This window comes from Natator depressus, chromosome 4 (genome assembly GCF_965152275.1).
Source record: "Natator depressus isolate rNatDep1 chromosome 4, rNatDep2.hap1, whole genome shotgun sequence".
Taxonomy (NCBI): Eukaryota; Metazoa; Chordata; order Testudines; family Cheloniidae; genus Natator; species Natator depressus.
The window spans coordinates 95157277-95301455 of record NC_134237.1 but is presented as its reverse complement, the minus strand read 5'-3'; the positions used below and the strand labels follow the sequence as shown (position 1 = coordinate 95301455).

The 144179-nt window shown below is 40.7% G+C and overlaps 3 protein-coding genes and 1 pseudogene across 7 annotated transcripts in view; 3 read left to right on the top strand and 1 right to left on the bottom strand.

The window, feature by feature from the left end:
• Positions 1-10887, top strand: part of TMEM33 (transmembrane protein 33) — a 19530-nt gene extending 8643 nt beyond the window's left edge. The window contains exons 7-8 of the mRNA XM_074951497.1: positions 7882-7965; positions 8949-10887. Coding sequence (XP_074807598.1) covers positions 7882-7965; positions 8949-9078 — 214 coding nt within the window. The 3' untranslated portion in view covers positions 9079-10887. The remainder of the gene's footprint in view (positions 1-7881; positions 7966-8948) is intronic.
• A 12288-nt stretch (positions 10888-23175) lies between these two features.
• Positions 23176-82241, top strand: SLC30A9 (solute carrier family 30 member 9). 4 transcript variants are annotated; one of them, XR_012639347.1, is made up of 20 exons: positions 23176-23435; positions 26036-26194; positions 31573-31635; positions 34793-34892; positions 41176-41268; positions 41691-41773; positions 43726-43784; positions 44739-44806; positions 53897-53999; positions 59325-59380; positions 60927-61062; positions 61550-61589; positions 62444-62515; positions 62973-63080; positions 65908-66073; positions 72681-72810; positions 76628-76741; positions 77304-77394; positions 78070-78133; positions 79033-82241. XR_012639347.1 is itself a non-coding variant. In XM_074951496.1 (19 exons), the coding sequence occupies exons 1-18, from the start codon at positions 23339-23341 to the stop codon at positions 78088-78090; spliced, it is 1668 nt and encodes a 555-aa protein (XP_074807597.1). In that variant the 5' UTR covers positions 23177-23338; the 3' UTR covers positions 78091-78133; positions 79033-82240. The 4 variants fall into 4 exon arrangements, 2 of the variants coding, with proteins under 2 accessions (XP_074807597.1, XP_074807596.1); XR_012639348.1 differs by having other exon boundaries at positions 23182-23435; positions 77304-77390; XM_074951496.1 differs by lacking the exon at positions 77304-77394 and having other exon boundaries at positions 23177-23435; positions 79033-82240.
• LOC141986699 (phosphatidylinositol-3,5-bisphosphate 3-phosphatase MTMR6 pseudogene) lies at positions 37869-38606 on the top strand (annotated as a pseudogene).
• A 17175-nt stretch (positions 82242-99416) lies between the features above and the next one.
• BEND4 (BEN domain containing 4) lies at positions 99417-134929 on the bottom strand. Of its 2 annotated transcripts, none has more exons than XM_074950102.1 (5): positions 134351-134929; positions 125957-126529; positions 111379-111470; positions 106938-107178; positions 99417-103173 (listed from the first exon to the last, which is right to left on the bottom strand). In XM_074950102.1, the coding sequence occupies exons 1-5, from the start codon at positions 134763-134765 to the stop codon at positions 102956-102958; spliced, it is 1539 nt and encodes a 512-aa protein (XP_074806203.1). In that variant the 5' UTR covers positions 134766-134929; the 3' UTR covers positions 99417-102955. The 2 variants fall into 2 exon arrangements, with proteins under 2 accessions (XP_074806203.1, XP_074806204.1); XM_074950103.1 differs by having other exon boundaries at positions 103032-103173; positions 107009-107178.
• Between the last annotated feature and the right edge of the window lie 9250 nt (positions 134930-144179).

The window sequence follows — 144179 nt, the reverse complement described above, 5'->3', positions numbered from 1 at the left end:
ACTAACCAGTTTATTTGAGCATGAGCTTTCGTGAGCTACAGCTCACTTCATCGGATGCATCCACGATATGCTATGCATCCGATGAAGTGAGCTGTAGCTCACGAAAGCTCATGCTCAAATAAACTGGTTAGTCTCTAAGGTGCCACAAGTACTCCTTTTCTTTTTTCATATTTCTAGTTTCAGATACAAGAATGATACATTCATACAAACAGGATGACCATACTCAGTAGATTTATAAGCTTTGTAATGATACCTTACAAGAGACCTTTTGCATAAGCATATTCCAGTTACATTATATTCACACTCATATATCACACTCGCTCCTAAGCAACCAGAGGCGCTAGCGAACAGGAGTGGCTAACGGGAGTTTTGCAAGGGAGTTTACAGGGGGAGTGTGAGCTGGGGCTAGAACTCAACAGTCTTTAAACTTAAAAGCCAAAAACACCCCCTTGATATAAACAAAACAACAACAAAGGAACCAGCTGCAGGAGTAAAAGGAGAATGCAAGCAGAAGTCCAGCAACAGAGTGGGTGCTACCCAGTTTATTGCACCCAATGCAGCATGTATGATTACCTGCCCTATGGGCAGGTGGCATATGTTTGCATTCTGTGCAAGGAGCTCCTGGCGCTCAGAGACCATGTACAGTCTTTGGAGACCAGAGTGGCTGAACTGGAGGAGCTGAGGGAGACAGAGAGGTACATAAATAAGACTTTCCGGGACACAGTAGAATGGTCCCACCCCTGGTCTGACAGCCTCTGTACTGTTGAGGAGGATGAAAGTCCCAGAGAAGGAGAGCATCTAACTGGAGCAGAGGGAAACAATCCCGTAGTTGGGACCCTCCTTCCAGATGATGATGTGGTTTTCTCTCACACTGAGGATACCTCCCTGGGGGAGGGAACTCCAGCTATTAGGAAGAGACAGGTATGAGTAATGGGAGATTCAATCATTAGAAACGTAGCTAGCTGGGTTTGTGATGACCGGGAGAACTGCATGGTGACTTGCCTGCCTGGTGCAAAGGTTGCGGATCTCTCGAGAGATCTAGACAGACTTTTATATGTAGTGCTGGGGAAGAGCTGGTGGTCATGGTACATATAGGTACCAATGACATAGGAAGGACAGGAGAGAGGTCCTGGAGGCCAAATTTAGGCTGCTAGGTAAGAGATTGAAGTCCAGGTCCTCCATGGTAGCATTCTCTGAGATGCTCGCAGTTCCACGCGCAGGGCCAGTTAGACAGGCAGAACTGCAGAGTCTCACTGCGTGGATGAGACAATGGTCTAGGGAGGAGGGGTTTAGATTTATTAAGAACTGGGGAAACTTTTGGGAAAGGGAGCCTATACAGGAAGGATGGGCTCCATCTAAACCCAATGCTGGCACTTAACATTGAAAAGGTCGTAGAGCAGTTTTTAAACTAAGGCCAGGGAGAAAGCCAACAGGTGGGGAGGATCTATTAATAGAGAATGTCTTTGAACTAGTGAGGACCAGAGGAAGGAAAATGATAAAATACAGGCAGGGTCTGATCAGAAACAGTCAAATAAGAGTCCCATTCAATTACGTTGCGTAATGGCAGACAGCTAAAAGGAGACAAGTGCTTATATACCAACGCTAGAAGTCTAAATAATGTGTGAACTGTAGTGCCTCATATTAAAGGATATTGGAGGATATTGATATAACAGGCATCACAGAAACTTGGTGGAATGAGGATAATCAATGGGATACAGTAATACCAAGGTACAAAATATATCGGAAGGACAGAACAAAAAAAGCGTAGAATCAAACTACCATAGAATCTCTATGGATAGAAATTCCATGCTCTAATAAGAATATAGCGGTAGGGATATATTACCGGCCACCTGACCAGGATGGTGATAGTGACTGTGAAATGCTCAGGGAGATTAGAGAGGCTATTAAAATAAAAAACTCAATAATAATAATAATTAATAATGCGGGATTTCAGTTATCCCCATGTTTACTGGCTACATGTCACCTCAGGATGGGATGCAGAGATAAAGTTTCTTGACACCTTAAATGGCTGCTTCTTGGAGTAGCCGGTCCTGGAACCCACCAGAGGAGAGGGAATTCTTGATTTAGTCCTAAGTGGAGCACAGGATCTGGTCCAAGAGGCGAATATAGCTGGACTGCTTGGTAATAGTGACCATAATATAATTAAATTTAATATCTCAGTGGCAGGAAAACCACAGTGCCCCAACACTGTAGCATTTAATTTCAGAAAGGGGAACTATACAAAAATGAGGAGGATAGTTACCCAGAAATTAAAGGGTACAGTGCCAAAAGTGAAATCTCTACAAGCTGCATGGAAACATTTTAAAGACACCATAATCGAGACTCAACTTAAATGTATACCCCAAATTAAAAAATATAGTAAGAGAACCAAAGAAGAGCCACTGTGGCTAAACAACAAAGTAAAAGAAGTAGTGAGAGGCAAAAAGGCATCCTTTAAATGTTAAATTAAGTTAAATGCTGGTGAGGAAAATAGAAAGGAGCATAAACACTGGCAAATGAAGTGTAAAAATACAATTAGGAAGGCCAAAAAAGAATCTGAGGAACAGTTAGCCAAAGACTCAAAAAGTAACAGCAATTTTTTTAAAGTACATTAGAAGCAGGAACCCTGCTAAACAACCAGTGGGGCCACTGGATGATCGAGGTGCTAAAGGAGCACTCAAGGATGATACAGCCATTGCGGAGAAACTAAATGAAGTCTTCACGGCTGAGGATGTGAGGGAGGTTCCCAAACCTGAGCCATTTTTTTTTTAGGTGACAGATCTGAGGAACTGTCCCAGATTGAGGTGTCATTAGAGGAGGTTTTGGAACAAATTGATAAATTAAACAGCAATAAGTCACCAGGACCTGATGGTATTCACCCAAGAGTTCTGGAGGAACTCAAATGTGAAATTGCAGAACTACTAACTGTAGTCTGTAACCTATCATTTAAATCAGCGTCTGTACCAGATGACTGGAGGATAGCTCATGTGATGCCAATTTTTAAAAAGGGTTCCAGAGGTGATCCCGGCAATGACAGGCCTGTAAGCCTGACTTCAATGCCGGGCAAACTGGTTGAAACTATAATAAAAATAAATATTGTCAGACATATAGATGAGCATAATTTGTTGAGGAGGAGTCAACATGGTTTTAGTAAAGGGAAATCATGACTCACCAATCTACTAGAATTCTTTGAGGGGGTCAGCAAGCATGTGGACCAAAGGGATCCAGTGGATATAGTGTACGTAGATTTTCAGAAAGCCTTTGACAAGGTCCCTCACCGAAGTGTCTTATGCAAAGTAAGCTGCCATGGGATAAGAGGGAAGGTGCTCTCATGGTTTGGTAACTGGTTAAAAGATAGGAAACAAAGGGTAGGTATAAATGGTCACTTCTCAGAATGGAGAGAGGTAAATAGTGGTGTCCCCCAAGGGTCTGTTCTGGGACTAGCCCTATTCAACATATTCATAAATGATCTGTAAAAAGGGGTAAACAGTGAGGTGGCAAAATTTGAAGAGGATACAAAATTACTAAAGATAGCTAAGACCCAGGCAGACTGCAAAGAGCTACAAAAGGATCTCTCAAAACTGGGTGACTGGGCAACAAAATGGCAAATGAAATTTAATGTTGATAAATGCAAAGTAATGCACATTGGAAAGCATAATCCCAACTATATGTATAAAATGATGGGGTCTAAATTAGCTGTTACCACTCAAGAAAGATCTTGGAGCCATTGTAGATAGTTCTCTGAAAACATCCACTCAATGTGCAGTGGCAGTTAAAAAGAATAGATAAGACAGAAAATATCATGTTGCCTTTCTATAAATCCATGGTACACCCACATCTTGAATACTTTGTGCAGATGTGGTCGTCCCATCTCAAAAGAGATATATTGGAAAAGGTTCAGGTTCAGAAAAGGGCAACAAAAATGATTAGGGGTATGGAACAACTTCCGTATGAGGAGAGATTAATAAGACTGGGTCTTTTCAGCTTGGAAAAGAGATAGCTAAGGGAAGAGATGATTGAGGTCTACAAAAACATGACTGGTGTAGAGAAAGTAGATAAGGAAGTGTTGTTTACTACTTCTCATAACAAGAACTAGGGGTCACCAAATGAAATTAGTAGGCAGCAGGTTTAAAACAAAAGGAAGTATTTCTTCACACAACACACAGTCAACCTGTGGAACTCCTTGCTAGAGGATGTTGTGAAGGTCAAGACCATAACAGGGTTAAAAAAAGAACTAGATAAATTCATGGAGGATAGGTCCATCAATGGCTATTAGCCAGGATGGACAGGAATGGTGTCCCAAGCCTCTGTTTGCCAGAAGCTGGGAATGAGCGACGGGGCATGGATCACTTGATGATTACCTGTTCTGTTCATTCCCTCTGGGGCACCTGGCACTGGCCACTGTCTCAAGACAGCATACTGGGCTAGAGGGACCTTTGGTCTGACCCAGTAGGGATGTTCTTATGTTCTTATTAGCATATTTTTATAAACTCATAACGAAGTGCAACATCACAACCTTAATCAGTGCATAGCATGTGGGTGCACAATGTTGGGCAATGAATTCTAACAAGTGACTAAATCAAGAGTCCAATAAATTCTTCAGTCAGCAAATTTACTATCTAAAGTTGTCACAAGATACAAGGCAGATGCACCAAGACCAAGTAAATCTTTGTTTGTATTTTTTAAACAAAACCCAAAATCAATCTCTGCATAGTTTCATGATCTTTAAAGGCTTGATTAGGATGTGAAATATTTATAGGATTGTGTAGCTAAGCAGGTAGAAGTTAAAAGCTAGCACTTCAGCATCCATTCTATGCCTCTCCTATTTTACTATTGGAGGGCAACATAGTCTCTGAGCAACTGTATACTTTTTTTTTTTTTGGCAGCATGCTTAGCTTTGGTGAAATGTGACTAAATTTCTCATAGATATCAAATCAATGACTCTGCCTCAGTCTGTACACAGAAAATGCATTTTCCGTTCATCACCAGGTTCTAGCAGAAAGAGTGGGGATCTTCATGGACATATACATTTCTTAGTACACAGGCGGAAAATCTGGAAGGATTTCTTCCAACCCATTTTTCATGTACATATAACTTAGATTTTCGTTGTTCCTCTGGCTACATCAGCCAGCCAGTTTGAGGAATTACCTCTTAAAAATGAGATTTAAATCTTTAGGAAGGGCATATTGGACTTTCTGAGATGTCCTCTGAAGAATTGTATCTAGCAAGTCTCATTCCTCAGTGTGACAGGCTGAGCACACTTATGAAGTCAAATGAGAACTCATGCCTACCTTTAGTGTTGCAAATGGTCTGAGTAGATCCTTTTACATTGTGTGTTCCTTGATGCTTTGTGAGCCAAAGAATGACCTATTAAAGAGCTCTGTTCTATAAAATGTACAGGAAAATAAGCTATGCTACCGTTTTGGTGGTGGTGGTTTTTTTAAAGATATCTACCTCTGAAGATTACTATTACTCAAAATATTATGCTGTAGTTGTAGAAAGTTAGACTTAAATTCAAGAGGGGAATGTGGCTTGTGCTGGAGAAAACATACCTTAGGTGAGCTGATCCTGGTGTAGAACATAATGAGCCTATCTAGCTGTTACGCAAAAAGGAAGGGAATGTGCTTAATGTAGCTTTTCTTGGACATGGTGCAGAGATATGCAGTTGCTGTCTTTAGTCACAGTCATACAACATAGTGTTTGTCTAACTGATTAGGAAACCCTATTTTCAGATGCTGAAATTATTTTAAAAATCATTTGAGATCTGGTCTAAAAGTAACATTTTAAAACATCTCATCTCCTTTTGGACCTCTTAAAACCAGTATAAAGCACACGGACGCGCCTTGGTTTTTTTAAATGCATGTTTTTTCCCCCACTGCAGCTCAATTTATTTTACACTTCAAATTTCCATATTCCATGGGATAAAGATGCCTTTCAAATATTTAAAGAAATCCAGTTGACTGTAAAATAGTCTTGCATATAGTTCATTATTTTCAGAGCTCTTAATGCAGGGGTGGGCAAACTTTTTGGCTCTAGGGCCACATCGGGTACAGAAATTGTATGGAGGGCTGGGTAGGGAAGGCTGGGGGAGGCTATGCCTCCCTAAACAGCAAGGTGTGGCCTGGCCCCCACCCCCATCCAACCCCCCCCACTCCCCACCTCTGACTGCCCCCCGGGACTCTCGCATCCTATCCAAATACCCCTGCTCTGCCCCCCGACCATCCCCCCGGGACACCCGTCCCCTATCCAATCCCCCGTATTCACCATCCTCGGGACCCCCCGCCCCATCCAATCTCCCATGCTCACCACCTCCTGACTGCTCCTTGGGCCCCCCCATCCAACCCTCCCTGCTCTCCTTGCCCCAAGTTATTTGTGGGATGGGGAAAAAAGTGGGCTCAGTCCTTTCCCTGTGCATTTCCCCTGCTCATTTGGCTGCCCTGTCTGGGCTTGGCTGCTGGGGACTGAGCCAAGCATGCTGAGGGTGGAGGGGGGCCCTGGCTTGCTCTGCCCCAGTCTCTGGCAGCAGGGCCCAGGCCCCTTGACCACCCCCCTGCTCCCCGCCCCCTGACTATGCCATCCTGGAGTACCAGGTTTGGCAGCGCTATAGCTGTGCCATCTGGCCGGAGCTGCAGTCACACTGCCCAGGCGCTGGGGGAACTGTGACTGCGAGGGAGGCAGGGAGGGAGGGGAGCAGAAGAGGAGGGGCCAAGGGCTAGCCTCTACCCTGCTCACCGCACTGCCGGGGAGTTGGGCTGGCTCCTCTGCAAGACTGTGCTGAGCCCATTCCCTGTCAGGAGCTCGGGGGCCGGAGGGAAGGGTCCTGCGGGCTGGATGTGGCCCGCAGGCTGTAGTTTGCCCCCCTCTGTCTTAATGTAACAATATATGAGCAAGCTTTTCACAAATCAGATTGCGTTGATATTAAGCTACACATGTGGTAGGTTGTATTTTCCATCCACTGAAATTAAATCAGGATGCCGCATTTCTTACCACTAAATAAAACCCTGGGGGTATGTCTACACAGCAGTAAAACACCCATGGCTGGCCTGGGCCTGTAAACTTGCTCTGTAAACGTCTGGGCTTTGACACCTACACAGCAATTTTGCAGCCTGAGCCGCACGAGCCCAAGTCCACTGATGTGGGCCAGCTGTTAGCGTTTTATTGCAGTGTAAAAATGTGTGAAATACTGTAGCAAAGAATTTAATGATGAACAAGTTGATGCAAAGTTTGTAAAATGTAGTAAACTTGTGTTGTCCCAGAATAACCACTGCCAAACCCCATTAAGTATATGTAGTATCTTGTATATAGAATTGACTTTTAAGCCTTAACATGCATTTTGACAGCATGCAGGGGTGTTGTGAAGAATAGCTTCTGTGGAAAGGACTCAAAATGCCATGCTTAGTGTCTCAAGCAATTTCCATAATCGGACATGCAAATCAAGTATTTATGCATGTACCTGGCCAGTTGAATACCAGTTTGCAAGCACATACATGGAATTTCCTGTTCAAACTAGATAGGCATTTGCATTCACTTCTGTGTTTGTCACATTTTGAAAACTGGGCACATAAAGCACTTATTTATAAATGCTAATTTTAATGTGAGAACAGTAACGCTGCGTTTCCTTTATTGTGTTTTTAAAATTTCAATTATGGTGTAGCATGCAGTTGTTGCTTTTTATTTTATAACTTTCAGCCTTAGTGGATATGAATATGCTGGTATTTCTAGATATCTTATTACTTTTTGTTGTCAAATCTGGATTCTCAAACGAATGTGATCTGACTATCCTCAAAATATAAAATATATGGAGTTTCCTTATTTCTAATTATAAAACGTATTGAGTTTGATGACAAAACTCAGAACAATTTTTTTTTCCTTTTCTTTCAGTGGCCAGGGGAGTTTGCTTCAGCCTTTCATTTACTATAGATTTCTTACATTGCGTTATTCCTCCCGTAGAAATCCATACTGCCGGTAAGCATTACGTTGATTTGAGAATTAATTAATGTATTAAAACTTCTGCACAGTAGTATGCTAAAATGTTACATGCTAGAAATGTAATTCATATGTAAATGGGCTAAAAAAACCAACCCCTAATTCAAAATTACATTTTCCAAACAGCACCATAAATGGGAGGTTGCTCTTCTCCACTAAATTGTAGTTGTACAAGTAATATATTGTGAAAAGTTTTCCCATGGCCGTTTTTAGATAAGCTTTTTGTGAAGGGAAGCTCCTCAGTTCCAGGATGGGTTTTGTGACCACAGACTAGTTTGAAAACCAAAACCTCAAAACAGTATACGACAAGAAATCAATCATTCCATTTTGCAATTGATGTCTTTCATCAGAAATCCAGGAAAGCATTTCAATCCTTGACATCTTAAAAAATCCTTTAAAACAGTGCAGCATTATATTTGATTCATTTGCTTAAGTGTACGTGCCCTGAAGAAATGAATTGGGATTTCCCTGGTACTTATAGGATCTTCTGAGTTGTTTCTGTTGTGAGAGTGTTGCCATGCAGCTTTTCTTCCTGGAGGAGGGGGAAGAGGTTCTAGAACGTGGGCTTGTCTCTTTCTTTCTTGGTATCTCTTTGCTCTGTTGCTTGCACCTTCTACACCTACACCACCACCACCACCACCTCTCTCCCCTTGCAAAAAACTATCGCCTTTCTTTCATGGTGCTCCCCCTTTTTGTCTGAGGTTGCCTTTTAAGTTTGAAGTAGCTTGCAAAAGCTATTTTAAAAACCTGAAGAATTTCAGGGGCAAGAATTCTCAGGTCCACACTGAACATTTCTCTTTCACATAAAATTATTACACTAAGTTGTCCTCAGATGCTTTCTAGCTACTTTTGGGATCTAATATGAGATTTTTGAATAATTGAAGACTACTTTGAGATTTAATAACTGCTGATCAACACAGCTGTGATGTAAATATATTTCTGAATTGTTTTATTATTTTCAGGACTCTTTTCACAGAGCTGAGGATCGTTGTTGAACACCTAATAATGAAGCCTTCATGCCCACTTTTTGTAAGAAGACTGTGCCTCAGTAGCATTTCCTTTATAAGCAGACTGGCACCAACAGTTGCATAATTAACTTTCAGAAACGTGTGTGTGTGTGTGTGTATGTGTATGTATATATTGTGAACATTATGAGCAGCTGGCATTTCTGCTAATGGTTATAAATTCCAGTTTTTACACTGATCTCACTCTAGTTTATATAAAATTGTCTATACACTTCCCTCTGAGATATTCAGTGCACTGTCTCGCAAGTAAGTCCTAAGTTTCCAAGAAAATATTACTATGCTGTATTGCTAATTGGTGGAAGTATGTGTTTGCATCTTAGCCGAAATTATTTTAAGGAAAAAATACCCAGTTATACAGAATGTTAAACAAACAGAACATCAAATGGTTAACAGAGAATTGTTTTCTCCTGTTTTCCCCATAAAATAGATCTACTGAAAGCAGAGATATATTTAAGAATTTTAGTCAACCCTAGCTGTATGCATAGCTACTATGTTACCACAGCATAACTTGTAGTCTGTTATGGATAGCAATTGGCATACGGACATACGCAGTACATTTTGAACAGTATTCTTTTCCATACTCCAAATATACCCAGTACACTTAATTTGTTTAAATTCACGTAGTCCGCTCATGAATGCAAACATGGCCCATTTAGGAGGTAATCAAACGGATTAAAAATCTCTTGAACTGTGGTGATTGATGTGACAGTTTTCTGGGGGAGAGTCTTTTTTAATGTCATTTAAAAGTGAACATGTCAATAGATCATGCCCTCATACTTCCACATCCTGCATTTGGGAGAATTCTTAAAGATCTGACCATATAAAACTCTCTGAACAGTGAGCTTGTGTTTCTGTGTGATGAATGTCTTTGTCACTATAGTGCATTCACTGACCAGTGGGCTTCTGTATAAAATGAAGATGCAATGTTTAAACTCCTACCCACCTCAGGTCATTGTGTAATGTAATAGTGCAAAAAATTATCATTGCAAATGCAAGTGCTCTTGTTTCTAAATAAGGTGAGACTGTAGCAATTCAGGCATCACTGCTTTGTAGAAAATATAGGTTAATCTGTAGCTAGTCCTATATGAATTCTTTTCCCAGTTTCTAAGAACCTCACTGAGATGGAGAATTTATGTAAAGGATTGCACCTGGACAGACATCTATTGAAACAAATTACTGTAGAGAAAATTTGGCATAAATCAATCTGTTCCTACAATAACACTACTAAATATGTTGACTTCAGAAATGCATGTGAAATGGAGTGCTGATTACACATTCACCTAGCATACCTCCTTATTGTAAAGGTATTCTTTTACCAGGAATTACATTTGTCTGAATTTAGCCTGTTTCCTTAAAATTTAGGTCAGATGTTTGGGGGAGTAGGCACAGTATACAATTGATACTTTAGTTGCATAGAAGTTAAATTTTATTCATTGAGCTTCTCCTTTATAATTCAGTATCCTTTACTATTGCATGATCAGATCAGACCTTCTACTAAATATTTGGAAAACTCTTGCTCCTTAAGTCAAAATATTTCCTTGTAATTATCTAGTTTCCTTAGGTATGTTGCAGATGTAGTTTAGACTTGTCAGTCATTCGTTTCTGTCAGGAGCCATGCATTGTACATTTTTGCTCAACCTCCAGGTACTGACAAAAATGATGTGAATAATTTTACTTGATTGCTCTGACCTTGGCTTTTTGAGCATAATTAGCTATTTATGGAACTATTACACACTGTGCAGAAGCAACTGCATGCTATACTCTGGTACAGCTGCTGAGACTTGCAACCAGCCTCAATATCTATGTATCCTGTGATCTGAGTGTTTTTATAAAAAAACTAAAATTTCTACAGCAATAAAATGAATGTTAAAAAATAGTTTGCTAGTAGATGGCTTTCTAGTTTATTTCCTCTGTGTAAAGTAACCGCAATATTCTGAGACGAGTCCTGAAGTTGAGCAGAGTGTGCAATTTTTTGTGTGCATGCTTTTCTCTATCTATTCCCATTGCCGCACTTGACTCTAATCTAAATGGTACACAAATCAGAGTCCTGACACATCCTTACATCCACCTTTATTTTGGAACCACCTTTTTACTTATCCTAAGAAAGCGAGATTTTAAAGGTTAGCACTGGTGTTCACAACCCTGGAGGGCAGCTTTCAAGAAAAATGTTAGTTTTTCTTTTAAATTTAAATTGTGGTGCTTATCATATCTTTTGGACCCAAGAACTTCTAGCCAGAAGAACAGAAACTTAAATCTGCTCTTGAGCCTAGCTATTTTTTTTACAGCAGTATGCTGTGTCTAGGACATTGTTGAATGTCATTGTTGGAAAGTTAACATATCATTCTTAAATGCCGTGCACATACTTGGGGCATGATTCGCCTTTCATTTACACCACTGTAATGCCACTGACTTCAGAGGAGTTACTCCTGATGTACACTTGAGTAAGTGAAAGGTGAATAAAGTCCTTTGCAGTGGTGGTGTAGCTGTGTTGGTCCCAGAATACAAGAGATGCAAGGTAGGTGAGGTAATATCTTTTATGGGACCATCTTCTATTGGTGGACAGTGTAAGATTTCTAGTGACACAGCTCTTTTTCAGGTCCTTTGGTATTTAATTTGCATAAATTCATTGAAACCTTCATTTCACACTCTTTTCTGTAGTCCGATTCTGAAACCAGCTAGGGGACTATATGCTAGTGACGTGCCTGATTCACCACTTACTTCATTTTTACATGGGTGTAACTCACTTGATTTCAGTGGAGTTATGCTGGTATAAAATGGAGTAAAACAGTGGTGAATTAGGCCTATTTATTAAAACACCTGTACCATATGGGAGAGCAGCTGGGTGAATAAGTGAGTAAGTCTGCAATGAATAGAGAACTTGAAGCAGATGAAATGGCTAGAAAGAGCAGAGCTAGCAGGCCTGAGGAAGGTATGATTCTTTCTTTCAAAGATTTAACTGGGTTGGTTTGGCTCTTCTTAAAAAAAAAAAAAAAAAAAAAAAAAAAAGAGTAAACTATTAGAAATTGGTTATTCTTTCCATGCCTGTGATTTAGTTTGATTAATGCCCTATGCTTTGTAGAAGGTTTTCTTATTACTCTGTCACAGTATTACCCAGATTTAGCATATAGCACAGAAATATGGCTGGACAAAACTGCAGGCATAGTTCTGCCCTTAGCTTGAACAACCTAGCTAGTCAATGTTTCACAATACTCACAGGACAGCCAAGTAGTGGCAATTGTTTTGACCCCTCATTTTGTTTGCAAACTACAAGCCAACACTTTCCAGCAAGTGTTCTTGATCCTTTGTCAATGCACATAATGGTGGGAAAACACTGAGTTTGTCAGATAATAGGTATTAAGAAAATAAGGTTGGAAATGCTTGTTGAAAGTTTAAAAAAAAAAAAACTGCTTCTTTATCCCTTCAGTACTTGTTTCCCACCATTACCTGTGTGTGTGAACTCTTTTCCACATTATAACTAAATTAAGCATATCATGTGCCAGGGATATCATAGTTTGCCTGCGGAACCCATGGGTATAGGTTTCACATCACTGAGTAGGTGAACCTATCACACATGACTGTCTGACACATCAGAATGAAGTTTTGCAACTAATGTGTGAAACTCAGGTTCCAATCGTGACTACCCATAACAAATTTCACCTCTAATTGCAATAAAAGGTTTTTAGGCTGACCAAGTAGGTTGTGCTAACATAAGTAACTCTTCTGAAAACTGAAACCAGATGGAGTTTTGTATGGTTTAGCTTTTCACAATAAAACATTCTTATGGCTGTATACAGAGGAGAGAACTGGTTGAGGAACATCAGATTACCTTTCTTTCAGTCCTCTTTAGATAAACAAACTAAAGCTACATGACCAATTTGGAGAAGTCTCTAACATACAGTTGGGAAATGAGCAATGTCAGATTTTTTTAAACAAAATAATAGGTGTTGTATACACACCTGTCGTCTTCCTCTTCTCTATCCAGATTTCTTCTACTTGTATTCCACTTTGTACTTTCAGCTGTGTATGTATTGTCATCTCATTAGAAATGAAAAAATACTCTGCAGTGTATAAAGGGGAGCACTATAAATTAAGATATTTTAAATTCTCTTTAAGAATATTCTATTTTCAGTCACCATGTATTTTTCAATTTCTGTCCTAAACTAGTACTTCATATTGTCTTTGAGATGCTAAAGGTATTTTGCGATAATGTGCATATATAATTGCTTATTAGGTACTTATAGGGTCCTCATTACTGTAGTATCTGAGTGTCTCACAATCTTTAATGCACAACACCCTAGGAGGTAGGGAAATATTATTATTCCCCTCTTACAGATGGGCAACTGAGGAAGTGAGAGAGTAAATGACTTACTCAAAGTCCTACAGGCAGTCTGTAATAGAACAGGAAACTGAAGCCAGGTTTCCTGAGTCCCAGGCTTGTGGCCCAATAACTGGATCATCCTTCTGTTCAGTAACAGAAATGATAGTTCTGTTCCTGTTCCAAAAAAGACATTAAGGCCTAGATCCACAAAGTGACTTAGTCATTGCATCACAATGCCTAACTTTTAGATGTGTAGAAAATTACAGGAACAATACTCTGATCCACAAAGCCTGAGTTTAGGTACCTAGGCTCTCTATTGCAAAGAATGAGGAGAGCTAGTCACCTTAGAATGCACTCCACAAAAGCCAGTAGGCTAGGTGAAGAACCACCTAAGCTAGCCAATGGGGTATAATGACAATTGGGGAACGATGAGCCTTGTCCCCTCATGCAAATAGGTCCCTAAGTACTGGCTGCTGAGGTGCCTGTCTCTGTTTAGTGATCTGTGAATGGGAACCTGTCTCCTGTGGTCAGGTGGCTTAGGCACCTAAATAGGTTATTGTGGGAATGAATTAGATGCCTGCCTTGCTCCACACAAAATGGCTGGAGGAGGTGGTTCTGGTCACCTTATAACTTTTTAACGCAGGGGGCAGAGGACTCATATGAGAGGTCATGGGTGGCGGGTGAACCCACCCTTGTGGGAGGGTAGCCCCAGGCCTCTACCCCGATCCTCCCCTTTTACCCTTCCTCCCTCACGGGAGACTGGCGCACACACACATCCCACGGCCACTGCCCCGCTCCCCCAGCCCAAGTGGGCTGGGCAGGTGGCACAGCCGGAACACTCCCAGCCCCGGAGTGCTGGGCAGGTAGCATGGTCCCAGCGCCAGGCAGACAGACGGGCAGCATGGTGTGGCCCCTGCCCCAACCGGCCTGCTCCCTCAGCTTATTGGCCACAGCAGGAAGGGAGGGAACTGGAAGCAGGGGAACTGGGGGTGGAGCGTGAGCTGTTTGGGGAGGCACAGCCTTCCCCTGTCTATGGTACCTGCCGCCCATGTTAGAGGTGCTGGACCTCTGTTAAAATCCTGCTCCCTCTCAGGTAGAGAGGGGAATTGAACCTGGGTGTCCCACATCCCAAGTGAGTGTGCTAGGCACTAAATTAGATGATAGGCACCCCCACACCATCCATATTTTGAATGGGACTCAATCTGGTAGGCAGCCTTTGAGCATGCCTACTGACTGGATTGTGCTCTGCGTGTGAATTAGACATTCATTTGCTGCCTATTTTCCCTTGGTTTGTGGATTGCTCTGGGGCATAGGCGGGAGATAGGCATCTAAATGCCCAGAGTGAGGGAACAGCATGTGTTCTCAGAAGCAGAAACATAGGTGCCTGGGAATTTTTACCCTAAAAATGTATGCGTCGAGTGAATAGTGCACCTAGTGTTTGGCAGGAGTTTTGTGGATCACAGTGGAGCCTAAAACTAGGATTCAGGTGCCTAAATCTGAGATTTAGGGCTTGTCTGTGTAGTCCTCCAGTTTGGATTATGGGTGTGCTTGGCAGCACTCACTGGCATGCTGTGCTGAAACCACCCTTCCACCCCATGCGGACGCTGCTGGCGTGAACTAAAAGGCACCTAGTTCACGTTATCTTAGTCCTGTTGGAAAGTAGCACAAAGGAAGCAGAAACTGCAATTCCTCAGCAGTCAGTGAGCAAGTGTAGCAAGCTCTTATTACTGCTACGCCCACAGAGCTGATGTAGAAAGTAAGGGAGAAGTGACCATATCATAGAGTGACTTTGCGACCATCTGCAAGCTGGTGGAATTTAGAGCAGCTTGTTCTAAATTCCCCTGGGGTTATGGCTGGCACAGAGCTGGCTAGAAAAATAAGGGAATCATAACTGCCTCCCTGACATCTCTCCCTCTTTGCTATTTCCAGCAGAATCAAAGTGCATCAGAGAATCTGATTCCATGAATATTGGTATGTGAGAGTATGAGACATCATCAGACCATGATGTTTTACTGTAATCACCTATACTGGCTCATTTTGAACAAAGTGGTGTACAATATTTGTGGAGAGGGTACAATCATTGTGGAAATATTATATTGCAACAGTATCCTAACTGCTAGACGCTTCACAAAAACAATGAAGAGACATCCCCTGCCCCAAAAAGCATACAATTTAAAGTTTTCTTTTTAAGCATGGGACCTTGAACAATCATTTGTTATTTCATAAGTACATCATCAATGTAATGAAATAAAGCTTCAAAAGCTTCTTTTATAGAGCATGCCAGCATTCCTTAGTAACTTTTCTGCAAAAGCCGGATCCAATTACTAATATTGTACAGGTAAGAGAGTTTCACTGCTCCCATCCATGCTATCCACTCTATGTAAATTCTAAAATAAATTGAAAAATTAATTGTTTTCCTCTGTTCAAGGACTGAGGCACACAAATGCTAATGTAGGGCTCAAAAGGGAAATAAAGTTCTCCTGCATATTTGAGAAAATCTGAAGCCCTTTCAAGAAAATCTAATAAACATAATAATCACAGCCTGCTGACACTAAGGAAAAAGGACCTCATTCGCTCTTTCTTTTATGCAGTGATTTACTGGTCCCTACTGATTTCCAAATTGGATCACTGTAGTAAATTATCCATGCCAGTACCTGTGAAAGTAAGCACTGGGATCCATATTTGTTTTGTGTTCTGCTTAAATCAGCAAGAATGATAAATTTGATGGTATGAAATTGGAAATATCAAGGGCTTTCTTCAATGAATGAGCAAAATGTCTCCACTTGTAATTTATTGTGACCCTTTTTCAGTGTATGAGCTTTGTATGTCTAGTCTTTATTTCAACACAAATTAAATTGCTCTCTCCTTCTATATTGTCACATCTGTGGTATTATTTGATGTCAAAATCAAATCGTGTAATAATTTTTTTCCTAGATTCAAAGCAATTTTACAATGTTTTGTTGCAAAGGAACTCTTGCTGCTAGAACTCACTTTTCTTCTGAGGATAGTTGAGTTACTAGTTGGAAACTTTACATATAAAATGTCCTCTTGTTTACAAAACAGTGCAAGATACTGGGAACTGATGTAATTTATTGTTTTATTTAATGGTGGAAACGAAGAACTAAGTTCAAAATCTCAAATGTCAATAAAGACTTAAGGCAGGATCATCAGCTTGGAGCTATGCTGATTTATCTCAGCTAAAGATTTAGGCCCCAATCCTGCACACACTTATGCACATGCTTAACCTTAATACTGTTAGTAGCCCTACTGATTTCAAGTTAAGCATGTGAATAAGTGTTTGCAGGATCAAGGTCCTGTTCTGTAAGTCTGTAAAGAGGTTGCTTGTTGGTGATCATTGCACAGTAATGAAATAAGGCTAAATACTGATAACTGTTTCCATAGGTTTAAATCTGGGGTAACACTGCTGAAATTGGTAAAGTTGCTTTGAATTTACACCAGTGTAACTGAGATCAAAATCTGCCCGTAACAAATATATCAACCAAATCCGATGTTAAATAATGTGACTATGAACCAGATCCTGCTTATTTTATTCATGTGACTAGACCTAGGCCCTGCGTGGGGACAAGAGCCAGCCTTAGCAGATTTACAGTGGGCTGTCAAACAATTTTTGGCTGCCACTCAATCTCTGCCCCCAGTCAAGTTGATTCTTTTCTATCATAACTGATATATGATCACATTGCTAGTGTGCAGTACCGATCAAAGGATCTGGGGAAGAGAGAGCAAGATATTTCTTTGGGATAAAACCCAAACACAACTCACTTCATGTTTACATACAACCTGAGAGTGAGAGAGGTAATTAGTTATCTTATTAGGTTCTCAGGCATTTGGGGCCCAGTTGCCAACATTATTAAAGAAAACTTCTGCAAAGGAATATTTTGAAGTAAACAGGGGTTAACTAGCGCCCCGCCACTGGAGAATGTTGTGTTCATTCTGGTGAATTTCAGCACATTGCTTCTGTACACAACACATTCTACATAAAAGTGTATAGGCAAAGCTTTCACCAGCAGATTGTCAGATCACTCCACTGAGTAATTAAGTTAAAAATCATAAATGATAATAAAGACATAGGACCAGATCATTTACTGGTATAAACTGGCACAGCTGCATTGACTTCAGTTGCTCCAATTGCACTGCAATTAAAGCAATCTGTAGCAGTCTGCAAAAAAGAGGGAGAGAAAGATGAAAGAAGGAATAGGACACAAAGGAAGGAATGAAGGAGGGGAAAGAGCAAGAAGGAAAAGGCAGAAGGAGAAGCAGCAACTTAAAAAAAAAGTCTATATAATGTTAATAATAAGAGCTAAGGAGCTCCTTGGGCTCTCTGGTGATTACACAACCCAGGCAAGCCCCACTCCTGTTTATGACATTACTTGAATCCTCTGGATAGCCTTAAAGTCTTCTAGCTGAAAATTACTTATTTATTCTATATTAAAGTGCCCTTGGAATAATATTTTTAGTTTGTACAAAACAGAGAGACTGATTGTAATCTGTTTAAAATGAGAACAGACTGCTGCTGTGGGGGTTGGCCCAGCCTACCATGGGGGAGGATGCTGCAGTGTGTGAGTACACAGTTCTAGCTCACCCCGCATTGCTGCTGCTTGACTGGGCCACTTGACTAGCTTCTGAAGTTTTTACCTTCCCCGTTTCTATCTGTTGCTTTTGTATATCAGCAATTTAGGAAAAATACCATATTGGGATGTGTTCATGGGCCTATCTCTACATCTGTCTGCATGTGTGTTTTACACTGGTATTAATTTTTATACTATCTATAACCCAGCAGTTCAACAGCCTGTCTTGGGTTTGTATTTAATTTTTTTTCTGTCTTGAAAATCTTTTTACTTTATTCTGTTATTATCTTAATAAAGGGTACACTCCTCATTCTTGTAATTCTCATAATGCTGCCAAAGCAGAGAGAGAAGAAATAAGAGAGGGGGCTCCCCGATGAAATCTATTGTGGCATCTAAGACTTTGATAGGTAGCATAAAGAAAACATCCATCGTACTACAATCCCTGCCATGATTCCTTCTTGCTGTTATGGTCAAAGAGGCAGTTCAATTAAGGCCTAATTTGACATACATTGAAATCAAGGAAAGTCTTTCCACTGACACTGATGTATTTGGATCAGGCCCTTAGTGGATAAGATTTCTCTAACTACAGATCTTTGGCCCAGAGCTACAAACCTGTTTAAACCCCAGACATCCCAGGTGAATGCTCTGACCCCACTGGACTAAAAGTTAGAAGATGGGCACCATCAAGTTCTTTTGTGGCCATTTAATGCGGAGTGAGGGAGGCACCTAACTTATTCTTGCAAGAAACTACCTAGGTGCGTAAGCCACCTGACTCCAGGAGATGGGTTCTGCATTAATGGATCACTATGCAGAGAAAGGTGCCTCCCGACAGTCCAGACTTTGGCACCTGTTTCCATAAGGGGATGGGGATTAGCGCACACACCACTGTTGTCAACATCTCCCATTGGCTAGTCCCACCAAGCATGTTGGCTTTTGTTGATTGCATTTTAAGGCACCTATCTCTCCAAATCCATTGTATAGGGATCTTAGATTTCTAATTCAGGTTTTGTGAATGGTAATGTTGTTCCTGTGATTTTCTAGGCATCTAAAAGTTAGGCCCTGTGACACTCTGCATTGCAATACCTAAATTCCTTTGTGGATCTGGTCCTTGGTTTTCAGTTTTAACATGGAGCCAAGCCCTGCTATCCTTGGCAGTCCTTTCTCAAGCAAAATTCACAATGTAATAGAAACTTCTGTGTTCCTTAATATGCAACCCAGATTTTTAACATTTTACACAAAAGGTAGTTTGAAGTAATGACCTAGAACATTGTAATGCTGTAGTAGCATCAAAGAACTGAAGACTTCTGATGGTTGTGTAATGGGTCCAACTTTCACTTTCTCATCTCCTAATGGAGAAGACATTTGCAATGATCTTTTACAATAATCAGTTTGCTCTCTGCTCAAGGTATGACTTGAACACAAATTTTTGGGTATCTAAAATTGTTTTCATATCCCGAGATACAAGCTTAAAATAACTATTCAAGAAATGTTATTTATGTTGAGCATCATGGGTGAAATCCTGGCCCTATTAAGTTAAATGAGAATTTTGCCACTGTCTTCGGTGGGATCAGGATTTCACGCTAGGACTATAGCTATATCTGTGCAGAGCTCACACTGGAGTTGCGGCGGCAGAGCATCAATATGAGAATTCCTCTCAGCATGGAGAAGTGTGCAGCCATCACCATGTGGAAGCTCATAAGTGGCTAACCAGTTTGGTGTTGGTAAATAAAAGCTGTTGTCATGGAGAGATGAATTGCTATTGAGAGGGTACTGTTGTCTCGGGTCATAAAGCTTGGCAATGCGCAGGAGGTTACTGACAGCTCTGAACACCTGGCGTTTCCACATTGTATAGGGGCCACTGATGAGACCCATTATCTACCCCACTACCATGTCTCAGAGTTCATCAGCAAAAAGGAATATTTCTCCATGATCATGAAAAACCTGGTTGAACTTCATTCTTGCAATAGCCAGCAACTTGTCTGTGCTGCTCCATCTTTTTTTTGCTTCCTTCCTGCACAAAAATTATGAGTTCAAATACAGAAGTTAAATACATTTTTATTACTAGATCCCTGCCAACATAGTAATAAGTCAGCTGAACACGCATGCAACCAGTTTACACTCTAAATTATAGTGTAAAAAACCTATTCCACCTTTACTGCTTTGCAGTTTACTCACAGCTAATTTAGTGTTTAACACCATTGCAATACATCTAGTACTTAATGATACAGCATCTGTTGCAGTACTAGGGATACCCTGGTATAGCAGTAATTGGGCTATTGGGAAGATGGGTATTAATATCATTTTTTCATCTGAGTATGTTAGTTCAGTCTGCCTTCACCATGCTTACAGGAATACTTACATTGGCAACACCACTGGCAGACAATGAAAGAAGTTATGTGCCAGTGAACATATCCTTATTCAAAATCAAAGTGGATATGCATAGCAATTCTCTTAAATGTTCAACCGTGTTGTGGATTATCGAATACATCAATTATCCAACTCCACTGCCAAGTTTATCTTCTGATTAGATCCATGAACATGTTCCCCACAGCGATGCAGACCAAGTAAACCAAAGAGTATTTGGCACAGTTATATAAATGAAAATCTAAGAAATTTTGGAACTTCCTGAAAGTTGTCAAAAGGCTTGCATGAAAACATACAATCTGACTTCAGTGGGAGTCCTTAAAAGTTTAAATTAAGTACATGTGTTTGCAGGAATGGGGCCTATTTTAAGATAAGATCAACAAAACCAGGTGTCGTCAACACAGAGAGGGAAAGGGGTATGAACAATATGATTATGCAATCAGTGGGGAGGTTAGTGCATGCATCCTGAAAAAGAATTTTGTTTATATTTCTTTTGTGATGCTGTTCTCCATGTGCTTTATGGAAATATGCTTATGAATATGACATAACTGGAATTTGCTTTATGCTAAATACCCCTTGTATGGTGTCATTAGAAAGCTTGTAATCTACTAAGTGTGTTCATCCTATTTGTTTGCATGTATTATTTCTATATCTGGAGTTAGGAGAATAAGATATAAACTTTTATCACTGATGTAAACATATTAAGTGGAGGCCATTAAGATTGCTCCAGAAACAATCAGTTGTAAATGGCCTTAGTTACTTGAAAGCCTTCCTGTGTACATGTGGGCCAGCCCATGGGGAATGGAGACTAGGGGTCCTACAGTGACATGTGACCAGGTCACCTGATAATGAAATCCATCTTAAATCTGGTACTTTTCCATTTAGAAGGAAGGGTGGGGACCCAGAGAGACAAAAGATTCCCACCTTGTGCCAAAGCTATAAAAGGGGGCGGAGCAGGACAAAAGGGGCTGCCAGTCATGAGAAAACCCAGGTTTACCACCTGAGATATCTGCTGGAACTAACAAGGACTGTACCAGGGGAAAGGATTGGGCCTAGACTAGGAAGGCATCTAGTCTGTGAAAGAAACTTATTGGAACATCTCTGAGGATGAGATATTAACTTGTAATCAGTTTCTTAATGTATTAGGCTTAGACTTGTGTGTTTTTGCTTTATTTTGTTTGGTGACTTACTTTGTTCTGTCTGTTATTACTTGAAACCACTTAAATCCTACTTTTTAAACTTAATAAAATCACTTCTTTATTAATAAACTCAGAATAAGTGATTAATACCTGGGAAGCAAACAGCTGTGCATCTCTCTCTCTATCAGTGTTATAGAGAGCGGACCATTTATGAGTTTACCCTGTATAACCCTTATACAGAGTAACACAGATTTATTTGGGGTTCAGAAAGACTGAAGGCTGGGTGCTTGGAAAGTCCCTGTTAACTGAGAAGCCCCTTGGCTGAGTGAATCTGTTTCAGTGAACTGCAGAGAGGCATGGCCCAACGTCTGGGTCTGTGCTGGAGCTGACTGGAGCGTCCAACTCAGCAAGACAAGAGTGGACGGGCGCCTGTTCTGGCAGGAGGCTTGTTCTCAATGGTATCCCAGCTCACTGAGTGACAGTCTCGAGGGGAGTCTCTGTCACTGAACCCATCACATATTTGTTCATTTTATTCAAGCTATAGCTAAGCTGTAACCTTAAGACAGTAAGTAAGTAAGTTCTGAGAGAGATTTCAAGCAGGAGAAGGTGGAGCTGTGGCAGAAAAGATCAATAACACTTCTATGTACTTATTTTCAGTATTAATTGTTGCTGTTTGTTGTTATTATTATTTGCAGTAACATAATCTGGCAGACAAAGATTTGGTCTGAGAAACAGGAACTCCTGACTTTGAATTCAGTGTCTGGCACTGATTTGCTCTGTGGCCGTAGGCATTTGACATAAACTTGCTGCTTCAGGTTCCTGGACTGTAAAATGGTAATATTTATACTTACCTGCCATTCAGAAGATTAATTATTTAAGGCTGTGTATATCTCTGAATACTATGTGTTACTGTTTGAATATTAAAATATGAAAAACCTACATTACATTAAAATTGACAAAAACAAATGTCAGCCCTATTGTAACTACTGACTGTAGTAATACACCAGGATATAGCACAGGGCAGTACAACAAAAAAGCAATGCTATACCAGTGAAACAAATGTTAGGGTATAAGGCTGGGTAACTTTAATCAAGTGTCCTCACCTTAGTGTCTTAATACTGTTATAGGACTGAATTTATAATGAAAATGAGGGCAGCAGCCACTCCAGCTGTTTATTTGCCATTACTAACAGGGGCTCTGAGCCTGACCACACCCACATCTGTTTTAAGTTTATGCACCTGATTAGATTCATTGACCTCAGTGGGGCAGACCCCTTGTCAAATGTTATGTGCCAGGCAGATCCACGTTCCCGTTATGGATGACAGACACACGAAAGGAGCAGACAGGGTGTGAATTGTTACTGGGCCTTTCCAAACCCTAATGAATTAAGCTTTTTTCGGTGTAAAGGGGTATTATGGGCCGCACGGTACAGCGCAGGGTAAATTTCGACACTGTGAACAAAATCCTCACGGTCGCCAATTCATTATACGGGCTGGGCGTAGTCGGTGATCCCAGCGCCTTCCCCACCACCTGGCAGCGAGCGAACGGGCAGACAGGACTAGAACCTGCCACTTACCTCCTGTCCCAGGCGGCTGGGCTAACCACTGCGCCTCCCAGCCACCCGCACAAAGAGCCTCCTCCTGGCACTGGAGGCATGCGCGCGCCCCTCCTCGCGCTTGCGCGTTCACGAGGGCGGAGGCGCGTGTCTGTCCGGGGTCCGGCGCGGCCTGAGTGCGCACCGTTTTACATCCGGGTCCCGCGACTCCTACCGCTCCCGCCGCTCTGGTCTCCTGGGGGGCCGCCCCCCTGCCCCGCCGGCTGGCCGGCGCCGGGCGCTCCAATGAGAGCGGCTGCCTCTCCCTCCCTCGCGGAGCCCGGCGACGCCGGCCCTGCGTGCGCGAGTCCGGCCAGCAGGCGAGGATGATGCCGGCTCTGGCCGCCCAGAGGCGGGGATGGCGCTGCCTCTACCGGTTGTACCTGCGGTGCCAGGCGGCGCAGCTCAGCCGGGTCTGCCACGGTGAGTGGGGGCCGGCGGGGCAAGCCGGGCTCTCCAGCCCCTTTCTCCCGGGCGGCGCTGTTTCCACAGCTCTCCTAGGGCGTCTCCGCCCCACGTTACCCCTCCTGCACGGTCACGCTGCCAGACCCTCCTCGCAGCCTCCCCCTGTGAGCTGGGCTCCCCGCACTTCCCCCCCCCCCATGCAGTGCCGCCCCAAAGGCCCCCTAAGCTTATCCCACCGAGACCGCCCCATCGTCTTATATTTCCAAAACCCTCTTAAAACCTTCTGTCTCTCCCACTCCACGATCCGTCATGTTCTCACAATTTGCCACAACCTGGTGGTCTTTAATTACACTCCCCTATTCCCGTTTGTTCCTTATCCTCTCATCTTCAGTGCTCCCTCTCACCAACTCAGCGCCTTCCCGAGGTCCCATCATAATTCATATTCCGTAGCCCTTAGCCTCACTCTTCGTCTGTCCACTGTGCTAAAGGGAGCAGCACCCCCAATGTTTTCTCAACTTGACCTCTGTCATTTAAAAATTGCCTGTCTGCTGTGCTGTGTTGCTAACAGCCTCTCTCACCTACTCCCTGTTGAAATTGATTGAAATAATCAGTGTGCGATGAGGCAAAAAGTGCTGCATAAAAGTACTGGATAATAAACTGGAGGAAACAGTACTGCACTGAATGTTAAGGGGGATAAACTAATGTGACTTAAGAGGTCTTTTTTGTATCTGAACTTCTATGAAAAGGAAGTAGTTGAGTAAATTACATGATGACTTCCTGTAGATCAGGTACTTAATCTTTGTGATGTCTAGGGCCACATTGGCAGCTTGTGAAACCCAATATTTTTAATAAAAATATTTTATATATTTTCTTGTATGATGGGAAGAAGGTTCAGAAATTGCTTGTCCTTTGAGTTCACTAGCAATAAAAACCTGCAGCTAGTCAGTTTTATGATCATGTGGTTGTTAGCGGGAGAAGAGCTTGTTTGGGTATGTCTACATAGCATTTTAGAGTGATCCTCCCAACCCTGGTCAATAGCTCTAGCTCTAAATATAGTGCTTTGAACAAGCTAGTTTCTTGCCTTTGTAGAATCCATATCATTCTTTTCATATAGTTATTTTCTCCAAAACTAGTGCTGTACTGCTGTTTTATATAAAAAGCTGCCTAGTACTCTTAAGTAAACTTTCCAGTGTATATCACAGACAGTTTCTGAAAATAGACAATAATTTGAAGCAAGAATGTAATGGCTGAATTATTTTAGTCCGTTATCAAGAGGTTTCCTCTTTGACTGAATGTGAAATGCCCCCAAAATGTAGATAAATTCAAAATACAGTTGGGTTTAAAAGTATGCATTTGTCAAGTACCATAAAGTGTTGTTTCTGTAATTTCTTATTTATTAGACACGTGTTTAGCAGAGCATATTGAACTTTGGCATGGTATTTAAAGGCCTTTTATTGTCTGAATCACTTTGACATTAATATAACTTATGTATATTTTGTGTACAGTACATTTATATTCAGATGTACCTGTTCTAGCTGTAGTGGGACATAATGTATGTAAAAGACTGTAAGGAATTTTTATGGAGTGCATGTTTTTACCAAACATACCTCTATGGTTGTGTTGTGAGATGACTTGTGTAATAATCATGTAGTCCTCTGTTTAATGTCCAGTTATATGCAATGCAAGTAAGATTAGCAGTACTTGATTTTCTAAGTATTTCTCAAAGACACCACACCAGGTTTTTTGTTTTGTTTTGTTTTTTTAGTAGGTGATTGCATTTCAGTGGTGGATGAAGTTATATTTGCAGAGGAGACATATGCATTTTATGTGTGAGAAGGTCTGTTAATTTTGTTGATGCTTTGATTGCTGGCTTATGTTGCTTAACAGAAGTTTGGCTGCTAATGCTGATGGACCAGAACTGTGTTCAGTAAATTTGGTATACTTTGGGCCGGTCTTTTAACACTAGCAATTGCCTAGTAAGTGTTGTTGTCTCTCTGCAAACACAGAGAAAATGTTTGTATGTAATATTTATGTATCACACTGTAAATCACACTTTAATTGTGGCTTTTATGTTGTGGGTTAAGATATTACACCTGAATTGCAGACATCTATTACATATTTAGTCAATTAGAGTATTTTTTGGGGGGTATGGGAAGTGGGATTAAAGGACAAAACTGTTAGGATTATCTTGCTAATAGTTTTGCAATGTATGCCATTGTCATTCTACTGTAATATCCTCTCTGACTGCCAAGTATTTTGCCCGTTATAAAGACGGTTTTGTGCAGAGGGTGATTAAAATAGGGTTTAATCGAGCAGTTAGACAATCTTAAAGTATCTTTTCTGTTAGATAACTTTAAGAGAATCTCATGTGCAGTGTTTCAAAGGACTAGGCTATGTGAGAAACTTAGCAAAAAATATGACAGTATATTTGTGTGTTAAAATGCTTGAGAAGGACTAGTTTTAGCTGTGTAGAGTTTACGAAATTTGAGCACACAGGTAAACTGAGCAAAAATATTTATTAAAAGCTAATTTCCACAACTAATCTCAGCAACTCCTATTGACACACACTTTCTCTTTTCTTCTCAAACTGGTATGTGTAAACCTTTTTTTCCCCTCAGGATGGCAAGGCTCGATGAAATGTGGAAGTCTCTCTCGCATACTGCCATGCAGTCGTCTACCAGTCCAATCACTGAGTCAAGTGAGAGTTTACACTTCTGATGGTCAGAAAAAAGGCCCTGTACCAGGCCCTGAAGGAGCTGTGCACAAAGCTGGAACAGGTTGGTGTGCTTTACATTTGTTTCCATCTTAGTAGTCCTGTAGTGTGTGAATGTATCGGACATGGTTCTCGCCTGTTTTATATTTAAAAGGAGCAGATATATTAGAGCATTTATTCAGCTAATGATTCTGTTAGTTTGCCTTGTGCAATTAAAAACAGATCACAATGTAGAACTGTATGTATTATTATGCTAAAACTGCAGAATTTGGAAATGGTCAAACCTCCCTCCTGTATATCAAGTGAACGAGCATGGGTAAAAACTTAGATACATTTCCTTTTTGTAAATGCATTTTTAAATAAATAAGTGTTGGAGAGGGATTGGATGGCTCAAGGGATAGATAATGGGATGCCTGTACAGTTTAGCAATCTGCTCCTTCCAACCTGTTTAGTTACTTGTATAAAATGAGTTGTTGTTAAAGACTGAATTGGCATAAAAATTGAACATGCTGATTAGTAGTAATTCCTTCCCCTCATGCTTGAGGCAAAATGGTGAGAGCGTAATCTGCTGTTTAAGCTGTTGGTGTTCTGAGTATAGAGGATTTCATCCTGTAGAACTGTTAATCTGGCAATGGCCACAAGTAGTAAATTATGTAACATTTAATGTGGTGGAGAAGCCCATGGGCAACTTTTACTGTTGTGAAACTGTATGGCCCTGGAATTCCTACTCGAATACTCTCCCTACAGCTGCCTTAAGGTCTTATTTTTCTTCAGTCTTAAGCCAGATGCCTCAGATTCCTGGTAGGACAGAAGCACTACCAATTCCAAGTACTTCCATTCAAGCTGGTGACGGCACTGAGGCTCTTCACGAAAGTCTTCTCTGTGAGGACGGCCCAGATGAGGTGCAATGGCCGCACCATCTTCCTGTATATAGATGACTGCCTACTAATGAGTAGATAAAGTCTGGAGGGTCTGTTGGTAATCCTTGTCTTACTGCACCTTCTGACATCACTGGGGGTCTGTGTAAACAGAGAAAATTCCACTTTGACTTCCACAAGGACTATAGATTTTTATCGGAGTGACCTAGAGTCATCCTCAGGAAAAGCCTACCTTCTTAAAGACCTATTTCAGGCTATTCATAGCCTGATAAATCAAGTCATGCTGAAATCTTGCACCACAATCAGGGTCTGTCTTTTCCTACATACATAACACTGTTTGCCAGACTCTGCATTTGCTGCCTGTAGGCCTGGCTGCAGTTTGTTTATTCAGTGGACAAGGACAACATGAATACCAGTGTAACAATCCCACCAGAAGTCAGTGCCTCTCTCGTATGGTGAACGAAACCAGACCAGGTGCAAGTGCGAGTCCCCTTTTTTCCACCCATCCCTGACACAACCCTAATCACTGATGCATTATTCATAATATGGGGAGCACATATGGACAATCACACTACACGTGGTGCGTGGTCCCCATGGTAGGCCAGATTGCAGATAAATCTGCTGGAGATGAGGGCAGTTTTTCTAGCCTGCAACACATTTTTCTCCCTCATAAGGTCTCCCCACCTAATATCGGACAACGTGATGGGGCTTTTTATGTAAACGGAGGAGCAAAATCTCTTCCTCTGAGTATAGAGGCAGTGACTTACCTACCAGATGTGCAGAATACTCTGGTGGACAATCTCAGCAGGCACTTCTCCATAGACCGTGAGTGGGAAATACACAATTCTGTCTTGAATTCTTCACCAAGTGGGTAACACCATCTTGGGACCTATTCTCGTCACAATCAAGCAAGAAATTCAACCTCTACTGTTCCAGAGCATCATTAGGCCGAGACTCCAGGGATGATGCCCTTGTGTTATTCTGGATGGACCATCTGAGGTATTTCTTTCCTACTATCCCCCTGCTACCTCAGGTACTCGGCAAAATTCGCCATGACAGTGCCAGGGTTGTCCTCATCACACCCAATCAGCCCAGGCAGTTTTGGTTTCTGGAATTTCTACAAATGTCATCCTACCCTCCTAGCTGTATTCAACCCTTTTTGGATCTTTTAACTCAGGACAAGGGCAGGATCAGACATCCCAACCCAGACCTTCTTAATCTCATGGCCTGGAAGTTGGATGGTCATCAGTTTTGGAATGTTCATGGTCTGAGGCCATCCAAACTATCCTTAATAACAGCAGAAGAATCTCCACTAGAAAATGCTGTTTAGCTAAATGGAGGTGTTTCTGTACCTGGCCGCAACAGAATCAGTTATCACCAGAATCAGCAGGTGTCCTTGTCATTTTAGACTATCTTCTATCCTTCAAAATGTTAGAGCTTTCTTTTAGTTTGCTGCCAGGTGGACTTTCAGCTATCAATGCCTTTCATCCTCTAGTGGAAGGCTACTCTGTCGTACTCAATCACAATTTGATTCTTGAAAGGTCTCATTAGGACCTTCCTGCTGGTGTCGAAACCTATACCACCAAAGGACTTCAGCTTGGTCCTGTCAGCTCTTACCAGATCACCATTGGAATCAATGGCCACATGGTCCATGTCACACCTCTCCGGGAAGGTTGCCATCACATTGGCCATGTCGGTGAGCAAACTGGGAGCACTCGCGTTAAACCTACAGAATGCCATATTTCACAGAGAAAAGATCTCCCTTCATCTCCTCCTGAAATTCATCCCCAAGGTTATTTCAGAGTTTCACATGAGCCAGCCTCTTTGTTTACTGATATTCTTCCCAAAGCCGCCTCTTTCCGGCAAGGAAAAGAGGCTGCACTTCCTCCCTGTCAAACGGATCTTGTCCTCTTCTCTGCATAGAACAGAAGCAATTAGGAAAATACAAAGACCATTAGTCACAATAGCAGAGCGATGGTGATGGCATATTATCGGCACAGAAACTCTCTATGTGGGTCTCTGGATACATATTTCCATGTTATCAGTTGGCACATATTCTTCCCCTGGATGGGATGAGGGCCCACTCTGAGCGTATAAAACCTCAATGGCATCTCTTTGAGAAGTACCAAGTACTGGATATTTGTAAGACAGCTACCTGCAGGTGCGTCCACGTCTTTATGAAGCATTGTGCTCTGGTCTAGGCTTCCTTAGCATCTGCAGTTGTGGGGGCATTCATACCAACTGCATCCTCGAGCCCTCCACTTATTTTAATACTGCTTACCAATCACCCATGTGTGGAAGAAACATAGGGATCAGCACTTGAAGAAATGGAGGTTACTTACCTGTAATTGGAGGTTCTTTGAGATGTGTAGTCTTTATTTGTATTCCACTGCCTGCCCTCCTTCCCTTCTGCTTCATATCCTATCTGATTCATGGTAAGAAGAAACTGGAGAGGCATTGGTCTACTTTGCCCTTTATGCCTTTGATTGCGAGAACAGGGAGAGCAACTGCTTATGTGCGGATCAACGGACACTACTTGCTACAAATCTCCTGTCTCAGGCATGTGGAGCACATGTGTAGCCACATGCGGAATACAGATAGGAACCATACATCTCCAAGCACCTCTAGTTACAAGTAAGTAACCTCAATTTTTAGTGATTATGTCCTTAGGTAAGTCTGTCAACCTTCCTGCGCCTCCATTTCCCTATAAGTAAAAAATGGGATATTTTTCTACCTGACTGGGCATTCTGAAGATTAATTTATTAATGTTTAAAGGGCATCTCAATCTCTGCCCACCCAAAGATCAGCAGTTCTGAATTATAATACTTCATTCTTTTCTTGTTGGTTCATTGTGTTTGTTGTCAAGTCTCGAGAGCAGGGTAATATATTTTAAAAGGGTACTTAATGCTGTCTGAACAGTCAAATATAAATCTTGATATCTGATGTGTAATTATTTTTTTCCTATGAAAGTTTATGGCATAACCTTTCATTAAATAATGTCACTGAGGTACGTTTTTGAACAAGAAAAAAGTTTATCTGTACAACAGAGGGTGACTTCTGGCAAACTCTGGAAGCAAATATGCCAGACAATCTTGTCTGTGCATATGAAGAATAATAGTTTGTCAATGCCCATTGTTTTTGAGTATGATGAGAAATGAACAGCAAAGAGTATCTTATTTATTTTGAACCATTTTTTAACATTGCTGTTCTTCAGGCTATCCAGAGAGCAGGTAACACTTTTCAAAAGGAAGAAAGGGGCTGAGTTATTTTAAGGCTTTTCCAAACTCACTTGCGGCAAGATCAGTGCAAATACATTAGAAACTGTTCTTTGTGTTTTTCTTACTGTTACTTCTGTCTTTCGCACAAAAATATACTCAGACCATGTTAGACCTTCTTGGTAGTTCCTGTTATATCTAATGGTTACTTGCTTGACTTAAAAGAGTAGTTGTGTAGCCAAAGCTATAAGAATATTTGACTTTTGAATCATTCAAATCAGATGTTAAGTCAGGAGCTTTTCATTAAGCAACATAGACCTATTTGAAGAATCCTTAAGATCTTCTGAGTACTCCAAATTGCTTCAGTTTCAATAAAATTAGTTTTAATTTTGCTATCGATAGCAGATGTGTGGCAAACATCCAGTGCTAGTGTACTAAACACAGTGCTAGATCTGTTTGTTGGAATCATAAGGATTTTATTCTGATGTTACAGTGAGTTAAGATGGTGATTTTCAGAATAAATATTCAGACATGCATTTGAACTATCTGATAACATTTCTTATTTGTGATTAGAACACACTCAAATTACTGTACGTTGATAGTTTGCAATGAGCCTAGTATCTGGAAATACATATTTTTCCCTTTTGCTATACGGTGTCCCATTCTCTTTTTAGTAAAACAACTTTTGATTGTCTGTGATTTGATGAGGAGTAACTATATCTTCAAATTCCAAATACAAGCTAATATACTTCTGTTGTCCAGTTTCAACAGAAATTCATGACACAAGAAAATCTGTGGATTTTGATTTTTCATAAGCTACTGTGTTCTTCAGAATCTTAACTTTTTTGTTTAAAATGTTTCCAGGTCCTCACATGGTTTTTAATCTGTAAACCAAAGCATTTGTGATATTTTCTGCAGACAGAAAATACAGTTTTAGACTTCATTATCTTAATGGGGAAGTAAATGCAAACCTCAATTCTTACTACTTACATGGTAAAATTTTGCATCGAGTTTTTCCAGAACTATAAAGATGCAGCTGAAAACATTTTGATCCGTTACTATTTTCAAATAGCCTACAATACAGTGAAACCCCTAACAACTTTGTTGAATATCAAATTTCAACTTTCAGTGGTAAATTAATGTGTATTATCTATACATTCTGTAATTCACATTATCTGAGAGTATTCACAAATACAGTACAATGAGCTAAAGGTTGTCAATTTTTTAATTCACATGATAGTAAATAACTTTGTGCAATTCTCTGTTGGCCTTGCTAACAATAGTCTTTTATTTTATTTAATTATAATTGTTTACATGAATCAGCAGTGAGCGTTTTTTATTTTTTACAGCACGGGATACCAGCAGTGCAGGCCAAAAACCACTTTTATTGCAAGAGCCAATCCAAATAAAAGGTAAACATGTATGTTATGTTGCAATGTTACAGTTGTTAGGGTGTGGTGTTTCCTTTTAAGGTATCTTTCGGACTTTAGAAGTTATAAGACTTGAAGGAAATCATCTTTGAACATTAGGAGGCCCATGAGTAAGTAGGAAGTGTGTAAGGTAGATCATGTCTTGGGCTTACTTACATACATGTTTGTGGAAAAACATTCACATATCAACTTTCCATTTGGTGTCTGTTTATTTTAGAGAATGTCTTCTGAAAATAGAGCTACTCAGAGATGGAGTGAATAATTAGAAATAGTGTTGCTGCCATAAGTGTGGCTTTAACTACCACTTTAAGCTGATAAATCACAGATAAAGCGGATGTATAGATTTATCTCCCTTCATCCAGTCTAGTATCTCAGCTTGTCTTTCATGTCTTCAGGGATATCCAGTCAACATCTAAAACTCAGCATGGCCAAAACAGAGATTTTTGATCTCTTCCCCTGCTCCCAGCCTCAAGCCCTCCTTTCTCCTCTTAACATGGTGAAAAACAGCATCAAGTCTATTAAGAATGCTGCAGCTAAAACACCTTCTTGGTTTGTCATTCTGACCATGTCAACCCCCTCCTTCCTGGGCTTCCCTCTTCACACCTGCAACACATACAAGCTTCCTTGTCTTTATCTTTAAGACTTCCCATAACTTAACCCTAGCCTACCTAGCTGATCTAACCTATTGTCATGTTGACTACTGCCTTATCTCCACCAGTACTCCTAGCCTTTGCTACTTACCAGTTACCTTCTTCTTTAACCACCTCTGTGCTTTTAACCACTCTGCACCTTATGCATGGGAAAAACTCCCTGATAAAATCTGAATGGTTGCTACTTTATCTTCCTTTAAATCCTTTTTTAAGACTTGCCTCTGCTCCAATACCTACAAAACTCAGGCTGCTGATCCTGGCTAGACAGGTGATACTCTGCCTATTCCTCCTCTCTCCTCTTCTACTTCCTTACTTTAAGCCCAGTTAACCCTCATTTCTCCCCTCTTCCCCCAACTATAGTACATGTAATTAACACATCTGTGTCAAAAAGAAAAGGAGTACTTGTGGCACGTTAGAGACTAACCAAGTAGTAGGTGCCACAAGTACTCCTTTTCTTTTTGCGAATACAGACTAACACGGCTGTTACTCTGAAATCTGACATCTGTGTCAATACTTCACCCTACTCGTTTCCTTGTATGTTCTGTTCACATCCTCTAACCTTCAATGTGGGCCTATTTTTGCTAAGGAAAGGTGTCTTTTGTATAAAGAGATAGCTAACTCACTGTAAAGCAAACAAACCCACAACTTTTTCCTAGTGAAGACGCATCCTTTGTGTCTTTAAATTGTAAGCCCTTCAGGGCAAGGATTCCCTCTTGTGTATTTGTATGATGCTCAGCTCAGTGGGACTATATAGGCCTTTAGGCACAACTGTATCCTAAATATTTACTGTTACAAATAGTAACAAAATAACAAAACACTGAAAACTCTTAAAGGGGACACTCTTCACCTTAAAATTTGTGTGATGTTTAGTGGGTTGTTTTTTTAAAATAATTTTTTAAACTTTTTTTTATTACATTACTGTGGAAACTTAAAACTCAAATTATTTTTCAAGTTTGTCTTCTATTTTGAAATATTGAGTGGATACTTTGTCAACTGTTGCTAATGCATATCCCAAGATATGAAAGTTGTTAAACAAACCCTTGAACAAGTTTAAAGAACAAAAATTAAAGCATGCAAGAGCCATTTTCTCTATTTGACAATTGTTCTCTTCCATTCCAGTGCCCAAGAAACTCTGTGTTAGTGTCCATTAGATCCAAAGACCAATCTGGGGTAGATCATGATGCAGCACATACTATTAGATGCTGAACATTTACTTTAAAACAGTGTTGTAGATTAAAAAACCCACTGGATACAATAAATACACCAGAATTTTTGTAAATAAATGCTGAAATCTGTAATGCCTGTGGGTTGCTCAGTGTCAACTGAAACCTTTTGCTTCAAATCTTCCAGAATTCAGACCAGAAGGAAGGCACAAGCGTTAACATTGAGGATAGTTAACCATTGGAACAAGTTACCAAGAAATGTGGTGGATTTTCAATCAGTTGAAGACTTTAAATCAGGACTAGATATCTTTCTAAAAGATATGCTATAGCTCCAGCAAAAGTTGCATGGGCTTGATGCAGAAATTACTGGGTGAAGACTTAAGGCCTCTGTTCTGGAGGTGGTCAGACTAGAATCCTAGAGGTCTCTTCTGGCCTTAATCTATGAATTGTAAATTTTCAAAGATCTCTGTTCTCCTTTAATACACCTAATATACTTCATCAACTGTAACTGTTCTTTAATGGCGACCTACCTAAAATATTAACAGAAGTAAACTTAATAGTGATTTTAAAATTATAAATCACTGTAAGGACATTATACTTGGGTGACAAGCAGCCAAGAATGGCATAACTGGAAGTGAGATAAATTTGTATTTAAAATTGTATGTATTCTCATGGTCTCCTGCTTGTGCATCGGATTCTGAAAAGTTTATAGTAGAATCTCCTAGCTAGATATTACATATAAATAAGGAATGTGTACTTTTAACTGTTCTATAATCCACAAAGCACAGTATGGCAATTTGAAGAGAGAGAACTCTGGAAAGTACTAGGTGGAGTATTTAAAAAAATAAAGAAGTGAAGGGTACAGTCTGTTTCAGTTCTGGTTTAGGTCTGAAAAGATCTGAAGCAATAGCAAAATAATTAACTACTGAGATTAGAAAATAATTTGCAAAGTCTTTGGCCACCAGTGACTGATTAGAACTTTGTTTATATCTGCTTTTTTTTGTTGCCAGAATAGCTATTTTTATTATATTAAATGTCAAAATTAAGTTAAATTACTCTGTTCTTAATAATGTTTATTTCCATTCTGTCCAGAAAATTAATAATTTTCCTATCAGAGTACCTTCCTCTTTTATTTCTCTCATTAAATGTCTTTATCCCAGAATCCCTGGCAGGAAGGAAGAATTTATATGTTTCCATTTAAATGGGGTAAACTCATGATTTCCCATGATTTCACGTAGGGCTAAATTGTCTTTCAGGGCATGCTCCATATGACTTTTAATTACACTTGATAATGCGTTTTTTGTTTTTGTTTTTGTTTTTTTTTAGTTAAAGCAGTTCTTAAAAAGAGAGAGTATGGACCAAAATACACGCAAAATAATTTCATCACTGGTGTCAGAGCAATAAATGAGTTCTGTCTTAAATCCAGGTACAGTAGTTTAAGTGAGTTAAAGTATAATTGTCAATATATTTTTGACTTGTTCGTATGTGTTTCAGAGGTGAAGAATGGCTTAGCAGCGTGGGTCACTAATCCTGACTGAAATGTCTAGGCGCCGCTCCAATATACATAATAAATTGTAGACTGACTGAGCTGATGCTTCGTTTGAAAATGACTAAGCTTCAAGCTAATTGCAATCATGGTGGCTGATGGATTCAAACTCTTTCCTATTCTTTTAAAGGGGCATTGTAATAGTTCAATATATATACTTTTAAAACAAAATGAACTTCATTTAAGTTCTCTTTCCAACAACTCTATCCTTCCTGTTCTCTAGAGTGCTGACTCTGCATGCCAAGAAATGCAAATCCCATTAGTCACTGAAGAGAAAATGCTATCTCTGGGACAGCCAGCTTTTCACAGGGTGCACAGGCAGCCTTGTAGCAGCAGTTAGTAACCATGCAAATCTCTAAAATATGAAACCCCACTTAAAAGCCATAAGAAGCTTCATTTTAAACTTAAGGTACTTAAGCATTTGTAAACAGATATAATATTAATTATATGTTGCCAAATTAAGACTTAACTCTCACTATTATCCTGACTTAATCACATGTATCTTTCTGGACTATGGTTATTGTTACTTAAATGTATATTTAACTCTCTTTAGTGTCTCCATTGCTGGCATCCATTCAAATAACACAATTCAAAGGTGTGATCTCATTTATAAAATCCTGTTTGACCTTTATTAAATAAGTTGTTTGCAGTGGTGGTGCTGGTGTTGCCATGTTTGTCCCAGGATACAAAAGACAAAGGTAGGTGAGGTAATATCTTTTATTGGACCAACTTTTGCTGGTGGAAAGGACAAGGTTTTGAGCATTACAGTGCTCTTCCTCAGGTCTGGAGAAGGGACCCTGAGTGTCTTGAGACAAATACAAAGTGGGACATATTGTTAAGCAGAAGGGTTTCACGCATAGAGATGACCCTTCTGCTTAACAATATGTCCCACCTTGTCTTTAGCTCTGACACTCAGGGTACCTTCTCCAGACCTGAGGAAGAGTACTGTAATGCTCAAAACCTTGTCCTTTCCACCAGCAAAAGTTGGTCCAATAAAAGATATTACCTCACCTACCTTGACTCACTCTCCATTAAATATGAAAGTTTTGGTGACTTTTATAGCAGTTACAATCTTTAAATTCTATTTCTGCTCTGGGTTTGTCTTATCACCCTAGTATCTTAGACCAGCCAAAGGTCTTAATTAAGTGAAATCAGTTTATCATAATTTATTTTCCCTATAGGCAGATTAATTTGAAAATATGTGTTGGCTTTTACATAGGAAGTTCTGGACAGAAATAATAGGACCATAGGTTAGTTACTGTGATAAAATCAAATTAATTCCTATTTTATATATAAACATCTTCTATAATCTGAGTGTCTTGATTCAGATGCTGGAGGAAGTAACTGGGGGGACAGCCATTTTAAACTTGATTCTGACTAACCAGAAGGAATTGTGAATCTGAAGGTGGAAGGCAATTTGGGTGAAAGTGATCATGAAATAGAGTTCATGACTCTAAGGAAAGGAAGTGAGAGCAGCAGAATAAGGACAATGGACTTTTAAAAAGCAGATTTTAACAAACTTGAGAACTAATAAGTAAGGTTCCACAGTGAGAAAATGTAAGGGGAATAAGCAGTTCAGAAAAGCTGGCAGTTTCTAGAAGAGACAATATTAAAGTCACAAAAGAAAACTATCCCAAAGTGAAGGAAAGATAGGAAGAATAGTAAGAGGCCAATTTGATGGCATGAGGAGCTCTTTAATGACCTGAAAATCAAAAAGGAATATATAGAAAGTGGAATCATGGACCAATTCCTAACTGAGAGTACAAAAGTATAGCACAAGCATATAGATATCCGAGCAAAATCAGAAAGGCTAAGAAACAAAATGAGTTATACTTAGCAAGGGGCACAGAAGGCAGGAGAAGAGGTTCTATAAATACTTTAGGAGCACGAAAAAGACAAAGGAAAGCATAGGTCTACTACTTAGTGAAGAAAGAGAGCTGCTAATTGACTACACCAAGAAGGCTGTGGTGTTGAATGCCTATTTTGCTTCAGTCTTCTCTAAAAAAGTTAATTGTGACCAGAATCTTAACGTAGTTCATATTAACAAAAAGGGGAAGGAACACAAGCCAGAATAGGGAAAGAACAGGGTAGTTAATATTTAGATAAGTTAGATATATTCAAGTTGTCATGAATATGTAATGTACCTCAGGGTACTTCAGGAACTACCTGAAGCAATCTCAGCACTGTTAGCAATTATCTTTGAGAACTCATGGAGGATGTGTGAGGTCCCAAGGACTGGAGAAGGGAAAATGTAGTACCTACCTTTAAAAAGGGGAACAAAGAGGACCTGGGGAATTATAGACCAGTCAGCCTAACTTTGTTCCAGTAACTTTCCAGGTATCAAATGATTAAATCAGTTTTTATAAGCACCTAGAGGAGAATAGGTTGATAAGTAGCTCCAAATTTAGAAGCAAAGGAAGATTCCCAGTGTTATATTATCACAGAAATAAAGAGGCTGCCATTTGCAGATGCAATCAGCCTCTTTCAAGTTTCAGTGCCACATGTCTGGAGGATGAAAATATGCTGAATGCAATCAGTATAGCCAACCCTGCTCATCACTACATGTATGTCATGGACACTCAGCCTAAGCTTAATGCAATGGCAAACAGCGCAGCAGGTAAAGGGTATGAAATGAAGGCAACTATGCTAACATTAGATTCCAGTTTGTTGGAATTGAAAACATTCATGTAATGAGATTCAGCCTGCAGAAACTTTTAGAAGTCAGCTGTACAAAAGCTTTGTCAACAGTTTCTTGTCTGGTTTGGAGAACTCTGGCTGGCTGTCATATCAAAGCTGTGTTGGATGCTGTTACCTTCTTAGCCAAAGCAATAGCAGTTGAAAATGCAACTGTGCTAGTTCATTGCTCTGATGGCTGGGACAGGACTTCCCAAGTTTGTTCCCTTGGCTCTCTCTCGTTGGATTTATAGTATAGAACAATATAGGGCTTCATGGTTTTAATAGAGAAGGACTGGCTCTCTTTTGGACACAAATTTTCTGACAGATGTGATCAATTGATGGTGACCCAAAGGAAATCTCTCCAGTGTTCACTCAGTTTTTAGAAGGTGTGTGGCATCTCACAGAGCAGTTTCCACAAGACTTTGAATACAATGAAGCTTTTCTCCTTTAGATCCATGAACACGTCCATTCATGCCAGTTTGGAAACTTTTTTGGAAACTGCCAAAAAGAGCAAGAAGAACTAAAATGGAAAGAGAAAACATATTCCTTATGGATGAACAAAAGAAGTATCTAAATCCTCTCTACAATCCAGATTTTTCCCAGAAACTTGCCCTCTTGGAACCTAACAGTGTCCTTCAATTTTAAGTTGTGGAGAAATATATACCATCAGTTTGACCGAACTATGCACCTCAGGCAATCTGTATTTAATTTCATCATGACCATGAGTGAACAAAATAAACAACTCGAGAGAGACTTTAGCTTCCAGTCCTTTAAAATGAAATAGAATCAGGCAATCAGAAGAATTCCTCACTAAGGTACCATTGTAGTCTGTCCATCCTGCTTCCCCAGCACTCAAATATTCTCCATGCTTTAGAAGGAGCAACCTGTTGGTATCTATGAATGACTCCATTTGAACTATAGAGGGCAGCAATACAGCAGACAATTGCTACAGTGAATAGAAAGTAGTAGCCAATATGGATATGTCAAGAACAAATCATGCCAGAGCAACCTAATTTCCTTCTTTGATAGGGGTACTGGCCTAGTGGATAGCAGTAGCTGTGATATATCTTGATTTTTAGTAATGCTTTTGACATTGTCCCACATGACATTCTCATAAGCAAACTGAATTACTATAAAGTGCATAACTGGTTGAAAAGTCATACTCAAAGAGCAGTTATCAATAGTTTGCTGTCAATCTGTGAGGATGTATCTATTGCGGGTCCTGCAGGGCTCTCTTGGGTCTGGTACTATTCAGTATTTTTGTTCATGACTTGGATAATGGAGTGGACAGTATGCTTATAATATTTATGGAAGACACCAAGCAAGTTGCAAGCACATTGGTGGACAGGAGATTAGAATTCAAAAGGACCTTGACAAATTGGAGAATTGGTCTGAAATTAAAAAGACAAAATTAAAGATAAATGCAAAATACTACACTTTGGAAGGAAAAATCAAATGCAAAATGGGGAATAATTGGCTATGTTACCCGGGGTTCTTTCAACCCAAAGCTCTTGGTAACTTTTACTCTGTGTGAGGTGGTGTCAGGAAATAGATCAGGGGAGACACGGCCATCCTACTGATAGATGGCTGGCACAAACAGGACAGCACAAGAGTGCTTTCACTTTAAGCTAAACTTTACTTAGTCTCAAGCACTTACATCCACAACAGGTTAGTAAAGCACCCCAACCCTTGATAATTACCAAAGCTGAGTGTGGCTCTTGAGTAACACAGCAGCAGGCTTCCGGTGGCCAAATCTTCCGTCTGCTGTTGGGGACTGCAAGATGTATCCAGAGGGAGAGTCCAACTACCTCAAACTTTCCCCCTTACTTATACATCAAGGGACATGTCATTCTATTACTAAAAAAAACTGGTTAAGTAAGCAGTTTCAATAGTCAAGCAAGAGGTTCCTTCTGATTATCGATTAACCAGGTGTGGGTTTTTTCCAGAGTTTGCAGCGTTGAGGCCCCAACAGACGTTCCTGGGGCACATCCTGCTCTTCGAAAATGCATGTATCAGCCACTTCAACACAATTCTTATCAGGAAGGATGCAGGGTCAAGCTGCCCTTTCTGTTGCACCCAGAGACTCCCCTCCCCTCCTGCCTTGGTCAAACCTAAGCCTGCTGACTTGGCTAATTTACAGCTTGCTGACTTTGTTGCTTTTAGCAATAAGCCATAGTGGTTTCAGGCACTTTACTGGTTTGCCAAAGTCTCCCCATACAGCTAGGCAGTAGTATTGCAGAAAAAGAATTGGGAGGTTATAGTGGATCACAAATAGTATATGATCCAGTAGTGTGATGCAATTACAAAAAAGGCAAATATCATTCTGGGATGTATTAACAGGAATATCATATGTAAGGCACAGGAGGTAATTTGTTCTGATCTTCTTTGCATTAGTGAGGTCTCAGCTGGAGTATTGTCCAGTTTTGGGTGTCACATTTTAAGAAAGATGTGGACAAATTGGCGAGAGCCCAGAGGAGAACAACAAAAATGATAAAATGTTTAGAAAATCTGACCATGTTTCGTTTTGACAAAGGAAAATGGAGGGGGCACCTGATAAGTGTTCAGATATGTGAAGGAATGTTATAATGAGGATGGTGATCAGTTGTTCTCCATGTCCACTGAAAGTAGGACAAGTAGTAATGGGTTTAATCTGTAGCAAGGGAGATTTAGGTTAGCCATTAGGAAAAATTTTCTAACTAGAAGGGTAGTTAAGTACTGGACTAGATTAGCAAGGGAGGTTGTGGAATCTGTCATTGGAGGCTTTTAATAACAGGTTATCTGTCAGGGATGGTGTAGAGACTTGGTTTTGCCTCAGTATGGAGGAATGGACTTATATGATCTCTTGAGGTTCTTTCCAGCTCTACATTTCTATGATTCTATAAAGTGTATTACAGTTTAAAAAAAAAAAAAAAAAAAAAAAAAAACAACCAACCCCCCCCCCAAAAAAAAACTATTAGCCAAACATAGCAAATACCTGCTCAGCAACAGTTTTTACATAGCTTTAGACCTGTGTTACTGAAAGAGGCGGAAATGACCTGGGTATTGGGCGTAATCCTTTAGGCTCTCTTAAAGTGCCACATGATCTCTAATTTTCATGTAGGTAGCTGCCAGAGAGGGAATTAGAGGGAGTATGGGTTAATTTATCCAAAGAATTTCTTCCTTTCAGTTGCTAAGGTGTAACATTCCCATGTTGTTAATATGGGCCCACAGTTTGGATTTTGAGCCCATGCAAATCACATTATGATCTTCAAGAGCAATTTAAAGAACACTTTATACTGATTGTATTGCCACTGGATTGTGTTTAAGTAGAAACCCTCAGCTTCCTGTCAGTTTCTTTAAACTTGCCAAGTTAGGGAAAAAATTAGGGTAGATTTTTAAACATAATCCTTTTAAGGATCAGTACGTTTGATCTTTATATTGACTCTTTTATGTATAGTATGAACATGTTTTTTGTTGCAATAAACTGTTTGTTTCCATCCTCCAACAGTGATCTAGAACAGCTGAGGAAAATCAGACGACGAAGTCCCCATGATGACACTGAGGCTTTCACTGTATTTTTGAGATCAGATGTAGAGGCAAAGTAAGCTAACTTTTTAAAAAGGAAATTATTTGGTAATTTAACTTTGGTTATATGAGAGAATGGTATAAGATATAATTTTTAAAGGTTAGCCTTATAATGAAAAGGGCAGTAATATTTTTCCTTCTCTAAATGCATTTAAATGTTCCCATTGTCGTCGTAACTCGGGACAGGATGCAAAATTGAAGGGTCACATTGTATATATCCAAATTGAAATCTAACTCTCCCCCTACACTGTCTTATCATGTGAGATTAATCTGGATGGATGTCTTCCAGAAGAAATATTGATAAGCCATTATGCTACTCTGGTATTAATGAAGGCTTGGGTTATGTAGTCAAAAACTTGAAATTCAAAGCATTTTGTTTTATAACATATAGTGTGTGGAAATCAAAAGGATTTCCAAATTATTTGTACTTTTGTGCAGATCTCTAGAAGTTTGGGGAAGCCCGGAGGCTCTTGCTAAAGAGAGAAAACGGCGTAAAGAAGCAGAGATAGAATACAGAGAAAGTAAGTGTTGGATTTTCAAATGTCTACAAAATGCTTTATCAATCACTGTTAACTTCAACTTCATACTTCCCTGTGGGAGAATAACACATCATTCACTTCACCCTTGTATGAGTGTCTAACATACATATGTTTTTGTGGTATAGTGTGACCATGAGAAATGTGTGTATTGTTAATGTACACAGAGGAGGTGTAAGTGATGTGTTTAAATGAGTTAATCTTAACTGAACATATCCTTGCTTTTGTGGATTAATTTGTAGCTATTGTTAAACAACCTGAATGGTTTTTGAGCAAAGTTTTTTTTTTTTTCCTTTGTGAGAATTTACAAAAATACCAAAACCAATTCAAGCCTTGCCTTTTATTTGTTTTATGCTATTTGAACTACTGATTCATGGTACCTTATCTTTTGTAACTTTAGTCTAATACTTTTAAAAGTATGTATTCTGATGATCCACTCTTTCCTTTAAAACAGAATTGTAGATTTTATTCATAATGTTACAACAAAACTCAATCAATTCAATATCTACAATAGATTCCATTTTTCTCTTGTTGGAAGCACTGGCCTATTAAAATAGCAGAAGCAATATTCGTTGAGGTGGTTGTTTCAAGTACGCAATTTTAAAATTAGAGGTCTGTTGTAGTTCATAGAAATAAGTTTACCATTGGAAAAAGCTGGCCTGATCCTGCAAACACATAGCACCCTTGTAACTTAATACATGTGTAGTCCCAATGGAAGGGAGGGGTACATGTCTGCAACTGTTTGTAAAGATTGTAAGAATTGAAACTGTTTTTAAGGATTTGAGCCAAATATTGCAAAGTTGGAGCCTGAAAGCTTAACAACTCGCAAAACTTTCCAGATCTTAATGTGAAAGCAAGTCTGTAAAAACTGAATAAAATCTCAGTGGTACCATGCTGTTATACGAGTGTACATTTACTGTATTAGAGCATTGTCCTTTTGAAGTAGGAATTGCCTATCAGGCTGACCAGTATTGTCTCATTATTTCCTTGTATTCCCGTCTGCACCAGTCTCTTCTCTCTTTTCTTATACGTGGATCGTAAACTCTTTGGGATAGGGACCCTCTTTTTGCTCCTTTTGTGTGCTTAGTGAAATGGGGTTCTGATCCATGACTAGGGCTCCTAGGTGCCATGGTAATACAAATAATATTTGTGACAGAGCAGCAGTGTAGGAAAAAGGGTTCTGAAGTTGAGGGTGCTGAAGAAATAATCTGGGGTGAGATCCTCACATATGTTCTGGTCCCTTTACTTCAGGTAAAAGGGACAGAGCTGCATAGAGGGTCTCTAGAAGCCCAGATCTGGCTAGGGGACAAATCCTTCAGCACAGCAACTGTGGAAGACAGCTGTAAGGCTACCTTCCAAGGACCCTCTTGCAAGCTCTGGCATATGAGATGTGTCAGTAGTCAGGAGAGGTATGTCGGGGCAGAGTCATAGCACAAAGAGCTGTGGAGATTGTGGGGCAGCACTGGGGCAGACTGTTATTTATACAGATCCTCCCCAGGGCTCTCTGTGTTATGCCAGGGGCTGTGGAATATCCCAGAACTGGGAGGCTGCAAAGCTGGTTTAGAGCCACCATAGTTCCCGTCTCCCTGGCCTGTAGATCGTGTGGCACCTCTTAGAGATGACATACAGACTCTCACCGCTAAACTTAAATTATTTTTCAAGATGTGATGAGTCAACTAAGACTGTCAGCTTTTTGGTAAAGATGATAATTTTCAGTTTCAATTCCAATGCTAAGTATTTACCATGTTATGCCTGGGTACTGTTAAGAAACAGATCCTTTAAGAAATCTAAATTTGACCAGATCTGCCTGTTTAATATAAATGCATTTGTATGCAGTAGCAAACTTACCTGAGTTGTGTAAAGAAGAAAAATCTTGAAATCCTGAAGTTGTTTTCAACTTCTAAGTGCTGCGTGTAACTAGAGTTGTCTTATTGCAGATCTATTTAGAAACCAAAAGCTATTAAAGGAGTACAAAGATTTTCTTGGGGATACTAAGGTAAGAGATCATTTAAATTCCTTTGGTAAAATCACCATTAAGGTGTATGTGTGGTTGCTTAGAGCATATTTCTGAGAAAAAGAATGTGAGGAAAAAAAGTATAGGTGGCCCTACAAGATTTTGGTGAAAGTTGTAAATGGCCTGTAATGTATCTGTTTTATATCATTCTGATTGTAATAGAATCTTAAACTTTTAAAATGCTACTTAAATGGATTCTGATATAATCATAGTATGGCCCATTTGTAAGAGCTGGTTTGTGGATCTCCTCCTCTGCCAGATATCTAATCACAGTCCCATTGTGATTCCACCCCAGACCTGTGACAATTTGCTGAATGTGTACAATGCACAAAGTTAATTATATAAAATCATATTAGATGATTTTTTCCATTTCATTTTCCCTCCATCTGTTTGAACAAATCTCCTCAGCCTGTTTTGGCTTTCTTGCTTCCCTCTCCCTAAGCAACCTAGTTCAGAGAGCTTCTAACTCCAGTCCTGCTGAGTGATACCTGACACTTCTTTCTGATGGACTCTGGTTCCTCTCCTCACTCTATTTATAGTTGCAGTGGCCCCTCATGGAGGCTGCTATGCTTGCTTAACCTCCGTTACAGCTATTCCAACACTGTCTATTGAGCAGAAAAGGGAGTTGTCAGTATCATGTGAATAACCAAGAGCTCCACAGACCACAGTTTGAGAGCTTCTGCACTAAAACTAGTTATCTTAGTTATGCATGAGACCAAACTGTAAATCTAGTGAGCTGTCCATGATAAATTACTGGATTATGCAGAGCTATACCTCAGCTGTTACAGGAATTCTAGTACTACATGATATTGTAGGTGTATGTGGTGTACACTAGACTACTGTTAGTCCCTTCATAAAACCAGGATTTAGCTATATTATTACTTCATTGTTTCAGTTTAGCAATTTATTTTAGCATTCTCTCATTTCTGTACATAGCCACGCTCCAGCACAGGCGCTATGTTGCTCAAAGGACCAGGAAAGGTGGTGATGGTTGCTATTTGCATGTAAGTTTGAAAAAGTAAATGTTTTGTAAATGCAAGAGTAAAAAATTGTATATCCTAGAAATGGAAATAGTCTGTATATTTGAGTTACAGGTCCTAGTGTTCTCTGCAATTCTGCAGCTATAAAATTTTCTGAAGAGCCCCGATTGCTGCAGCAATGTGACCCAGAAAACATGGGCAGATTTATTTAACAGAAATCATGGGCAGATTTTTTTTTAAATGGGGGCCTAAAATTAGGCTCCACGTCCATATTTAGGCATTTCGTTAAATAAATGGCATGACTTTCCAAAGTGCTGAGACTCCAGCAGCTCTCATTGAAGCCACTGATAACGTAATAATAAAGCAAACCTGAAAAGCAGCTAAAACATTAGTTTCACTCCTCTTTCTCTGTAAAATAATAAAACAAACTACAGCAATTAGGTTTCATTAAGATTTAATTACCTTTAGGAGATGCTACATTACAGCTTTAATATTCTGTGGAGTATTATAAATGTAAAAAAAAAAAAAACCTCTATCAAAGTAAGTGCAGTATTTGTTTTTAAAAACATTACTTTCCAATGTACATAATCTGTAATGGATCATCCTGTTGATAGTAAGAATTTAGCAAAATTCTTCTCTCTCCAGAGAGAGAGAGAGTTTAGTCTGTAGACTCGAATCTTAGTTGAAATTAATAGATTTATTTGTATGTCTTGACAAACAGAGGTTAGGCTCCTTTTAGGAGTACATTCATCTATATTTAGAGATTAGAGAGACTTGTTCCATCTTTGATCAAAGAAAGGCTAGACTTTCGAACCTGGTCAGCTAGACAATTAATGATTAAAACAGCAACCAAAATTCTTGAAGGTGAATGGCATAGGTAAACACTTTTTATAGCTCATGCTCGTTCCTGCTCTTGTATGATGTATAAAGAGAGCTTCATGTATTTTGAAACAAGTTTATTTTTGTTTTGTTTGTGAACTTGAAAAATGTCAAAGGGTTAACTTTTCTGCTTTTGCTGGAGAGTTTCCTTACGGACCCCATCAGTAGAAGGGGAGGAGTGTTAAATTTTTCACAAAGATGATTTCTTCTTCGAGTATTTGTCAGGAGTTTGAGTTAAGTGAAACAAACAGAAACCCTACCTTTAAATAAACCTGACTGAAAACTATCACTAGTTTTCCACAGAGTTTACCCACAAGACAAGGAAGTGAAGACTGAATATTTCTAACCAAAAAAAAAAAAAAAGAAAAGACAACCACGCTGAAGAATAAAACTTTTTAGATGAGCACAGTGGATCTTTTAAACAGATTCACTTCATTTTTCTAAAAAGTGTGACTCTTTCCTCAGATCCAGTGGAAGGTAATACATGAGCAAAATAGCAGGAACTATTAAGAAAATAGTAATTTATAACCCCAAGAGAAAAAGCTGCAATTTGATAGGAAGTATCCCTGAATTTGTTTACAGCTCCTTCTGCTTTTTGTTCAGGAAAAAAAAGGATCAGGAAAGTAACTTCACTGAAAATAGCCCTTCTCTATCATTCAAGAGATTCTATTATTAATTAATCTGAGCCTCGAGTTTGCTCTGTTAAATAAATGTACAATAACCACCACTGTGTGTGTACGGGGGAAAAGAGTGGCCTGTATTATGCGCCCTTCCTTTTTCTTTCCTGCATCAGGAAATCATGTACAAATCTTGCCCTTCCTCCTTGGAATTGGGCACAGCCACGATCATGGCACTCATGACCTCAAGGGAACCCCTCTGCAGATTAGGGGTCTGCAGTGGGGTGGAAGGGATGGATACCTGCCAGGCGGGGGCAGTTGTTAGGACGACATGCATCCTCCCTTCTCCAGCCCTGCAGAGAATCCCTGAGAAGATAATTGAGTAACAGGCTCTTATCTCTTATGTGGCGCTCTTTCCGGGCATTATGAGAGCTGCAGTGTCTAGTGGGAGAGCCTGGTAGTTTGTCAGGGACTTGGGTGATGGGGTGCCAGGAACCAGAATCAATGCAGAGGCACAGGGCTTCCATGTAATGGGCCCTGTCCTCCTACATGTCCTCAGCATGGATCTCTGAGACTCAGCAATACAGTAATTCCCCACTTAACTTCCTCTTGCTTAACGTTGTTTTGATCTTACGTCCCTGCTCAATTACTGAACATGCTCCATTTAAAGTTGTGCAATGCTTCGCTATAACGTTGTTTGGCTGCCTGCTTTGTCCACAGCTGGCAGCCCCCATATCAGCTCCCCTACGCCCCCCCCGCCCCACAGTGCCCCCTGCCCTCCAGTAGACCCCGCAGATCAGCGCTCTCCCGCGGCAATCAGCTGTCTTGCGGCATTCAGGAGGGAGGAGGGAGGACACGGCGCGCAGGCTCCCCTCCTCTCCCCTGCCTCTTGAATGCCGCAAAGCAGCTGATTGCCACGGGAGGGAGGGGGGAGGCTGCACGCTGCATCCTCACTTCTTCCTCGTGCCCCCTGAACATCGCAAGCTAGCTGATTGCCTTGGGCAGGAGGGCGGACGCAGCGTGCAGCTTCCCCTGCCTCCTGCCCGTGGTAATCAGCTGGCTTGCGGCGTTCAGGAGGCAGGGGAGGGAGGGGGAGCCTGCGTGCCATGTCCTCGATCCTTCCCCCTCCCTCCTGAATGCCACAAGCCAGCTGATTGCTGCGGGCAGGGAGGGATGGGGGAGGAGCGAGGACTCGGCATGCGGAGTAAAGTGGGGGGGAAGAAGCAGGTTAAGTGTAGGGGTTTGGGGGAAGGGGTGGAGTAGGCGGGCTGAGGGTTGAGCCCCCCCCCACCTTGCCCTGTGCTTGCAGAGTAGGGGAAGCTGCTGCTGTGCAACATGCTTCTCCTAGCCTACAGCACCTTCAGCCTCTTTGCGTGCCTCATTGTCTCCAGTGCCAGTGGGCTGTGCCTGCGTGGGGTAAGGTGGGGGCACCTCCCAGCTATAGTACTGTACTGTCTAGCAAAAAAAAATTTCCCTGGAACCTAACCCTGTTATACCAATAAAATAAAAACCAGCAGGATCTTATTAAAGAGGAAAAGGCAAAATACCACATTTATTGTGAACACAGAAAGAATCATAGTAAGCAGTTAGTTATAGCTATAACATTCCATTCAATCTCATATTTATTCACACATTCATTCATACAAACACACACATGCACACACACAGAGGTTCTGCAAGGTTGTTATTATAGTTACCAGCCTTAGAGTTGCTCATGCCAAGCCACTGGCCAGGTGGCCTGGACATGAGGAGGGAGCAGGACCTTGTCAGATGCTCATCTGATGCTCCTGGAAGTTGGTTTGCAGAATCAGACCCCAAAGTTCTCACTTTCTAGAGTCCATTTTTATAGGAGTTTCTTCCTATGCCAGTCTATGGGAATTGCTTCATCATGCTGTTGCTGAATCAATCAGCAGATGGCACATTCCTGACAGCTCCGTGCTGCCAGATGTTATCTTGTTCTTTGGTTCTCCCATTCTTGAGGCTGTTGGGTGGATTCCAGTCTGCCCTCCGGGGGTCCTCTGGTTATTTCCACTTGACGCCTTCTTCAGCCGATGGACACTGGATTCTTAGGCTGGAACCTCCCTGATCATTCAGTTATTATCCACACCAAGCATCCATCCACATCCATCCTCTAGCTCTATTTTAATCACAATTGTTAATACAACAAAAGGGCGGGGAGTCTCTGGGTGCTGTTTCTGTTGTTACAGAGTATTGCTTTGAGTCTCTCTCTGTGTGAATTGCTTTGAGAACAGACTGTCTAGAATGTACTAACGCAATTAGCAGCTTGCAAGTTTCACGCATAGAGGGAGAGAAACAGTACCAAAAACCAAGAGATCTCTTAATTAGTAATACCCTGGAATTTAAACTATGGGGAATCAAACTCATTTCTGATTTTAATACAGAACTTCTTTAATATGGTCCAACAACCCCCCGCCGCCATTTACATTCATTCTTGTGGGGAAATTGGATTCACTTAACATCGTTTCACTTAAAATCGCATTTTTTCAGGAACATAACTACAAAGTTAAGTGAGGAGTTACTGTATTTGGGGGCAAGCCCTGTGTCTTACTTGACAAGAGCAAACTCTGCCCCTCACCCCCAAACGGACTGATGTGTTGCATTCCTTACAGAGATTGCTCTGCCCCAATGTAATATTTTACTTTGTGGGAGAACCAGCTGAGAGAACGCAGTGCAACTACATTCCTAGACCTCTAACAGCAGATTATATCTGTGCAAAACCACAGCAAACAAAAGCTGTATTTCAAGCTCTGTTTGAGAAACATGGGGAAAAAAATCAATATTTGCCTAATAGAAAAGAACAATATTAGGGAAATACATTTTTCATTATCTGGCTTTGTAGAGGGTATTATACTGTCAGGCTAATACTGTTATGGTTGAGATGGCACTTTCTAAAATAATGTTTACAGTGGTTTATACTAAACTTTTCCAAAATCTTACCAATTGGGATGAAATTTATCATGTGTGTTCTCATTCTAGAAGTTTATATTGGAAAGATTGAAGGAATTGTGTTGTACCATTTTCATATTATCACTGCACTGAAAAACACAATTTTTCATTTAAAAATGTTCAGATGCATTATTTAAAATTGCAGTTTGTGTTTAAGATTGTTTGCCATGTACTTGGTATCGTACTTTATGGAGGTGTAAAAGACTGAGAAACAAATCATGAACAAGTGAAAGCCAGTGGTGTTGTACCTTGTTTTTCTTATAGTTTGTGTGGCTTTCTAGCTAAGTGCATATGGATCTGGATAGCCATACAAACACCAGACAGTTCTTGATGTTTGTGACGTTTTGGGGTTCAACCCAGATCGGTAAAGGGTTGTGTCACTGCCTATACTTCAGCTCTGGGTGCCCTAAATGCTATCCTGCTGTGGCTCTCAGCCCAGACACCAACAGCCAACATACAAAGCATGCAGGTTACACCCTGGCTTCCATCACCCAATTACTGTTTGCAGAGTGACCCCAACACACCCACAGTCTGAATTTCCCCCAAACAGTCTCCCTGCAGTGTCCAGCCCTCTCCTGGAACAAACTCAGAAGCTGAGTTTGCTGCTCCTTTAAAGAGACAGAAACAGTAGTTTAACCGTGCCTTAGTGGGTCACAACTGAAGATGCCAAATTCAGGACGAACTGCTGAGAAATAGGGCAAACACAACCCGAAACTGGTGGTGTAGTTTGACTTCTATTTTGGGCTGGGGGAGCAGGGGCCAGCGGGGCTCGAGCCACCTCCACACAGTGGAGTCCAGGGAGGGAGTGCCACCTTTACCCCCGACTCACTTCAGCAGGCCACCCAATCTGTCTGGGTGGGGGTGGGGGTGGGGGTGGGGGAGTGCAACCAAAAATTATAACTCACAGGAGGGGGACTTAGCTCAAAAAGTTAGAAAACAGCTTAGCGTGTAGGGACGGGGTAGCTGGGACTGTGTGCAGATGGGGTAGCTCAGGGTGCAGGGAGGGGATGACTAGGGGCTGTGTGCAGATGGGGTAGCTCAAGGTGCAGGGACGGGGTAGCTTGGGCTTTGTACACATGGGGTGGCTATAGGAGCAGGGAAGGGGGTGGCTAGGGGCTGTATGCAGGCAGGGTGTAGTTCAGGTTGCAGGGAGAAGGGTAGCTGGGGCTGTGTGCAGGCAGGGGGGTAGCTCAGTGTGCAGGGAGGGGGTAGCTGGGGCTATGTGCTAGGAGGGCTCCACTGCGGTCCCTGTTTCCAGAGGGGTCTGCCAGCCACGGAGCTGGGTCTCCCCACCCCAGGGGGCTCTTACCAGCTGCCTCTGAGGGAGCAAAGGGGCTGGGAGCTGAGGAGCAACTTCAATCTGGGGCACCAGCAGGAGATGAGGGAACGCCTCATCTGCCTGTTCCATCATCAGAGCAGCAGCTGCCGCCCTGCACTGTCCAGCTCCCACTTCCCGCCCCCGACCTAGGAGAGGAGATGGGGAGGAGGTGTGGAGCTGCCCCCAGCACTGCCTTGTTCTTGTGCTGCAGTTTTGGTGGGGGGCAATGCCCTCCATGTCCCCAATGCTGCCCATGGGCTCAGCTTGGGGTTCTGGGCTTCAGTCCTGTGCCTCCCGGCTTCAGCCCCATGGAGGGCGCTGGGGATAAGGGCTTCAACACATCCATGTAATCCTTTTGTGGGTTGATCATTAATATTCTTGTGTGATATATGTATGATAAATGAGTTTAGTTTTCCAGTGACACATTATATAACATCTAGGGATGTAAATACCATTTAAAAAGTTAACCGTTTATTTAAAAATATTTCATTTAAACGGTTTACCGTTTAAGCGGCTGGGGCTGCTCCTGCTGGCCGGTGCAGCTGTTAATGGTTAAGGTGGGTTAACCAGTAAGACTCATGCTTACTGGTTAACATTTTACATCTCTAATGGCATCTTTGAGATACAGATTATAACAGTGGTGAGTTGGGGTACACTGAATTGGTCAGGTCAGCTGAAACTCACAGTTAGATACCAGGGAGCTCCTTTCCTTCTGGCATAATGATGCTTTTAGGGTTAAATGGCTCCTTAGTCTACTTGTGCTTTGTCATGCAGATCTTTAATGAGTAGCTCTCTGAATCTCCCTGCTCTGTGTTTACTGTCTGTAACCCAGACAGCACAAAAATAATACCTAGATCTTATGTAGCTCTTTTCACAAGTAGATCTCAAAGCATTTTACATTTGAGGAAAAGGTTTAGCCATTATGCTGGGCTCTGACATCTCAAATTTGGATGCAGATTTTTGCATAGTCCTCAAATGTATTGTGTCCTCACAGACGTTCCAAACCTGGAATTTGGAGTAGTGCAGTAAAATGTCATCAATCCTGGTGGGACTCCTGTGTAATCTTAGAAGGCAGGAATCCTGCAGCTTTACTACATCTTCAGATAAACAGATTAGCTCCTTTTTTCTTTAAATGCAAAAAATTACATTGCTACAAGAAGTCAGGAAAATGTGGTCATGATTCCTACAGCAATTTGTTTGCATTGCTCATTAGTGCTAAAACTGTGTTGCACTATGGATAGGAAGAACAGCCTTGTAATTAAACATAAGACTGGAAGCCAGGAGAACTTAATTCTTTTCACTGTTGCTACAGGTTTCCTCTGTGACTCTGGGTTATTTATTAATCTGTTTGTTTTCCCATCTGTAAAATGTGGAATAATACTTCCTTAATCTGTGGGCTGCTGAGACTAAATTAATGTTTGGAAAGCATATTGAAATCTTTGAATAAAAAGCACTATAGAAGAAAATTTATTTAGCGCTTAAATAACAAGATGATAGGCACCTTAGGAATTCCTTAGATAAGGCCTTAAAATTAGCATCATATTCAGTAGTATGCGCAATCCTGTATACGTCCAAGAGGCAGATTTATGATTTCAGAAGGAAATATAATAATCAATGTCTTGGTTTTTGTTTGTTAAAAAATCACAACTATAGCATTCCATTAACTTTTTTGTTTATAAAGGATTAAAAAGCCCATATGGCAGTGTCGTTTTGAGAATTCCAGTTTTGAACGTTTTTCATTACCAGTAATTTAAGAAGTGGTAACACTAGAAGGGACCGTTATGACCCTTTAGTCTGACTGTATAACACAGAGTATAGAATTTTACCCAGTGTCTCCAACAGCTAGTGGTTGAACTAAATAATATGTTTTAGAAAGAAGCTTATATTTTAGAAATACACTTGCCAACGATTATACTACTGTTATTATTAACTGCTGCACTCTGGTCCATAGAAGACACAAATATCAACATGGTGCTTGCCCGAGAGAGCTTGTAATCTAGAAAGCATCTTTAGAAAGACAAAACACCCTGGGACACTCAGAGGGGAGGTGTTCATTTAATTTTTTCTTCCTAATGTAATATTCTTTCTCCCCCAACCACCCCTTTGTATCTTGGACGGAACTTAAGTGAAATGAGACTGTGAGGTTACAGCTGGCACACTGAGATTGAAGGAGGGCTTTATACAAGAAGGCGCACAAATATAAGTGGGAGGGAGAAAGAAAGAAAGAAAGAAAGAGATTGCTGAGGCATGTGCCACTGTGCTAAGGGTGGCAAGGATGGACTAAAACAGTGGTTTTCAAACTGCTGGGTCGCGGAATGTAAGGCACTGCGTTGCAGCAGCTCTGGTCAGCACCACCGACCAGGCCGTTAAAAGTCCGGTCGGTGGTGCTGCCCGGCTAAGGCAGGCTAGTCCCTACCTGTTCTGACACCACGCTGCGCCCCGGAAGCAGTCAGCAGCAGGTCTGGCTCCTAGGCAGGGGGGCCGTGGGGCTCTGCGTTGCCCCCACCCCAAGCACTGGCTCCCAGCCAATGGGAGCAGGGGTGGGGGGACGGTGCCTGTGGGTGAGAGCCATGTGGAGCTGCTTGCATGTCTCCGCTTAGGAGAAGGACCTGCTGCTGGCTGCTTCTGGGGCGCTCCGCGGTGCAAGGAGAGTCAGGAAGCCTGCCTTAGCACCCCCATGGTACCACTGACTGGGAGCCGCCCGAGGTAAGTCCATGCCCCAAACCCCTGCCCCAGCCCTGAGTCTGCCCCCCAAACTCAGAGCCCCTCCTGCACCCCAAACCCCTCATCCCTGGCCCAACCTTGCAGCCCTCACTCCCGCACCCCAACCCTCTGCCCCAGCCCTGAGCCCCTCCCAAACCCCTCTGCCCCAGCTCCGTTGGGTCATCGGCATAAACAGTTTTCTTCAACTGTGTCGCCAGAAAAAAAAGTTTGAAAACCACTGGACTAAAAGATCTGACATTTATAAATTGGGAAGTAGTTGTGCAGTGTCTTGAAGGTGAGGGCAAAAGATTGCAACTTGCAAAAGTATAGCTTATGATATGCAACTACTTTAGAAGTCGTGTTTTCCAAAAATCCTAACTGTATATCCCTATATACTCCACTTAATTGAAAATGTTTTTAATCTAGTAAATATTGCAGAAGATGTGTACACATTCACTATATGTACTAATCACTGATAAATTGACTTTTGGTGAAATTTAGTTTCCTTATTTGCTGATGGTAACATATGGTTGTACAAAATGTGTTTGATTTCACTGTGTGATTTAAAATACTGAATGTTAATTTTCATATAATATTGCTAATTCAGCTTTCTTCTCTCTCCAATCTTAGAAATGGGTTGAATTTTTTCTTTAAACTACTCGCATGGGTTTACACGGGTTCTGCAAGCATGTTTTCAGAAGCTATACATTCTTTAGCAGACACTTGCAACCAGGTGAGTAGTGCTTCCATTGCCCTTGTTTAAGTTAGTGATTTGTAGTTAACTTCCATGGAGGAATGCAGACCCTGGAAACAGTTGTGTTGGTAGCAGATAGGAACATTGCTCTCAATTCAGAAATCAAGTGTCTGTTTCTTGGTGATGGTTGATTAGGATGAAAAACTACAGGGCACATGACAAGTACAGGGGAAGTAGCACATTGCGTTTAGTTTTGTGAGGTGAGTTGGGGTGTCAGAATACTGCTCTGAGCTTTGTTGGAGCATGTTGTGTAAAATAACACAAAGTTGGAGAGAGAGGCTGGAGACCAAAAATTGAGCCTTCAAGTTCTCTCTGGCTTTTAGTTTACATTGATGTTGTTAATTTGTCGTTTCCATTTTTAGAATTTGCCACAGACTGGCTCTAAACTGTTGCATATTGCAGTGGTTTTGTCTCTTTTAACACTTGTAGTGGACATTTTTATATTAATTTCTGTGGTTTTGCATGTTTTTCATTTGAAAGTAAAATAGTAGGTAACACTTCAGTAAGAATAGCTTTGAATTTCAACAATTTCAGCAGCCATTTTAACAGTGTCAAGGCTGATCAGTCTAAGAATTTACTTACCTAGACTGTTGTCACATCTGGGAGAGCATGCCTTCAAATGTCAGTTAACTTATTGCTAAATCCTGCCTTGCAAAGCAAGGCATTCATATTAGAGACCATAACAATGCTGTTATGACTAATCTATGATAAGGGTACATTTGTTTATAGTATGGGCATGCAATTTTTTGTAATATGTGAATATATTTTTTGGCTGCAATATCAAAGTGAATTCATTTAAAGAAGAAAGGATAACTAAATAGTTTCTGTCAAATTGCATGGTGATTTAGGCATAACCTTGTCAGAGAATGATGGGGGCACATAGCAAGCAGCCCTGGGTTGGTGATCCTTCCAGGAACAATGTGAGTTCTGAGTACAACATTAACACTACTTTACTTGGCACTTTTACTCAGAACCTAATGGTCTCTCCTTGTATTACTGTAGCCCGCTTGTCTCTTAATATTATTCTGTGTTTTGATGTACATAATTTGATACACAATTTGTAAATTAATAGCAGAATTGTTAATTAATGAATTCATACTGACACTTTAACCTAAAACCTTGGAAATGGAGAGAAACTGGAGATTCTGTAGCTATCTTGTTTCTGATTAGTGAAGTTTGGACTAATACTTCTGTTGGTGTTTCAGTTTTTGTCTATATTTCAGATATGTAGAAGTATTGTTCTTCCTTTCTAAATTAATAATTTCCCATATCATCGACCATGTATCAGGTGAGGTGGTATGGTTCAGTGGAGAAGATACAGGATAGGACTCAGGAGACCTGGGTTCTATTCCTGGCTCTGCCACTGACCTGCTGGGTGGCCACGGGCAAGTTGCTTCACCTCTGTGCCTCTGTCCACTCAGGTGAGGCTCATCAGCTGTGCCAGACAGTCCACCTAGGACAGTAGTTCTCAACTCCTGGGGGTACGTGGAGGTTTTCCGGGGGTACATCAACTCATTTAGATATTTGCCTAGTTTTACAACAGGCTTCATAAAAAGCATGAGCAAAGTCCGTACAAACTAAAATTTCATACAGACAGTGACTTGTTTATACGCTCTATATACACTGAAATATAAGTACAGTATTTATATTCCAGTTGATTTATTTCATAATATGGTAAAAGTGAGAAAGAAAGCAATTTTTAAAGTAATAGTGTGCTGTGACACTTTTTTTCTATTTTTATGTCTGATTTTGTAAGCAAGTAGTTTTTAACTTAGGTGTACATTGGGGGCATGCAAGACAAATCAGACTCCTGAAAGAGGTACAGTAGACTGGAAAGGAGGAGAGCTACTGATCTAGGAGAAGGAGAACTCCGATTTCAAACCGAAGTAATCAGGCTTGGCCAGCCAGTTTTAAAAGTGTTTTGCTAATCATACATACTTAGGGCCCTACCAAATTCATGGTCCAATTTGGTCAATTTCAAGGCCGGGGTTTTAAAGTTAGTCAGTTTCATGTTTTCAGATGTTTACATCTGAAATTTCATGTTGTAACCATGGGGGTCCTGACCTGAAAGGCGGTAAGGGTTAGGGGATTGCAAAGCTATTGTAGGGGAGTTTGGGATTGCCACCCTTAATTCTGCCCTGCTTCTGGCAGGGGTGCTGTCTTCAGAGCTGGGCAGCCAGAAAGGAAGGCTACTGGCCGGATCCTAGCTCTAAAGTTCGTGCCATGTCAGCAGCAGCGCAGAAGTGAGGGTTGCAAGGTATTGAGGGGGTGGGTTATACCATATGTCCGTTTTTCCTGGCAGTCTCTTGCCCCAGTGTGGGGCTGACAGCTGGAGCCGCAGCCGCTGCGTGTGCGGGTGGGGTGATAGCTGGAGCCGTGGAGCTTCCTGCAGCCAGGGAAAGTTCCCAAAGGTGCGTCTGACCCACCCAGGGAGCAGCCCCTGCAGGGGGAGAAGAAGTCTTATCCGTTCCCATCCCCAGTCTGGACTAGCAGCTGAAGCCTTGCACAGGGTAGAAGTCCCTGGCTGGGTACCAGATTTCACAGGGGATATCAGATTTCTCAGTCTGTGGCATGTTTTTTGCAGCCATGAATTTGGTAGGACCCTACACATGCTCTATAGGTCAGCATTGCTGACCCTGACTAATGGGGAAAGGGAAAGAAGAAGACAGTAGATCATGTTTTCTCCTCATATCTTAGCCTGTTTTTTTCCTTTGGTCTAAGTCCCATCACATTTCACTTCTCAACTCCTTTTCCCATTTACATGGGGTTAGAGGTGCCCACAGTTCTTTGCCACTCCTTCTGGCACAGGTTTGTAGGTCTTGGTGTTCGAGTTCTTTTCTCTTCACACTTCTCTTGACAGAGAAGTATAGTCAGTCTTCCATGTCCTTTGTTGCTGTCGTTGTCTTCCCATGCTTTCTTTTCTGGTCATCCTTCTCCCATTTTTATCACATGCCCAGCCTACTTCAGACTTGTTCTGTTTAGCCTATCTATTGCTGAAAGTCTCACGTTCATCTTCCTCCTAGTTTTCTAAGTAATAAAGTAAAATTGCATTTAAAAAAAAGTTAAAAGAATGTTAAAGATACAACGTTAAGCACTCAAAAGAAATTGTATTGTGTGGAACAATACTGAGCACCTTCATGGGTCATCAGCAGGATTTATGAATTCAAGACGCTTAGATCCGCTGGGCCACAAGTACTCCTGTTCTTTTTGAATATAGACCTCTACCTCTCTAGTTAAAAGAGTAACTGATAGCAGTAGAAGGCTGTTATCGGCAATGTGGCTCGGTCACCAGAAGGGGGTGTGACAAATTTTCCTTTCTTACCCAGCTAGTTGCTAGATAGCAGAGGAGTGTTGGGAATCTGGTGTCTTAGATTCTGTTACTGGATCTGGATGGGATAGTGGCTACATACAGCACAGCTAAGCACATAGATTGGTGCATTTGTTCTGAAAGGCAGTGTGGCAAAGTGAATGAGAGCTGGATCTGCCATATTAGAGAACTGGTCCTTTTATGCTATTCCACTGATGTGTAGGGGCCAGAAAAGGGGCAGAGTAGATCCAGGGAGAATTCTTCTAGTGTAGAAGCAGTATAGAGCTGGTGTGTATGCTTCCTCTACGTTGTCCCCCTTGCAGCCCCATTTGTAGGATATTTCAGAGATAAGCATGTATTATGGGGGGAGTGACTGGAACCCTTTGACAATTCTGGTCTATACTGCAGAGAGGTCCGTGGATAACCCATGATCTGAGGTTGCCATAAATTATTAGAGCAGCCTCGAGGGTCTTCTCTAACTGACTCTGAAGGCCACACTGGCTCTGAGACCAGCCAAAAATTAGTGATGCAAAAAGTGTCTTAAAATAATCTTTGCCACCCTACCAGCTCAGGTTGTGCCTTGTGTGTGGCATTACTGTGGAGAGGTGCAGGATAGAATCTTCCCCCTAGGCTGTGTTTCCAGTTCTGCCAGAAGTGACCTTGTGCAGCCTTTCATGTACTCCATTTGTAAAATGGGAATGATACTACCTGCTCTGCTGTTTAATATTTAAAGACATGTATGGAAATAGCTTTACAGACAAGACCTTACAGATGACTTTATCAAAGTAGGTCAATTTTAAGGCCAAACAACTTTGACAGTTTGCCTTTTAATGGTATTCTTTACCAATATATATGCAGGAAAACATTTCTCATTTTAATTGGGAAATTATCAAGAAAAGTTAAATATTTATGCCATTGGAGATGTCTCTTTTGTTCAGGTATTTACATGTGAGTTGCATATATGGATAAAGCACACTGAGATTTTAATCCTGCAAAGATATAGCATGTGCTTAAACACCCATTAATATGCTTAAGTGCATGTCTACACTTACTGGGGATCGATGCTGCAGCGATCGACGCACCGGGGGTCAATTTAGTGGGGCTAGTGAAGACCTGCTAAATCGACTGCAGATCGCTCTCCTGTCGACTCCAATACTCCACCGGAACGAGAAGCGAAAGGTAAATCGACGGGAGAGTGTCTTGCGTCAACCCAGCATAGCATAGACACCGCAGTAAATTGACCTAAATTATTCACGTAGCTGAAGTTGCATAAGGTCGACTTACCCTCGTAGTGTAGACAAGGCCTAAGACTACTCATGTGATTAAGGTTAAGCACAAGCCTAAATCTTTGCAGTATCAGGGCCTGGATTTACAAAAGACTGCACCATCAGATTGAATCCATTCTAAACGATCTATCAGAAACGTATCAACTCAGATAATCTGTTTTTTCCAGGTTAGGCACAGACAGTATATTTTTATTTTTTCCAGTGTGGTGACTTGTTACAACTAAATGTATACCTAGGAAGTTGAAATGTAAATGTAGGCTATTTTAATTTCAGTTTGCCTTAAACGTAATGGAGATGAGTATACTTATTGCTATAGTTTATTCATAAACTTCTGTTCGGACAGTTTTTTTTTTTTTTAGATTAAACAGCCTTTGTTTCCTGATTACACCCAAGTGGAGAATGCTACAAAAATATTTATACTATTATATTAAACATGTTCTTAACGTCTGTTTAAATTGTTGCTTTAAACTTCTTGCAGCTAGAACTAATCAGATTTATGTGAGTTAGTTTTGGATGACATTGTCCTGTCTGGGAGTGGATGTTTCTTGTGAAATTACTGTAATTTGCGCTAATGTGTTTTTGTTTCTAATGCTACATATGAAAAATCAGCAAGTTGGATCTAATTTTATTTAATCATATTCTTTAAAGTTAGAACTAGTCTCAAAGTTTTTAAGACTTCCTACAGATGTGTTTTTCCTTTGCATTATGCAGGCTTTGCTAGCATTGGGCATCAGTCAGTCTGCAAGGACACCAGACCCTAGTCATCCGTAAGGCCATTGTCTTTACTGAATTTATCTTGTGGAATAAATAATTACGTTTCAATAATTATATATGGGCTTAAAATCTTTTATTTCTTGTGTGCAACCCTCTTTTTATTTAAAGGATCTGTTGTAGTTTCTGAATAGGAGATGAACCATAGTTTTTTTTCCTTTTTGTTCCACCATATTAATCCAGACAACTTGAATTATTTTAAGTAAAATAGTGGTACTCGTATGTATATCCAATGTTTTCATTTTTTCTAAACTGAAATTAATAACTTCCAGTTTTACAGTAGAAGTAATAAGAAAAATGTGGATTCCTACCAAATTTCAAGAGTTCTAAATGGTCATGACTTGGCATGTTGTTTTGACATTGTAAGCTTTGAAACTTGTATTTCATTTTCATTGCTATTAGGAAGATGCATTTTTATGGGCCCTATCACCTTTTCCAGTAGGTAGCTATACAGTATGCTGTTCACAGTTCTGATTTTTTTCCTGCCTGGATGGCAGGATTTGGGCAATACAGTAGTAATGAGACTGCATTTTCCCCCTTCCCAAAAGACACTGTTTTTAGGAAGGAAACCCTTTGTTGAGATGGTAACAAGAAGTTCTTGGCATAAACACGCTAGTTTTAATTTGTATACTAATAAGGGATTTAAGGTTATGTTCTTACTACTTTATAAATTTTAAAGTAGTCTTACAGATATACTGTGGTTCCAACCTAAATTTTAGGTATTTTCACCTCCGAGGGCCATCTAGTTACCCTCCTGGATAGTCGTTAAAATGTTCTGCCTTGTTTGGGTTCACAAAGTCAGGCAAGATTTTCTTCAACTAAGAATCTGAAGTAGCTTCAGCTAAGGCTTCTGATTTATGTTTGTTTACCAGATTCAGCCATCTCAGAATAAGATCCTTTTTTAAATCAGGATCCCCTTCCCTTCTCAGTCTTCCCCTTTCCCTCAAATTATGCCCCTCACCAGCACCGTCATCTCTTTTGCAATGCTGCTAAGCAGGAGTGGCATTTAACACAATGATGTATTATTATGATGTCATTTTAATTTTACCAAAAATATTTAAACTTGCAAACATTGGGGATTTGCAGTCAGCTGACCTATTAAGTTTTACGGTATTAATTTAAAGAAAATGAAATTTGTAGACTGACTGCACATGAAGATTTCAATTAGAAGCAGCATTGCAAGGCAGTGTAAATGTTAGTCCATTCATTAAATACCTGAATGAATTAAAAAAAAAATTAAATTAATTTCATTAATATAGCCATGGTACATAATATTAAAGTAATACAACTAAATCTAAGTAGCCTGTGTGGAGAAAGGATTAGAAAAATATCGAAATTAAATAACATTTACATTGTTTTATATATATTTTAAAGAAACTGGATGTCCTTTTCCATCAGTATTTTCTTGGATTAGATTTGATTTTAGCAACTATATTTTACTTAACTATCAGGAGCTCTAGTTTATCCTTTATCATCAAGCATCTGAATATATTTTTAAAGTGGCAGGCATCTTTTCCTAAACCACTTTTTGTTTTCACCCAGGTATGGCTTCACAAATATGCGCTATATTGCCTCCCTAATTAGTGGGGTTGGCATTTTCATGATGGGTGCCGGACTTTCCTGGTATCATGGAATCATAGGCTTACTTCATCCTCAGCCCATGGAATCTCTTCTTTGGGTAAGTCAATTTTTTTCTATTGGATTTTAAAACTATGGGTGGTAGGGATAGTTTAATGTAATGAAACCTCAGTATCTGAAATACCTCGACACCCTGAAACAAAAAGTTTGAATCCTAGCAGGGTTAACCAAGCCATCTGAGGTAGTATGTTCAGTGGAACTCAGTGTATATGCGTGAGGTTATTTAAACCAATTTCCTCTCTGCTTTGCATTGACACTGATACTTTAGTCCATTTTTTAAGAATATGGGGTTGTCCTGGTGTCCTTAGCCAAAAATTTCGCTCTCTGTCCTTATACTGGGTAGTGCATTATAATCTGGTTGGTTGTTCAGTCTTCTGTTTGCCACCTAGAGATGCAGCATTGCAGTTGTGGGTAAAGTGATTCTTGTATGTAAAGTTCTTTTGGAGATTTTGGGATGAAAGCTTCTATATAAATGTGAAACTATATACATTCAAAATAATAAAATACTAGTTTTTTTATACTTACAGGCTTATTGTATCTTAGCAGGATCACTGGTGTCTGAAGGAGGTATGCAGTGTCATGAAATATTTGTGTTGCTTTATTCATAAGCTGATAATGCAGGCTCAGCAGTCTGTGGTGATGATTTATTAAGTTTTTGCTTACAGAACTGCAAAGTTTTGAGCTCTGTTGTTCACAATTGCATTGATGTTTGACATCCTGGAAAACTTTTTCATTGCTTTTAATTTACTTGTGTTCTATTTAATCTTCTGCTTCAGGCAAAGGAAGGAAACTAATATAATGTGGTGTGTGTCTGTGTGTGTGCGTATGTATATTCTAGGTCTATAGTCATCTTATAGGACGTGAAAAATACATACAAGAATGTCTGGTGCACAATCTGAAAAAGCAAGCCGTTTGCCGTTATGTGACAGTAGTATTCATCAGTGGGTTGGCTTGTGTGTAGAGAAGAGTGTATGGGTAGGGCTTCTCTTTATGAATTGCCACTGCTCACAATACTGATGGCCAGAAAACTTTCCTGGTGACAATCACTTGTAATATTATATTGATTTGCTTAATAGAACTATTGTTTTGGGATATTATGTGCTGTGTAGATACAAGATTAGAATTCTTGAATTCTCACATTTGAAACATGAAAAAATAATTTTTAAATTCAGAATATTACAATTTTCATTGTATTTCAAGGAAGAAATTATTGTACTGTACTCCTGTATGTGTAAAACTTGTTTATCCCTGTACTTCATGGGTCTGATTTACCAAAGAAATTTTGTTGCTGGTATGGTTGGTAGGAGCACCATAATTAGTTTGCTATGATATGAGCAAGAGTTTCTCCCCCACTTCCTATAGTAGAAAGTTGGTCACTTTGCCTCTAACCATTTTCAGCAACAGTATTACTTTTGTTTCAGCTACACTTCTTGTTGCTATAAATGAAATTCGAAGGAGTGCCCAGGCCAAGGGTCTGTCATTTTATCAATATGGTATGTCTCTTCATATCGGTATGGCATGTGTCGTTATTTAAAATAGGATTTATTACCTGAATTTGCATACAAATAAGAACAGTATAATTACCTGTTTCTCTTGTTTTACATGAGTCATATGATTATGAATGCTAGTAACAGGTTTTCACCCAGTTTGTAAAATATACTTATTGCCTTATTTAATACTACTTACACACTTGAGTACTAATGTTGTTGCATTTTGCAAAATACATTTCCCATTAGTTTTACACATCTTCTGGACAAGCTTCCTTAATTGGTGTACACTGTATTATATGTATTTGTGAACACTTATGGAAGAGTTTAGCTGTAAAGTATAGGTTTTTACATACGTGTAAATATATTTTTATATTAGAATTAGAACTGTTTACAAAACACTGTGAATGATGTAACAAAGCTAAGATTTCAGCATTCGTGTAATTTTTTATTAAATATTCAGTCAGACAGAGTCGTGATCCCAGTACAAATGTGGTGGTGTTGGAGGATGCTGCAGCAGTTTTGGGTGTGACGTTAGCTGCTACTTGCATGGGTCTGACTTCTTTAACAGGTAAACTCCATCTTAAATTGAGGCTGACTCGATTTGAGACCATATCCTCCTGTTTTTTATGCTTGGTATGACCATACCTTTTGACTCCCTTTGTTAATTGCTTTAAATGTATGCACCTTTTTCATTCGGATTATGGGACTCTCCCCGTCTTCCAACTCTACAAAGTCAGTTGATAAGAAAAGAAAATTTCACTTTCGACATCATCCATTTTAAATTTTTTTATCCACTGATTAGTCATTTATAAACTACACTATTGTATGATATATGATTGGTATATGATAACTAAGGCTACGATTTGGTCGTGGATATTTTTAGTAAAAGTCAGGGACAGATCACAGGCAAGAAACAAAAAAATCACACAAGTTGTGACCTGTCCCTGACTTTTACTAAAAACATTCCTGACAAAATGGGGAGGGAGGAGGGTCCAGCAACCTGGCCCTCCCCTGCCAGCAGCAGCTGGGAGCTGCAGGGTCCCCATTGCTCTGCAGAGTTGGGGCCAGAGTTGTGGGGGATCCTTTCCAGCAGCCACTGAGCAGCTCCAGGGTTCCTCTGTTGCTGGCGGCAGTGGCTGGGCAGCTCAGGGGTCCTTGCTGACAGTGGTGGCTGGTCAACTGTGGGGGGGGGGGTCCCTCTGCCACTGCCAGTGGTGGCTGTGGAGCTGTGGGGGGCCCCTTCTAGTGGCCGCTGAGCAGCTCTGGGATCCTTCTGCCTGCAGCGGGGGTGGAGACCGGCTGCTTGTGACGGCAAAGCAGCTGCAAGAGGGACCCTACCAGCGGTGGCAGCTGGGTTACTCAAAGGTCCCTGCTGGCGGCCGGTCAGTTATGGGGGTCGCCTGGGCTGCTACAGGAATCCCCCACTACTGGCTTCAGCAGATGTTACTGAGCATGCTCAGTACACCCTAAGTAGCACATTCAGTCAGCAGTTTTTCACACTACACGGCGGCTGGCCAGCTGTGGGGGCCCCCAGTGTCACAGAAGTCGGGGATTCCATGACTTCTGCCATCTCTGTGACATAATTGTAGCCTTAATGATAGCACTACATAAGCTTCAGTTTATGCAGAGTGGTGCCCCCAAGATTATACATACATCTGCTTTTCAACCCATTCCTGCAATAATGCTGTTTGTCTCTTTGATGGCATTCAATTACATTTCATATTGCTTTAAAAAAGCTTGCATTAAAATCTGTCAGAACTGATGAATCTGAGTGATTTTCTAGCAGTATATTTTAATGAAAATCTCTGCCCCTTTGCAGATCTTTTGGAGGAAGCTTTTACTGTGGTGAGCTTCCACAGTTGTATATTACTCTCTAATCTGATTTCAAGTATATTGATTTGAAGGTATTTGAAATTAGGAGATATTTGAATGCCTTTTTTCAAACCCCTGTTATTGGTGAGATTATAGCTTGAAACAACTCTAATAATGCTACTGAAGGATCATATGGATTGGCCTTCCTGTTCTGAAAACTTGAGGGCTTAAGTCATTCACACTCTTACTCACTCCAGTAGTTGCATTGAAGCCAGTGGGATCACTTGCAGACTTTAAAGTTTGTATGATGGGTCATTTTCTTTTAACTGGATTCGAGTTAACCCAGGTTGTAGTTAGATTCTCTTTTCATAAAAAGATTCATCGTAGTCAAATATGTAAATCACTTTCTCTCTAGTCTGGTTACATAAACTCATATTCTGGGAAGCTGTGCACAGCCTTCTTACTGAGCTGTGCACTGTTTTACTCTGCATGAAGGGAAGATTTAGGGAGGAAATCCTATTCCCTTCCCCCAGGATGTAGCTTTGAAGTTATGACTTTAGCCCCAAAGATACATGGTAGCCTTAATACTCCTCATCTGCCAAAATAGGTGAGGAAGATAGAATGGTCTGTATAACAACAGATTTTGTGGCCCTGTACAAGGGCTGCAGAACGAAACTGTGTTAAGGAGTGTGTGCATTCTCTGCATTGTAGCTCTCGCTTCCCCACCATGCAAGAGTCAGAGAGACCCAATAGCCTGTGAGATTAGGGTTATTTGCCCATTAAAGGGTGTTGGTTTTTTGGAATTGACCTAGTAAGAATTGGATAAACATGGTACCTTTCTTTATAGGTCTTCACTAATTAGTTGCCTCACAGCTTTATTTGCTTTACTTCATCTTTGACTCCTTTTTGTTTTGTGATACTTTATATTTCGGATACTATGTAAAAATATGCAATGTTGCAGACAGAAAAATGAATATAAATAAATGTATAACGTGCCCATTATGTAAGTACTGTAATGTATTCCAAGATGGATTTCTGCTGCTGTCCTGTTTTATATTATTGCTTGCATGTTTTAAGGCAAATAAGAAAGATACCTGTTTTTATAAAAAGATTGAGTAATGTTTTTCTCCCTCTTCTCCATCAAACTGATGGACCTTACTGCTAACTTGATATTTATTCTTTCTGAAGGCTTTACTCGTTACATAGAACAGAAAGTGGGTCAAGATTTTGGTTATGCTGATGGTATTTTCACTTGCATGATGCCCATGCCCGGGAATCTGAGCACCTAACAAAATAGTCTACAAATTCATAAGTCATAAGGGGGGTTGGGGGAAGGGCATGAGCGCAGGGGGCTTCCAGGACCTGGGACATGAGAGATTTTACTTTAAATCTTATATTTTCTTTATTCAATTTTATTTTCTTAACCAGAAATAAAGACAGGGTTCCCAGTACATACTCTAAAGAAACAGTAATTCCTGTGTAGAGACAACGTACTGTCTGCTTTTCAGTATTACAAAGGCTTTGTTTTTACACTTTTCGAAGTATTCTGTGAAATTAATTTCAACTGGTTTTTTTGTGTGTAGGCAACCCTTACTATGACAGCCTGGGATCTCTAGGTGTGGGAACTTTGTTGGGAGCTGTATCAGCTTTTCTCATCTACACCAACACGGAAGCATTGCTGGGACGATCCATTAATCCTGAGCAATTACAGCGACTTACTGAGTTACTGGAGAGTGACCCTGTCGTTAGGTAAGATGAGGATCTTGATAATATAAAAAGTCTCTTATCAAGCAGATCAAAAACTGCATTTGTCTGAGGAAACTAGCATTTGTCTGAGGAAAAATAGTTCAAGGGCATTTTAAGACAAATTAAGTAATTGAAAACAAAGGAGCAGAGATACCTCTCTTGCACTGATTTTTCAGTCTGAATATGGCAGGATCAGGGTTTTGACAGAAACCTGGTTTGGTTTCCTGTGCTAAAAATTTTACTGACTGAATTGACAAACAGGAGAATTAAAGCTTTAGCTAAAATAAAGCCTTCAAATATGTTTTGTGGTGCACTATACTATTAACTACAGCAGTCGGCCCAAGAATTTTGAGAGAAAGAGACACAAATAAAATTAGTCATGTACTGTAAAGTCATATTTCCTTGCTCTTTCAGTATCTATCTTAAAATTCTGGTACTTTTATCCCTTTAATTTTTAATAAAATAGGGGCTGACCCTTGCTTTCAATATCCTTTACCCATAGCTATTTTTTCTCTGTGTATCAGTAGCTGGAATATTTATGGTGTTCATCTTTATGTATTACTGTCAGTTTTGGTCAACAAAAATAGATGAGTCAGTTTCAATATCAAGTACTCCTGCAGTAGTACAGTGCTGTATCATTTGGGTTGCAAACAAAAAATTTGAATAATATGCTCCTCGAAGGTTGTTGTAGTCATAGAGCAGTGGTTTTCAACCTTTTTTCATTTGTGGACCCCTAAAAAATTTCCCTAAAAAGACCCCTTTGGAAATCTTAGTCATAGTCTGTGGACCCCCAGGAGTCTGCAGACCACTGGTTGAAAACCATGGTCAGAGAGATCTGGGAACCCTGCTTACAACACATCTCCCCCTCTCTAAGGTCCTGTCTGAAAATTCAAACGTCAGGTACTAACTCTATAAAACATTTGTTAGCCACACGTTAATATGGGTGGTGGTGGATGTTTTAACAGTACAGTTAAAAATCAGTTGTGTGGCAGTTACAGAACTAGCAGCACCTTTGACCCCTTTCTGGTCTCGGAGTGTACCCTCCCCACGTTAAATGTTAGACCTCTTGGCTTTACCTGTCCTTAGATGGAATCCTGCAATTTCCCCCAGTCTTAGACTGGGTCTTTGTGAGCCAACTGTGATTTCTCAGCAGGTCTCACAGGGCTCTAAGGCTTACCTTTGGGAGCTGTAGCTAGTGGTTAATATGATGAAAAGAGAGGGTTCTTAAAACAAAGTATTGCTTAATCTTATCAGTAAGAACACTGCAAAGCATAGGAGAAAAAGGATTTTAACACAATAAACAATCCACACCTATATCTTTCTTCCCCAAGACTTACTATCCCCTTGAAGCTTAGGAGGGCTCAACTGCTTCAGACACCCTTCACAGGGCCAAGCTGTGTCTCTGTTAGCTTATTCTTCTGCGAACAGCTCACTGGCAACTGCCCCACCTTCTCTTTCTCGCTCTCTTCCTCCTCCTCTTCCTCCCTAGTAATTACTCAGAGTTCTACGCCAGAAGGAACCTTTCGATCATCTAGTCTGACTACCTACGTATCACAGGCCACTAACTTTCACCAAGTGGCTCCTGCAGTGAGAAAAATAATTTGTTTGACTAACATATCTTTCAGAAAGGCATTCCGTCTCAATTGGAAGACGTCAAGAGATGGAGAATCTACCTCTTCTCTTGGTAGTTTATTCCAATAGTTAATTACCCTCACTGTTGGGGTTTTGTTCTGTTTTGTTTTTTTTAAAGGTGCCTAATTTCTTATATGAATTTGTCTGGTTTCAGCTTCCAGCCATTGGGTTTTTTGCTTTAATTTAAAGAGCCCTTTAGTACTCAGTATTTTCCTCCCCGTAAAGGTGCTTATACACTGTAATCAAGCTACCAACTCTCCATCTTCGTCTTGATTGAGCTCTTTAAGTCTCTCACTGTAAGGTATTTTCTCCAGCCCTCAAATTGTTTTTGTGCATCCTGTACCTACTTGAGGCCCTCATCATCCTTCTAAAAATGTTGACACCACAAGTGTCTGCAGTATTCCAGTATCGGTCTCACCAATGTCATAGGCAGAAGTAAAATCACCTCCCTACTAGTACTCGCTATTCCCTGTTTATACATCCAAGAATTGCATTAGCCCTTTTTGCCGCAGCATCACACTGAGAGCTCATGTTGAGTTGCTTGTCCACTATGACTCCTAAGTCGTGTTCAGAGGCACTGTTCCCCATGGTACAGACCCCCATTCTGTAGGTATGGTCTGTGTTACTTGTTCCTAGATTTATAGCTTTGCAGTGGGCTGTACTAAAATGTGTTTTGTTCGAATGGGCTCAAGTTACCAAGCAATCTAGATCACTCTGTATGAATGCCCTGTCCTCAACATTATTTACCACATATTTCTTTATTCAGAATGTCATGTGGTACTAAGTCAAAAACTTTATAAAAGTCTAGCATTGTACATCTGTGCAGTTACCTTTATCACCCAAACTGTTAATCTCCTCAGAGAATGAAATCAGGTATTTTTTGACGAGTTTCATTTTTCATAAAACCACGGTGACTGGTGTTAATTATATTCTTAGCCTTTAATTCTTTATCAGTCGAATCCTGTATCAGCTTTTTTATTATATTGCCTGGGATTGATGTCAGACAAATCAGCATATAGTTGTTACCCCGTTTCCCTTTTTGAATATTAACACAACATTAGTACTTCTCTAGTCTTCTGGAATTTCCTCGGTATTCCAAGTCTTATTATAAATTAACATCAGCAGGCCAGAGATCTCTTCAGCCAACTCTTTTGAAAAATTTGGATGCAAATAGGGTGACCAGATGTCCCAATTTTATAGGGACAGTCCTGATATCTGGGGCTCTGTCTTATATAGGCTCCTATTACCCCCCCACCCCCCGTCCCGATTTTTCACACTTGCTGGTTGTCACCCTAGATGCAAGTCATTTGGGCCTGCCGACTTATAAATGTTTATACTAGTGGATTTTGTCTAACATAATTCTCTATTACTAATTGCCTGGAAAGCACTTTCACATCCTCATGATGTGAGTATAATAACTTGCTTTCTTCTAAATATAAAAAAATATGTATTTATTGAATTCTGCCTTTTCTGGATCATCAACAGTTTTATCATCTCCATCCAGTAATGGGTCGCATCCAATAATGGGTCAATACCACTGCTGGGATTTCTTTCGTTCCTAATACTTTAAAATCTCATTGTCCCTAGCCCTGCCGACCATGGGTTTGTCCCTGATGATGTTTTCAGCTTCCCTTATCAATTTTGTGCACTTCATAACTTCTGATTTATATTGATTGCTGTCTTTTTCCCCCCTTTGCCATTTGTTATATAGAGAGTTTTTTATTTCTAATTACGTCCTTCACTTTGCCACTGAGTCAGATGGACTTGAGAGCGAAAGGTGGCCTCTTTCCTGATTGTGGAATCATGGCTTTTTGGCCATATAATAAGTGTTGAAGGAGTAACTCATCCTGTTCTCTACTTTGATTCTGTGACAAAGGCTTTGTTAGTTAGCACATTGATCCATATGCATTCAAGATTCTGCACTTTTGGGTTATCGGTAACTATAACACAGGTGATGGTATCGCTAATGTAGAGCACCCACCCCAAAACACCTCTTTTATCTACTCTATCTTGTCTGAACAAGTTATAACCAGTGATTTTAACATTCCTGTTATGAATTGCCCCACCAGGTTTCAGTAAAGCTAGTTCTATCAAATTCCTTCTCATCAGTGAAACTTTCCGATTCTTTTTGTTACCTAGACTCCCAGCATTGGTATATAAGCAGCTGAAAAATAATTTCTCTTTGTATTATTCATCACATCAATTCAATTTGTTCATGAAATTTTCAGTTTGAGTTTGTATCCCATTTATTCCCTGGTATTCAGCATCCTCTTGTCTGCTCCAGCTGGTGTCCTTTTGATCTATTAGTTTTCAGCTTTAGCAAAACAACTGCAACTTTGGTCAGATCTTGGAATTAGCAGTTTCATAGTTAATAGTGCAGATATTTTTTTGTAAATCCTGATCTATTTACCAGGATGTTTTTTTTATCTGGAATCATTGTGTTGCTTTCCTGTTAAGCTTGCTATTAAACTATCCCCCTCTTCCCCCCTCCCCCCCCCACAGAAGCACACACTAAACAATCTAATATAGCTGTACAGTAAACTATGCCCAGTCACATTCAGTATTAATAAATTAATACTGATCAGCCCCCACATCCTTCACCGTTTTCTCATAGATGTGCTACTTCTAAAATTAGCTTTCCTATTAAATAAAGTTATTTCTAGTGGTGCAGCATTCAGGTGTGAGGGGAGACTTGTTTTTATAACTGCTTATAAAGTGTTTGACAACTTTTTGCCCATGGGACTTTGGTAGTTTCAAGGCCAATATTAACTTGACGACTTCATATGAGAGAGATCTAAATAATTAGTGTAAAATATTTAGAACTGGTTGGGAACTAACTTTAATTGTATGAAAACTATTTTTTTCCTGGGAAAACTTTTGAATTTGCCAAAATTTTCGATTTTCAGTCAGGAAATCTAAATTAAATATTTCCTTTGGCGTGATTTGATCTTATTTGAAATATTTTTGTTTTTTTAACTGATCCAAAACATTTTAAATCCTTTTAAAAACAAAAAACATAACAAACCAAACAAAAATCAACCTATGTGAATTGCAGTTCTGGCTCTCATTCTCTCCTTTGAGCTGGGGCTCCTAGGAAGGCTACATATGTCATTAGGCAAGCACTGATTTCTGCCTGAGTTGCAAGATCTGTCGCAGGAGTTACATGACTCTAGGTACATTATGATCATTGTTAATATGTCAGTACAAGTGCACGTGTTCCAAGCCTTATGTTCATCCACGTGGGCTGTGCCATTCTAAAATTCCATCACTGTATAAGCAAAGACAGACATTGTTTTGGACACTTTTTTCCATGGAATTATAAGCTTGTGACAAGTTGTAACATGCACCCTATACTTGGGTCAATGCTCCTATCAAGAAACCAGACAGAGGTTGGTGTCATGATCCTAACAAAGGCTCAGATGGGAACTTCCTAAAATTAGTTTTGAGCATGCCTTGAGTAGAACCTACAGAGCTCAGCTACCAACTTCTTTCACTGGAGTCATGCATACCACGTAATAAAATCTTTAAATATTTGGATCCTTGTGTCCCTGGAGCTTTAGATTCTTGGCTCCAGTTCTGAAGCAAAGGTCATGCGGTATGGTTTCACTTCTCTAGCTGGGACCTCTCAACTGCCATAAAGTCAGTAGCACCTTCTTAACAAATTTCCCTCCTACCCTTGCTATGGAGCCTGTCTGCTTGGTGCAAAAGACAGAATAGAGCTCACCTAGTGGCAACTTTCATCTGATGTATGGCCTTACAGGGGTCGTAGTCCCCTGTGGGTAAATTAGAGTAGTCATGCTGGGGAAGGCAGGGAGAGCTTGAATATCTACAAGTAAGCAGGTCCATGATGGATGGGGGACACTTATTCCTGCATCAAATATAACTTGGCACAGGGGAGAATCTGTCCTTTATTCTCCAAAAGTGAAGATGTTTCAAATGATAGCAGTCAAGGAGAGGAAGTGACTTATCTGCGGTTGCTGTTCATTGAAGACATAAGTTGTCATAGATCACTACTTCCTCCCCAAACCACTTTGTCATAATTTTAAAATACGTGTATGTACGAGTTTCTAACTTGCTCAAAAGGAACTGGTGATCGAGCCACTAGGATCATTTAAGGCAGGAGCAAACACTACTCCTGAAGGAATACTGCATCAAAAAATTAAAAATTCTGCACATAATATTTTAAAATTCTGCATATTTTATTTGTCAAAATAACACAATATAATCACACCATTTTCAGTTATTTACTGACAAGTATTTTGAAATAAATTACCAAAATAATTTAAAACTGTGTGACTATAATGTTGTGTTACGGTGTTATTTTGACAAATAAAATATGTAGAAATTTGCAGAATTTTTAATTTTTTGGCACAGAATTTTTAATTTTAGGTGCAGAATTTCCTCAAGAGTACCAGGGTTCTGTGTGGTGCAATCTGGATGTGGGCAGCTCAGTTGGGGCGGGGGGGAATCTGAATGCATAGGGGCTCGTTGAGGGGGTGGGGTTCTGGATGCAGGGAAGTCCAAATGAAGATGATTAGGGCTCAGCGGGGGGGGGGGCAGGGTGTTGGGAAATTGGGGCTTGGTGGGGTGGGGGGTAGGAAAATTTCTGGTCTCTACAGTTATCTGTTAACCACAAAGGGAAAAAATAAACTAGCCACCAGGTCAGATCCTAATGCTCCTGTAATCAGTTCTCAGCCATTTTATCTCTCTCACAAATGACTTGATGCACTGTTGCAGGCTCAGCAGTCATATTTGTAAAACTTGGTACATTTAAACCAGTATTAAACATAGGAATATGTAGTAATGAGAGTTTGATCTGAAAATATTCAGAGGCTCTAATGCAGGACAGAAGGGAACAGTGCCCCTATATAATTACAAAATCTTTGAACTGTGACAATTTGTAGTGAACACCAGAATTCAGATCAGCTAATTGTTTTGCTTTACATTGTTCCACATTTTTTAAAATTATCTATTTCAGAGCAATTCATGATGTTAAAGCCACAGACATGGGATTGAGCAAAGTGAGATTCAAGGCAGAAGTAGACTTTGATGGACGGGTTGTGACTCGTTCTTACCTGGAAAAGCAAGACATTGAACAGCTGCTACAAGTATGTTTAATAAAGCAATATTGTTACATCCAGCATTTTTTTCTTACCCATTATCAAGCATATTAAAAGAAAAATTTGCAAGTAGATGGGATATATTGTTTTGCATTTATATAGCTCCTCATCCTGAAGAATCCCAGATGGCCTTACATATTTAACACCCTGATACAAAGTATACACAGAGATCATACCATTAGCCTCCACCTCTGGGCTTAAATGCAGCAGTAGTGTATAGCAACACTACGAAACCTTCTTAGTACAAGAAGTGTAAAAAAAAAAAAACCAAAAAAACCAACAAAACAAAAAAACACGTATCCAGGTCAAATTACAAGGCTAATTTTAAATAATCAGGATATTGCCCAACATTCACAAGTTGTTGTTCTGTCTAGATTTGCCTGTATAATTCCCAGCTCCTTACTCTGAAAAGCTTTTTCTAAAAACCACCCTGATTCAGAGGAAGACCAGGAAGATGGAGCTAGGCAAGCTCACCCTGTGACAATGCCAATACCACTTCTGCAACACTTTGGGATTTTCTCTGGAAATCTGTTCTCCAAAAACTGATCATTCTAGGTCTCGCAAACTAAGCAGGCTCAGATCAGAACCAGAGGTGGCATTGTTTCAGGTCTGGTTTATGATCGTACAGCACATTATTTCTCTCCTTGCACTTGATTTTTAAAAACTAACGTACGTTTTTAGAGATGTTACAGGAAACGTTAAGAAGACTATTTAAGTCAAGTTAGCTTTGTATCCAAGGAGTACTGTTGATCTTATAGTGTGCTATGTCTATATTTGTGTCTTAAATATACTTCAGCCTTATCGCCTATGACTGTGATATTACAAGTTAAGAAGCATCTAGCCAGCTCTGTCCTTGGATATGAGACAGCCAAGAAAAACTCATGTTAGTATTGGGATACCATCTATAGGTTTTTATACATCTGTTAGCTTGGGTTTTATTATTTGGTGAAAAATTCCTTTCTTTATAGAAGAGGTCTGCCTAGTAATTCTGTAGAGAGTGTTACATCCTGTTTTCCTTAACCTCTTTTCTTCTGTTTGGTGCACTGTTGGCATCTCCTAGCCTCAGTTCACAGCTGGTTTACTTGGCTCTTTCTGGGGGCCAAGGATGAGTATTTCCTGCAGGCTGCATAGTGAATCTTTAGGTATTACTACATTTACTTTGCCACCTGTGATGCGATACATCATACAGCTACCACTAAAGTTACGCATTTTTAAATCAGCAGGTCTGGATAACTTGCATCCAAGAGTTTTAAAAGTGCTGGCCGAGGAGCTTGCTGGGACCATTAATATGAATTTTCAATAAGTCTTGGAACACCGTGGAAGTTCCTGAAGACTAGAAGAAATGTGCCAATATTTAAAAGGGGTAAATGGGACAACCAGGCTAATTATAGTCCTGTCAGTCTGACATTGATCCCAAGCAAAATTATGGAACAGCTGATATGGGACTTAATTAATCAAGAATGAAAGGAGGTTAATATAATTAATGTCAATCAACATGGGTTTATGGAAAACAGATCCACTCAAACTAACTTGTTACTTCTTTGAGTAAGATTACAAGTTTGGTTGATAAAGGTAGGTGTTGATATAATTTATTTAGACTTCTGTTAGCAGTTGACTTGGCATTTTGATTAAAAAAACTTGAACAATAAAAAATTAACATGGCACGTATTAAAAGTTTAAAAAAACTGTCTGATAGGTCTCAGTGTAATTGTAAATGGGGAACTATCTTCAAGTGGGTATGTTTCTAGTGGACTACTTCAGGAATTGGTTCTTTGCCCTGTGCTGTTTAACATTTTTATCAATGACATGGAAGAAAATAAAATCATCACTGCCAAAGTTTGCAGATGACCCTAGGTTGGGGGATTGGTAAATAACAGAGGATGGGTCACTAATACGGAATGATCTGGATTGCTTGATAAGCTGTGTGCAAGCAAATAAATATACCTTTTAATACACCCAAATGTGAACTTCGGAACAAAGAATGTAGGTCATACTTACAGGATGGGAGACACTATTCTGGGAAGCAGTGACTGAAAAAGACTTGGAGTCATGGTGGATAATCAGCTGAATGTGAGCTCCCAGTGCAATGCTGTGGCCAAAAGGGCTAATGCAGGGGTGGGCAAACTACAGCCCGTGGGCCTCATCCAGTGTGCCAGCAGATTTAATCCTGCCCTTGAGCTCCCGCTGGGCAGTGCTTACTACAGGCAGCTCCCGGAAACGGCGGCATGTCCCCTCTCTGGCTCCTACATTTAGGGGCAGCTAGGAGGCTCAGCGTGCCACCCTTGCCCCAAGTGCCGCCCCCGCAGCTCCCATTGGCCGGGAACTACAGCTAATGGGAGCTGCAGGGGCGGCACCTGCGCATGGGACAGTGCGGTGAGCTGCCTGGCCGTGCGTCCGTGTGGGGGGGGACATGCTGCTGCTTCCGGGAGCTGCCTGTGGTAAGCGCTGCCCAGAGCCTGCACTCCTGAGCGCCTTCTGCCCTCCAAACCCCAGCCCTGATCCCCCTCCCCCTTCCAAACCCCTTGGTCCCAGCCTGGAGCACCCTTCTGCATCCCAAACCCCTCATCCCCAGCTCCAAGCCAGAGCCTGCACCCCCCAGCCAGAGCCCTCACTGCCCCAGCCTGGAGCCCCCTCCTGCACGCTGAACGCCTCATTTTTTGGCTCCACCCCAGAGCCCAAACCCCCAGCCAGAGCCTGAATCCCCTCCCACATCCCAACCACAATTTTGCGAGCCTGCCGTACAATTTCCATACCCAGATGTGACCCACGGGCCAAAAAGTTTTCCCACCCCTGGGCTAATGTAATCCTTGGATGTATAAAAAGGGAAATATACAATAAGAGTAAGGAGGTTATATTACTGCTATATTTGGCACTGGTGTGACCACTACTGGAATGTGTGGCAAGTTTTGGTGGGCATAATTCAAGAAGGGAGGTTGATAAATTGAAGAGGGTTCAGAGAAGTCACAAGAATGATTAAAGGATTAGAAAACCTGGTTTCTGTGTTTGAACTCCTAGAGCAGTCTGTCTATTTTAGCTTAACAGAGAAATGGCTAAGGGGTGTCTTGATCACAGTTTAGAAATACCTATATGGAGAATGAGCTCTTCAGTCTAGCAGACAAGAGTATGGCAAGTTCCAATGGCTGGAACTTGAAGCTAGGCAAATTCAGACTGGAAATAAAGTATAAATTTTTAACAGTGAGGGTAAATAACCATTAGAACAACTTACCAAGAATTGTGGTGGATTCTCCATCAGTGTCCATTTTAAAATCAAGAACGGTTGTTTTTCTAAGACATGCTGTAATTCAAATAGGGAAGATGTTGGGTAAGTTCTGTAACCTGTGTTATGCAAAAGATCAAACTATATGGTTATGGTGGTCCATTCTGGCCTTATGTTTCTGAGAGAGAATGAGAGGAGAGAACAAGAAGAGAGAAGCTGCTCTGCCCTGTTAGGAGAAAACGGAGAGGTTTACCAGCTTTTTGAAGAGATGACTTTTTTTGGAAAGACAAAGTGCAGTTCTCTAAACCTAGTTTGTGAATAAAGGAAAAAGTGAAAATGTGTATGTACATAATGCAGGTTTATTGCCAGCCCATCTTCCTCCCCATCTGTTTTACATCCTTCATGTCCTTCGTCCTCACTGCCCTGAAAAGTCAGGAATGATAAAGAAGCCCAGTCTTTTCCAGTTCTTTGGCAAATGGTTGCCCATTAGGAAACACGAAAATGTTGAAAAATTGATGGTTGCTTGTTTTATGTTTTGTTTTGGTTTTTACCTTCCCCTCCAAACTCTCAAATTTCATTTCTTACTAGGAAATTCAGCAGGTGAAAACTCTTGAGGAATTAGAAGCCTTCATGCTTAAACATGGAGAGAATATCATTGACACACTGGGAGCTGAAGTAGACCGGCTTGAAAAGGAGCTAAAGGTAATATTCAGTTGGTAAAAATTATTAGTCAGTCTGAATGCTCCTATTTTGCTGATGTTTAGGGCTTTGTTGTACCTTTAAGAAAAGCAGGGACAAACTTCAGTTAAGTTTCATTGAACAAATCTGACCTTGAAAACAAGTATTTATCATGCCCTGGGTCTGCTTGACATGTGTGGATTGCATGGTGGTTTGTTTTGTCTCTGTCCAAGGCACTTGCCATTCTAAGATCATTACTACTTATTGATTACAATTCCCATGGAATATTACCTGTTTGCGTTTTCTGAAAAATGGCACTGTTGTCTCAAAATGTCAAGTCATTTATAGGCCCTTGAACTCCCCATCGGCTGTAATGAGAAGCAACTTTTAAATGGTTTTTAACCATACACTTAATGTTGTATCAAAAGTGATGTCATTGCATATGAAGGGGGCGCCAATTACTTTACGTCTTATTTTTTGTTTTGCTCTTGGCAAAACAGAATATCTGTCACTGCGACTACTGCTCTACCATGTGACACAACTTCAATAGACACACAAACAAGCATCCATCCTTTTTTCAGTTTAGGATTTAAAGATATCTTTCAATTGGAACAGCAAAGGTGTATCATCACTGTTACATTGTGGCTACTAAAACCTTACCTGAGAAGTTATGGTGGGTAGGTGTGGCATGCTTTTATTTTCATTTAGCTTGTGGTCTGTCCATTATACCAAACCATAACTTTATAAATGGATAGATTCATCACAAGGCCTCTTTAACACTTTTTGCCTTTGTGATTTCAAATTCTAGAGTGGTGTTATTGGGCTGGACAGAGATCTAGTCAGACAGTTGTGTTGTGACTCTGGTTTTGTATCAATAGTTTATGTGCTGATGTGTGATCACCTAGTTTTAAGCAGATGCTGGGAATTCCTGAAAGTATATGTGGATTGGAGAGGTCTGGGAAGTAGTAGATGTTCAACATTCAGTTCTGTTTTTGGAGTCTGGTTTTCTTGCCTTACATTCTGTTACATCTCACAATCTGGGAAAATGCTAGGGCTTGGAAGAGCAGAGTTGTCTGTTCCTCCTAAGATGAAAAGGTGGACAGGGTATCTGTCTCATGTTCTTTCTGGCTGAGCAGCAGAAGGAATAATATGTACAAATAAATCATATTAGTCTGCATGAAATAAATGGGAAAACTGTTTATATTACAAATTTATGAAAAGCCCCAAAGGAAACTTTTTAATACAGAACATATCCATTCCATACATTTCCTTGGTGGGTACTATAAGGCTATGATTTTTTAAAAATGTTTTTCCTTTCTGCTAAAGAATTTATTTTTCTGCTTTTGGAGTAGTTAAGCATTTCCTTTGTCTGAAGATGTGAGGCGTTTGGGCAGACAAATATTTCCACAGGCATAGGTAAATTCCATGGTATTTTCCAAGGGGAGCACACGGAGCCATGATCATAACCATAGTGTGCCAGATAAATGTTGTGCCTTTGTGATTGCCTTTTCCCTTCATCAGAAGGTGCTTTTCAAGAGCGTGTTCTAGCATGTGTAGGATTTTTGAGAAACATTAAGTAATTTTAATTTTATCTCCCCAGAGTGATGCTATTGAAAATCAAGATCAATGTTTTGACTATAGTTGGATTTGCTTGCCAGCCCTTAGTGATTTTTGAACAGCAAGCTCAAGAATAGTAATTTTCAAAACATGAATCCTATTTTCAGTGTATATAGGGATTTCAATAATTGTGTTGCTATTGAAAAAGCTTTACCTAATTTAAAGTCACCTGTAGAAATGTTGGTGAAACATGTCACTTGAAGCAAACATCACCTGTTGTGCAAACCACATATTTAATAGTATAGACCAGTTCTTTTCATGCACTTTTGGCATTCAGGAAAGTGCCTCTTCTGTGTAGAATGTAATTTTTTTTTCATTTGGACATTTTTACCTTTAAAACCAATTACTTTTTAAAAATTACATTAATTTTAATTACATTTTAAATTAAGTTGAAACCAATTACCTTTTTTAAATCATGAGCTGCTTCATACTTTTGAAAGCATTAGAACTTATTTAGCTATGAAGTTGTCACCATTCTAGTACACGCTGATAAATGTTCCTTGGTGGACAAATTCTTTAGAGCTGCCTAAAGCATGGATTAAATGTATTAGTTAGTCTTCATTTTAAAACAATTGCTATGTTACCATGAGTAGGGATTTGTTGTTTGTTGCCAACATCGTGGCAGGTCTTGTCATCAGCATTGTCGTGGTACATTTGATTGTCTATGCTTATTAATAAAATTTGTTTTTTTGTTTCAGCAACGCAATCCTGATGTTCGACATGTAGATTTGGAAATATTGTAGACTTGACAGAAGAAATCCTTGGAGTACTCTCTTTTGGAAACAAGTTTGTACAGAGATGGAACAGCTATTGAAACTGCAGTCGCCTCAATACCATACCTCATTTACTTCATGCTGTAGGCTTCCTGAACTGTTGTTACTGACTCGGTTTCCAGAACAGCTTTAGATTCAAAGTCAACAACTTTGTTTGGAAGATCAGTTCAACAAAAGCTTCTTAGCATAATTTCTACATGAGACTGTTAGAGGTGAATTTATTTGGGACTTGGAACTTAGATCTTTTAGTTTCTATAAGGCAAATGTTAATGCCTGAAAATACACAGAAGATAGTTTCCCTATTTCAGTTTTTTGTCAACTTACACGTCAATTTGCACTCATTTAACTACTTCCTTCTAGAAGCCATTGGAGTATTTGCAAGATACAGATGTTTAATGCTAGAACAGGCTTGGTTTCATTTGCCACTTTGAACCAGTTGTTATATTCTAGCTATATGGTCTTTTTTTTTTCCCCACCCTCTAAGATCAATCCCTCCAAGAAGAACTGCCCTTTTCTCGAGTTTCATGATTTGGAAACATGCTTCTGCCAGTGCTGCAATTATTGACATAACCTCAGAGGATCATATCAGTCTCTTGAATGCAGTTGGCTTTGAGCTTGGCCTAGAGTATGTTGAGTTACTGTGCAGGATGTAGAAACCTCAACACGCTTTTTTTTTGTAGGTGATCTTGGCCATGGCTTGTGTGTAGGTTTTCTCTTGTCAGACTTTTTCCCACCCATATGCCTTTTTGTTGCTTTAACTTGCTAACATTGGAGGATATAAATTTATTTGGTAGTTTTCTGATATTTTTCATTTGGCTTTTTATCCTTTTAAGAGGCAATATTCTGCAAATGATCTTTGCTAGCAAAAACAAGAGGTGGTGTAGCAGTTTTAACATATTCAAGAAATATTTATACTTAAACAGATGTGAAGATGATATTAATTTATTTACACAGGCACTACTTGTATGAATCTGAATTGTAGATTGCTTTTTCTCCCCCCCCCTTTCAGAAAAACCCCTTTGTGTGGGAGAAGTAAAACAATTATGCTGAAATGTGTGTCATGGCTGTCAGTAATCCCAAAACTGAGTGCATAGAATTGATGTGTTTGAAATGCAGGATTCTAGTGTTTTATAAAATGGGTTTCTAGAATAAGGCTTTCTGCAATAGGTATCCAAGTCATAGCAGACTCTGTGAGAAATAATCTTTTAATAAAGGCTTAGTGAGTACAAATCATGCAAATCTAGTAATTGAAATATTAATGGAATAATTAGCGATAAATCTTTCTCCAAGAAAAATCCTTTATGCACTTTAAAACGTTTCAGTAACATGAAAATTGCTCATGGGAGAGAGGTGGCAATAAGAGCATCCTGATGAATCTGTTGGTGGGTAATCTAGTGACTGACATACTGAGGGCAGAAATGTTGATAGGGAACACAAGTCATCAAAATCAATTTAAGATTAAATCATATGCATTGCAGCAAATGATAATGGTGGAAACCAAAATGTCAGGATTTGATTAAATGCTTTGTAATAGTATTTTTTTTTAAATGTCATTTGCCAGTGAATTATGAGAATTTAAAATAGCATGCCTTTTGACAATTGCAAAACACTGCATGCTGTGCATTTTAAATAAAATGACATTCCAAAGTTTAGTTTTTGGAGATGAGGCTTTATGTACTGTAATGTGGGTAATGGATGACTTCGTTACATAGTTGGGAATGAAGGGTCTGTTAGTACCCTTGCCTATAAATCCTGTTCCTTCTCTTCTCATTGGTCATTTGTTTATAGCCTGTTAGTGCTTAACCTAAGGGAAGACTTGATTTTTGTCTCCCACTGCAGTGCTAATTAGATTTGTAGTATATACTTAAGACTGAACATTAGAAATGTGTTTAATAAAAAGTGATATTTTTAAAGTTAATTTCACATATTTGTAAAATGTTACAAATGTGTGGGTAGTTTCCCAAATAACTAATGAGGGACACTTTAGCACATTCTGAATGGTTTACTTGAGTCTTTTTCTCAAGTCTGCTTCTTCATATCCCAGCATGCACTCTGCTGATGACATAATCATCCAGGAAGAGCACTGGAACTTGCCTTTGATTAAGGCAAATCCTATTTATCTCCTCTTCTTTCTCTCTCCCCCCCTCCCTCCCATAAAGCACTATAAAGTACTGTTACTGAAGAAAAACAAAAATTTTAATATCCTGGAAGGGAGGGCAAGAATCTGAACATTGCCTCTGGCCATTACTCTTCAGTGGTGTATGTGACATTACAAGTGCCATGTATGCCGGACCATCATGAATGGGAGTCAGTAATCTATAAGGGGAGTTTGTATATTGTGTTTCTGAAACATCCCCAAAGGTTAATAAATATTAGAAATGTACTGAAATGCTCCCTTATCTAGTTTATAGAGAAACTTAAGCACATAATCTTAAAGTGCATACTACTCTGAAAAGTGTTTGTGTAAAAAAGGGTACTTGCTCAATAATAGCTGCTCCCTGCATGTATTCTGATTCATATCTGCCTACTTCACTGACAAAAATAAGATTGTACTGCTTTTTATTGTCTTTGCAGTGCTATGAGAAAGTGAGCTGGACTCTGTTGCTTCTGTCATCAACAAGATTTACTAAATTCCAATTGGGTACATCTTTGCAACCCCATTGGAGGCTGTAGGTTTGCACAGGCATCATTAAGAACTTAATTTTATTTGCAAAGCCACTTTCATTGGTGGCGATGCATGAGGAAAGACCCCAGTTTGATTCTGAGAGCCCAGCATGGGTTTTCATGGCTTGCATTTGATTAAAACGTCTTCTACACTGAGCACGACTTATAACAGAAATTGGCATAATAAACCTGGTACCCCAGTTTTAGTCACTTTGAGAAGGGAATTGCACTTTAAAGTGGTAGCAATTTAAAATATATTAAATTATAATACATTTAATTAAATTATAATATAAAAAACTTAACAGATTGCTGTTAAATGTTTTTAGTGAAAACTGTTACCCAGATTTAAGCTACAGTACTTTCATGGTCTAAAGAACGGGTTGAACTGAGTCCAGGATTTGGTTTAGCCTTGTTAAGGTATTCTGATCGGAAGCTTTTTGGGATAGTCCTTTTTGGTAGTAGGATATTTTGGATTAAAGTAAACTTGCAAAGTACTAAGGAATTGGGTGTTTTCTTCATGAACCATAGATGTGACACCTTAACTTGTCACTTATTATCTCTGATTTGAAAGACTGATAAAATCAGTGGAGTAAGGAATCAGATAAAATTTAAAATATTTATTCTAGGATTTTTTCAGTACATTTTCCTCTGTCTCTTAAAGCCATGGAATATATTTATTTTTATAGATTCTGTTGGCCGTACAGCCTTTATTTTGCTAAACAGGATTCAGACAACTCTATCCATTTATTTTGTGGGAAATACATTCTCATTAGTTGCATGATATTTCATAATTCAATCTGGATAACATTAAAGAAATGCTGATTGACACAAAAGATATATTTTGAGGAAAGAGTCTAACCACTGCAACTACTGAGGGCTCACAGGTTTAAGGTCTCATTAGATTCCTTGTTTTTTTTTTTCTTGGACTTCTATGCAAATTTCCTGAATACTTTGTCTTCTGACGCTGGACATGAGATCGTATGCTTTCCCCTTCAGATGGGACCTTCACTATGGTTATCTGTAGTTGTAATCTCAAGGCTAGGGACTAGTCCAAAGCAGCTCTACTTGGGGCTAATCTTGAAGGCCATCCAGAAACTTCAGCTGGTGCAGTCTGTGTGGAGTGCTTGACAGTTAAGCAGGGCAGACTGGCAGGAGTGTATTGTACTTGTGCACTGAACTTCAGATTGATTCCCAGTTCACAATGGAATTTAATTCAAGATGCTGGTTGCTATCTATAAAGCCCTGAAGAGTATAAGCCTCAGTTGTCTGGTACTGTTCCACCTGGGGCCCTCAGAGGCTCAGCATAAGCTCTTCAGCTTTTTCTGTTGCAAGGGTACAGGTCACAGGACCCCGACGTTCTCAGTGGTGTGTCCTCTTTAATACTCACACATGCTAGAAAAGTATGTGGACTACATCCACATTTGGAATGTGACTTAGATTAGTTTTCTGCTGACTGAAGGTCTGGAATCTCCTGACATTTTATCCTACTAGCAAGTTTGAGAGAATATGATAAATCTAACCTTTTTGAAGTGTGTTTGAAGAAGAGGAATGAAGACTTACCAAGATAAGCGGTAACGTGAAAAAATATGGAAACAAAGAAAAAATGGGAAGTGGAAAAAATTATCAAATTGATCATATAGACAATGAGATAAGAAATCAGGTAAATATTAGTTTGAATGGAAAAATAGACCATAAGAAATTATCTAACAAGGATACAGAATGCAGTGTAGTTAATATCTGGATGCTAAGCAAAAGAGAGACTGTTCTGAAACATTTCTTTAAAATAATGATTGGGAGAAACAGATACTTTTTTCAGACTCACTGGAAAGATTTATATGGTGAAAACTGTCTTAGGTGACCAATCTAAGGGACTGACCATTTGTTTCTTGACTGAGGTGACCAGATGAAGGTGGCACAGATTATTATTTCAAAAGTTTGAGGTAGAGTAGTATAAGACAAGAAATTGTCTAAGGTGGTCTATCATACAGATTTAATTATTTAGCAGCCAGGGATGGAAAATTCTGGGCCCTACTGCTAAGTATGATGGAGTAATCTCAGTGTGTAAATATCCCTCTCTCAAAGCTGTTGGCAAGCTGTTTAAGAGGTAGCGGACAGCGAGTTGTAGGAAGGGATATTAGTATTGGCACTGCACTGAGGAAACTTGATTTATTTTTCAACAAGATTGATTCAGAGCACACTCAACTATGGGCGCAAACACTGAATGAAAACACTGGTATTATGTGATTTGGCCACCTAAATCATGTAACTCAGTCCAATAAAAGGAATTTGGAATGAACTGAAGGAAGTTTTTAAAAAAGGACACCTTACAGCAACAAAACAACTGAAGCACCATCTTGTGGACACATTAAAAGCAGTTATCTCCCATTAGCAAGAAAAAAATAGCATTCCAAAGATCACTGCATTATATTGTGAACACACCAATATTTAAATGAACGACTGGAAGAAATTCCAATCCTTAACTTTTCAGGTTGTCTAAACTTCTGTGGACAAAGTGAAGTGCCCAGTTACATTTTGCAAATCCCTTTAAACCATTAATTGTACTAAGTGTCATGTTCAAGGATTTGACATTTATTTAAACAACATGGAGAGGAAAAACCTAGGTGAGGGGGAAAATCTTGTTCGTAGCAAGTACAGCAGCAGTTTTCCAGGCTATACTCTGTGCACTTTTGAGGGCAGATTCTCTCTCTAACACTGCTCAAAACCACCAAAAACCATTCAGGGAGAGGCTCTTATTCCCTGTTTAAAGTTTTGTACTGATAAAGCATATGGACAAAATTCTGTATTTCTAGTATTTAACAAAATTGTTATGAGGAAGTAGGGCTAGGGAAAGAGAGTCTACTGATTAAATTAGTGAGACAGTTCCATGCTCTCATCTGACCTAAGACAAAGTTGATTTTCTAACCCAAATTTAAAGTGGATTTATTAAAGAAAGATTTATTTTAGGATAATTTCAAATCTTAGAGCAGAAGAAAACACGCTTTCCTAGTGTGGGAGAAAATAAATGTGGCAACTATAGTTTGAAAGGAGATTATGCAAAAATTTGGTTTATTGAAGTAGAAATGTGCTATACTGAACATAAATTCATTTCTGTTTAATCATGACCAACACTGCAACAACTCTGAAAGCCATCACTTTAGACCTCTTCACTTATGTGTCTGGAAGAGATCTTTCTATTGAGAACCCCAAAATCAGTGTCTTATGTTTCTCCATGTAACCACATCAATCTTTCAAACAAATGCATGTTCCCACTATTCTGAAGCTTTCTTGTGATGCTTTTTATTTTGCCGTATTTCAGTTACTTTAAGTCTGAGAATCATGCTGACTGACAGGCATAGGCATCATATTAATAAATATTTATCTCTGCATATGTATTTTATTTTGCACACTTAACATTGGCACATATTGTATCTTGTAAAAATCAATGGAATCTGTAATTATTCTTCAGTAAAAATGTTAAATAAATCACAAAGAAAAGTAGTACTTGTGGCACCTTAGAGACTAACAAATTTATTTGAGCATAAGCTTTCATGAGCTACAGCTCACTTCATCAGCTCACGAAAGCTTATGCTCAAATAAATTTGTTAGTCTCTAAGGTGCCACAAGTCCTCCTCTTCTTTTTGCGAATACAGCCTAACACAGCTGCTACTCTGAAATAAATCACAGATGACAAAGATATGTTCTGCTTTAATTTGAGCAGAGCAATTTACATTTACTTTTCTAAGATAAAACAGACGAGAACATTAGCTTTAGGCAGGTTTGGACAGTTTTGCTGGCCATTCTGAGTACAGAGTAGCATTTTGCATATTACAGTAATTTGAGGATTCAGAATGAATGAATGAATGGTTGGACACAACCTCTTCTAGAAATAACTGGAATCTCTAGGAACAGCCACACTATCTATATATTTTATATGTTGTCATTTGAAAAATAGTTTTAAAAAGTGGTCCGTGACCTCAGTCTCACAATAATTTGGCAGCTTTTTGCTCACAGAAAGTAAATTCTTCAATTCTGACCATAGAATCATAGAATATCAGGGTTGGAAGGGACCTCAGGAGGTCATCTAGTCCAACCCCCTGCTCAAAGCAGGACCAATCCCCAACTAAATCATCCCAGCCAGGGCTTTGTCAAGCCTGACCTTAAAAATACCACTCTCTCAATCCTGGCCCTCTCCCTCCCCTAATGCAATGAGGTGCCTCCCACAAAGCAGAGCATTCAGACTCCCTGCATGGGCCAAATCCATGCTGGTTCCTCCTTGACATGAACTCCCAGTGTGAATCATCTCTATATCCTGGTTCCGGATCTGAGGGTTAGGTCAAAAACAGCTAGTAGGGGAGACAGGTTGCATTTGGGTATACAAACAAGTGAATGTGGGTTCCTAGAGGCTGAGCTCAATTGTCTTCATACAATAATCCTTATCTGACATGTGGCTGGAAACTAATTCCCCAGCACAGCTGTCCCAAGCCCCAGGAAAAAGCTAGGTATCATCCACCTGGAAATCACATAGCTGAGTAAAGATTAATAAACCCTGTTCATCAGACAAATATCTTTTTTCAATCTGTTACATTGGCAGTCATGAGAAATTTATTGATTTTCCTTAAAATGCTTTTTATTCTTTAATTCTGCCTTTGAGGAACAAAGGTGTCTTGGGCAGCCCAGAATTTAATACTTCCCCTCCCTTGGTAACAGGATGAGCAAGAGGACGGTTTTTGTTTAATCCCTTTCTCTCTGCTACCTTGTATGAAGAGACTGACTGGAGGGGCATCAAGCTGTTGGAAAAACAATTATTGAAGTGCCATGGCAGGAGAATGGGACCTTCAGAAGAGGCTGGGCTAGGAAGCCAAGGAAAGAGGCCTAGAGTGCATTTGGAGCATGGAGAGAGTTACCACCCTAATGTTTCATTTCAATACTTACCATATTGGGGAAAATGTCAGCATGAGCAGGTGTAATATTGAGACCTAACCGACTTGTACAAACCCATTGACAGTTAGTTGGAGAAAAGTCAAGACGCAAACTGATGAACGGTCCAGCTAGAAGCTGAGAAGGATCAAAGAGGTTTTTAACCCCATTATCTGCTAGTGAACAGGGGAGTCTGAGAGGAGAAGGAGATCCTCCTGTTGAACGAACAAGGTGTGAGTACTAATCTTGGGGCGAGTGAGTATGCTTGGCTGTTTGTGTTTCTCTCTCTTTCAGGTTTTCAGTTACTGTGTCAGTTGAGATTGTGTCTGGGGACTGCTTGAACCTTTGTTCCCTGAATCATCTTTGATCAACCTCGATCAGCCTTGTGATCACCCTCCCCCTGTGTGATTAACGAGGGGGTAGGGCTGACCTAGGAGGGAAGGCCTTAAAAGCCAGGGGCTAAGTGACCAAGGGGAGCTAGCGAACAGGGCAGCTTGAGAGGGGATTTGTGGGAGGGAATCAATATTATCGCCTTGGTTAGGAAGGGCCGCCTCGCCAGTGCCAATGCTGCTCCTGTCTCCTCCACCTGCGCCTATATCCAGACAGACAACCTGGATGCCTGTACCCAGATCCTAGTGTGGATTTGCAGAGACTGTGGCCTGCATTTCCCACTCTCAAAGCCAGGCTGGGGGGACCATCCAGTATGAAAGGTGCCTGCTGGTGGAATCTCTCAGGAAGCAGGTGGGGGAGCTACAGGAGGAGGTGGCTAGGCTGAGGAGCATCTGTGTCCACGAGGAATTCCTTGAGTGTATTCATATGGAGACATCCAAGGCTGAGGATGCTATCCAGCTAGAGAGGACTGCTGTCATGGCACCAGAGGAGGAAGATATGGCTCTGTCACAGGGAGGACACTGGCTGCTGGTTACTTCTGGCAGCAGGCAGTGCTCCACCCCTACTCCCAACCCACCCACCATGGTAATGGAAAACGGATATGCTGCCCTGGCAATGAGAGATGAGGAATCACCCCCACAGGTGGAGGAGGAGAAGCCATGTACCCCCAAGGCTGGGAGCATTGCAGCCACCACTCCCAGGAGGAGACGTAGGGTAGTGGTGGTTGGTGACTCTTCTGAGGGGGATGGAGGCACCCATCTGTCGCCCTGACATGGCATCCCGGGAGGTATGCTGCCTCAAATCAGTATCTTAGATATCTGTATACTAATGGGAAAAGTATCAGGAAAAGCTTGAAATGCTAGCAAGTAAACACAACTATGACATAGTTGGCATCACAGAGACTTGGTAGGATAATATGCATGACTGGAATATTAGTATAGAAGGGTACATATTGCTCAGGAAGGACAGGCAGGGGAAAAAAGGGAGGTGGTGTTGCCTTATATATTAAAAATGTATACACTTGGACTGAGGTTGAGATGGAAGTAGACAGACTTGTTGCAAGTCACTGGGTAAGGATAAAAGGGGTAAAAAAAATGTGATGTCATGATAGGGGTCTACTACAGACCACCTAACCAGGAAGAAGAGGTGGATTAGGCTTTTTTTTAAAACTACTAACAATCATCCAAAGCGCAGGACTTGGTGGTGATGGGGGACTTCAACTACTCAGACATCTACTGGGAAAACAACACGGGAGGTGTCAAGGTTCCTCCCCGACTCTGAACGCTAGGGTACAGATGTGGGGACCTGCATGAAAACCTCCTAAGCTTATCTTTACCAGCTTAGGTCAAAAAGTTCCCCAAGGTACAAAATATTCCACCCTTTGTCCTTGGATTGGCCGCTACCACCACCAAACAAATACTGGTTACTGGGGAAGAGCTGTTTGGAAACGTCTTTCCCCCCAAAATACTTCCCAAAACCTTGCACCCCACTTCCTGGACAAGGTTTGGTAAAAAGCCTCACCAATTTGCCTAGGTGACCACAGACCCAGACCCTTGGATCTTAAGAACAATGAACAATCCTCCCAACACTTGCACCCCCCCCCCCCCCGGTCCTGGGAAATGTTGGATAAAAAGCCTCACCAATTTGCATAGGTGACCACAGACCCAAACCCTTGGATATGAGAACAATGAAAAAACATTCAGTTTTCTTACAAGAAGACTTTTAATAGAAATAGGAGTAAATAGAAGTAAAGAAATCCCCTCTGTAAAATCAGGATAGTAGATACCTTACAAGGTAATTAGATTCAAAACATAGAAAATCCCTCTAGGCAAAACCTTAAGTTACAAAAAAGATACACAGACAGAAATAGTTATTCTATTCAGCACAATTCTTTTCTCAGTCATTTAAAGAAATCAATCTAACACGTACCTAGCTAGATGACTTACTAAAAGTTCTAAGACTCCATTCCTGGTCTATCCCTGGCAAAGGCAGCATATAGACAGACACACAGACCCTTTGTTTCTCTCCCTCCTCCCAGCTTTTGAAAGTATCTTGTCTCCTCATTGGTCATTTTGGTCAGGTGCCAGCGAGGTTACCTTTAGCTTCTTAACCCTTTACAGGTGAGAGGAGTTTTCCTCTGGCCAGGAGGGATTTTAAAGGGGTTTACCCTTCCCTTTTTATTTATGGCAGGAGGGCACAGATTATCCAACAAGTTCTTTGAATGTATTGGAGACCATTTTTATTTCAGAAGGTGGAGAGAGCTACTAGGGGAGAGGCTGTTCTAGATTTGATTTTGACAAATAGGGAGGAACTGGTTGAGAATTTAGAAGTGGAAGGCAGCTTGGGTGAAAGTGATCATGAAATGGTAGAGTTCATGATTCTAAGGAATGGTAGGAGGGAGAACAGCAAAATAAAGACAATGGATTTCAAGAAGGCAGACCTTAGCAAACTCAGGGAGTTGGAAGGTAAGAGTGGGTGGGTGAAATTCTGTGGCCTGCGTTGTGCAGGAGGTCAGACTAGATGATCATAATGGTCCCTTCTGACCTTAGTATCTATGAATCCAATGGGAAGCAAATCTAAGAGGAAAAACAATAGAAGACAGTTGGCAGTTTTTGAGAGACATATTATTAAGGGCACAAGAGCAAACTATCCCACTGCGTAGGAAAGATAGGACATATGGCAAGAGACCTCCCTGGCTTAACCAGGAGATCTTCAATGATCTACAACTCAAAAAAGAATCCTACAAAAAGTAGAAACTAGGTCAAATTACAAAGGATGAATATAAACAAATAACATAAGTATGTAGGAACAAAATTAGGCCAAGGCACAAAACGAGATCAAACTAGCTAGAGACATAAAGGGTAACAAGAAAATATTCTAAAAATATATTTGAAGCAAGAGGAAGACTAAGGACAGAGTAGGCCCATTACTCAATGAGGGGAGGAAAAAAATAGAAAATGTGGAAATGGTAGAGGTGCTTAATGACATCTTTGTTTGTTCTTTCATCAAGAAGTTTGGTGGTGTTTGGACATTGTGACAAAGCTCTGTCCTTGCCTCCGTGCGTCCTGCATTTCCTGGCAGATTTCGCTAGCCTCAGAGGCTCAGTGTGACCCTCCACATAACCCTTCTCTCACTAGGGACAAGGGTCACAATCTACTGAGCCATTTTCATCATAAGGCAGCGAGGGAGGTGAGGAGAAGCTATCCTTCCTTGCACAGTCTCTGTTGTCTCCCAGTCTCAGTGATTAATCAGGGGGCAAAGGCAGGGGGGAAGCCCAGGCCCACCCTCTACTCCAGGCTCCAGCCCAGGGACCCTAATAGCATCAGCTATGGTAGCTGATCTTTTAGAAACATGACCTGTACAATTCCCTGGGCTACTTCCCCCACAGCAGCCCTCACTTCCTCAAGCTCCACTTCACCCTTACCTCAGGGCTTCCTTCCTTGTGCCTGATACCATGTGTACTACTCAGTCTCTCTAACAGCTCCTGACATGCACACCCACCAGACTAACTGGGAAGCTTTTAACTAGTTTCAGCCAGCCCCTGATTGGCTTCAGGTGTCCCAATCAACCTAGCGTTCTCCCTGCCTTCTGGAAAGTTCTTAATTGGCCCCAGGTGTCTTAATTGACCTGGAGCAGCTGCCATTTCACTTATCCTGGTACTAGGGATTTGTTTAGCCTGGAGCTAATATATCTATCTCCCACAACTTTTCTATGTCTAACATGGTGAATACCAGTGAAAATGAGGTAGGCTCAAAGGTTAAAATAGGGAAAGAACAAGTTAAAAATTAGTTAGACAAGTTAGATGTCTTCAAATCACCAGGGCCTGATGAAATGCATCCTAGAATACTCAAGGTGCTGACTGAGGAGATATCTGAGCCATTAACGATTATGTTTGAAAAGTCATGGAAGATGGGAGAGATTCCAGAAGACTGGAAAAGGGAAAATATAGTGCCAATCTATAAAAGGGGAAACAAGGACAACCTGGGGAATTACAGACCAATCAGTTTAACTTCTGTACCTGGAAAGATAATGGAGCAAATAATTAAGCAATCAGTTTGCAAACTTCTAGAAGATAATAAGGTGATAAGTAACAGTCAGCATGGATTTGTCAAGAACAAATCCTGTCAAACCAACCTGACAGCTTTCATTGACAAAGTTACAAGCCTTGTGGATAGGGGTGTGTGAAGCTGTATGGAATCTGGGTGACACTTGAGGATATTATAAATATCAATATTGTACAATTGTAATGTTATGCCAGATAGGCCATGTAAGGTATCTGCAAAAATGTTATAATTTGCCAGATGTGATAATCTCATTTATGTGTTTGTATCACTTTTGTATTATGAGTTATAGCTATGTATGCATGTCTGTATTTCAAACTGGTGCTATGCTCCTGGGTGACACCCCAAGGCAGTTTGGCATCAGCACTGCCTAGCCTGCTTGATGGCCCATTAAGGACCATCAGCTATACAACTGACCAATTAAGACCACCTTCTGACTCAGTAAGGCAGGCAGGGGCATGCCTATGACAAAACTCTAAGGCTTTCAATCCAAGCACAGGCCGCATGGCCAAAGAAGATGTAGCTGCCTTCTTATAGTCCATTTTGTCTTCAATCCTGCTTCTTACCTCTGGAGGAACTTTGCTACAAACTGAAGCTCTGAACAAAGGACTGAATGACCCATCCAAGCTGTGGATGTATTCCAGAGGGATTAGACAAATACCTATCAGGAATGGTCTAGATAATACTTAGTCCTGTCACGAGTGCGGGGGACTGTACTAGATGACCTCTTGAGGTCCCTTCCAGTCCTATGATTCTCTGATTCTATCAGAATTTCAGTTGGGGAAGTTAAAAGAACCCTTGTTTTAATTAAGTGTACTTATAAATTGCTATTCTGGAAAAAATAAGCAGTTTATTTAATTTAGAAATGTATTGCTTTAAACAATTCCTCTCCCCATCCTGCCATCAACTACATAGTACTAACTTCATGCAGATGTCTGAGATCATTCCAGACAGAAACAGCACCCAAAGAAGTCCATTTGGGTTTTTTTATTAGAGCCCTGGGGAGAGAGGAGAACAGAAGCATGTATGAAGTGACGTGTCTGCTGGTTCTGCAGTATGTGCATGCTTGTAGTATAAATAGGAGAGAGTGCTCATTCCGCAAAATTGGGACGGATTTTTTTTATTTAAATTTTTTTGCCTCTGTCTTGGAAATATATTTTTTTCTAAGTGGGGAGAAGTAAATAGCTTAATCAGGGGCTTTGAGTGCTTTGCTTTTTATAGGGTCTTTTGTGCAAGGAAAAGATGCTACTTAATGGCACTGATGGTGATGTGACTACTTGCTTTTGAAGGCTGAATTTTCTTACTGTTTTTTATAATGCTTATAATAAAAGAGGCTCATTTTTTCCCCCAAATACTTTTTTTCCTCCTCCTTCAGGTAGACCTTAGATATTGTCTTCTGGGAGTCCTTTTTATGTTGAAATTAAGTTGTGGATATTATCTATTATTTTTCTATTAGTGTCATTTTAATACAACCTAATGCACAAAACTTCTACCTAGGTACTTACCTGGTGCCCATCAGGGTAATATCGGAGAATTTCCAGTATTTACAAATAGAAATAACACTTTTGCTCCCTACTTTTGATCCCAGCCTGTAAGATAAATACATGGTTTGTGTGGGGCGGGAGGAGAGAGAAGAAATTATTGAGGGAAAGCTAAATTGAATGGAAGTAGATGCAAAGTTCATTTCTTCAGGTTCCATACCATCTCCTTCACTGAGGTACCAGCATGCCTTCTTCAAGTGCATTAAGCAATGTGACTAGCGGTAACACACGTGGATCTGAATGCAGTGAGGCCTGTGGTCATTCTTATTTCTTGCATGAGTGAATTCTATAGTTCAGGTCCAGCTCCTATGAAAGATCTGTCTCCTGCACTTGCAAGCCTCCCCGTGTTGTTCAATGGTTCTGTTGCTCCAGTGGGATGCAACTGTTGCAGGAGAACATTTGCAGAGGGACTGGTGGTCTCTTGAACACCGAGGGCCAGTTCCATGGAAAGTTATTTTAGGACACATTTCCAGCTGTCAGTCATGGAAAAAAAATAAAGGAGTCATTGTACATGAATAAAGTGTTTCTATAAAAAAAAACCAAGCCCCTTATTACACTAGGTGCAAGCCATAACAAAATCAGAATCTGTAACTGTTCCCTGCTCTGTTTCACTGCTCCCTCCCCCCCCCGCCCCCCCCCCCCGAGTCATGGGTGACTGCACTTTTAATGAAGTTTATTGAAGGCTCACATCAGGAGCAGAGGTGGGCCTTCCCCATAGCATTACGGGAAGCTGTTTACAAACGGGGCAGTGGAGAACGTTTTCACTCCCAAACTGTGGAATCTCTCATGGTGCCCCAATCCCCTATCAGCCACTTAAACTACTTGCCAACAGTAAAGGCACATTAGCGGCCGCATGGTTTGGTGATCTGGAATGTGGGGTGGGTCTACATGCTATTTTTTTCTTGTAAGAGCACTTTTAATTTGAACTTCCCCCTTTCCCCCTAGGTGACCCTATTTGATATCAGTCTCCTGAGGGTAACAGAGGCAGAAAGGAAGGAGATGCTGCAAGCATCTGGGTATAGACCTGGTCCTTATGTTGCTATGCTGTGTACCGCAATGATACAGCAGAATTAATTCAGGAGTTGTGTGGGAAAGTGTCCTACCATGGTGGAAGAAATAAGACTGCCCTGCCCAGAAACCTTCTGCAAAGGATTGCAGAGTAACTCCATGAAAGTTGGCTAGTGATATCCATGGAGGATTCCCGGGCTCTCCCAGTCCACATAAACAGTCTTTTCCGGGGGACACCCTCTGTGTAGCTGGAGCGGCCTCTTGTAAGCAGAAAACCTTGCTTTTTCTTTGCAGTAAACATGCAATATCACCGAATATGTGTGCCCACTAAAGTTTAACTAGACTGTGACTGTAATTGTATACTCACCAGAGGTGCCTTCCCCAGCATCACGGTCGGCCACTGTGTTGTCCTGCGACCCACAGTGCTCTAGGGTTAAGAATATTTCTGGGCTCTCGGGGAGAATGGATCCACCATTCTCTTCCTCCTCCTCCTCCTCTTCCTCATCCACCATATCGTCGACCTTGTTGTCCCTAGACTGAAACACCTGTGAGGTGTCCACGTTGCTGGTGGGGGTGCTGGTAGGGTCACCCCCAAGAATTGCATGCAGCTCGTTGTAGACCCAGCATGTGTGGGGTTCAGCACCAGAATGACTGTTCACCTCCCTTGCCTTCTGATACACTTGGCAAAGTTTTTATTTTCACACAGCACTGCTGGGTCCCTCGTGTAGCCCTTCTCCCCCATTCCACCAGTGATCTTTGCATAGATGTCAGCATTTCTTCTGCTGGATCAGAGCTCTGCCTGCACAAACTCTTCTCCCCACAAAGCGGTGAGGTCCACCACCTCCTGTGCAGACCAGGCTGGAGTGCGTTTGGGGCGTGTATCTCCATGATCAGCTGTGCTCAAGCTGGCATGCTCCGAAGGCTGGTCAAACAGGAAATGGGAAATCAAAATTCCTGGGCCTTTAACAGGGGAGGGGCTGTTTCCTTTGTACCTGGTGGCAGTCCAGCAGAGTTGAGAATGATCTCCAGAGAGGTCACAGATGAGTGTTGTGGGACACCACCTGGGGGCTAATTAATTCGAATTACACAACACTGCGTCTGCACTACCTTGCAGTTGACTCATGAAAATTGAATTAAGCGCTACGCCTCTCGCAGAGGTGGATTACAGAAGTCGACATTAGAGATGACTTAGGTCGGTGTAAAGGACCCGGTAGTGTAAACTCATATGCATTAACAGGTCGACTTAAGGCAGCTTCCTTCAACCTAACTTTTTAGTGTAGGCCAGGCCTTAGATGGAGCTATGATAGGGCATTGTGATATGTCTGGGTACCACTGAGAGTCCGTTCAGGGAGGAAGGCATTGCAACGTATTCTAATACTGGGAAACAGAAATTTCTCTTATCTAATGGCATGTGCAGTTTCTCTGTAGACATGAACTCTCTTCACTTCCCCTCCACTAGAAAATTTTAAACATGAGTCATCACATTTTCATGTAGGCACTCATGGAAATTTTATCCAACCTCTAACTTCAAAAATAAGGACTATGGCTAGAGAGAGGAAAGGGGGTATGTACATAAAGGAAGTGGGATAAAAATTACACTTACATGTTTTACCAAGGGCCAGTGATAAATCTGCATGTTTGTTCAGTTCTCAGATACTCAATCTCCTGCTTCACACAGTATCTTTTGACCATATCAGTCATTTCAAAACCACTATCGTGTGAATGCATTTTTAGACCTGTCTGCCCATTTAAAGTCCCAAGAGGCAAAAGGAAGCAGTTTTCACTTCTGGCTAACAAAGGTTAGGCAAGTGGGGGAGCCTATGACCAATGGGCTTAGATTGCCTCATTTAACAGTTAACTCATTCCCCATTTGTGTTTTTTTTCTACCTCCTCTGTTCCATTATAAGCTAAATTGTCTGCTCTTTGGGGCATGGACTGTCTTTCCAATAGGTGTTTGTACAGTGCCTGCTACAATAAGGCCTTAGGCGCTAGCATAGTACAAATAATATCCATCTGCCGAAAATAGAAGGATTTGTGATTCAGTCCATATTTTGTTCTTTCTAGATAACAGCTCAAACGTTTAGATGAAGACAAGTAAAACAATGCCTGTATACCAATGCAGGGAGTACGAGGAACAAGAAGGATGAACTGGAAGTCAAGGTACATGAAGAAAATTATGACTTAATTGGCATTACAGAGACTTGGCAGGACAACTCCCATGACTGGAGTACCAGCGCCGAGGGATATAGCTTGTTCCAGAAGGATGGGTATGGGGACAAAGTAGGATGCTCTGCATGGCAAGAATGTATACACCTTCTCCGAAGTTCCAAGAGGCCGTGAGCAGCAGACCTCCTGTGAGTCTCTGGGTGAGGATAATAAGGGAACAGAATAGTAGCGATGTTAGGTTGGAGGTCTATTATAGTCCACCCAATCAAGAAGAGGAAGTGGATGAGGCATGCTACAAACAGGTAACAATATTAGCTAACACAACCGAGCTAAAAGAACAGGAGTGCTTGTGGTACCTCAGAGACTAACCAATTTATTTGAACATAAGCTTTCGTGAGCTACAGCTCACTTCATCGGATGCATTATTAATGGGGGATTTTAACTTCCCTGATATCTGTTGGAAGACTATTACAGACTGCCTAGGGAGGTCATAGAAGCTCCTTTGCTGGAGGTTTAAAAAAGGAGGCTGGATAGCCATCTGTCTTTGATGGTTTAGACTCAACAAATTCTGCCTCTTGGCTGGGGGTTAGACTAGATGATCCTTGCAGTCCCTTCTAACTCTATGGTTCTATGATCTAGGGACTAAGGTCTTGGCTTGGATACCAGCAGCAGAGTCTCATCAGCATAAAGCAGAAATGTATGTTTCTGCTTTCCCCCTTCAATTCTGTGGATGCTGTAATGGCCTCATGTTACTGCAGCAAATGGTTTCACAGCTATATAAAGTAATCACACATACACACACGCAAAAAAAAAACTATGTTAAAAGAAAATTATTAAGGGTGCAAAGTCAAAGTCCAGCACTCACAATTAGGAAATGTCAGGCTTAAGGTTACCTAACTTGTGAGTCCTTGACTTTACAACGTTGATAATGTTAACAGTTTTTTGATGTGTAGAAAAAGCAAAGTGAAGGCAGAAATTCCTTTATGTAGCATCATATTGACACCCACATGGGTCATCAGCAGGGCTGGAACCTTTAGCTCTGCTGCACAGACTCTTTCACTTGAGCCAACGGAGTAACTCACAGCAGTAGTAGGTTGCCATCCTCTGTGGACCAGCACTAGAGGCAGATGAGACACACTTTAGCAGTGGGTTGTACAGATATTTGCTGAAAGCAGAGGGGGAATGGTGAGACTCTGGAATCTTGGATTCCATTCCACGCTCTGGAGGGGAATGTGATCTAATGGGAGCAGACTTTTCTGCTGGTTTTCCCTAAGCCTGTTCTTCCTTCTCCCCCATCACCTCCAACCTATCACTGCCCTCGTTCTGTCTCTTCCTCAGTCCTGGCTCCTGGACCAATCCCAGGCTCCTTGCCTGTCTGGTCCCAGGCTGCTGCTGTTCTCTTCCAAGTCCCAATCTCTTTGTTTAGCCAGTCCTAGTCTCCCCCTCTTAGCTCTTTATCTGAGTCCCAGTGTCCCATCCCATGCCCAGTTTCTCTTCCTCCCCACACAAAGTCCATCTCCTTGCCCAACTGCCCAGCCAATCCAAGTGACCTCCTCACAGTTCCTCATCTGATCTCTCTCTCTCTTATATTGTCCCCCTTACTGGCTCCCTGTCCTTCGCTCCCTCTCTGGGCTCCTTGTCCTCTCTGTCCTACCCCAATCCCATCTCTGCCTCCCTGTTCCAGACTCTCTGCCCAGCCAGTCCTACTTATTCCCCTGCCCCCCAGTTCCTTCTCAGTTGTCTTCCACCTCTCCCTCACGGATTCCTAGCCCCAGGCTTGTCTACGCAGCGTGGCAATGGGCACTAGAGGGGTATGATTTCTAAAGCACACCAACGTGTTGCACACTACCTGGCTCATGTCGACTCTGCTAGCGCACGCCAAAAATTCCCCAGTGTGCATTAGCGTAGTGTGGTCTCCTTGTCCACCAGTTCTAGTCTGTGGCACAAAGCTCCTCATCCAATCTGTTTCCTCCCCGACCAAATAGCTTCCAGTCCCATTTTCTCTCCCCCGCCCACAGTCCCACTCTTACCAGACTACTTGTCCCAATCTACTCTTTTCTCTCTCCTCGTTCAGCTACTGTCCTCCCTGTATTCAACTCACAGGGCTTCCTCCTCCACACACTGCCTGGATGCCAGCAGGGCGTCACTGAGAGCACAGGAAGGACAGGCTCCCTGTTGCAGGGGCCAGCCTCACCCCAGCCTGAGCCATCATTCCAGAGAAAATCTTTGAGCCCCTCTAGCTCTGGTGTGGAGGGAGCATGCTCAGTTGCTCTGTGGTAATAGTGCAGGTAGAATCTATGAGCGGATGGCGTATGCCCAATCACTTTATGTGGATGGCACATGCACAGTCCAGTCACCCTTAGGAGCTCTGAAGGGATGGTGCATGCATGTGCAGTCTGGTCAACATTAGGAAATCAGAGAGGCTTGAGCATGGCAGGGGAGGGCAAAATCTGGAGATTTAGCTGCTAAAAATTGAAGATGTCTCTATTGAGCATGTCTGAACTGGCTTACAACTTGGCCAAAAGCCTTATAACTGCCAAATTTGGTGAGACTTTCATGGGAACAGCAAAAAATACATCTCCGATACAAATTCCCTGCCAGATTTCAAGTGCTTGCTCCAAAGCATGGGGGTGCTAGAGCTGTTCAAAGAAAAGGTTGCCAGATTTTTTTTTAATATGGGCAAAATAATGTATTTCCCCTAATGTCATTCTCTGAAATGGCTGAACTGTGTTAGCTGAACATTTCCAAACAAATTCAGCCTGAAGTAGGCACTTGGCATGGAAAATTTCAGCCCATGCTGTTAAAGCTTGGCAAAGTCATAAGAAACTAAAAATGTGGCACTACAATGGGAAGTTGTTTGGCAATCTTACTCATAAGCCGCGTGCCCAGCCTTGTCTATAATGGCGCAGGTCTCTTTCCCTTCCCCAGTTCAATAGAAGTGTTTGGAGATGTGACCATTTGTTGTCATCAAGACTGTAACTCCCTTACAGAAAGTAACTTAGGCTGTGATTTTCAAAGGCACATAAGGAGTGACACACCCAATTTCCACTGAACATAAATGCAATTTGGGCTCCTTCTTTTGAAAATCACAGCCTTAATCGAAGAACCAGTTTGCAGTCAGGTTCTCTCTCTACGTTTTCTTCCAACATACAGCGGTGAATAAATGTAAAATGTTTTATGTCATGGTGAATTTTGGCTTTATATTGTACTTGCCTTTGTACTGTTTTCTTATTTAATTGTATTTATTTGTGCTCCCCCACCATGCTTCAAACTATAAAAACACTTAATCAAAAAGACAGCAACACAGCCCTTCATCTACTAATATATTAATATTTAGACCAAATAGTGAATACAGTTGTTTTGACTCAATGACATGTTCAGAAAACCCAGCAAACCATTAATTGACAAATTTTTATTGTGCATTGTTATGCAACAGAACAAATGAAACTAGAAGTACATAATAATAAAACGAATATTCAAATTAGGGATAACACCTGAAATAGCAAACTCTAGTAACAAATGTTTTTTATAATTAAAAATATTGACTTTAAAAAATTGTCTCACATTTTAAAGTTTTTAAAAGAAATGTGTGTTGCCACATAGAAAACAATTCACACATCCTATAGAAATTGTCACAAAAACTTACTAGTCTATATTACACTATGCACTTTGTTGTACGGTATCTGGTATTAGGCTATCCCTAACTTGTATTTACTCTACACAGTACAATCATCAATAGAAAGTATTCATAGAATGAACTACACCTTAACAATAAAAATATTAGGATTAATGGGTTTTTAATCACAGTTTCTCCACAATTATTTGTCATAGAAAATAGAGCAAAGGCAGATTGGCACTAATGGGTATGCAGTACTGCTACACAAAGTTTCAGAGAGGGTAGACACATAAAGGACAGCAAGATTAAAGAATATATAACACAAAGGATCTATCTTCCAGAACAATTTTAGGACTATTTTCTGAGTGAGGCGACATAACTTCCTTCTGTTCTAATTTTTCCATGTAAATATAGCACTGTAAATTAATACAATACTTTTCAAAACACAGTGCTTTAACATGAATATATAGTTGTGCAATGGCTTATATGCTGTTACTTCTGATCCCTAGTGTTCCCCAGAATTTATTCCTAGTTTCTTGCAGATGTGTTCTCAGTAATACACATGGATTTACAATGCAATGAGAATACATGCCTTGGACTGGTTAGAATAAGTAGCTGTGAAAGGTTATAAATGAAGTGAGTTTGGCCAAGGGGACCATAGTTCATCATAAACCCTGGACCGATTTTGTAATTTGAAACTTTAAAAAATAAAACAAACATCTAAATTCTGTCCTCTGCACATCTGTGACTCCTGTTTGCTTCAGTGGTAGGTGCACACATGCAGCTGAGGGCAGAATTTTGGCATATATAGGTCTGATCCTGAAAACTCATTTACATAGATAAATGGTCTTTACATACATAAATAGATCAGGCCACAGTTTGGTTTTTTGCACAACAGGAGAGGGCAGTATTGTGAAGTTATACCAGCATTTTAGGGCAGAAGACTGAATATCCTTTACACTAAAAATAAAGCTAGGCTTACTGGTTGCTTTACCAAAATCCCTACATTATTATTTGAGAGCGGCCTGCTAATGAAGTGATATTTTTCTCTGTTATTCAAAGTGAAATGTTTTCATTTTTAATTTCATACAATTCAACATTAGAAAGAAGCCATCATAATGTTTACAAAAATACAACATGATACATAATGTCAACAAATTTACAGTACAATGCTGACTCAGGCTGTAAATATTCATTTACAGTATAATGCTGACATGTTTTACAGTTCTGGTAAGTGACACCACATTAAAGACGTACCTGCGAGACTTGCGCTGTCTGACCAACGTCCTATTTTCTACTAATCTTTTTTTTTTAAAGTATAAGTTCAATAGTGAAAAGCTGCAACAGAATATTTGTACTGTGGAAGGACACGCATGCTGAGCTTCTTCCAAAGGAGACCATCTTGTGCCATTGATCTATCAGCAGAACCTTCTCTTGACTAGAGTAAGGGATTCTGTTTAAAAACCGATGGCATGGTTACACCAAATGCAATTAAATTACTACTTAGTTTTTAGAAATTAAATTTGTTATTCTAAGTCAAATGAAGATTTAAAAAACCCTTTAAAAACATTAGAAAAAATAAAATTAAGAGGTATTGGATGTTGATGGGCCTAAAGCCTATATTGTATTAGACTGTATCTACAAAGGTATGTACAGAAGACTGTTTCCTGAAACACCATCCAGGTACAGCCTGTTAGTAGCTTCAAGGACAGCATGATCTTGCTCTATAGATGCACTGTGCTGATGATGTGCTTCTTCTGACTGTCCATCAGGAGGGGCACTACATACAGCAGAAACCATTCACAATGGCAGACAAAGAGGAGACAGATAAGAGGAGGAAATTATTGCATGGGGAATTAGTATTTGAGCGGGTGCCTCACTACTTCACCCTTGGTCCAGCAGGAGTTATATAGGAGCACCTTGGATCAGAGAGACCCCTGGTGGCTGTTATGGAGAGTGTTGCGTCTAGCTTTCCCCATCCAGTAGTCACCCGTATGGTGGGGAGAAGTGAAGAAATTAGTTGGTAGATCCTCTATAGGCCCACACCCCCTGGTGAGGGATGGGGTGGAAAATATTTAGGAAAACAGGCAAAGATGAGGTAGAGATAAAGGCAATCAGAGATGGAGAAGATTCATCCACGTAGAAAGAGTTCAATACGTCTGTCAAACAGGAAGTGCTGTCTCAGGAAAAAGCTGATTCAAGAATCCAGGAGTGATGGGGAAGGCCTGACTCACCTAAAGCAGGAGGACTTAAAAATGCTGAAAATGAGAGGGGAGGATGTTGTTTCTTTGGCGTTAAATGTTTCTAGAGTGCATCAGTTTTTCAAAACTTTCCTACAGTGACAATGTACCCTAATCCTGCTACTGAAAATCTCCAGTAAATTGAGTTTTTTACCTTGGCATCTGCTTCCAATATTGTATTCCATTGTGAATCAGCTTCATTTCTAGCACAAATATCTGTTTACAACTCTCAATCAGTTCTGGAGCCCACGCTTAAGTGCCCAATTGCCAAAAGGATAAATTGGACTTTTATTATAGAATCCCTCCCTCCATGCACCATTGAGTATCTGAGTATTAGGACCAGCTCATTCCTTGAAACAGATCAGGCAATGAGCATAAAACACAAACAATAGCACAAACAAATGCAAATGTAAACCTTTAAAGCCATAAAATACTGCAGCAAAATAAACTCTCCTGAAATGGAAATTCATGGTATAGCAAACTCATTTTTAGGAAAACTGCAGTGATTAGCTCAATACTTTAGATAAACATAGTATCTATCACTTATACACAGAAATTTTTAATGGTTTAGAAAAACCTGTTACTGTTTTGATACCTCCTAACTTAAGGATTCTGTTGCCAATGAGCACTGCCATTTTAGCACGGAAGTTTAATTTCCTGGTATTGCTGGACAAAGGAAGTAGTGTTCAGGACTTGAGTACATAACATGAAATGGAATATTCCACATTTTAAGGTAACTTTTATAATTTTTCTATACTACTTTCTAGTAAAAAATAGAATACTACTTCCTTTGTCACAAGCCTGTGGGTTTGATTCTAAATCCCTTACTCAGGCAAAACTAATAGTAGTCAGGAATTTTGCCAGAGTTCAGTTCTGCCCAGGAATTCAGAACTGGACCCAGTATCAGCCAGCAGACAAGACAGTGACTTTTTGTTTCTTTAGTCATTTGATACCTTTTTAAAAAATTAACTTTTCTTTAGAACTAGATGAATGGAATTGCAGTTTTCCTTTGAAGGTTCTATGAAAGGCTTGCAATTTATACACAGCAAGGAATCCCATAGGCAGGCCTTGAAATGAATCATTCTCTGTTAAGTGGAGCACTAGGACAGGCTGGAAAACCTGGAATGTTTGCAGTATGAGTTCAAACATGCTTTGGATTCTTAAATGACTTCAAGGAAAGTATTTCTAGTAAAGTATCTTCTAATTAACTGGTTGCTATTGTAGTATGGATTTCCTTCATTGACATCAATCTCCAGAGCCATCTTGGATACCCCTATTGAAGATTTCTTCTTGTGAACCTTGATGGTCTATCCCTTCATAATATGAGTTACCATTATGAAGGAAAGTCCCCACTGCACGTCCTTGACGAGCATGTCCTACTGCATCACTGAAAACCTTGTTTATCTGTTCTTCAGATGGCATCCACCAATCAGGGTTGGAAGTACAATGCATCCTAATGAACTCTGTGGAAAACAGACAGTGATAAGAAACAGCTTATCTTTGTAGCATACATTGTTATTGCCCAACTAGCAAGCGCTTATAGCAAGTAATAAACAGAGCATTATTATGATGACTTAAACAGGAATAAAACCTTATAGGAAATGCCATGATAATGCCAATTGAACCTATTTTATTTCTAGGCACACTTATTTCACCATATGCAATTGTGTGTGTGTGTGTGTGTGTGTGTGTGTGTGTGTGTGTGTGTAGGTGTAGTTACAGAGCAATTTCTGCTTGCTGAAATAAAACAATAAATTTCATAGATTTTTATGATATTGAACGTGCAATGCATGTAAAGGTTGGTATGAAATAGGAAATGCATTTTATCTGAAACCTGTAATCCTTATACACTTCAATTTTATCGTGCTTACATTCATGAGTCTTTATGGTCTTCCTCTGCTACCTAGTTTAATATATGCAGATTTCAGCAATTTATAACTTAATGTTTCAAACACTATTTCAGATTGGTATCCTTTTTCCTTTTTGGGCTGTCTTAATTTTAAGTTCTAAACTTATGTTGTGTGTTTCTGGATATGGTGTCGGTGTTCTAGAGACTATACTGGCCATTGAAATAGCTAAATGAGACAGCAGGGACTAACTTGCCCTTTCACAGCCTAGCACTGGGTTTATCCATGCATGAGAAACCAAGTTGTGCCATGTTTAAGCTGGCTATTTAAATGGGTAATGCTTATGTCGAATGGCTATGTTTGTGTCACATTCTTATTGTCAAAACTACTATTCTTCTTTCACTTTTTTGTATGTGTGAAGTATTTGATCATTAGAATTACAGAAGTGGTTTTGACAGGTTTTTAACTCTTAATGCTAGTCAGATCTCAAAACCAGAGTACATAGATTTTAAAATGACAAAATATAATTTTAAAAGTGGAAGCACTTTATTTAGTGGATGTACTACATCTTAGTCAGCGGTAGACTTTTATTTATTCTCCACAATTATTTTTTCCTCTAAGCAGCAGAATATTTCTCATTTTACTTTCTAATACTGACAAGCTATTGATACAACAGGTGGTATAAGTTAATTTCATTACTGTCACAACATCCTGAGACCAGGGAATGCTGTTATCATGAGTTGCAAGCTGATCTTTTGGAAAATTGGGACATATGATTTTTGCATAGCTATTCCAGCAATGTGCCTTCAAAAGTGGAATCTATTTGTGTTTTAAATTCCTCTTCCTGTAAATCTGTGCAAGCAATACTGTCCCTGCAGTCTAGTTATGATTGCATGAGGTTTCATAAACTGGGATGTTGCTCAAGATAATGGTTACTTGTGTAGAAACATTGCTACAGTTTAGGCCTGCTGGGCTTTTTTAAAACTTAAAGATGATTCCAGAGATCTTTCAATAGAAGAAATAAATCTTTAAAACTTTTATAGATGTTAATGTAAGCTTTCAGTAGTTACCACTTACAAAAGGGACAACCTTTTTAAGGAAAAATATTATTTTTTTCCACTCTTGCTCTCCAAAGTGTTCATCTAATCTATTTCAGTAGGACTACAAGCAGATCTGTCCATTTTCTTCCCCCCAAACCCTTATTAATCTCTTTCAAGAAACAGCATCTACACTGGACTTCGACAGAAGAGACTATCAAGGGATGTGCCATGTAACTTCAGAAGGCTACACTCCCCTGTGCTACAGAATTATGGGCTCAGACTGAATGAAAACATATCTTTCTCTTTGGGTGGGTGGAGGAAGAATGACAAACAAGTAATAGTTATAGAATACTACCACTTTTGTTTAGGAATAATCATTTCTTTACCCCCCCCCCCAAAAGAAACCCTTCAATTCCTCAAGCACTCTTCTGAGCTCTCACAGGTCCTCCCCTTGTGCTGTCAGTAAGGCAGGTTAGAAATGGCTCTCTGAAATCAGTCCCTCTGGCTGCAGACAGATAAGTAGTTCTCACTTCCTGCCATGACCCCTGAGGACAGTCCAACATTATGCAATGCCAAGGATCACCAATACTACCTTCCTTTTCAATGGGTAGGGGCTAGAGAGGCTCAATTGGATCCCTGGCGCTGCAGAATGTGGCACTGCCCGTACACTGCCTGTCCCACCCATGGGCATACTAATTTATAAATCTCTACCGAGCAGTTTAACAGGCAAAATGGACCCCAGACATTTTGACCTCCTGTGCAAGATTCTAAATTATTTATGGAAATGCTACTTTTTCCACAGAGGACTAAAGGGTACACACATCTATAGCACATGCCTAGTGGTTCAAAAATGATAAAGTTCCAGAGGGCGAAGTCTTGCCCATTGGCTGCCTTGGGATTGGAGAGAGTGCAGTGACAGAAGGGGTGGCCATTAGGTGTATGTGAGATGCCTTTTAAAGCCAATAGGTATAACTGAAGGTGGCACCACGGATGCCCCATTGTCTCCTGGTCCTGTCCCTGCTCAAAATCTGGCTTGGCAACTGAGGAAGGATAGAGTGGTGGTAGGGTTTGTATTATATTTCTGCTCCTGTATAAATTACAATTGAATTTAAGAAATCTTAGTAAAGCCTGATGCACTTCTGTTCAACTTTTAAGTCCTTAGCTTCCAGAGAACTTGACACCTTGAGTCCAGCTCCAAACCTCTCTGCAGCACGCTGCATACACTGAAATGCATTGTCCCCACTTCTTTTAAGCTCTGATAATTCATTTTATGTTGCTTTAACATCTGGTGAATCTTTTGTGTAGCAGAAAATACCATGCCTCAGTCTGAGTTTATGTAAAAATAATACTTTAAATGTATTATGTGATTACGTAAGTATATTACAATTAAAAGTCTGCTCTGCCAGGCCTTGTTAGTTACTTCTAATCTAAATGGATAGAAGTTCAGTTCAGGTTACAGAAATGTAACCATTTCTGCTGCTGGTGTTTTCCCTGTATTTTCCTTTTCATTGCTTACTAATAACTTCATAGGTTTTATGTTGTCAATCGCTTCGGAATGACTTTTTGCACATGTAGTGCTATGAAAGTTAGGCTAATTTAAAAGAATGAAATAGATATTATATTTGTGAAATGGACACACTAAGACTAATGCCAAGGGCTTTTTTTAAACCAAGCTAGTTAAAAAGTTTTATGTGCATCATTACAAACGCTGACAACAAGCCTTAATAAAATATCAGAAAAACAAAATAGGAATTGCCATAGCAGATCAGAGCAGTGGTCCAACTTGTTAGCAACAAACCCCACAGTGAACAATTATGAAATAACCTGCCACAAGAGGAATTTCCCCCTAACCCCTCTGAGTTAATGTTGGCTTACATCCTGAAGAATGATCCCTTATAAAATGTATACACATATATTGTATAAAAAATCTAATTTACATGTGGATGTTCTCTTTATCCATATAAAATGTCCAGTCCTGTTTTGAATGCTACTAAGCTTTTGGCTTAAATGGTATATTGAGGCATTGAGTTCCATGGTTAATTATGTATTCTGAATGTCCCCCTGTTCTTGTGTTATAAGAGGATAAATAGGAGTATTTGATTTACCTTCTCTACACCTTATCATGTAGCCTCTTATTTGACCCCTCTCTAAATTAAACAACCCCAGTCTCTTCAATTTCTCCTCTCATGGAAGTTTTTCCATGTCTCTAACCACTTTTGTCATCTGTCTCGAAAACCCTCTCTATTTCTGCTGCAGTAAGCTGAAAGCTTATATTTAGCCAGAGCCAATGTGGTGAAATGAGATCACATATGGTGGACACTGAGCGAAAAGATGCAGTACCTCTGAGACATGTTACTTTTACTGGATCCAGAGGACGTCTTTCAGGACCTGTCTCTCCTGACTGCACTGACCTTTTCCTTTTTCCAAGGCCGCATGAGTACTTAAGCTCATCAGTTGTGAAAACAAATCTGATGAGATATCGAAGTAGGCGCCTTCCATCTTTCTTTGAAGAATTTACAGCCTCATCCCACTGTTTACTAGTGATGTAGACAGGATAGTTGTTCAGCAACTGCTTGCTTCCCTGGAAAAGTTAAATATTTCTATTATTTATTTTACAAGGCAAATAAGTAAAGACTATGTCAGTTGCAAAGAAAAATGCTTTTAACTAGCTGAGATGCTGACAATGAGATACCTACAGAAGTGAACAATTGCTCATACTGAGAATGGGGACTTTTAAAATTACATTTGCATTTTCTATAACAAGACCCAGTGAGGTATGATGAATGCTTTTTGAGAGAGTGCTATTTATATCTTGAACTTTAACAGGTAAGCTAAAAAGTGTGAAGCTCCAATGATTGGGGATACATTTAAATATAACCTTTCCTTCTTAATCTATTAAAATGTGCAAAAATGTCTTTGAAGAGTGTGATCAAACAGGTCTCTTTATGGCAGCCGACAGTTCACTACTTCAGAAGTGACTTTTTACAGTCTATTTTTATAATAAATGTATTACTTTTTGTTGAACACACCTAAAACCTGACATCAGTTGTGTTACTGTGAAAAATATAAAGAAAATAAATAAACCTGAACTGTAAAAAACTAAAAGCTTCATTACTATTAATGAATGCCACATTAACTCAAAATATAGCTTTACACAAATGCCACTATGTCAACTGGAAACAAATCTGACTTTTAGTCTTCATAATTTATGTGCGCTTTAAAATTCCAATTCTAAATAGATGCAGAGGGACTAATTATGGGAATTTCTGTGACCCATACAACATTTATAAGCCAACTTTGGTCAATTGCACCTAACCAAATTTACTTTAGTTCTTGTTGCCTGTAAAATTCTACAGCATAGGACAAATTAATTAACCCAAGATCTCAGTTTTAATGTACTTGTTCAAAAGTAATTAAGCTATTTAAAAAACAATTTCCTAGAGACTCATTCACTTTTATTGCTACATACATTTATTGCAACTTATAAATCTAGCACAGTTTCACCAAATTAGGCCTGCTTCATAAAAGCATTGTTAGAGTAAACACTTTCAATGAGAGTTCATTAAGAAAATGAGTTCAGTGAAATACTGTCTTTTGAATTAGTGGAATCTGGGGCACTCTACTGCAGGTGTCACTTGTGGCCCCTCTCTCCTAATGCAACACTATTTGTTTACAAACAGCTAGTGCACAATGTGAATTTAAGAAAAAATAGTATAAAATTCCCTCCCCTCTCCCCAGCATCACCCACATGTTTATAAAGCCTACTGGGAGATGGTTTGGGGGGTATGTGCCTCAGACACCCATTACTTTTCATTTTTTATAAGTTTGGTAAATCTGTGAAAACTCAGCAAAAGCTCAGAGGGGTCCTGGTGTATGGCCGATCCACACAAATCATAGCTCGGGGTGAGTGTGCAAAGGTAGTTGAAAACTAACCTTGGCATTTTATTAATCCTATTGCTACATGTGATGGGGTGGATTAGGCCCAGAGGCCCCCTGCTGGAGGCCTCAGGGCCCTACCACACCCCATTCCAGAAAGGAACTGTAGAGAAGTCCTCCAGTCTGCCTAGAGTGGCTGTGGGGGAAGCAGTCAATCAGAGAGGCTGCAGGGAAGAAGCCAATCAGGGTCCAGCAGGCTAGTATAAAAAGAGCTGCTGGGGCAGATTAAGGTTAGTTGCTGCCTAGAGCTGGAGGAGTGTGAATGGTATTCCTGGCTGGCTGAAGGAGCTACAGGACCTCTGACAGAGCAATTGCTGGCAGGAGAGCAAGACGGAACTCTTGGGTGGCTGCTGGGACTGAGTACAAGACTTCAGCACTATGGGGTTTGTGTTTGTTTTCACAGACAGACTGTGTGTGACTCAGCTAGAGGGCTGAGTTGCTGAAGACCTACTACAATTGTAGAGAAAAAGAGTGCAGGCACATGCACTCAGCCAGGGGCTGCTCTCGAGAGGTGGGTGCTGCCCTGTTACACTACCTCTAGTCAGGGCCCTCTGCACCATGTTGCAGCAGCCTGCATTAACTTATGCCATCTGCAAATTGCTCTGAGGGGCTGATATCCTAGTCAAGGAGCTCTGTGGTGCAAGGGCATCCTGGCCACAACCTCTGTTCCCAAGCCTCACTCCCTCTCCTCTGCTCTGCTGGCAGTAGGGAGGGGGAATGGTCTAAGAGTCACTGTGCTAGCTCTGTGTAACTAGAGGATCACCCTTACTCTGAGATGATCCTCCCTGGGCCAAATCCACCACTGAATGGCCACAGGAGTATCTGACCCACTGTTTTTATCAGTAACTTGCTTGTAATCTTTCATGTATAAAGCTAGTTATCCTCCATTTCTAGGCTATTGGAATTTCCTTGTTAAACTATTAGGTGTATATAAAAAATTCTGATAAACTAGAAAGAAAATAAACATTTGGTGTTTGTACTAGCAAAATATACAAACTCAAAGTATAACCTCTGAACCAGAGCAGTGCCAGTTAGGACTGTGGTCTTGTCATCTCTCTCAAGCTAAGCAAGATCTGGCCTGGATAGTAATTGGATCTCGTCCCACTATGTTCATTGTGGATTAAGCACTTTGCTGAATTGGGGCCTCACTAGGCAGCAAGTTGCCCTAAAAAGTTAGCGTGGAGTGGAAAGCATTGCGCTGATAGAAGTGCAGTCTTTTCAATGCAATGTAAAAAGGCCCTGATTGCACATGGTCCTCTAAGAGTTCATGACACTGTACTTGACTTAATTCCAGCTATCCCTACCTATATCCCCTCCCCCCCCCTGAAAATACAGTCTGTTAGGATATTTTTCTTCATTGCCTGTCTAAAGAGACTGTAGTATTGAGGTGCTCTCTTAAACAGTTGCTATATTCTAATCCAGACATAGCTATGTTAATTCCTGTGTATTTAAAACCCTTTGGGGCAAAAGACTCTTGATAAATGTAAGATGCATTTTGGTGCATCTGACAGTAGTTAAAACAAACTAACTAAAAAACAACATCCTAAAGAAATATAACAAGCATATCCTGGAGGAAAGATTCAGAGTACAAATGAATTCATGCTTATACCTATACATGAGTAATCTTTTATTCATAAGTTTAAACTCTTCATATTTTTTTAATTCAATCAAAAATCCTCTCCCATCATAACACATTATCTCCAATGGATAGTTACAGAACAACCAGTTTTTACAATGGCTTCAAAACTCTGGTTAAGCAAAAAAAGGAGAGAGAAAGGAAAATGAGAGCTTGCAATTCTTACTGTGAATGATCTCTGATAAATGCAGCTTTCAATAAAATCAAACCACTTGGAATAAAATAAGGTGAGAAGCAAAGTGACACACAGTCTTGGGGGCAGATCCTCAGATAGTGAAATCTGCTATAGCTCCACTTAAGTCAGTTTGGACCAGCTGAGCATCCACTCCTTGCACTGTATCTTCCATGTATATGGGAGAAATCAAAGTCTGAATGGCAGAAGCTCAGAATAACTACGTATCTTCCCTCTAAGTTGCATGGGTGGTGGATAGTCGGTGGAGGTACTTGAAAATATTTACAGGAAGAGAGAGCTGTCAACTTCAGATCTGGACATTCTAAAAAGGCTTACATACCAAAAGCCATCTTCCCCAGACATGTTCTTTCTAGGTCTGGGTTGCAGCATTTTGGGGGAAATATTAGGGAAAATCTAGAGCTGATACACAAGCCATACTTATTCTTTCGATAAGTGGAGGTTTTAGTCTCCAGGGTTTTCAATACAGTACCTTTCAACACCAAAACCTTATTTTAACTCCCACCCCCCCCAAACTTAGTGACAAGCATTTATAATGTCCATCCTTTTGTTTTGAATCTATCAGAAACACTAGAGACACTCTAGAGAACAAAGTCTGTAATTGGGATTGTTTGAGATATGATCCCAAAGTGGGATTGTTTGAGATATGAAGGAAGTCTGATAACCACCTTTCAATTTCAACCATCTTAAGTCTGACTTTAATGGAGATATCTCTGCCTGAGGAAAGATCAGAGAAAACCAATCCATTATGTTACAAGTGTAGTGTGTATGGGGGGAAGGGTACATCGCTGGATGGAGCAGGTTTGGATTAAATTAGTAGTGGCACTATTCCATCATTCTTAGGGTTATGTAAATCCAAAAACTTGTTGCATGTTGGAAATGAGTTTAATGCTAGATTTTATATATATTTTTACTAGTAAACATAATCTTCCAGTACCTACTGATTTATTGACCTATACATTTCTTTTGAATGAAATTTCAAACGGAAGTATATATATCTCATGTTCATCGTATACTACCTCTGTTGGATGGTCTGTTGGCTGTGGTATCATAAGTTGGTTGTGATGCTGAAGTACAGTCTTCAAATAATCTAAAACAGTCTGGCAGGGCACTGCATGAAACAAATTGCAATTACTGTATATTAGCTGTCTAGCACAAAATAAAACAGCAAGCTTAAGTCAAGCAGTGGTCTCTCTCCGTTGTGAATGCCTATAAGATTTATTTACAATTGGAAATGTCTGTCCTTTTGGCTTGTGCAGCCATTTCATTCAACAAATATATAACAGCTGATGTATTTTTGTGTGTGTTGAGGTATCTGAGGATTCTTTTCTATTTTCTGCCCACTACTTTTCAAAGGCTTTCAATTTAAAGAATATAACGCTTACAAGTCTGAATTAGGTCAGCAGTAATGACCATGGGGAAAAAAAACTCTGCACCCTGTAAACAGCCCAAACCACATCAGGGAGAAAACATTTCTTGGACTTAAATCATACATTCAGTATTAACATGTAAACATGCCAGAATATGTCTGAAACTGCAGACTCATTACAGTATGCACATTTAATAATACATAAACATTGGGTTTTTTCTTTCCTAAATTTGTCACAAAACCAGGCATTATGGAAACAGTCTGATCTCTCTTCCCTCCCCCCACCAAACACACTCATCCATTTCAGTTGTGGTATCACCATCCTAATCTCTTCTCCAGAGGTGATGGGTTAATTAGGTCTGATTCAATTATGGATCTCTCTTAAGCAGATTCTGCCACATCCCTGATTAACTCTGAAGTATTTTTGAGATACAATGCTTTATTCCTGACCTTGAATCATTGTAGGAGAATTAAACTAATAGCATTATGCTTGACTTCTGTAACACTAAATACATACAAAATGGTATGTATTTAATCAGTTTTGTCGGGATTGTTCTTATAACAGTGGTAAAATACTTAAGTCTTTGTAGCTTTGGCTAACAGTCCAAAGCAAGATTTTCAGAAGTTACTAGTGATTTTGTATGGCTCTATTTTTTGGTTGTCCAACGTGAGACAAGTGTGCTCAGCGCTTTCTTGAAATCAGGTCCTTTCAAAGTGTCACAAGCCAGACACCCCAGAACTGAAGCTCTGATGTCATTGTTCATTCCTGAAAATCTTGGCCCCAGTTTGATGTCTCTGTGGGCTCTGGCCTTCTGAAGGAAGACATAATTGTACTTTGTGCTGGGTTTCTTAGAGCTCCCGCACACTTACTCGAGCTTCAATTTGTCTTACCTACCCCATATTTTCTTATAAAGTTATGTAATATAGCGGCAATTTAGAAAGCTAGCTTTCTATCGGCTCAATTTGACTTCACTACTCTCTGTTAGCACACCAACATAGTACCTCAGAAGGGAGTGTGGTGACTACAGAGCAATATTGTTGAAGTAACTGAACAAGAAAAGGTGGATGATTATTTATGAGGAAATTTCTACTGGTCCATTCTTGCTAGTTACCAAGATCTTTGTAAGAAATTAAAGTAACTACATGACACTTAGTTGACATGCAAATAATTTTATGAAATTCTTTCAACTTTGATAATATGCTGAATGCCCCCACCGTAGCTAGGCTCCAAAGGGCTTTTGAGAATATTAATTTAACAAATGTGCTGAAGGACCTTTTCAGTCTGGCTACTGGAGTGTAGCATATTGATGAAGCTGAGAAAAAATTGTTACAAAAACACAGTAGTTCATCTTTAAATGCACTCTAAATAGTCCACTCATCACCTCAGAACTGAACAAGGAAGTCTGATGTTAACTTGAGAGAATTAGGAGGCTGTGGATAGCTGGAGGACAAAGTGGTAGAGAAGGTTTATTTTTGTGTATGTGAAGGCTAGTTGCAGGGGAAGGGAAAATGACACGGGGTGACTGTTTTTTAAAAAGGTGGTTGGGTTGCTTGGAGGGATGAGGTGGTTTCTGGGGATCTCTCCTTACATTACTTGTGAATTCCCAACACAACCTGCTTGACAAGGGAAAAGGGAGGTTCAGCAACCTCCCTATCTGACTGGGATGAAGCACTGACTCTATGGCAATTGGAGATGTGTGAGTTAGACACACTGTTTGGGTGTGAGTTTGATGGGCACTGTAAGGGAAGCCCCCTCTATGGGATTTTATTTTTACCTAGGTGAGGCTTCCAAGTTTAATGTGGTGATCTTTTGGGACTGGTTTGTTTATATTGTTAGAAAGGGTCTGGTGTTTCCTTTTAGGGAAGGAGGGAGGAAGAGAGATGGTGATTTATGGAGCATTTGCACTCTGCCCGTGGAGTTCCTACACCCCTGAGATGGCTGTGGCTGAGGTGGTTGTGCATTGCTGCCAGAGGTTGGGTAAGGAAAAAGGGAGGACTCGTGTTCTCCAATCCCTGTGGGAAGGGCCTGAGGAGCTGAGACAGGAGGAATCCTTTCTTTAGACCAGCGTTTCTCAAATGCGGCCACCGTGGCTGCATGTGGCCACTGGGGGCTTTTCTTGCAACCACAGCCTCCTGGACTGTGATTGATGGAGTAAAGTAGCGGCACCTCCCCTTCCCTGTTGCTCCTGGATGCACCGCCTTGGTGTTGGTTGCTGGGGCCACCAGCAGGGGTTGGGCCCTGCCCCTCTCTGGAGACACCAGGGGCACAACACTGGAGAAGCAGGCAGTCCGTGAGTTCCCCACCTTCCCGGGGTGGTGGGGCTCAGGCTTTGGGCTTCAGCCCTGGGGTGGCAGGGTGGAAGGCTCTGGCCGTGGGGCTTTGGGCTCCATCCCTAGGCCCCGTCCCCTGGCCATGGGGCTTCAGGCTCCAGCCCCCTGCTGCTTCCCTGGCCCCTGCTGCCTCCCCCAACCTCCTATCCGGGGCTTAATTTGTCCCTAGGCTTGCCAGGGCTGAGTATGTCTGCTGTGAAAAGTGATACTTGTATGTTTGTTAATATCACTTTTCACAACAGACTTACACACATCAAAATCATTGTAATTTATTCATTGCTAGCTAGTATGTGCATATTTATTTGTTTTTTCCTAAAGCTAATTAAGTATTTTGGGAAAAAGTGAGAGCAGCCACCAACTCTTGCTGGTGGCTACTGAGGCCACCAAAAAACTTGTTCTGAGAACCCCTGTTCTAGACAATAGCAAAGTGGATTACATTTCTCTATCCTAAAGGCCTTGTTTGGGGTCTTATCTTAGGACAGGCTTCAGTTGATGGGGACTTACTCCTTCAGCTCATACCATTCCATGCAAACTAAATGGCTAATAAAGTCACCATCATCCATGATGTAATCCTGTATAAGGCCTGAAATCCTGGCCGGACAATGTAGCAAGGCCTGGATGGTTTTAAAAAAAGTGCTTTCCAAATGGACATTTTGGCTTAGCATGAGTTGAGAGGATAAGGGAGATACTGTATCTGTGCTACTTCCATCTGACTGCAAGCAGAAAATGTCTCACTCCAAAAATATTTATTTTGTATCTGTTCATTTCATTAGATTCTCAGGACAGGGTTAAATTGGGAACAGCTGTGCAGAGCTGCCCTGCTGAGTTCCTAGACAAGATGAACAAATTATCTAGACTGTTGCTGAAATCACTGAGAATAACTGTCCTGGGCAACTTTAATATCCATAAAGATGACAACTCTCTGGCACTCAGATGCTCTGGTGATGGGGTCAGTGTAAATATCTAGATAGAGCTCTTCAACATTGACTGGAAATCTCATGTGACTTGTCTGTTGGGCCTATGATTCTCACAGGAGGTGAAATCAAGCAGGAAGAGGTCAATTATTGCTGATTGCTAGTATTTTATAAAGGAAAAGGTAGATGCTACCTGGATCCAGCTGAATAACTGTTCAGAGCCCCTACTCAAATGACAGTCTCTTGCTACTGAAGATCTTGATAAATATTGCCCAATTTTATTTTGCAAGCTTACTGAGGAGGTGGTGTTGACAAAGCCAGTGTGGCATTTGGAAGTCATGGAAATTCTTGATCTTATACATTAGGATTCCGGATTGGATGGAGAATGGAGACTGAATTTATTTCTCTGGCTTATCTCCTGTTAGCAAAGGGAAAGGATCAGGTGGTCCTGTTGAATCTCTTTAGAGCTGTTAGCAGCATTTGATACCATTGAGTGAATTTATGTAGAACCAATGTGGGACCCTAGCAAGGTGGATGGGATCTCATTTGAGTTTCCATTTCTATTTATTGGAGGGAGGGAGGGAGGGTGTGTGTGTGTGGTGTGTGTGTGTGTGTGTGCGCGCACGCGCATGCATGTGCAGTGCTGGATTGCACATCTCTTCTGAGGGATCTCTCCTGAAGTTATTCAGGGTTGTATTTATGCCTCTTATTTAGTGTGTGTATGTATGTAAGGCTATGGGGGCAGCCAATGAACCCGTTTGGACTGTGGTGTCATTGGTAGGCTGATAATATGCAGTTCTAGATCTTTTTAATTAAACTCAGCTGATGCTATGCTGGTGCTTTCCCATTACCTGCCAGAAATATGAAAGCAAGTGGTTGAAGCTCATGTTTATAAACACACACAAATTCTTCATTTTTCATAAAGGTGGAACTGCTTTTGGTCCCAAATTGGATGTTAATATTGTTAAAATGGTTGGGGCATATTATAACTACTAAAACCATCCTAGATCTTGCTGGTACTGTGGGACAAACAGCCTTTCACTTCCCCGACTTCTCAACTGCCAGATGGTACTCCCAAAGCCAAGGTTCCTTGCTTAGTTATGCTGGTTCAGAAAGCAAAGCCCAAAGGTTAACAAAGCTCTAAAAAGCACAGTAGCGCAATGGGAACACCAAAATTCAAAGCTTTAGTTTTCCATCTGCAGTTCAATTTTAAGTTATCTGGGCATTCTTTTAGGACTCTAATGGTATGCCGTTAACCACTCCCTTTGCTGAAAGTGGAGCCATTTTCTCTAAACTCCCCACACCAAGAGTTACTTTACTAAGGCTTGGGGTTTCCAACTGAGTGTAAAGAATCACTTAAATCAGTCTAATTAAAAATAATTAGATCTCTAGGAGTTAAAAAGGTCATAACCTAAAGATATGATCTTTTGCAGGTTTAAGAAACTATCCACTATGAATGATGGATTAACAGCAGGGACCCCTACTTACTATACCCAATGGGAGAGAAGCTACCATAGAAGCTACAGTTGGTTGCCATGATTTAACATCTGCAGTGAATATGTGGGCTGGGATGAATTCCCATTTAAAGGAGCCACGGGGCAGGGGTGGGGGGTCTGCCAGCTTCTGCGATGTTGTAATTCTAATTTTCTTGCTCATTAGGAAGATGAAAGATCAACTGTCTTTATTTACCAGCTTGATGTAATGTGCAATGTCAATGATATGGAGGAAGTCCTAAAGGTGGCAACGCAACCCAGAAAAATAAACTCTCTGGTAAATATCTGACTTCTTCCTGACTATGGGCCAGACCTAGTAGAAGAGCAGAAGGATTTTTGAAGAAACTAAATGTAAATTGAGAGAACTGGGTGATACATATATTTTTAGTATCTTCAGCAAAACTCCCAGGATGACCGAGAAGTAGACAAGCTTTGTGGAAACAGGATATGCAAAAGGTGATGTTGGAACTTCACTGTTTATTGATCAAAGTAATAAGACTTTGCTGCTACTCCTAAGGAACTAGCTGTATTAGTTTTTCTTATGTTGCACAAAATGTTTGACACTGCTTATGATGGTTTTGACTATGTTGTTTTCACATTTTTAAAGAGTAGTTGGCTGGCCCATTGACCACAGGATGAGAGTAATTGGAAAAAAAAATCTACGCTAAAAAGATTTTGTGCACACACGCACATATACGCATCACCGATGCCTATTGGTGAAGATTTGTTTCAGCTACAATGAGTATTACAGTGCTGAACATTTAACTGGTGTTCCTCTGCCACTTATGTTCAAATGATATATGGCATTATTGCCATTTTATGCCTCCCATCATATGGTACTGTCTATCTTTTTAAATACTGCAGACACAAAATCAACAGTACCTTCATTTAGATCTTATTCCCAAAAGAGATTTCTCTATTCCATCTTTGGATTCGAATGTATTTTGCAAGTGACTGGTGTCCTTGTTTGCTGGACCTAGAGAGAGTCTTCATTTTAAGTTCATTTTAGGGTATGTCTGAATTGGGACTTGACTGTCAAAAAGATGTAATGAACAATGTTTATAACCCCCCTATTTAGAAAGTACATGGTAGTACAGATTTTTGGTCCTATAAACTGAGTTGCTTTTCACCCTGATATATTTGGACAAATACTCTGAATAACATGGATTGTATTATTTTTGTCCAAAAACACATTTCACTAAAAACTTGAATTCACAGAATAATGCAGATCTTGGAGCTGAGATTCAAAGGGGTCTGGGGTAGACAGGAAAGAGCCCATGAAGCAGAGAGAAGCTGAAAGATGGCTGGAGCTGCATGTGTCAGCTTGTGAAGAAAAGTGATGGGGTGCAGTGAGGTGGAGAAAAGGTGATGAGAGGACCCAGAGGTTACAGCAGTAGAGGAAAAAAGCTGTGTATCTGCCAGGAATTTGTGGTTTTCATGTTTGTTTTCAAAACTGCTGACAATTTGGTATTTTTGCAATTTGATGGATGAATGAATAAGAAAACAGCACACATTTTACTGAGAACAGCATGTAGAAAGTTTAATACAGAGTAGGGGAATCGACATCAACAGGAAAGGGGCAGAAGATCAGACTAATTGACCTACAGTGGCAGTCAAAAGCCCTATGCTACCAGAGAGACCCAGGAGAACTGGTGGCAAAGCGTCCCCTAACTTGAAATGTCCATGTCCTACTGTTGCTTTCTAGGTGGCCCCTGTATCTGAAAACCCCTTCTTGCTCTTGTTGTCGCTCTTGTCCTCTCTTCTTCTTTCTCCCTACTGACTGGTTGTCCCCTCCCCTTAGCCTTTACATCTCCGTTTAGACTATAAGATCTTCAGGGCAGGGGCACTCTCTCTAAACCTCCTTACACATTTATATTGCTAATGAATAATAAGGAACCTTGAGCTGATAAAGATGACTAGGTAGAGAGGGGAAGTAGCTACTATAAGTTTAACTAGAAGATTAGGAATTATACCTCAAATTTACTTTTTGTGGGGGCAATTCTCCAAAGGGACTTTATTCTAGCAAGGTTGATCCATCACTTTTTTTTTTTTTTTTTTTTTTACAAATTTTGCTCTGATTTCCATGGCTTGCAACAAAAACTCTCCCACAGCAACTTTCCATAGAATTTACCATGCAAACAAAGGTTAATAAGGCCCACAGCAGCAGAAGTTACTGTAGCATGTATAGTAATAGGAGTATATGGTGCAAGAACTTGTGTATTTGGAACAGATTGTTTTGGTAAAGTAAAACAACCATGAAGTTGCGTAGCAAAGCTGAGAGCAGCTATACCCCACAAAGTCAAAGGGTATTCTGACACACTAGTCCTTGCAAAACACTCATTAATTTAAATCAAGGTTTGCTTAGTAAAATGACTTCACGCTTTGAAGCTGGAAAGCTGATCAGGAGTGGAGAGATCAGATTAAAATGTTCAAAGCGTCAACAGAAACTGAGACAGTGGTTCAAAGGGAACATCAAGGCTTTAAAAAAAAAAACAGCAATGAAAAAACTTATTTTTCATATCTTCTGTGGCTGCCCAATCTACCCTGCTCACCCTCTGGCTTTCGTGCACAACTTCTCTTGTTAGTCCCCAACCTTTTTAAATTTCTTCATCCACTCCCCCATGAAGAAATAACTGGAACATTTTCTGTGGCTATCACTGTGTTGCCTCCCGAAAACTCTCTGCCCATAAATTGCCTTGTATCACTTTCACACATGCACACGCTGAGTGGTATGCCCCAGGTCACACAGCAACCAAAGCCAGGAAGAGAACCCTGATCTCTTGACTCCCAGACCTCTTCTTTAACCACTTAGTAATGCCACCTCCCTTTTGGTCACAGTGAGAATGGAAGCAGTGTGTGGATTATTATTAAAGCTGTGAGGCATTCACAATTTGTGAAACTCTATGTAAGAACTGAATCGCTGGGGCACTTAATCGTGCCTCAGATCCAGGTTGTACATGGATCTATTCTAGTCTGACCTCCTGCATAACATAGGCCACAGGACTTCCCTGAATTAATTCCTGACTCAAATCCAGTAGCTGTGATTGGACTAGAGCACATCTTTTAGATAAAGCATCCAATTTTGCTTTAAAACTTGCCAATGATCCATCACAACTCTTGGTACATTGTTCTTGTAGTTACTCTCTGTTAATGTCTTATTTTTCAGTCCTGAATTTGCCTAACTTCAACTTCCACCCATTGGATTGTGTTATGCCTTTACTAGATTAAGTACCTACATGGGAACAAATATTTGATAATAGGCTCTTCAGAGCTTCACAAATAAGTTGTCCATTTTACTATTGTAATCGTCTCAGTTTTAGCCATATACATGAGTAAATCTTACCTACACGTAGTACCTTGCCCCATTCTGTATGCCCTCAACTACTTGGTGAACAAACAGCATGTTTCATAACATGCTTTCAGGCAGTCTACCTACGACTGACTCTCTTGGGCACACTACAAGGTGAAAGGATGCCACTAGACTGGGGACCTCTGAAACGACAATGTAGGACCTTAGTGGGTGGAGGAGAGGAGTTGGTGGCAGAAAGTCTTAATTTTTTCCCATCTGTATATAAATGTTCCAGGTATAGTTTTTCCTCTGTAAAAATTCTACCAAAGTAACCACTTCATTGCTTTTGTATATCTCCAGAAAACCCGCCCCCACCCCTGTTTTTTGTCAGCAGTGCAAATGGTGTTTTGCATAGCTCTTGTTAACAATGTGCTGCCGCATCCATTTTCACAATGCAAACTCTCCTTGATGCTACATGGGGGGGTGGGGTGGGGTGGAGGTTGCATACCAAAAAGTAGAAAATACTCACTATCTGAAAGAAAGGGAGAGAATTGTTCTGAGACCACTATAGAAGAGGAGAAGGAGCAGATTGTTGCATTTATCTTTTATTTATAATGTTGCCACCAGGAGTGTCATAGTCCATTTTGAGGACAGACCATAAATTTCCCATTCAAGCCTACTTCAAAAAAATGTATTCTATTGGTCTGTCTTCGGAGGCTAACAGAACCAGTTCGGTTCCATACAGCATTGAAGGAAAAAAGTATGCAGTCGGTAAAGCACTCTTTTAGTGATCTGATAGGACATTATAATGGCCTCTGTCCTGACATAGTGTCCCCTTAAACCATCTCTTCATCTGCATTACTCTAACAGGTCACCATGGTACACAGACAGCCTGCAACAGATGAAACAGTAAAGAAAAAATTTGGAGCACTGGTGGGGGCGGAGGGTTGTTACAGTATGATACTGCCACAAAGAATTATTGAATCTTGTGATGAAGTTTCCTTGGTTCCCTAATAAACCCTGCAAAGTCTTGATTCGCCCCCCAAAAAACTTCTGCCGATCAGAGTCGTCTGCTCAGTTACACAGACGAGTGTCTCATGCTGTGAATTTGCTAACTAGTCTGTGGATAAGATCACACTGATTCAGACTAGTCAGTCAGCCTCTGTGCTGGCAGAACCACACTGGAGTGAAGTCAGAATGTGGGACAACAAATGAGACATCCTCTCTATTTGATCTTTAAGCAGACTCATTCCTTGGCGCTTTTGGAACTTTTGAGGCACTTTGGCCTACAATGTGGACTCATGTCCTCCATGGTAGCAAAGCAACTGTAGCAGTACCCAAAGTCCTTAGATTTCACTGACTCTTGTCATTTTGATTTTAGGCCTATGTATGTTATGCAGACAGTGCTGGTTTTATCTGTTGATCTTCTGTTGATTAAATGCTAATGATCTATCCATGCACATATATTCTAGATTTTTTTTCAGTAGCCTTTGATAGATCATAGATAAGGTGTTTCTGATATGCCTACCATCTCTGGTAGGACTATAAAGAACTACATTTGAGTGACTCTAATTACTTTTTAAAATAAGAAAAGCAAGCCAGATGACTCAGGTAACTATAGGCAAGTTAGCCTGACACCAATCCAGGACAAAATAATGGAAAATTTAAATGAGATTTAATTAAGAACTAAGGATAGGAAAAAATTAAAGCCAGCCAACATGGTTTTATGGAAAATAGGTGTTGTCAAAACAAATCTGATTTCAACCTTTGATAAGATTACATGTTTTTGGTTGATAAAGGTAACTTTGTCAATGTAATATGCTTCGATATTTGTAGAGAATTTGACTTAGTACCATACAACATTCCAATTAAAAATAGTCTTTATAAAATATCTGAGCACACAAGAAATGGATTAAGAACTGATAAGTGACAGATCTCAAAAAGTAGTTATCAATGAGGAATCCTCATCGAAGGGCATGTTTCTAATGACTTCTGCAGGAATCAATACGAGGCCTGACACTATTCAATATTTTCTTCAATAACTTGGAAGTAAATATAAAAACAAGGCTGATAACATTTGTGGATGACATCATTATTTACCACTCTGCCAAATTTTTATGAGGGCAGGGCAGTCACGCAGTGATCTGGATCACTTAATAACTTGGTCCCATTCAAACAAAATGTGTTTTTTAATACAGTCAAATGCAAAGTTATATCTAGGAACAAGGAATGCAGATCACATCTGCAGAATGGGGGAGAGGGGGCCTGTATATTGGAAAGCAATGACTCTCAAAAGGATTTAGGGGTCATGGTAGACAAGCAACAACATGAGCGCTGAGTGCAATGCTGTGGCAAAAAGGGCTAATGCAATTCTTGGTGGTATAGACAGGGGAGTAGGGAGGTTATTTTACTGTGTGTGTGTGACACTGGAATACTGTGTCCAGTTCTGGTGTCAACATTTTAAAAAGGATGTTGAAAAATGGAGAGGGTGCAGACAAGAGCCACAGAAATATTTTGAGGGCTGAAGAAACTGCCTTTCAGTGAGAGATTTAAAGTGATCCATCTGTTTAGCTTCTCAAAAAGAAGAGTGAGAGGTGGAGAGGAGAGTTTGATGCTCGGGGAAGAAAATCCTGGGTACTGAAGGGCATAGCAATAACTAATGTCTGGCAGCGGAAGCCACGCAAATTCAAGTAAATTAGGCACATTTTTTAAACAGGTGAGGGTGATTAACCTACAACAAACTATCAATGGAGGTGGTAGATTCTGTCTCTTGACGTCTTTGGATCCGGACGAGATGCCTCTCTGTAAGATATGCTTTAGCCAAATGCAAGTTATGCTTTAGTCAAAGACAAGAATTTATTAGGCTCAATACTGAGGTAACTGAATGAAATGTAATAGCCTCTGTGATACACAGGAGATCAGACTAGATGATCTGATCTTTTTCTAGCCTTAAACTCTATGAATCTCTGACCTTACAGGTAGTATTGTGAGCTCTGCAGTGAGGATTCTCTCATGTTGGGTACCTCAGAGTTCAATCTTGTCATCCCTCCTACCCAATGTGGCATATGAAGCTGTTAGTGGATATTGAGAGGCAGTGTAAGCTGCATTGCCTTTGGAATTTCTCCTGTACTACTGTTTCTGGCTCATCCAACCTGGAGAGTGTAGCTCAGGGGTGGCCAACCTGAGCCTGAGAAGGAGCCAGAATTTACCAGTGTGCATTGCCAAAGAGCCACAGTAACACATCAGCAGCCCCCCGTCAGCTTCTCTTCCCACCCCCAGTGTCTCCTACCTGCCAGCAGCACTGCCAATCAGCACCTAACCCTCCATCCCTGCACCTCCCGCCCACCGCGATCGGCTGTTTTGTGGTATGCAGGAGGGTGGGGGGAGCAAGGGTGCAGCAGACTCAGGAGAAGGAGCCAGGGCTTCCCCTTGGGGGAAGGAGTGGAGTGGGGCTGGGGCCTGGGGCAGAGCCAGGGGCTGAGCAGTGAGCACCCTGTAGCACATTGGAAAGTTGGTGCCTGTAGCTCCAGCCCCGGAGTTGGTGCTTATGCAAGAAGCCGCATATTAACCTCTGAAGAGTTGCATGTGGCTCTGGAGCCACAGGTTGGCCACCCCTGATGTAGCTGATGAGATTTGCCAGTAACTAGCTGCAACGCTGAGCCAGTGAGGGTTAAGCAACCAGCAGGCTGGGTGACCTGGAAGCAACACTTACGGATATATTAGAACAACACTGAAATGGTAACTATCTGCAAGGAATGGCCCTGTTTATCAAAATCATGTTAAATAGACTAGGGATCCTTAATATGTATGCCTGTATTGTTAGAGAATCAAATTAAGTATGTTTTGTTAAACTTCTAACAAGATATAGGTAAACACAGACAATGTGATCTAATTACCTTGTAGATGCTAAAATTCTGTTCCTGTCTCACAGTGCTTGATTACTGTATTCTATTGATTCAGAAATCAAAAGAGGATATCCTTTAGATGGGACTTAAGTGTTAATAATATTATTGTCCTTCATTTCTCTTTGAACCTCATAATTCCACATAGTAAACCTCCTGTGACCTGTTTGAATGGTTAATTGTCTTACGCTAAAGAATACAAATAGTTAGCAGTGTATGCCTAGGAAACAGAGATTCGCTTCAAAGCAACAATATGCATTATCCATTCTTCATCTAAGGAAGGCCTGTTAGGACCATTGCTGTCGAGAGGCTTTTATCCATTGGCCTTAAAGTACAAAAGAAGCTTCAGGCCTGATCCTTTTCATCCCAGATCTGCTTAAACTTTGACAGAGAAAGTCCAAGTCTCAAGCCTGAGGTCTCCAGGTTTACTCTGGATCCATCCTGGAATTCTCATGGAAGAATTTGAACAAACTCTACACATGGACTGTCTATTGGACTTTATGCTTTTAAATTCACTCCAGAAGGACTTTTTACAAATCTGCAGCCTCACCATCTCTGCTATGAAACTGACCTAAGAACTTTACTCAGATCTGCATGTATATTGATCTTTTAACCATAGCAACTCTCTCTTCTTTTGATTAATACATTTTAGATTTAGTTAATAAGGATTTGCTGTAATAGTGTATTTGGGTGAGATCTGAAATATTCATTGACCTGGTGAGCAGTGTGTCCGGTCCCTTGGGATTGGTAAAATTTTAAGTACGGTGAATAGGGTTAATAATCTCTCATTATATTAGATTTGGCTGTCTTAAGGGGAGATAAAGGCTGTATTGCTTAAAGGGAACTGTATTTTGGCTTTCTTGATAACAAGTGTGGTATTACAGAAGCTGTTTTGTTGCTGGGTTGGTGAATCTAATTATAGAATAGACCACCAGTTTTTGGAATTGTCTGCCCTATTCCTTGCAGTTTGTCTTGAGTAGGCATTCTCAGTGTGGCCCCTCCAGGCAGTATGGTCACACTTGCTGAGAGCTCACTGACCGAGGATCAACCAGATAAGACACAACATTGGCAGCTGAGGGGAAGACCAAGAGGAGCAGTGAAAGCTATGTAAGGTGCTTTGATCACTTTTTTGGTTCAGATTTGTAACTTGGGGTCTTTTGGATCTTCATCAGGATGTTCAAACAACTGGGGGCCAAAGGTACTTTTTTTTTATTTGTGCTTGGCTAGCAGGTTGTGATATTTTTTTCTTCAGGTGCAGCCCGCTACAGTATCCATGCCTTTCTCATGTCTCTGGTGGATTACTGTTATGCACTCTATATGGGGCTACACCTGAAGAACTTTCAAAACCTTTAGCAAATGCAGAATGTTGCAATTCACTAGTTTTATGTGTGTCCAAAAAGGAGCATGTTACATGTGTCCTTTAGTCTTCACTAGCTTCCTATCTGTTTCTGGTACTACTCAAGGTTTTGGTTTTTAACCTATATTTAAGGTCTAATGGGCTTGGATTCAAGACACTATATTCTTATGTGATACCACAGCTCAAACGCCTCAGCTGATCTCAAATGCTAATAGCCCCAAGGTTTAAAAAAGCGTGGAGAGCGTCATCAGTGAGGGATTTTCTATTGTGGAACGTATATTGGCCTCTTTCTCCCTGCTTTGGTCTGACAGAGTTCAACTTTCAAGGCATATTGCAAAGACACTCTCTTTTCCCATGCTCTTCCTGGAGATGTGTGGGAAGAGTTGGGGGGGAATGTTTTTAAGTTTGATGGCTTGGGTGTGTTTTTAGGAGGATAAAGATCAACTTAAATTTTGTATCCACTTTGTTGAAAAGATGGACATGTGTGACCTTTGAATATGTCCTCTTAAGAAAAGAGGAAAATAGGTTTGCAAATTATAATCGCCATTTAAATAACAGCAGAGGCCAGCAATATGAAAGCATGTATTTTAAAGTACCACGACAACCTACTTACAATGACTTAAATACCCCCAAACTAAGCAAATTCAGAGTTATGATTACATTCTATCTAGAACTCACAATGTGTCAAATGTCCATATGAACTGCCAGACTTAATCAGCAGATAATATAGTATATGATGCAAAATTAAGTGTAATAGCTGGCACAACTGTGGAAGTTACGGTTGGAGCCTTAACACGAGTTCCTCTCTTTTGGTAAGTGCTAATGAAACCCCCAATATACCCCTTTAAAAACTAGTTTTAATACTATAATCTCGGTACAGTATATTACATAAAGTAAATTTGATAACATAAATAAAATAGTACATGGCCTGGGAATATTTACCTGGAATGCTTTCCAGTTTTCTCCGGAGTTCCTCATTTTCTTGTTGTAGTGAAATTACCTCCTGCTCTAGCTCTTGACATCGGGGACAGTATCCCTCCTCCTCCTCCTCCTCATCCTCTTCCTCCTCTGGAAGTGTAGATGATGATGGGTGACCATGGGACTCAGAGGTTGCTGGGGATGTCCATCCACCTAAAGTGTGTACTGGAGAGGCTGAAAGTGGATCCACATCTGCCAAATGGCCAAAATCATTTACTGATGAGGTGTTCTGGGATGCAAAGCTCCCAGAAAGCAAATAGTTTTGAAGGGAATCAGTAAAAACCCTCAGAAAGGCTGAGGTTTGTTGTTTCTTTTGAATATACTGCATTTCTACGTCTAAATTGTCTGACGTCTGACTATGGACCATTTTCCCCAGCTGACACTGCTCTTGTCTTTCACTATAGCTTGTGCTTTCCTGCTTTACACAAGAAATCATGGACTGAGAGTGATTGTTGTCCAGTAGTTTTCCACCACAATTTAAAAGATTAAGAACCCGGCTGCATTGTTGGGCAAAGGCATCCAGAATCATACGACTCTCTGAAACAGAAGAAAAGATGAATCACAGCAAACTCAAGCAAAAGATGTCAGACAGTACTAGCTAGTCTCTCTCTCACGCGCACACACACACACGCACTAATGATTTAGAGCAGTTTACATTGTATTTTTGAACATATTAAAATTGTTTCCCACGCTAATACTTTGGTAACATTTGCGATTTTAAAATCATCCTTACTTTGCTTCTATTCTGAGAGTACCCTGGTGACCTTGCTGTTAATCAGGAGTGCATTGGGCTGATAATCCCTCTGAAAGAGTACTGCACTAAGCAGTGACTAAGACAAGAAAATGGGGAAGAAAACACATTTCATACAATTTGTTACAGGTGTAAGGCCAAATAAATATTTGTCTTGTAGCAAAACAAGCTGTGAGACAGGGGTGAAAGTAAGATAAGACTTACCAGTATGGGGGCCTGGCTCCGCCCCCCCCTCAGAAAAGGCGGGGCTGGGGGTCAGTCTCCCCAAGCCAGCCCTTCCATGCTGCCCAGCCTGCGCCGCCTGCGGCTCTGGCAGTGATTAAAAGGACCTGGGACTACAGCCGCTGCTGTGGTAGCAGCAGTGGCCAGGAGCCCCACGTCCTTTTAAATTGCCACGCCCCGGGGCAGCTGCCCCTTTTGCCCCTCTTGTCGGTAGCTTTGGCCGGGGAGTGGGGGGCGATGTTAAAGCACTTCTGTGGCAGCACTTTAATGTCAGCTGTGTACAGGCCGGTACCGGCAGCCACTCCTTATTGGTATGCTGTACCAGCTCACTTCCACCTCTGCCGTTAGATTAGATACTTACTTAATTTTTGTGCTCTATGCTCCCCACTTCCCACCAAACCTTCCAAGCATGAGTTGTTCCTTGCTGTGTTTAGTTTTGTGCTTAGACCTTGCATCTCCTCCTCCCACTCTAGACTCTGAATATGTCCAGATTCCACTGATTCAAGCGTGAGCACTTGACTCATTCCTGAATCTAGAGATGTTAGTTTCCCTTAAATACTGCGATGTGTGTCTGTGTTTTTGGGAGTCCAGCTTGACACCTTGAAAATAGCCTGATTTTCAGAAAGTGATGAACACAGCAGGCCCCTTGAAAATCAAGCACCTTTAAGGTATCTCAAGGTAGGCACCTAACATCCTTAGCTGCTTTTAAAAATCTTGGTCATAATTTTTAAAGAAGGTGACAGGGCCCAACACCACACAGTTAGCATGAAAAAACAGACTCCCCCACATGCTTTCAAGAGCTGGTGCATCTCTTAGCTCCACAAGGCTGTTTATTCGCGGAAAAATCTACTTGCTCCTCATGAGCTTAGTACAACTCCCCCTGAAGAGCATTTGAAATGACATGGGTTAAGATTCTCTCCACCATTCTGACCCCTTTACACAAGGTAAAAGGGACAAACCAGCGTAAGTCTTTAAAATTCCTGGATCCAGCTGAGGGAGAAATCTCCTGGCACAGGAACGAGGATGACAGCTATAGGCTGGCTTCTGAGGACCCACAAACAAGCTCCTGTATAGGCTGTGCACCAGAGGCAGGGCTAGACTAAAACATATATAGTAGCTTTCTCCTACCACCCTTTCTTTATTTTAAAAAGGTAGGAAAACCTCCCACCCCCAGCAGCTAGCAAAACCAACATTACAAAAGTGCTATTACATACAGGAACACCTGCCCTCTTAAGTCATGGAAGGCACCATGCACTCAGCCTTGTACCCCAGTAGCAACACTACATAATACCTATATAGGTTTCAGAGTAGCAGCCATGTTAGTCTGTATTCGCAAAAAGAAAAGGAGTACTTGTGGCACCTTAGAGACTAACCAATTTATCTGAGCATAAGCTTTGGTGAGCTACAGCTCACTTCATTGGATATACATCACCTATATACTTCAGTGTAATCTCACATTCAGTGTTGTTTACTATCTCTATTAAAACCTTAAGTACTGCTGTCTTTAACCCTTAGAATGATGAACCAGAAACCATATGGTATAGCCCACCAGATACAATGTAAACAAATACCTAGATAAATTCCAGAAATGATAGTGATACTGGAGCTTTCTAAATATAACTCTTTTATTTTATGTCAGGCAGAATGTAAGCACTAACAGTCTCAAGGTGTCTCATTTCTTCACTTCCCTTAGCAAAAAAGAAAAAAAAAATCAAAGGATAATATTGATTGGAATTTTGCAATCCTAATACACAGCAATTTTTCATTCATTTTAATCCTATAATCCGATTCCAGACCTGAAGTTGTATTTACTGTTTGCATTTTAATCACCATGGTCCCAATTGATGAAGCAGTTACTCACTCTTTATGCATCCTTGTTGCAAGGGGACAAAATATGAAAACAACTGAAATGGGATTAAACACTGTACAATTTTTTTTCTAAAAGATAGGAAAATATATATTTTGACGTTTCAAATTAAATGTTGGAATACCGTATTGTACATTAAAATCAGTAAAGATCAAATCTACAATATACTCCAACAAATATTTTTATAAAATTATAGTGCATTTGCCATACTCAATATGACAATTGCTCAAAGTGTAAAGGAAATAAGAGTATTGGCTTAATTTTGAATTTAGTATCTGATCTAGTACAACTTCACCAAATATGGAAAAATATTTAAAATTTTCATCCATTCTTAATATTATAAAAATGAAAGTTTAGAAGAGAATAATGAGTTTTCATTCTAGTATTTTATGATGGAAAAAACACACAGGTCTGCCCATTTAGCACATATTGCAGCAATCAGTATTTTAGCTTTTGCAGACTGCAGTTAGAAATGAAAGCACTGTGCAAAGTTTATCATCACTTAGAAATGGATAAGTTTGTTTTTTTCATATGAACGCTATTGAATAACACCGATCCGTGATTCTTAATTGATATAATGTGAAATATATATATGTTTCCCAAGAAGTGTTCTGCTGAAATGATTGCACAGAATTAAAATTGGATCAATAGTTATCCTAGTATTACTTTAGCTCTACCTTAAGCCTCACTAACCCTGTAATTCTATTACACCAGATTCTCCCAGTCTTTACTCTTGCAAAGCTCCCTTTGACTTCAACAGGAGTTTTGTCCACAGTGAGGATTTGCCAGATCAGGCCCATAAAATACTAATAGATCATGATCAGACAATTAAAAGAATGACAGTTCCGAGCTGAACTATTTCACTTACGAGTGAGGTGTCTGAAACTCAACAAGACCAGACAGTTCCTTAGACACATAAGCAGAACTACTATCTAGATGAGAAGGTGGATGTAATATCTGCTTCCTCTACACCAGAAGTTCCCAAACTTCATTGGTTCATATACCACCTTAAAATTTTTTGTGAAGTGAGTTGGTGGAATATCACTGTCGTCACATCCCAAATTGTGTTATGTTTACCCCAGTGGTAACTTCTGGGGTTTTTCTTCAGTGTAGAGGATGGATGGTCTTAGGATCAAAATACTGAACTGTGACTAAGCAGATCTGGATTTAGTTCCTAGCTCTGCCACAGACCTCCTATGTGACCTTGGCCAAGTTGCTTAGGGTAAGATTTTTCAAAGCTATGGGGGATTTGGATGCCCAATTCCCATTTGGTTCCTATTAACTTCTAATGGTTTTGGAGGGCCAAAACCCTTAGTGATTTTGAAATTGCCAACCTTAGTGCTTCGGTTCTCTCATGTACAAAATGGGGATAATGAATATTTTTCTCTTTGTTGGGTACTTAGATTGTAAGATCCCTGCGACAGGGACGGTCGCTTGCAATGTGTTTGTACAATGTTGAGCACAATAAGGATTTAATGGAGATTGGGTTTCTAATAAATACTAAGCTATTCTTAGATTCTCAGGTAGCAGCAGTGTGACTTTTTTCTACCTATATCTGGCTAGGAGTTCACGGTCTTCTCAGATAGAGACCTTGCCACAGTTACCTATGCCTGTCTCTCTGACCCAGGGCCTTTGTTACCTCCCAGTTGGATTTGCTGAAAAATGACCTACAAAGCGTCTACTAAAACACAGCTAGTAAAGAGTGCAGCAATCTGCTTGCGTAATAGTGGTCTACGTATTGAGCATAGAATATCTATGAATCAGTCAAAAGCCAGGATGATGCAGCTGTAGAGAGGAGGTTTGTACGATGATCAGAACCCAAGCCATGTAGGGATATATAGATTAAGATCATCACTTTTAACTTCACCTAAAAACTAACTGGGATGTTCTAGGTAATAATCCTAAATTTTGAACACTAGGTTACTGACAGTATAGTAGTCTCACAGTGACAATTGACTCTGCAATTCACTTCGTCTATTGGTCCAACAAAACACTTATACCTTGCAGTGTGCCCTGAAATTCAGTAAATCTATTCACTCAGGAAAGGCCTGAGTAAGTGGGGTGGCGATGATGATGATCTTGTTAGAGTAAGTGTGCCCAAGGATTATTAATACAAATTTTTGGCTTGATTTTGACAGTTTATGAGGAGAAAACATGATTTTGGCAATTAACTGATCTTTAACTATTCATGGTAAATAGGCCCAATGGCCTGTGATGGAATGTTAGATGGGTATCTGGCTGGTGAATCTTGCCCACATGCTCAGGGTTCAACTGATTGCCATATTTGGGATCGGGAAGGAATTTTCCTCCAGAGCAGATTGGAAGGGGCCCTGTGGGTTTTTCGCCTTCCTCTGCAGCATGGGGCATGTGTCACTTGCTGGAGGATTCTCTGCACCTTGAAGTCTTTAAACCATGATTTGAGGACTTCAATAGCTCAGACATAGGTGAGAGGTTTATTGCAGGAGTGGGTGGGCGAGATTCGGTGGCCTGCATTGTGCAGGAGTTCAGACTAGATGATCATAATGGTCCCTTCAGACCTGAATATCAGAGTCTATCTATGAGTCTGAGTTGTGACTAAGACTGGATAAAGGCAACCCAAGACTCTAGATATACCCCAATACAGGGCCCCACCTCTGTGCAGTGGTCTGGTGACTGGGGGTGGAAGGGATCCTCTACTTCCCAAGAGAGGCAAGAATGGCAGCAAAGGGCCATTCTCTTACCCTGGGAGCAGCAGCAGGGCTTCCCTCTCCTTGGGGCCAGTAGGTGAGAGTGGAACCCCTCACCCCTTGGAATCTGCAGCTTGGCCTCCCCAGTACTCATCCGGCAGCCAGAGTGTATTAAACGAGGCCCACTGCACTCTTCTCCTGATGCACAGGTCAAGTCTACCAGGAAAATGAGTATTTACATGTCAGCCACCTCTCTGTAAACGCACACCTTTTTTTACTAGTGTAGCCAGGATGGTGCTGGCAGTCATCTGCCAGGATGGTGCTGGCAGTCCCTACTCTCAGCAGTAGAGCTTGGACTTAACACTACATAGAGATGTGTGGACCAGCTTACATCTTAGCCTGAAACAATAGCTCTGTCTGCAAACTCAGGCAGACATCACTGCATTGGTTATACTCTGTTCATGTTTTCAAGATTTTCTTCAGAGCCATAAGAACTATAGACATTTTTAAATGAAAGCTGAACTTCTAATATAATTTCTCTCCAGGATGCAGGGTCCTAAACATAGGCCTACAAGGCCTGTGCCTTAATCTGGCCCCACTTGTGACCACCACTCCCTTTGTACTGGGTTCTTCTTGCTTAGCTCATAAAGTGTACAACTATGGAGGCTGTGTTCTGCACGCCTGTGTGGCTAGCTGCATGAAAGGTATGGCGTGGATGAGCAGGCAATGAGGCAAGAGCTCAACAGTGCTGAACTCTGCAAACAGCATTCTTATTCTGTGGGGGTGGGGTGTGTGGAATTGAAGTCAATGGCAAAATTTAGGAGCAGACCCTAAATACTTGTATGATTCAATAATATAGCAGAAAGTCCAAACTTCTGCTTCTCAAAGGATATGACTTCTGCGCAGAACATTCTGTTGTAAATAAGCCCTTGTACATTTATTTACCAAACAGTTATACATATCTTCTAGAGTATTCCACTTCTGTAGAGAAATCATAAGTATCATGTTTGTTAGTAGCTGCTTGACTGTGTTCCATAAGACAGTGAAATAATACTGTTAAATTTAAATTCTCTACTTCTTCCTCTATAAAACTATGATCTAGTGGCATGGGTTATGGAGTTTGTTCAAAGTGGTTTATTCTCAGACTATATATAGAGGATTAACCTTGTTTGCTACTTCCCTAAAATCTCTACAAATTTTAGCATATTACCAATGTGTTAGTTAAACTGGAGAGAAAATAGGCATTAAAACATAGCCATATAGTCTATTAACTAGACTATCCTGCTGTTTAGTAAAGAAATGTCCTCACATTTGTTACAAAGGCAAACATCAACATACCAAATCAGGATCCAATTTTTTAAAATAAATCAATGATGTGTCAAAAATTACCAGATGAGTGAATATACCCAATGTTATCAAAACCAGATGGTGCTTCCTAATCTTCCTCCTGTTCAGTCACACCCTGAATATTTTCTGGACCATCAGTATATAAAATAGGATGCTGCTATGTGTGATGCCAAACAAAAGCAATCATGCCTGCCAAGCACATACTATAACAGGCAGCATTTCAGCTCTGCTAGACAGAAAGTAATTAGAATGCTTTTAATGTCCAAAAGAATGATGCTGATAGGCTGCCACAGATGTGTAGATTTATGAATATTTATATGGTGGTTTATAGCTGACACTTTTATCAGTTGAAGAAGATAAAATATCTGCCTGACTCAGAAGCCTGACAGTCAGGTTAATAAAATCTCATTAAAGAGAATGACCTATGCAATTATATAGGATTTATTGTAATTCATTTTTGATTGTACTCTGCTTAAAGATGCAATTTCCCATTTCCTGATGCCAAATTTAGGTTGCATATCAAGATCTATGTAGGTTTTAACTCCAAACCACCACTAGAAGAAAGATATGCATTGACATCTTAGTATGTTACGCCTTTAGAGAAAAATTATTTTGATCTCCTGTTCCTCTCTACAGTGTGTGAAGATACTGCAAAGAAGCAAGAAGTCTATTTTTCTTTTTCTTAAATTATAGCCTCTTAACCACTCTATTATCTGCTTTCTATGACAAAAAGCCCAAGACCATTCTCCTTCCCTGATTTGCAAATTTCATTGACTCAAGTCACTGATGTCTTGGGAACCTGGAAGCTTTCTGCCTTGTGGTGTCTCTGTACATTGATGTGCAGAGGCAGAAATCTGAGGTGAGCACTTCTCTGAGACATCAAGATTAGCTTTTGAAAAAGCCCTCCCAGAAAAGGCATCAACAATCTTTGATGCAGCTTTTTCTGAGTGGGTTTCCTTCCGGGAACTAATCCCTGTGATGGCAAAAGGTTTAGGCAAGGCGTGAAAGGTTTGCTTCGCGGTCTTGAAATCAACAAGGGGAAAGAGGGAACCGCCCCTGCTTCCTAGCAGAGAGCGAAGGCTCGCTCTCCTTTCTGGGCAGGTTTCATGTGTGTTAGGTACCACCCTTAACTTCCCAAGGGGTGTGCAGGAACTTTAGTTATCAAGCGTGAGATAATTATGCCTCTGGCACCACATCCTCCCCATGCTGGCAGCACAGCCCCTCCGCTTGCTGGGGGGAGGCTGAGCCCTTTTCCCACAGGGGAGCAGCCGCCCCAAGTGGTGGGGGTAAAGCCTCATTTTGCAGGGTCTCTTCCCCCGCCCCCCCTTAGGTGCGCTCCCGACCCCCCTGGACGGGGGCGGCCCCCGTGTAGCCCCAGGCTGCAGGGTGACTGTCCCCCGGGAGGGAGCCCCCCCGCCGCCGCCGCCGCCTTCCCCCGGCGCTCGGCAGCCCGGCCGCCCGCCCCTCGGAAAGTGCCGCACGAAGTTGCCGAGAAGAGTTGGTACCTGCGCTCAGCTCCAGGCTGCTGCTGATGCCGCCCTCGCCGCTGGCCGCGGCCCCCGGCTGGCCGTGGCAGTAGCGGGCCGAGGAGGAGGAGGCTGCCTGGGGCCCCAGCGGCGCGGCGGGAGTCCTGGGGTGGCCCTGCGAGGCGGCTCGGGCGGGCCCGCCGGGGTAGGAGCCGGGCGCCGGCGGGTAGTGGTGCGGCTCGCTGCTGCTGGAGGCGGCGGGCGGGAAGGGCTGCCCCGCCGGCCGGAGGTGGGGGAGCTCCACCATGGTGGGTCTCTCGTAGCGCTTGGGCAGGGCTGGTCTCTTGCTGGGGAAGGTCTTGAGGACGCTGTAGGGGCTCCTCTGCCGGTAGAGCCTGGGGAGGCTCGGCCCCTCCTCTGCCGCCTGCATCTCCTCCTCCATCATCATCAGCATCCCGCCGCTCCGGCGGCGGCTCCCCGGCCCCCTTCCCGCCGGGGCTGCGTCTGCCGCCGCCGCCGCCGCCTGTCTCTGTGGCACGGCGGAGCCCGGTGCGCTGGGGTGCCGGGGTGATTGACAGGCGGCCGCGCCAATGCCTGGAGGGAGACGGGAGGCAAAGAGCAAGTGTTTAGGGTAATCGCTGCTAATGATAAGGGGGTAGGGGGGCGGGACTTGGCGCGGCCGCGAAGCCGGCGGCCGCCCCCTGCCTAGCCGCGGGGCGGGCTGCGCCCAGGCAGGTGGGCAAGGGCCGCGGGCGGGAGGCGCCTCCGCCGCGCCGGACCAGCCGCTTCCCAGCCCGGCCCCTGGCACAGCCCTGCGCGGGGCGGGCTGCAGCGCCTCTGGCTGTGCGGCGAGGCGAGCCGCAGAGCAGGAAGGAGAAGCGCCCCGGGGAGGGAGGTCACCGATTCCGCTGTGCCGCTGGGAGGATGCTGCCGCTCGCCCCGCCTCTGGCTCCCCTGCCGTGTAAACGGAACTTTGAGGAGATCCGAAGGGAGGGGCCCCGCAAGTTTGGCAAAGCTCGGCAGCGGCTGTGATTGTGGCTGCTGCTGCCCGGCTCCCGCTGCCTCTCCCGACGCTGAGCTCCGCTCCCTTCCCCTCTCTCCGTGCTGCTGGCGGCGTGTGGCTCAGGTTTGCACGCACAGGCACCTTGCAGGCTACCTCTGTGTCTAATTGCCATTCACCCCCCATCCCTCGCGCAGGCTGCCATCGCAGCCCGTGTTCCCATTTATTAGAGTTGAAATAAATAACGCCATAAATAAAAGTATTGGGGAGTTCAGGGACTGTCAGAGCTGATTAGGGCACAGAGGACATTTTCTTTCTTATTATGCAAAAGCATTTCATGGCGAAATAAAAGCGGTTTCACTGTAACTCATGCATGTCAGATTTCTAGGAATCCGAGTGATTAATTACATTTAACATTATTTGCAACACCCCTCTGTGTCTGCTTTTTGCAAACTGCTCAAAGGAGCCGGACACGTGGATGACTACCATCTCCTCTCAGCCCCAAACCGTTAGAGGGACAGTTAAGAAAGAACGATTTACCGGTGAAAGACAGGAAGAGAATGAGATGCAAGAGATAGACGTTTCTGAGAAATGGTGGGGATCTGGTTGAGAGGAGAGGCAGCTGAAATTGAATGATCTGTTGGAGAAAAATGAACGATAACAAACCGCTCATTCTTTCATGCGAGGCAATTTCATCTTTTGCATTAACATTTCCCTTCTTCTGTCCCACTCCTCTCCGGCTTCTGCTGCTCCAATTTCTCAGGATAACAAAAAACCCACTGTTTTTTTAGAGTAAAATTACAGAGCACTTTACTTAGATTTAAGGGAGGGATCAGTTCCCTATCATCACGTGGCTTTTGCTGCTACTTATTGTGGTCATCGCTCCCCCATTTCAGCCCTATTTATTTATTTATTTTATTTATATTGTTCTCAGTGAAATGAGAAATAATCCTCCTTACTGAAGTAATTAAAGCCTAAAATCTTAAGCCAATCTCATTTCTAAAAGTAGAGTAAACTTCTTAAAGCTGGACTTTTTATAGAGATAATAGGTTTTTTGACTAGCAGAATGACTCCATTCTTTGGGGCAGCCAGAAATGTCTAAATAAGGCTGCAGTTACAGTTGTTGCTGTTTTATTGCGTCAAAGTCAATCATATTTTGTTGTTTTCTGATAGACTGTGTTTTTGACCAAGTGTTTTTTATTTTTTTTATTTTTAATTCATTTTAGTATAATAGAAATAAAGCAATAGGAATAAAGTTTTCTAAGAATACTGATCTTCCACTTGGAAATGAAATGTTTTGATATCAAACTTCACCATTTCCATGCTGAAGCAAGATTAAAGGAGGGGCATGAACATGATCATTTGATAGAAAAATCTATAATCCGTGTGGTTAGCATCCTCTCTCCTCCCCTTTGCCTTGTCCCTTCTGACTGGCCTAATGCAGCCCTGATTTAAACACAAATCTTGAAAGCTGACAGTCTAGTACATTTGGGCTCTGATCCAATACTAATTGAAGTTAGTTGGGCCTTCTAATGACTTTAATAGGAGATGGTCTTGATCTGCTGAGCCACAGACCTTCAAAAAGGATGTTGATACATTGGAGAGGGTTCAGAGAAGAGCCATGTGAATGATTAAAAGGTTAGAAAACATGCCCTATAGTGAGAGACTCAAAGAGCTCAATCTGTTTAGCTTAACAAAGACAAACTGAAGGGGTGACTTGATTAGTCTATAAATATCTACATGGGGAACAAATATTTGATAATGGGCTCTTCAATCTGGCAGAAAAAGGTCTAACACAATCCAATGGCTGGAAGTTGAAGCTAGACAAATTCAGTCTGGAAACAAGGTGTAACTTTTTAACAGTGAGGGTAGTTAACCATTGGAATAATTTACCAACAGTCATGGTGGATTCTCCATCACTGGCCATTTTAAAATCAAGATTGGATGTTTTTCTAGAAGATCTTCAGTAGGGACTTTCTGGGGGAAGTTCTAGGACCTGTGTTATACAGCAGGTCAGATTAGATGATCACAATGGTCCCTTCTGGCCTTGGAATCTAGGATTGCTGCCAACCTCTCCTCCCACACCACCAGGAAGGTTTCTGAGTCACCACAATTCTCCTGGGTGCCCAGCCGCTGTCTCTTTGCGTTACACAGCTCCCTTTCCATGTCTGGAGCTTTTAATATTTAAGGAGTATTTCAATGTCCAATGGGTATTTTCGTGCTCCTCTTCACCCCTCATGGCCTTTCTTGCACAGACTGCTGTGTGAAATTACAGGGTCACTGAAGTGGTCTGGTGTTGCCTACCAGTACACAGTGGTAACAAACTCTCACATGTGAGCTTTTTAATGTACAGTTTCTTTTTTCCCCAAGATGTGCTTGTTTAGTTCATGGGTTTATTATTATTAATTATTATGACATTAACTTTACCAACTGGAATTTTTTCCAGTTGATATGGTGTTGGTGAAATGTGCTGGACTGTGAGCCTTAGGGAATGAAGTGCTTGCTCTCTTTAGCCCAGAACAGGTATAGCACTAGTAACTTCAGTTCAAGTTTCCCCACATTCATGAACATGCCTCAGCTCTGATCTGGAGAGAGCACTTCTAGATGGAAGAATTTTCCATGTTCATTCATCTTCAGTGTCCATTTGAGTCTCGGCTTTTCTGTTAAATTTAATAAAGAGGTGACAATTCATGCCAGTTGTGATTCTATTGATCTCATTTTATAGATTAATACTAATTTGCACCCATGTAAGGCCATTACAATAATTAAAATATACAATATCATATGAACTCAATAGCGAGGTTCAAATAAACACAGGCAGCCAACAGAGATGATGGAACAGTAGTGTTATGTGCTGTATTTATCTGTCTTTGGGTTTCCTGTAGTGCCCATCATGGTAGGATCAAAGTGCTTCCTCTGTACATCAGAAATGCATGCTGAGGTCCTTCCTGGTCTTCATGGAGCCTTCTGTTTTGTATCCCTTCTCTCATATAGGATATTCTTTTGGGGGTATACATCTGTATGTTTTGTTGTCATTATTTTATCCCTTTCCCTCTGGTTATGGTGCAAAAGCTGCTCAAAGAGGAGGATGGATGTAGGACCTTAAGTGTGGTTTACTTTGGATTAGTCTAACCTCACAAAGCTCCTTCCACAGCGGAAGCCCCTGGAGTGACCTCCAGCTATCACAATCTTTGCCCAGAGCTTTGTGAACTGCATGGGTCCAGAGGAACACAGTTAACTTGGTAGGTCATATAGGAGATATGGTCACTGATATAGCTGCACTGACCCAACTTTGAAGTTTAGGACCAAAGAGCTGAACTGACAACAGAAGCAGACTGGGTGTCACTGGAGGGATCAGAGTACAAGGGTGATGTGCTTGTATCAGTCTATCAAGGATGTGGGTTGCTGCATTCTATGCAGGCTAATGCTGGAGCCTCCCACTCTTGTAATAAACCCTAACCTCTGGTTGAGTTACTGAAGTCTTCAAATCACAAGTTAAAGACTTCAAGTTACAGAGAATCTACCATTTACACTAGTTTAAACCTGCAAGTGATCCATGCCCCATGTTGCAGAGGAAGGTGAAACCCCCCAGGGTCTCTGCCAGTGTGACCTGGGGCAAAAATTCCTTCCCAACTCCAAATATGGTGATCAGTTAGACCTTGAGCATGTAGGTAAGACCCACCAGCCAAGGACCTGGGAAAGAATTCTCTGTAGTAACTCAGCGCTCTCCCCATCTAGTGTCCCATCACTGGCTATTGAAAATATTTGCTGCTAGCAGTTGCAGATCATGTAGTCTTTGGATTATTATTATTTATTATTTAATATTTATGTTGTATATCTGCATCACAGCCCCATTTTCTAAGACACTGTGTGAATACATTTGAAGACATGGTTCTTGCCCTGATGCTCTTACAACATAAGAAATGATGAGTGCTCTTCAGGAGAAACAGAACGGACACAACCAACTAATTTCACATACGTCTCCAAGCAGCCTTCATACAATAATGACTTTCTGTCACTGTCATTTGGAGCAGACCCAGAAGTGAAAGGTTATGTATTCCATTACCAAACCATTGAAGCATGCTTTCCGCTATTTACTAACGGTGAGGATTTGGAATAGGTAACAGGAGTGATATTTTGAATGCGGGTATATGGAGGCCCTCATTACAGCAGCTTCTAATTAAGAAAAAGAGAAAAGATGGAAAGAAAGATTCCAGGAAAAGAAACACCAACACTGCAATGTATACCTTCCTCCTCGAAAATACTGTGAGGAGCATATTTGTCAGCAGATAGAAAAATACCCACTTTAGACATGGGCTATCAATCATCAACTACCCCTTCTTTAAAGGTGTTTAAAAGCACAGTACTCAAAGAGCAAGTCTGATTCATCTCCACCTTCTGAAGCCAGGGCTAAATCTCTCTCCTCCTACTTAAAGGAGCTGTTCTAATGCTAAGCAAGATTTGGGTCCCAAATGCCAATGCTGCTCCACACATTTGGAGCCCTGATGAGCAGAGATTGGCAACTCTTCCTTGTAATCGAAACCACTCTGCAAGCAGAGTAGCCAAAATTTGCTTCACTAAATATTTAACTGTAGCTAGTTAATTTAAGTTCAGCTCAGTTGCTCATGTTTATGAATAAAGAAACAAAATAGTGAAGCTCAAAAGGAAAAGATGACTGGGATTCAATATTTCAGCAGCTGTTGACAGGTAAATGTTATTTGAAGTGTGGGCATTCAAAACCAAAGGCCTGTGTTTATAAAAATGAGCCTAACAAGGAAATGAGATTGACACAGCAATTCTCTGTTTTTGTTGTCCCCTGAGGTTAGAGATTATGCAGTGCATGGTTCTGTTTTTAGCCTCTTTGTTGATTCAAACTGTGAGAGACTACACTGTGCATATTTGTCAAAGTTACACTCTGATCAAGTGACTCAGGAGTTTTTTGAGGAAGAACATGAACTGCTGTTCTCAGTTAAACCTTGAGCCGCGTTGTGTGTCAGAGACCGATCAGCCAAACTAAGTCACTGCTTTTCCTGGGTTCCACCTGGAAATGTTAGGTAGTAATGGAAATATATTATCTTGGTTATATTTTATTTTGAGACTGTGACCGTGGTACCGTGAGGTGCCACACTGAGAATGCTTCCTCAGGGCAAACTGCAAGGAATAGGGCAGACAAACCCCCAAACTGGTGGTTTATTCTATAATTAGATTCACCAAACCACTAACCAAACAGCTTCTGTAATACCACACTGGTTACCAAAAAGTCAAAATGCAGTCCCATTTAAGCAATCCAGACAGCCAAGCTGAATATAGTGAGAGATTACTAAAAATCTTATTTGCCATATATAAAATTCTACCAATCTCAAGGGACTGGACACACTGGCCACCAGATCAATCAATATTTCAGATCTCCCCCAAATACATGCTTATTAACTAAATACTTATTAATTACATTTAAGATTTATTAATCAAAAGAAAGAAGAGAGTTGCTATGGTTAAAAGATCAATATACATACAGATATGAGTAAAGTTCTTACGTCAGTTTCATAGCAGAGATGATGAGGCTGCTGAAGTAAAAAGTCCTTCTAGAGTCAATTTAAAAGGGTATAGTCCAATAGGCAGCCAATGTGCAGAGTTGGTTCAAGTTCTTCCATGAGTATTCAGTGGATCCAGAGTAAACCCGGAGACCTCAGTCTTGAGACTTAGACTTTCCCTGTCAAAGTTTAAACAGATCTGTGATAAAAAAGGATCAGGCCCAGGGCTTCCTTTACAGCTGAAGCAAAGGGGGTGCTGACAGGTAATTCCACCAGGAGGGCTTTGATGAAAGTAAGCGGACAGTTTGAGCTCTATTCAATGGGTCCTTTCTTAGACGATACATTCAAGCCGTCCAAATTACTAAAACAGTTCACTATGTAGAATTACAAGGTTCAAAGAGAAATGAGGACAACAGAATACAGTAGTGAAGCATTATGAGACAGAAACAGAAGCTTAGCATCTACAAGCTAATTAGATCACATTATTAAACTTCTAACAAGATATAGGTAAACATGGACAAAATATATTTAGTATCTACCCTTTGATTCTCTAACAATACAGGCATACATATTAAAATTTCTAGTCTACTTAACATGAATTTGATAACTATCTATGAGGAATGGCCCTTTTTATCATATCATACTCTTCTAATATGTCCTTAAGGGTTGTTTTCAGGTCACTCAGCCTCCTGGTTGCTTAACCCTCATTGGCTCAGCGTTAGAGAGACCTATTGGAATAATTCTTAATGACTGATTGGCTTCAAAATATTTTGTTTGTTTCTAATTAGTGTAAGATTGCTGAGGGGATTGGAGGCGTAAAGAAGTAAATATTTCCATGCTATATGTGTGCCTTAACAAAACTGTAACTCACTGAATACTTGGGTTGAGTAAATAAAAGGAGGGAAGAATAATGGAGGGGAAGTATCATATATATTAAAAAGGGTCATATTGTGTAAAATGAAAAGTACAGTGCTCTCTGAGGACTGGAAGATGGATAAATGAATTATTTAAAAATAGTCAAGTGAGATACAGGAAAAAGTGATGGCTTTGACACCAAATGTGGGGAAAATATTAATATTTTAAGGAATCAAATTGCGAACACATGGAAAAGCTCATTTTAATTAAAGACAGCTAACTTAAAGCAGGTTGGAAAAAGGAGAAAATAGTATCTCATGCTCAGCTCTTTGAATTTTTGATAGTTTATATCATGGAAAAATAACAGGGATACAAGTAGGATAATATACTCAGATCTTCAGTGAGCATTTAAAAAGTATCACTATCAGGGTTTAAGTGGCTCTGTGAGTTAATACTCTAGCTTTATCTGTGGAAGCTTAGGTTCGCCTGTTGATTAGACCACAGGTTTGGTCATGAAAACCAGAGTTATTACCTTCATTATCAGAGATGAATAAAAGGGGTTCAGTTCTAGAACAGGAAAAAATGGTCATGGTGCATTAAAACTTGCTAAAGAGTAGAGAACAAAAGTTTAAAACTATATAGATGTTTTGATATTTTGCAGTGAAGTGTTACATTAAACTTAGATCCTATACATAACAGTACTTGTGCAGAACTAGTCAGATTTCGTCAAGCAAACTGTGCAAGCTAATTGCAGTTAAGACCCAGGAGGAAGGGAGAAAAAAAATTGCTTCCCTAAACTCATTTAGGGGAAGAATTTGAATGGTGCCTCAAACTCTACAATAGATAGATGATCATCCATCCACTCCACATTCAGAAAATGGAACCTCAATGTAATTAACAATGAAATGAAAGAACTAGGTCTGATACATGCCTGGAGAGACACCAATGCCAAAAGCACAGGAATGGTAGCTGCTTCTTTATTTTAGATGCACTTTACTCCAGAATAGACCTCTTTCTCAGCCTTAAATAAGACCAACTAGATGTTCAAGAACGTAACATCTTGCCTTTGTTTCCCATAGATCACTCTTCCATTTTCCTTTCACTGCAACCAACCATTGAACCATACACTAAATCATGACAATTTAACAGCTTATTCTTAGATGTACTTTTCACAGAGATGAAATAAAAGACTTCCTGTATATTAATAACCCTGTAGAAGTAGCATGGGTAATCCTGTGGGAAACCTAAAACTATCCTCAGGGGCACAATAATTGCCTTCACTTCAGAAAAGAAAAAGCAATAGACAAAAACCAGTTAAATCTCTGAAGGCCATAGTTGTACACTGAGAAGTACAGCACAAAATGATCCAGTCAGGAGAGGCGCTAAAAATCTCTAGCACACACGAGAACTGAACAATACATTAAAATAAAAAACATAAACTGACAGTACAAAAATGTGAAACCACATGGGAATAGGGCAAGAAGACAACTGTGGGTCCAAATGAGGAACAAATGCTGTTACCCTGCAAATATTGACATCCTGCAAACTGAGGCCTATAAACATGGCCATAACAAGTTTCACAAGATTAAACAAAGATGTAAAATCTTGTTTGTTCATTGGTGAGCACATAGATAGTCTTCTCGCAGAAGAGTCTGAGCCCTCTGGACAGGGGTGAATTTAATCCAGGGGAAATACAACTATTATGATGAAACAATACTATTAATAATTATATACTATGCATTTTATTATCATTTTATTTAATTAAATATAAATAACATGACAGAAAAACTGTAATATGTGTCTTTATGGATGTCTCAGGATTCTAACAATATCATAAACATTCAGGCTTCCCTCTTGTGGTTACTATACTATCATTGGAACCTCTTGATGTTGCTGGAATTATCCAGTGTCTTAATGACTTTTCTATTATATTCTGTTTCTTTGCTAAATGGCAGTTGGTTTAAGCTTTAAAATGGAGGGACAGGTCCTTGTTCACTGAAGTCAGTGGAGCTGACAATTTCTTTGCCCCAGAGTATCTTTAATTTTAAAAGGAAATCATACATTATTTTTCACCTTTGAGATGACAGAAGAAATCTGCTATCCTTGGTCCAGAGTCTGCAACTCTTATTTGGAGCAAAAGGTATTAGAATCTGGGTCACTTATATTGGTGTAAATCAGGAGTAATATTTAAAGGTGGTCCATCAAAACACTTTTTCAAACAAATGTCTTTTCAAGTAAACTTATGTCCCCCTAAAAATTAATTTTCATAAAAAATTGTTTAAGATTAATTTTCCTTTTTTTGATTGAAAACTCCAAAATTTTGACAAAAAACTAAGTTATCATAATTTTGGGGTGGGATCAGATCGATTAACAATGTTTTCAGTCGAATTATTCCTGATTTATACCCATTTAACAGAGAGCAGAATTTTTTCTAAAATCTTTAAGATGATGTTGGGCAAATTATGATGAGATATTTCAGGAC

What these genes read in the sequence shown, in the direction of transcription:
- BEND4 (XM_074950102.1), bottom strand. Translation starts at nt 134,765, where the DNA reads ATGCTGATGATGATGGAGGAGGAGATGCAGGCGGCAGAGGAGGGGCCG. An exon ending in AAAACTGGAAAGCATTCCAG is followed by an intron (nt 111,471 to 125,956) that starts GTAAATATTCCC and finishes TGTTTCATGCAG; the next exon opens with TGCCCTGCCAGACTGTTTTA. An exon ending in CAACAGACCATCCAACAGAG is followed by an intron (nt 107,179 to 111,378) that starts GTAGTATACGAT and finishes TAACTTTTCCAG; the next exon opens with GGAAGCAAGCAGTTGCTGAA.
- SLC30A9 (XM_074951495.1), top strand. Translation starts at nt 23,339, where the DNA reads ATGATGCCGGCTCTGGCCGCCCAGAGGCGGGGATGGCGCTGCCTCTAC. An exon ending in GCTCAGCCGGGTCTGCCACG is followed by an intron (nt 23,436 to 26,035) that starts GTGAGTGGGGGC and finishes TTTTCCCCTCAG; the next exon opens with GATGGCAAGGCTCGATGAAA. An exon ending in GAGAGTGACCCTGTCGTTAG is followed by an intron (nt 66,074 to 72,680) that starts GTAAGATGAGGA and finishes TATCTATTTCAG; the next exon opens with AGCAATTCATGATGTTAAAG.